Source organism: Macaca fascicularis, chromosome 11, assembly GCF_037993035.2.
Source record: "Macaca fascicularis isolate 582-1 chromosome 11, T2T-MFA8v1.1".
Taxonomy (NCBI): domain Eukaryota; kingdom Metazoa; phylum Chordata; class Mammalia; order Primates; family Cercopithecidae; genus Macaca; species Macaca fascicularis.
In genome coordinates, this window is record NC_088385.1 from 59,557,047 (window position 1) to 59,697,594 (window position 140,548).

Genomic DNA, 140,548 nt, shown 5'->3' on the forward strand with positions numbered 1-140,548 from the left:
TCTATACATGCGGTGGGCTGCCCACCATGACCGGACCTTCACCTCCAAGGTCTTCAAGGATCCCAGGGTCTTCTCCATGCTCCCAGGGCACTAGTTTTTACCAGAAAAAAAGGCAAGCTCCCCATCCAAATCCCAGTCAACCAGCCAACTGACCAGCTCCCTCTGGTCCTGTCTCCGGTCAAATTCCCAAAAACAGACTCAGATGAAGATTGTGTACAGGAAGTTTATTGGAGAGTACTCTTCGGATCAATATGTAAGGAAGTGAATGAAGCAGGATTGGGGATTGGGGAAAGGTTAAACTGCTATGTAGTTGGGTTGGCTGCAACAAAGGTCTCAGCCCATCCTATGGAGTGCTAGACCTGCCATTGGGGAGAGATCATAGCCTAGGGTAAGGCACTCTGCTAAGAGCAATCAGGAGCCACAGGGGCTGCAGAAGTGAGTGCTAGGTTCTCAAAAGGGTGAGAGCCCACCACCCATCCACTACAGACCCCACATCCCTAGGGGGCTGATCCTGCTTCTGTTTCTCTCCCAGCCTTGCCTCACTCTGTCATCTCATCTACCACCACAGACATAATTTTGGAGGTGGCCTCTTCCCACAACTTGACCCCAATTCCCTGCAATCCTGTAAGCCCCTCTGGTCTCCCTCCTGCTAAACTAGGTTCTCTCTTTGTCACCCCACCCCAGCTATTCTCAGCATCCCCAACAGGGCACTGATTCTGGCACAATTGTGAATGGTTGCTGGATACTTGAATGACTGAGGTGCTGTTGGAGTCCTTGCCTCAGACAAGCAAGAAGAGAGGAGCAGCTGCTTCTTCCCAATGCGGAACCACAGAATGGGACTAGGATATATGTAGGACTGGCTTCTGGGTGACTTGCCAGGAGCTATGATGGTACATGGATCAGGATCCCCTGAAGAAGATGGACTAGCCAACACCAGAGCCCCTGACAAAGAAAAGCAAGACAGGGTGGAGAGTGAAAGCTCAGGTTGTAGAGGACAGTCAGCAGGCCCCCTTCAGGGACGTTTCTGCAGTCCTGTCAACACTCAGCATATGATATTAGTATAAAATCTTCTCCATCCACGTCATCCTTCCCCAGCAGGTTCTGCTTTGCCTTTGTCTCTTTAGGGGGATCCAGATCTAAACAGACTATCCAGGCATAGTCTAAACAATGCAATGTGCCCTGGACAGCCTCTGCTAAAATTGGGAGTAAAAGAAATCATTATCTTTTTCTGCTCAAAATGTTCATAGATCCTTTGATCTCAGACATACCACTAGGCTGTTCACACAGTAGGTAGCCAATAAGGTGTGTCTTTCTTTCATCCAGTCATGACACCATGGCAAGAGTTAGATGTAATATTTATCTGCATTTATAAGACACTGTTTATAATAGCTTTTACAAACAACCGGCTAGTTTTGTTAATCTACAAAGAGGATGTACAGATTATTCAGAAAAACAAAATGATCACTCATAGAGAAAATGGACTGAATAAGTGAAGAGACAATTCACAGAAAATGAAAGCTAAATAGCGAATAAACATATTTGTAATGCTCAACCCCATTAGCAGTCAAAGAAATGAAAATAGAAAACTATAAAAAAAAAAAAAAACTAAAAAAGAATACCACACAGTGTTCAGAAGACTGTGGAGAAATAGGAAGTCTTATACATTACTTACAAAAGCATGAATTGGTACAATCTTTCTTGAGAGCAGCCTGACCATACAAATCAAAAATTTTAAGTGGCCTTGCAATTCCAATAACCTCTAAAAACTTATCTTAAAGAACGAATAGGACCAGAGTCCAGAGAAGTGTGTGTTCATTGCAGCAACGTTTACCACAGTGAAAAAAGTAGAAATGAATATATATATCAAAAGATGCTACATTTATATAATGGAATATTATGTAGTTATTAAGGACGACTTGGCCATGTCTTAACAGGTGGCAGGGCATGGCACCTACAGCTCAGTAACCTGGGAGGTGGGGTGCGGGGGAGGAGAAGGGCGCACGGAAGCGGACTCTATGGGTCTCAGGCTGACAGGAGGCCGCTCGCCAGCTCCTAGATCAGGGATGGACGCAGCAGCGGAAGTGACGGAAGCCCCAGAGGAAGAGAGCTTTGCAGTGCCCATCTCTTCCGCCTCTGAAACCAAATTTGATGCTGTGGTTGGTTCTATTGAGGCCATCATCATGGATCTCGAGTTCCAGGTACCGCAGAGAAATTTCATGGACAAATACTACCAGGAATTTGAAGACACGGAAGAGAATAAACTCACCTACACACCAATCTTTAACGAATACCTTTCTTTGGTAGAAAAATATATTGAAGAACAGCTGCTGGAGCGGATTCCAGAATTCAACATGGCGACTTTCTTTTTTTTTTTTTTTTTTTTTTTTTTTTTTTTGAGACGGAGTCTCGCTCTGTTGCCCAGGCTGGAGTGCAGTGGCTGGATCTCGGCTCACTGCAAGCTCCGCCTCCCGGGTTTACGCCATTCTCCTGCCTCAGCCTCCCGAGTAGCTGGGACTACAGGCGCCCGCCACCTCGCCCGGCTAGTTTTTTGTATTTTTTAGTAGAGACGGGGTTTCACTGGGTTAGCCAGGATGGTCTCGATCTGCTGACCTCGTGATCCGCCCGTCTCGGCCTCCCAAAGTGCTGGGATTACAGGCTTGAGCCACCGCGCCCGGCCAACATGGCGACTTTCACAGCAACATTAGAGCATCATAAAGATGAAGTGGCTGATGACATATTCGACATGCTAGTCACATTTACAAACCTTCTGGCATTTAAAGAGATGTTTCTGGACTACAGAGCAGAAAAAGAAGGCCGGGGACTGGATTTAAGTGGTGACTTAGTGGTGACTTCATTGTGCAAAAACACCTTCCACACCAGCTATCCAAAACAATCTGTGGCACTAGCTCGCGTCTCCAGGCAGTGGGAGCCTTCTGGACATCATAGGCCCAGTAGGCGGGGAGAGGCGTCTGTTCCTAATGACAGAATATGTCTTGGAAAGACTGACTCTGCCGCTCTTCTTTAATGTTAAGCATTGATGAATCAAAAAGATAATTATCTTACCCTCCAGGGACCTCTGCTTTTCCTGAAACACGTTCTTGTATTCAGTAACCCTACTGCCCTTGCCAAAGTAGACACCGCTCTCAGGAACTTCTGAGGGTCAGACTACTCTGGGACAAGAGATTGTGTCTAGCATTCCACCTGGAAGACCCCTTTTCTCACCATACATGTTCCTGTGTCAACAACATGGAAAATAACATCATCACAAACCCTCCCTGTCCCAAATACCACAGGCAGGCTTTGCACCAAACTTTAGTGTGCTCACAGCTCTTTCACTTGGGTAAGATTTGTAGTCCATCAACCCTAGGGATCCACCTGTGCAGGTATTTTACTTTTTGGGAGTATTTATCTAGGATGTCACTCAAACCAACTGCCCCTGACTTGAGATTTCTGAAGCTCCTATTATCTGCGCACTATTAGGAGAAAACTAGAGCCAGTCTTGGCCGAAGGAAGCAACTGAAAAACATGTCCTTAACCAAAATCTACATGGGAAAATCAATTCCTAGGCGTGGGTTTGCAGTACTTTTATCACTGTCTTCTGCTAGTCCTGTTATGGTCCCACAGTTTCTAGAGAAGCCTTTATTTTTTTAAACATCATTGTTGAAAAAATATTTTTGTAGATGAATACTCAAGCGGTAGATCTAATACAGTAGATCTGATTTTAGAATTTCTGAATAGCCCCTTAAAGATCTAAGTATTCAATGGCTTGTACTTTTTAATTGTAGTGCTATGAAGGCAAAAATGTTTTTTTTTATTGAATTTCCTATTTTACTGGACATCAATGGATGTATGCTATGTGCTGGAAATCAACTGAAAGATATCTTTTACTTACAGCATGTTAAGTGTATTCGTACAGATTTACTTAAAATCCTTTCCGTATAAATCAGTCTGTTAGGCTTTTGGTTGGGGTGGGGGTGAGTTTGCTAAAATGTAATTCTTCAAGCTCTGTAATTCCAACTCTATCCTTCTTCCTTTCAAAATCTTTCTTGCAAAAAAATGGTGTTCCACTGGTCTAGTTCAGCCTGAGTAAGAGGAGGTAGCAAAAGGCTTCAGAGGTATCAAAGGTCATCTGTCTGGCTTCATGTTAGTAAAATGTTTGGTAGGACATTGCTGACTAGAAAACATATATGTCACACCTCTAGAAAGAAGAAAAACATATAATTGTTTATAGTTCCTAATGTGTGCCTTTGATTTTGTTTGTTAAGTAAAAATAAGAATCTGCACCGAAAAAGAAAATTATGATCTCAATCTACATTTGCTGTTGTGGAAAGATGTTAATTAGTAAATTTCTTATCAGCTAGATTATAAATTCTATGAGGGCAGAAACTGTATGTGTTCTCCCCTGTATCCTTGGGCCTGGCACAGTAGCTAGAAAATGGTGGGCATTCAGTCTATTAATAGTTGTTGAATAACTAAATGGATAAATTCCACAGTACATTAAGTGAAAAATCAAGTTAAAAAGCAGAATGTATTAAGACCCCATTGTAAACTATTTTATATATTTCTATGAATATGTGTGCATGCATGCACATGCATGAATGTAGGAAAATGTCAGGATGGTAGAATCATAGATGATCTTAATCTTCTTTTAATTTGCTAAAATTTTATGCATTTTTGCTCTAAATGTGTGTTGCTTTTATAATTTAGTAAAAGATATCTAGAAGGAGAGGGAGAAGAGTGAAGGATAAAGAATAAAGGATGGAAAACAACAAAGTAGTTGCCACTAGGAGACAGATTGTTTAATTCTAAAGACAACTGGTAGGATTTCCAGTATGAATTCCGAAGGGTTCCTGTCACCCTTTTGACCATTCCACACAGGTAAATACCTACTGTACTTACCCTGGCTGCCTTCAAACACAAAGAGCTGCCCCGGTTCTGTCTTTAGATGGGCGATGGGTTGAGGGATTCTGTAAGGCTGAGACAGCCCAAGATTGCCAGTCTCCCACAGTCTTCAAAATGTTCTATTCTCCCCAGCCCCTATCCTGGACTCAGACATGATGCCTTCACCCTGGAGCTTCACCATGTGCTCCACTGTCACATGGTTTAGTGCCACTGTGTCAAGAACATGGAAGATGACACTAGTCCTGGAGTTCTCCTGGGATTTGGTCTGGATAGCTGAGCCTTGACCCCTTGCCCTTCCTCCTTATTGCCCAGAGTCTCTTTCCTTCCCAGGCCTGCTCCAGGCTGCTTCTACAATGTGCCTTTCTTAATAGGCCCCTTCCTTTAATTCGAGGTATTCTTAAGTCTTTCACTACCTCGCTTGGTAGCCCCCTCCACCATTCCTCCTCACAAGAGTTCAAAAGAGTGTCCTAGGTCCTCACTGTAAACTTTTCACTCTGTCCTACCTTGGCGTGTGACCTATCCCATCTTTCATTCAGGCTGAGGGGATGGGAGGCCCACTTCCCTTATTCATCTCTATTCATCCTTTCAATTGACCACCAAACTTTTGCTCAGTTCCCCACCTGTTATGCAGGGCCCTGAGATTACTACCCAGCAACATATGGAGTAGAGCTCCCAGGGTGTTTTCCTGTGGGGAGTTGGGGAGACAACCGATTATGTTTCTTGCAGCGTCTCTAAAAGGCCAGTAAGAGCAGCAATTCAGAACTGCCTGCGCCTGCTCAAAGTACCCAGAGCTAGGCCAAGGGAAAGTGGAAAGGGCACTACCTCCTGCTTGTAAGCCATGAAAAGATGGGCAAGTATTTATTGATCTCTCAGGTATAGAAACTTTAAAATGTCCTCTTCTCCAATTCTTGAGGCCAGGGCTACAGTACTTTAGAGATTAAATGGGGTGAGCTAAGGCTCAGAAATATAGAGACCAGGCCCTGGCACTCCCCTTGGACATTAGACAAATGTACAGATGCCCTCTCGTTATTCCAGCCCTGACCTGACTTATGGGCAATAACACTTGGTCTACAGTGACTTACAAACTAGCATTTTGCCATGCTTAGTGGCCTGCAGAGGGGATTGGTTGGGGGGCGGGGTAGGGAAAAATCACAGATCCTAAATGTCATCTCCTGAGGCCCCCAATTTTCCTGGTTTCTCTCAGTGACTATCTCATTACCCCTGTGCTCCCTGGGTTCGGGTTTCAGTTTTCTGAAAATGGCTGGTAAATGCTGGTGTGAGGGCAGGCACACATCATCCCCGTTCCTAATTGTATACCCACCTGGAGTGAGTTTTACTGGTTTAATACTCCCACCCACTCTCTTACCTGATCGGTGAGTTTGGAAGGAAGAGTTGAGTTTGCAGAGCAATGCCCCTCCATCTCTTAGGATCTGGCTGTCCACAGCAAGATTATATTCTTCTCTCTTGTGCTCTCCCTTGGCTATTAGGGATCTGACCCCATAGGGAAGGCCGCAGTGGCCCTAGGCTGCCCCTGCCCAGGTAGAAAATCTGGCCTAATCCTGAGGTCCTGTGATAGGAGAAGCCCTTTCCATCCGAGGTAAAAAAAAAAAAAAAAAAAAAAAAAAAAACATGCTCCAGTATCTACTTTATTGGTAATAAAGGCAATATTGGCCCTCCATCTGCTCATTCATTTGTCCTATTTTTTAATTGGCTCAGAATCTATGCAAGGAGAAGAGGATGTTATGTATTGACCCCTTCAGATTCCAAGATCTGTGTTTGCAAAAGGAGGATTGGTTCTGTGTCTGGCTGGGATGGGGGTGGAACAAAGGAACTGAAGTCCCAGTGGAATCTGTTTCCTTGATGAACTGCAGAACCCTCTTCTTCCAAGACTGAATTGCAGAGGCCTGCTTAGAGGCTGGAGGATGGATGGGACTTTCTTGGGAGTGGGGAAGGTCTCCCCTTAAACAACATACTCCTGGGCAGACCTATCACAACAACCTAACCAAATAGATGGAGAAGGCAAGACTATTCAGTGGCCTTTATGCCCACTTTTAAATTCCTGGAAAACCATCACCATCACCTGATATCTCATCACTTTTGGGTCATGATCTATTCTGTGACTCCTGGAATAAAAGACAAACACCAGAATGTAAAATTCAGTGCAATTTATTGAGAAAAGAAAGTTCAGCATACTCATCACCAGAGGATCTACAGCTCAGGGAATTAGGGGACAGAAAGGAGTCAGGATCTGAAGCCCAGATGTAGGGAGGGTTCCCTGGGAACCAGCAGTCTGGAGATCTTGACCATGCACCCTCCAGCACTGAACCCATGACTCTGCCCTCCTCAGACAGTGCTTAGATGATTGGCTTCAAATTACCAACTCCCAGTAAGAAAGGGAGATGGGCCAGAGTGGGAACAGGCCAGGCTGTGAAGGCCAAGACTGGCTTGGACTCAGAGGTTGCTGTCCAAAGTAAGGGGCCGTTGCAGGAAGGTTTCCAGGGGCATCATCATCCCAGACCAGCAGCTGGACCTCCATGGCCCTGGGAAGGTCATGGGAGTAGAGAAACCAGAAGTTCAGCTTCTTCTCCAGGGAACTTGAGGAAAAATGTGGTTGACCCATGTGCATCCATTGATGCCAAGCAGAGAGTGGGAAACACTATTGCAGGCTGAGTGGGAAGCAGGTGGTTATAGAGATTTGGCACAGAAGATCACTTGGTGGAGTTATGCTGGCTTGAGCTCGTGGTCTGGGAAAAGCGGATACTGGTGCTGCCTCCACCACCAGACTTATAGCCACTGCCTCCAGAAGTCTGGACACTGCCAGAGCTGGAGCCCATTCCACTGTGGCTCATGGACATGCTACCTGCACCACCGAGCCTACTCCCACTACTGCTGCTCTGGTAGCCCCCGCTGCTACCCCTGCCCCCAGTGCTGCCGCTGCTGACCCCTCCATAGCTGCTGCTGCTGCCGCCACTGACTGCTCCATAGGCACTGCTGCTGCCGCCACTGACTCCATAGCCGCTGCTGCTGCCGCCGCCTCTGTAGCCACCACTGCCACTGACCCCTCCAAAAACTCCACGGCTACTACCAGAGCTGCCACTTGTGCTGGTGACATTGCTGACCACTGCTATAAGACAACAGGCACACAATTCAGGCAAAGGGCCTGGGAAATGGGAAGCCAAGCACTGTATTACATCCCCACCCTGCTTGGCTCTGTGACTTCCAGAAAGATGCTAACTTATCTAATGCCTCAGTTTGCAAACCTTGAGAGTGAGCCTGGCCTCTAGTGCCTTCTCCTAAGAATAAGAACCAGAAGTATCCACAGAAATTTCTGGTTTTCCAACCTAGGCCACTCCCCAAACCAGAGGAGTTTTATCTTTGGCCTGAGAGGTTGTCAGCTTATGCTAGGGGCAGAGCGTGTGGCCGAGGCCTGAGATCCTAGACACTGTCAGGTGGCCTGACCTCCTTGGATGGAACAGGCCTTCTTGCCTGAAGGTCAGTCAGTGAGGTTGTTTCTAGTTGCCCTTCTTACAACCCAGGGAGAGGGTTTTTTGAATAGACTACTTACAAATGCACACAGCACTCTGACACTCTCCAGACATCCTGAAAAGGAAGAGGAGAGGTGAATTATTTCTGCAATGAGTCAATAACCAGAGTTGAGAGTTCACAACTTTGGGAGCCACACCCTCCCATTTGCCCCACTAGGGGTCAAGCTCCTGCGAGAAGAAAGCCTATTCCAAGTCTGTTTCCATGACCGTATCTCCCCAGAAAGGGGGGTGCTTCAAGAGCTGAGACTTCCCACCCTTTTCCCCTTAGCACTTAGAGATTATCTTCTCTAGGCAAACTACTTGACACCCAGATCTGCCTTGATTGGCCTGTCCCCACCTCTCATCCCCTGCTAAGACCATCTTCCCACCTTAGCATGCTCTTTCATTTTTCTCAACTCAGCCCTGGATTTTTTTTTATCTCCAATTCTCCCTTTCCAAGAAGGCTTCCACAATGAGCCCTCCTGGGGTGGTGGTGACATGATGGGGGTTGTTCAGGGTGGAGAAAATATGGGAGGGGCTGACACTAAACGCAGGATGGATTTGAAATGCCCCACCTACACTGCCCATCTTCCTGTGTCTTGTTCATGAAGCAGGCACATCCACATATCTGAGAAGATATGGAATGGGTGTGCACACCTTGCCCATGTGTGCCCACTGGTGTTGACCACTTTCTCCTCATCCCATGACTCCTAGTACACTTGACATCATCTTCACTCTCGCTTTCCTTCTCATACTTGGGTTCTGCTTCCTTCATCAGATTGGGAGCTACCCGAGGACAGAGGGGTAGCTACCCCCGAACACATGATGCATTGGGCAGGAACTCAGAGGAAAGATCTCTCGATTCTTGACACTCCTTTAGCATTCAATAACCACTCACTAAGACTTTGTCTGCTGCTTAATGTAGTATTATTTTCCAAGAGCATGGATGTATGAACCATCTCCCCATATGGGATTCATGGGTGGGGCTTGTAGGACTGTCTATATTGAGCTTTCCAATATGGAGCCAGTAGCCACATGATGCTATTTAAGTTAATTAAAATTAAATTAAATGTAAAACTCTGTTTCTCAGTTGCACTAACCATATTTCCAGTGCTTAAGTGGCCAATGGCTACTGTATTGGACAGCACAAGAATAGAACATCTTCATCATCTCAAAAAGTTCCAGTGGACAGCACCGGCCTATCACTTGTCATAATGCCAAAGAACTTTCCTAATACATTGCACACAGTGAAGTTCAGTAGAGATATGTAACATAATATTGATGCCCATTAAACATTTGAGAGTTAGATGGTCTCAATGGACATAAAATAGTGGTACTTGAACCCTTGACTCTGTCATTCAAGACACTCCTTGCCCTTTGTCTGAGTGTTCCTCTCCTTATCATCTTGCCCACTTTTCACACTATCAAAGGTCACTCTAAAACCATATCTGGAGAATGGAGATCCCATGACCCCTCACCTGCACTCCTCTCCCTCCAGCAGCTTGCGGTAGGTGGCAATCTCCACATCCAGGGCCAGCTTGACGTTCATCAGCTCCTGGTAGTCACGCAGGAGCCGAGCCAGGTCATCCTTGGCCTTCTGTAGGGCAGCCTGCAAGTCTTGGAGCTTGGCATTGGCGTCCTTGAGGGCCATCTCTCCACGCTGCTCAGCCTCTGAAATTGCCGTCTGCAGGTTGGCATTCTGAGGTAGAAGATCAATTAGCATAGTGACCCGGAAACAAACACTTGATCTTTACTAGGAGTAGATCTCTTCCCCCACATCCTGCATCCCTTCCTCCCTTTCCTTAGAAATCTCAATGCAGCATGTGCAGAGAAAAGAAGTCCATTTTGCAATTGCTTAATTCATCTTTGGCGCATAGAAATCGACTTGTGGCTCATCAAGAAAGGGAGCACTAATTTGCTTTCCTATGCTGGTACAGGTAGTAGTGCTCTGGTTAGTCTCTAATCTTTTTTGCAAGACTGTTAAAAACTCTCTTGCCTAATCACTTTATTCCAGTGATACAGAACAGCCATCAAGGTTATGTGAAATGTGTGAGAAACAGCTTCACTAAGGGCAGATCCTGCTGAGAGCTGAGTGTTTAAGTCCAGCACTGCAGCTGCAAGATTTGCTAGGCAAACTGGAATAAGCAAACATCTTTCTTGAGTGAGCATTCCAAGAAGCTCAACCTCCAAAAGAAACATCTGGAAGAACAGAGTTTCCCAAAGACTGTGCTATCCCACATGTGACACCATGAAAGGATGGAGAGAGCATGTAGCAGAGGAGCAGAGCTTGTGCTGCTTCTCTCCAGGGCCCAGAAGACCTCCGGGATCTCTCCGTTAAACCCAGCCCCACCTGCTTCTTGACATTTTCAATCTCAGCCCGTAGCCTCTGGATCATCCTGTTGAGCTCCATGATCTCACTCTTGGTGTTCTTCAGGTCATCCCCGTGCCTGCCAGCTGTGGTCTGCAGCTCCCCAAGCTAGAAGAGGAAAAACCAATCAAAATGGCTTTTGCAAAGTGTTGGCACATTCTTGATGAAGGTCATCAGGATCTAAGGACACAAGGAGGGTTCCCACCTTGCTCTGGTACAGGGCCTCAGCTTCAGCCTTGCTCCTCTGGGCAATCTCCTCATACTGGGCACGGACCTCAGCAATGATGTTGTCCAGGTCCAGGCAGCGGTTGTTGTCCATAGACAGAACCACAGACGTGTCGCTGACATGGCTCTGCATCTGGGACAGCTCCTGCAGGAAACATGGATCGTTACTCTCACCATCCCCTGGCCCAGGGGATGCTGGGAATCCTCTACTAGCCGAGATATTCCAAGGATGGGGCTAGAAGTGGATCTGTTGGAAAAATAAGCTCACACTTTATGCCTGGCTACAGCCTAAAGGATGTTAGACAACAAGGCTAAAGGAAATATGCAAAATATGGAAATATAATCAGGCTGTCAGCCTGAAAGTATCAGCCAGTGAGTCCTATTGTGTAAGTTTCCATGGGCCCCCAGCAGGGAGGAATATTATGAAGAAGCCAGCTATAATATGAGTATAGGAGCCAGAGAGAAGGTGCAGAGCAAAATGGCCTGAGGACCTGTGGCTCAGGCCTATGCAGACTGAAGGAGCTCAGTTAACATTTCCCAGGTGGGGTGGAGCTGAGTCCTGAGCCCCATTGCTGGTTTTGTAAGTGTTGTGCTGTTTGGCTGTCTCCTGAAGTTATGCTTGGGAAGAATCAGACAGGAAGGTTCTGGAGCTTGCAAACCAAGGAATCACCATCTCATAGAGGGTCCTCAGGAAGCTGACTTCATCTGTCAGGCTGTCCACTTTGGCCTGCAGCTCCACCTTGTTCATGAAAGCCGCATCCACATCCTGCAGAGGAGGTCAGAAACCCAGAGAATGACCCTCTGTTCCCCTCCCACCCAGTGGCTCTTTCCTAAGCCCTCATGTCTCATCTTTGTTCCTCCCCTAGCTCTCCTTCTAACTGTGACTTCTCATCTTCCCTTTTAAAATAAGGAAACTCAAAGTGGCTTTCTTCCTTTTCCTTGCTTGACATGTGAAATCCTAATGCTTTAACAAAATACAAACCATAAGGCACCATCTGATTAAAGGTAGAAATTAAGAGTAACCATCTGATTTTAGGGTAGAAAAAAATTTACCTAATATGTATGTGACTTTGGTTGTGTAGTACCAGAAATCCCACCCTCCTGAACAGAAATTAGGGTATTCTCACTACTTCACTGGTTTAAATATGCTACAAGTATTTGTTGATTGTTATTAATAGCATCTGGAGTACATTTGTAGGCTGAAAATCTTGATTAATTCTACACATAAAGCGCTCATTATTAGTTCGCATTGCTAATCAGCTCATTAGTCACAGTAACATTTTAACATACTTTCCCATGGTAATGTACCTAGAGCAGCTTCCTTCATTAAACATTTCATTTCCAAAAATGTAAGGAAAAGTGTCAATCTAACACACCATATAAGGTCACTGTGCCCCAGAACAGCTGGCTGTGTACTCTCTCCATGGGGGCAGCTCCCAGAAAGGGAACCTGGATATGCTGGTCCAGGCTCACCTACCTTCTTGAGCCCCACAAACTCATTCTCTGCCGCAGTTCGTTTGTTGATTTCATCTTCATACCTGGAACAACAAGAGGCACACATTTGAACACTGGCATTTCAGAAGTGGAAAAGAGAGATGAGGATTCCAGGCGCTCTTCTCACCAGTGCAGAGACAGGACCAGCTTCATGGGCATGTGCAGTTACACGGGACCCTGGGCTCAGGGTCCTCACACTCAGCTCGATGCTGGCACCATATTGACATTCTTTCTTTTCTTTTTTTTTTTTTTTTTTCTTCTCTGAGACAATGTTTCACCCTGTCACCCAGGCTGGAGTGCAGTGGCACAAACATGGCTCACTGTGGCCTCAACTTCTCAGGCTCAGGCAATCCTCCTGCCTCAGACTCCCAAGTAGCTGGAACCAGAGGCATGCACCACCACATCCAGCCAATTTTTTAATTTTTAGTAGAGACAATATCTCACTTTGTTGCCCAGGCTGGTCTCGAACTGCTGGGCTCAAGTGATTCTCCCTCCTCAGCCTCCCAAAGTACTGGGATTACAGGCATGATTGAAATTCTTAATAATTTTGTAACTAGGTTCCTGCATTATCATTTTGCACTGAGCCCTGAAAATCATGTAGCTAGTCCTGCCCAGAGACCTCTTAGAGCTCAGGGCACTGCCTGGCCCTCTTCCCTCTAAATCCAGTGATGGGCAGAGGTATGGGCAGTCAGGGTGAGAGGGCAGACTTCAAGGAGCTTGACTACTTGCCTAAGCTCTTTGATTGACTTTGCAAAGCACAATGTGTGCGTATGGAACCCAGTGAAATAAATGTTTGCTCTCATTGGGCATTTCTACCTGTTTCCTCTGTTTCTGTTTTACTTAATTACAGTTACTTCTTGTAAGAATTTCAGTTAAAAATGAATTCATATCTTCTGAATGCATCAGAGTGGTGGAATTCCTGCCTGTTAAGGACTAAGTTTGTATTTCATAAAGCTTGAGGAATTGGACTGATTCTAGGAGAAAAGAGGTCTCTGGGCAGGACCTCTTTCTTTCCTCTAGGAGGAAAGAGGTCTCTGAAACCTCTTTTGGGAATGTGAATCTGAGTTGCCACTGGATTCCCAGAGCCCAGCACAGAGCCTGCCACAGAGCGGGTGCCCACCAGGTTCGTGCGGTTGAATTGGAATAGGGCCTCTGCAGAGCAGGTGCCCGTCCCTGTGGGTTCTGATCCTTGGGAAGTTGGGAGCTCCCTCCCACCTTGAGAGGCCCAGTTTGCTCCTCACAGACCTCAACGGGTATGGACTGCAACATGGAACGTTGAGGAGGAGGCAAACCAAAACTGCAGAACAGGACATTGGATGAGACTCACTGAAAGAGGCCTTTACCAAGTTCAGCCCTGGACATCTGCCTAGAATCCACAGGAGCTAGGGGAGTGCTCACACTCCTGAGGCCTGCCCCCACACCTATGATTCAGAATACCTAGGACTGGAATACAGGAATATGCATTGTTGACAAGTGTCCAAGGTGATTCCTATGTACAGTCAAGTGTGTCAGACTCCTCATCCTAAAGGGTTCTAAACTCTGGGAGGACTCTTTTGTCCTTCTGGGCTGGAATAGGAGGGGGCCCACCTGGAGACTGAAATCTGTGTCATAGCCACTTGGGAGTCTCAGTCCCCACCCTCTCACTCCCTTCTGCTTGGTCATGCTTCACTCAATAAATCCATCCCAGAGTATTGACTGAAGGCACAGTTGGGAAAAGCTGAAATCTCAAATTAGGACCACACTTCCCTGCTAATTCCCCAGAAGGGGAAACTCCCCAGGAGGAACCCTCACTTCTTTTTGAAGTCTTCCACCAGGTCCTGCATGCTTTTCAGCTCTCCCTCCAGGTTCCCCCTCTCTGCTAGAAGTGAATCCAGCTGCTTGCGTAGGAAGTTGACGTAGGATTCAAAACAAGGCTCTAGGCTGCTGGGCCCCGAGCCTGTGGTCTGCTGCTGGAGCAGTTCCCACTTGGTCTCCAGGACCTTGTTCTGCTGTTCCAGGAACCGCACCTGCATCAAAGGGGTAAGAAAAGGAGCCAGCCTCTTGAGTTGGGCATGTGGGGCTGCCCATCCCACATGGTAGAAATGTGGAGAAGGAACCCAGTTCTTCAATCTGCAATTTCCCCTGTTTTTTAATTTGGGAAAGATGAAGATTTAGAAAAGAGAGAACTAGAAGTTGTTGCGTGATTATGCCATACCTGTTATTTTCATGTATTTCCATCACATTTAATCCTCACAACCACCTATAAAAGAGTTGCTGTGATCCCTATTTTGTAGATAAGGCAACTGAGACTCAAAGAGTTTAAGTTTCCCAAAATGACAAGTCTACTGAGTGACAAAGCTAAGAATCAAACCCAGGACTGCCCTGGGTCTATAGGGATCCTTCACAATACAACTAAAGGAAGTCAGCACAAATAAAGTTTGTCATTGTTTTTTAGATGTAAGCTTTTTTCAGCTCCATAAAGGCAGTGAAAACAGTCAATGAGGTCTAACATTTCTTTAGAAGTTTCACATATGAAGACCACCTTCATATGATGTGATGTATTTCCATGTGATGGAAACACATGAAAATAACAGGTATGGCGTAATCACTCAACAAATTCTAGTTCTGTCTTTTCTAAATCTTCATCTTTCCCAAATTAAAAAACGAGAAATTCACTTCAGATCCTGGACTCAGTACCACACAGACCCAGCACACCCTCATCTGCCCCAGCATGGACAGCTCAATTTAACATTGGCTGAAGCACAGCGTTGTTTGGAAGGTAAGGCAGCTGCCAATACTCTTCATTTAGAGGCAGCCCCAAGATCTGTGCTAACACAGTTTTTGATTACTAGCTAGTTTGGATTATCAAGCAATTGCTTTTCAGGAGAAATTAAAGTAACTGCAATAATTTTATGACTAATGGCTCATTCTTCAAAGAGCTAAGAGTGTGTTTGGACCCCCACTTCATTTACCCTCATCTCACTCTTAGTAGGAAACCAGGACCAGGAATTCTTCCCCCCATTTCACAGCTGGAAAAACAAGGCCCAAAAAGTGAAAGAGGCATGATCGCTATCTTGTAGGGACCAAGGCAGCACCAGGACAAGAGCCAGGCACCCCTACCCTGTGTCTCACAGGTCCCCATGGCATCTTTCTACACCAACCCCTGGGCACTCCAAACCCTCCACAGCACCTCTTGGCCTTGCCCTCACCTTGTCAATGAAGGAGGCAAACTTGTTGTTGAGGGTCTTGATCTGCTCCCGCTCCTGGGCCTTTACTTGTCCAATCTGGGGGTCGATCTCCACATTGAGGGGCTGCAGGAGACTCTGGTTTACAGTCACTTCCTGAATTCCCCCAGAAAAGCCCCCAGGGACAAAGCCACCAGGACTGCCAAAGCTGCCAAGCCCACCAAAGACACCAGGACCACCAAACCCACCAGCTCCACCAAAGCCACCAGCCCCTCCAAAACCACTACCTATTCCTCTGCCACCACCAAAGCCACCACCATAGCTGCCCCCAAAGCCACCTCCATAGCCATCTGCAAAGCCACAGCTGCTCTGCCCTCCCACAAAGCCTCCAGCCCGGGAGCCACCAGCTGCCACGCTGATGGAGATGCTCTTGTTGCCACCCAGGTTGTAGAGGCTGCGACTGCCAAAGCCGCCTGCTCCGCTCCGGAAGCCACAGGCCCCTCCACCAGCTACCCCAGAGCGGGCCACACAGCTCATCCTGCTGCTGCCGGAGACCATGGCAGAGCGGCCGGAGAAACCCTGGCTCCTGCCACTGAAGGATTTCTTGCAGACTTGTCTGTTCATAGTGAGAGAGCTTGGAGGTGACCTAGTGATCACTTAGCAAGAGCTGAGAGCTGAGAGGGATGGGGACAAGAGAGGAGACTGGCCTTTATACGCCAGGGAGTTTGGCTTGGCAAAAGGAGAGGCAAGCAATTAGTTGAGAGTCATCTTGGGTTTGGTTTGCCTCGTAGGCATTAAGTTACTTCTTGGTTCCCAACACACCTCAAAGATAATCCTCTGGGCCAGAGTGGCTTTGCTTTCTTAGCTTAATCACCTAAACTTGCCTCAGTTGACAAAATGCTAGAGCTCTCCTCCCTCTCTTTGTGTGACGTCCTCAAGGGTTTCAGGGAACCCAAGCAGCACCTGATCCAGCAAGAGGAAGCAGCTTTAGACACCAGGGGATCAGGAGTCATGAGCTCCCTGACACAGGGGTGAGGACCAGGCAACCACTTCCGGGTGGGCTGGGTCCCTCCCTGCAGCACCACAGTGTCCACAGGCTCCCGCAGTGGCTGTACCCATCTCTCCTATCATTGGGCTTTGTCTTCCAGTGGCATGCCACCTGTGCCCAACTCTTCAGAGGGCCTGGAGTGGGAACGGAAGTGAGAGGGGCCCAGACCCACAGAGTCTGCTCTGCCAGCACCTCAGCCAAAGGCATCCATCTCAGCAAACCTGGAGTTTGGGCTGAGAAATACTGCTTATGGGAAAGAAATTACAGTGGAGCTAAACACATCTAGCTCCTGGAACAGGAAGCAAACAAGTATGAGGTTTGGGAAGAGGAGGAGGCATGCACAGTGGAGAGCCTCAGACCAAGCCCTCCCCCCACCATCCTAGACTGACAGCAGGCGATTTCTGGACCCAGAAGCAAGAGGGGACAGAATCTGGGAACCCTCCAGCTGGCTGGTAGAGTCGGTTCAAGGACCCCATTTATCTTAGAAGGACAGTGCATGTTGTGTCTAGGCCCCAACTCAGATCTTCTGGAGGGGATCCCCTCCCTGCTTTACTCCCTGGTCTGGGTCAGATGCCCCTCCTTGTCTTCCCACCATACCCTGTACTTTTTCCATCATGACCCTGATGTAAAGTATACTTACCTGCTTACTTGTCCATACCCCACTGGTCCCTGAGCTTCTTGAGGGCAAGGCTTGAGTCCTGCCCATTCTAAATTATCCTAAATGTCTAGCTCCTAGCATAGGGTAAGCATAGCACAAACGTGTTAACTGACTGATGACTGATGTCTAAGACTGCAAATACCTAAAACCAGCTCCCACCCCAGCCCTGTGAATGAAAATCTTCAGAGGAAGGGCTTGAGAGTTTGCATTTTTAACAAGCCTTCCAGGTCATTCTTATAATGCAGGATGTCTGGGAGGCCCTGGTCCAGACCATGGCTGCACCACAGGGGCCAGGAGTAGGAGGATGGAGGATGCTTGATGGCAGAATGAACGACACATGATGAGTTGCTGCTCTCACTGCCAAGAGCTCAGCGGACCCCCACTCCCATCCAACCCACCTCCACACCCAAACACATCACACAGGGCAAGACCAAATCCTCAGGTTGTTGTCTGCATAGGAGATTTCACACATATGACAGGAGCGGGGGCACTGATTCTAGACTCCCTAAGAAATTGGTGGGGAGTCTATCTCTAGAATTCCAGCCAAATTGGCAGTGGGCGCTCTTTCTGAGTTTCTAGTTTCTGAACAGTCCAGTCTAGGAGAGAGGATTGATCTGAAAACCTGGGAACCACCATGAGTTGAGCAACTTCAAGAGCTCTGCAGCCAATTTTCAGCTCTCTGCTCTGCAGCTTGTCTGGCATCAGATCCCAGATCCACTATCCACCAGCTTTTAGGCCTTGGACAAGTTACTTAACTTTTATGTGTCTCGTTTATCAACTGTAAAATGGAACTAAGAATGGCAAGTACTTCATGGGGTTATTGTGAGCATTAAACAAGTTAAGTAAATATAAAATGCTTAGCCCAGTGCTTGACACGTAGCAAGCGCTGTATGTTTAGCTACTGCCAGTACTCTATTTGGGAGAATGGGGAAGCGATAACGTGTTTGGCCCTGGCTGTTCTCAAGACAACTTTGCATCCCTAAGAAGCTCACTAGAAAAGAGTGAGACCTATACTGAATAGGGTTGGGTTGGGTGACCTTGGGCCACAATTTAACTAAGTCTGTGTTCTAATCTGCCAAACCCTTTCCTACCTTACTGGTTTGTGGTGAGACTTGCAGGATAATGTAACTGAAAGTCCTTTGAAAATCACAAAATTCCACACAGGAGTAAGATAGCTGTGGTCTAACAGAAAACAGAAAACCTGTCATTGTGGAATTCCAAAGGTTCAATTCCTGGGTTCAAATCCTATGTCTACCTCTTACTATGTATTGACCTTGGACAAGGTACTTGACTTCTCTCTCTCATTTGTAAAAGGTGGCATTGATCCTACTTGCAGGATTGTTTTGAAATTTAAATACATAGTATTCAGCAATATATATTTGGATTTTTAAATTAACATCATTCTTCCACAGATAATCCAGGAAGAGGATTTCATGTTGAGTTCTTCCATGAGACATTTACTCCACCCATCAATTGAATGACAGCCCCCCTGGTAAGGTCTTTCCTCATATTCTCTGGATCCTTTAAAAGCAGATCACATGCCCTTCCTGGAAAGAAAGCTGAGCCAGGCTCAGCTGAAGCTCCAGGTAAGAGCCCAAAGCAAACAAGAACAGACTTAAGTATCTCTGATTCCCTTCCCTCCCTTGGCTGCAGTGCTGAGGTGGTGAGTGGCAGCCTCTGACGTGTGGCTCGCTTCTACCACCCTGGCATAGGCTGGAGAAGCATGGTGGAAAAAGGTGATGTACAGATCACAAAAGCACGGGCTTGGGCTGGGTCACCTAATCCGTGTCGCCTGAGCCTGCCAAAGCATCACCTTGTTTATCAGATGGAGATTGTCTTCTCAGCAGTTGAATGGAGCTGCTGGAAATACCGAGAGTTGCAGTCCTCAGCAACATTGCCCTTATTCACTGTAGGATCTTTCAGAACAGTATCTAAAGGATCTTCCCACTGCCAGCAATCTGAATTCCAATCTCTCACCTGCTGGAACCTTCTTTGTAAAGCTTGCCAGATGGCTGAGCACCCTGGATTTTTATTTCCCCACCTATAAAATCGGGGGTACTAAAACCAAGTAGTTATTCCCTCTAACCAAATTGCTCTCTGGCAGTCAACTGCGGTGAGAAGACTTCAGATTGCCTGTAACATAATTATGAGTGAAGGAATGCATCATAAGACAGTAGTCATTATCCTTGGTCAAAGTGGGCAGACGTCCCTCTCCACCACCATCTGCTGAGGATGAGGAAGCTATGGCTGCTGCCTCTTTCTCCATGGAGGTTCGCAGATCCCATTTTCAAGATAATCACCAATTTGTTCTCAAAAATAAAAAACAGAATAATTAACGTTCTGGTTATGCCACCCTTGGACTAGGAATTAGCATTCTTTTCTTGTTGACATAAAAGCTTGTTACTAATGAAGCAACTTTAACCAATGAACAGTAAAAATAATTACCATATAGAGCAAGATTTATAGTGAAAGCTTGATAAAGAAGCAAACATCTAAGTACAACTAAATCCTTATGTTACTAAGGTCTTAGCTGTTAGCAATCACAATTTGTTCTGATTCTGGTCTTATCTCTACACTTGATTAAAACACACTCCGGCTCACCCCTAATTCTTTATCTGGTACTTGGATCTCTCCCAGGGCATATACAGGGCAAAATTCTATCTCCCAAGATGGCCCTGATTAAAAGGTTCTGTGATTATATAAATTTGGAAAATGAAATTTTCCAAAAAATGAAAAAAGTCTATGGCTCTTTCTTGGGATTTTAGTAAAGTTATTTAGCAAATTAAAAGCCCTAAGAAGTCCTATAGAAAATAATTTTTTGCCTTAATTTAATCACAGCTTCTCAAATTTAACAACAAAATATTTCTATCTTAACAACCACTAACATGCTGCCGAGTATAGTCGGGAAACACTAGTCCAACTAGCCATCCAGGATGGATGAGAATGTGCCCATAGGGGTTAGGGCATAAGGAGACATCCTTATCCCTGGAGAGGAAGCACTTGCTCCAAGTGAGATAGCAGGAAGCTGAGAGCAGACTGAGGCCTGGGGTTGAAGATGCAGCAAGGGCACTGGGGTGCTGAAAACTGTACAGGTTCTCTAAAGACCAGCTCTCCTGTCAATGAATATTTCTCACCAGTAAATGGATTTGGCTGGATATTTCCAAACACCATGGCTCTTTCACAGGCATGCTGGATTTTCTGGAACTCAAATAACTGCATCTCCTCCTCTCTTCCCTTGCAGTTTGAAAGAGTGAAAAATATGGAAGCCTTGGAATTAGACAAGCCTGTATTCAGATCCCAGCCTTGCCACTTTCCAGTTGCATGGCATCAGGCAAGGCGTTTTACCCTCTGGGCCTCAGTTTCCCATTCAGCAAATTGGAGTTAGCACAGCGTCCTCATGGAGTTGTAGTGGGAACTGTAGGAGGTAAAGTTGGAAAACCCTTACACGAGGCAGGTGCTCAACACATGGCAGCCCTTGTGATGATGATATCAATGTAGGAAGCCCTCCTAGAAGGTGTCAGTTCGGAGGCTGAAGAGGAAGGAGGAGTTATAAGGGGTAGCCCGGTATAGGGTCAAGGCAATAGTGAAGTCTTTGATTATTTTTGCAACAGGTTGCAAGGAATCATAGTGTCTATATTGGGAATTACATAAAAGCCATTTTCCCATGTCTGGTCAAGCCATTTTCCCACTACAGGGCCTCATCAGTAGTGCAATCTATCAATCAACAAATACTTATTGATCTGCTGCATACTTTCTAGAGGTGTGGGGACTATGTTTCAGTAAAAATAATTTCCTCTTTCAAATCTTAACTCCTATTGTCCATCTCTGAACAGAATTTTAAAACAGCTAACATTGACTGCTTGACATATACGAGTCACTGACAGGTTGTTTATATGTATCGTTTCGAATCGTCACAAAAACTTTGCAAGGCAGGAATTTTCATTCACATTTTACAGATAAGGGCATGAGGTTAATTAACTTGCCTCAAGTCAATTCACTTGCAAGCTTGGATTTTTTTTTTTTTTTTTTTGAGATGGAGTCTCACTCTGTCACCCAGGCTGGAGTGCAGTGGCGCAATCTCGCAATCTCGGCTCACTGCAACCTCCGCCTTCCGGGTTCAAGCAATTATCCTGCCTCAGCCTCCTGAGTAGCTGGGATTACAGGCACCCGCCACCACGCCCAGCTAATGTTTGTATTTTCAGTAGAGACGGGGTTTCATCATGTTGGTCAGGCTGGTCTCGAACCCCTGACCTTGTGATCCACCCACCTCGGTCTCCCAAAGTGCTAGAATTACAGGTGTGAGCCACCGTGCCCGGCCCGCAAGCTTGGATTTTAATAAGACTGTCCAACCTCAAAGCCTGTCGTAAATTCATGGATGCTTTTCTTCTATTTAGACTTCAGCAAGTCAAATTACACCATCCCAAAGTGAAAAGTCCACTTTGACATGTAAAGAACCCACCCATATACTCTCTACCTGACTGCTGCATGATAGGTTGAACACCAGTCATGTGCAACCTACCATGCTGGCCAGGGTCACCAAGGTGCTGGTCAGGATAGTGTCTCAGGGACAGAACACATGGGTGCGCATGGAATTTATAGATGACATGAGCTGCTCCATCATCTGCAATGTAAAAGGTGATGTCCTCACCCTGTTGGAGAAACAGCAAGAGGCCAGGGGGTTGCACTTAGCTTGGCTGCTTGCTGGATCTTAGATGTTGCATTTGACCACTTGGCCCACAGGAATGATTTGCCACAATCTTCTTTTTTTCTTTTTTTTGAGACGGAGTCTCACTCTGTTGCTCAGGCTGGAGTGCAGAGGCACAATCAAGGCTCACTGCAACCTCCGCCTCCTGGGTTCAGGCGATTCTCCTGCCTCAGCCTCCTGAGCAGCTGGGATTACAGGTGCTTCCCACCACTCCCAGCTAATTTTTGTATGTTTAGTAGAGACAGGGTTTCACCATGTTGGTCAGGCTGGTCTCGAACTCCTCACCTCAGGTGCTCCACCTGCTTTGGCCTCCCAAAGTACTGGGATTACAGGCGTGAGCCATCATATTTTGTTTTTGCTCACCAAACAGGTAATCAAGATGCACCTTTAAATAATACATTTGTGTTGCATGTTTAAAAAAAAAAAAAAACCCACCCTTAGAATGTAATTGGTCAGATCTGCCTTGAAGCATCAACTTGTGCTGATGAAAATAGTTTTAAACTTTGTGAATTCCGTTTTAGTATCAAGGAGGAACACCCATCATTATCAAGGTATTCTCCTAATCAATCTCGATGGCTTCTCTGTCTGGAGATCAGAACTCCCGAGAGTTGAACGTGGGCCCACTCACCATCACAGGGCCTCAGCTGTAGAAACCTCATCTGCTAATGTAGGAACTTCAGGTTTGGTTTCTGGCTCAAAACTGTGGAAAGTCATTAGTCCACATACAAGGGAGGACATCCTAGAGTCCAAGAAGACACCAGCCGGCCCCATTCAGCAGCATAGCACAGTAGTTACATGTGTACCCTTTGGATTTGAGGCCAGATCTGCCACTTCCCATCAGTCATGTCACTCTGCTTCTCCAAGCCACAGTGTCCTAATTTAGAAAATGAGGATAATTGCTGCCTGCCTCCTATGGCAGTTGCAAAGGATGAAATGAGATGACATATGCAAAATGCCCAGTGTATGACTTGCACTAGTCACAAAAGTTAGTTGTTTAATCCAGTTGTTTTTGTTAAATATGTCAGGGCAGTAATTACCTTTAAGAGTCTACCCTGGCCGGGCGCGGTGGCTCAAGCCTGTAATCCCAGCACTTTGGGAGGCCGAGACGGGCGGATCACGAGGTCAGGAGATCGAGACCATCCTGGCTGACACGGTGAAACCCCGTCTCTACTTTAAAAAATACAAAAAAAAAAAAAAACTAGCCGGGCGAGGTGGCGGCGCCTGTAGTCCCAGCTACTCGGGAGGCTGAGGCAGGAGAATGGCGTGAACCCGGGAGGCGGAGCTTGCAGTGAGCTGAGATCCGGCCACTGCACTCCAGCCTGGGCGGCAGAGCGAGACTCCGTCTCAAAAAAAAAAAAAAAAAAAAAAAAAAGAGTCTACCCTATCCTTTTCAAAATCTCATTAACTTAGTGAAGCTCACAGTGCCTGGCCTGCTATGTGCCAGGCATTTTGCTGTTCACTGAGGAGCACAAAGATGAATAAGGCACAGCCATCCCTTTGAGTAACTTCTATTTTAATGTGGAGAACAGGCACTGAAACTTGTCATTTTAATATAATATGGCACATGATAAAAAGGGATAGACAAAGTCCCATGGGAGTCCAGACAGATGCTCAGTGCCATGGAGGGTCTAGGAAGGCTTTCAGGAGGCAGTGCCTGGGTAATCCTCAGTGATGAGTGAGCAGGGCAAGTGGGTGAAGGTGAGATGAGCATTCCTGGCAGAGAACAGAGCATCAAAGGCACAAAGGCATGAGGAAGCCAGGTTGATACGAGAACTGCAGGCACCTTGTGGGCCATTTGCACAGGTCTTGAAAGTCCCCACATAAGGCCACACTCTTTCCTTGGCTTGTTTCCTATGTCTTCATCCAGAATAAAAGGGCATTTCCATTTTAAAACAAACAAACTTCAGCCAGGCACGGTGGCTTATGCCTGTAATCCTTGCACTTTGCGAGGCCGAGGCAGGCAGATTGCCTGAGCTCACGAGTTCGAGATCAGCCTGGGCAACCTAGCGAAACCCCGTCTCTACTAAAATAAAAAAAAAAAAAAAAATTAGCCAGGAGTGGCAGCGTGCACCTGTAGTCTCACCTACTTAGGGGGCTGGGGCAGGAGAATCACTTGAACCCAGGAGGCAGAGGTTGCAGTGAGCTGAGATCATGCCACTGCACTCCAGCCTGGCAACAGAGCAAGACTCTGTCTCCAAAAAAAAAAAAAAAAAAAAAAAAAACTTCTACAAATACATACTTCCCTCAAATCCAGAAGAGTCTCTATTCAGTTCAACTGTAACCCGTATCACTGTAACTAAAGATCTTCTCCCAAGGAGAGAAGTGAATGAGGTGACCTCATTGGCACAGCTTTCTCTGCAGTGGCACTGTGGACATTTGAGGCTGACTATTTCTATGTTGAAGGGGGCTGGCTTGTGTGATGTGGGATGTTTAGTAGCAACCTGGCCTCTATTGTTTAGATGCCAGTAGCACTCCCCCACTTGTGACAACCAAAAATGTAACCAGACAGTGCTATATGTTCCCTGGGGAGCAAAATTGCCCCCACCAAGAGTCACAGCATTAGTTCTACCTAGAGTCACCTTCTCCTGCCACCGTCTTCTCTGGTGGTTGACAGAGCTGTCACCATTTGGTCTCGTCACCACGGATTCCAAAAGTATCAGATTCTCCCAGCACACCTCCATCAGTGGTTCCCTAGGAGAGCCAAGTCACCTTCAGCCTTCAGCCTGGGCTGGAAGTGTTGGTGGGGGTTATCTCTATCTTAGGCACAACAAAGAGGTACGTTAGACAGCGCATGTGATAGAAGGGCTTGTGAAGGATGTAGTGAAGATTCAGATAAAATGTGTGAAGAAGCATTTTCAGAATTTAAGTGAGTTTTTCTTGATCATCCCAAGATTATCTCACGGTGCCCACATTTTTTGTCTTTGTCTTTGTCTTTGCATAGAGGGAGAATGCACATGGACTGAAGTTCTGAGAAGGCAGAGAGAAGGTGCAGTCCAAATCCCAGAAAGTGAGATCTCTGATGCTTGGCTAACAAACACTCCACCCAGTTCTAGGCAAAACAGAGAAGAATCGTGTAGAGATTTACCTGCAAATTGCGTAAAACTTTACATGCAAACCTTGATCATCAGCAGTCAAGTCTAGATTATCCATAGGCAAGCGCTGAACTACTTTCAAATTCTTGTAGAAAACAATCCCCTGATTTCCTTAACTGAGCCTTTGTAGATGTGACACTGTTACCATTGATACTTGCTCTGACCTGTAGCCTATATTCTCACAAAGATATAGAAGGGAATCACCTGAAATCTAAAAACTCAACTTGGTCTTCCTAATGGGAAGTGAACCAGTGAGTCTGCAAGCTCTTAGAACAGGAAAACACTCTTTTGAGCGTATCTTCTGTGGAAGACAGTGTGGAAGTGGTTGGAGGGAATAGATAGATAGATAGATAGATAGATAGATAGATAGATAGATAGATAGATAGATAGATAGATAGATAGAATAGGGTGTAGGGTAGAAGTTGGTTCCTCTGTTTCATTGCAAGTGGATATACTTCTCCACACCCAGGAAAGAGAGATGTGGAAGAGAGAGCAAAGAAATTCTTGACAATTGACCAAAGACCGCAAATCCTAGTTTAGGATCCAGGCTCACAAGTAGGCATTATTCAACAATCACTGTGAGCTCATTATGGGCAAAAGTATGCCTTAGAGGACAGGAAAAGCATGGACAACACAGGACTCACTGACTACCTACTAGAAGAATGAAAAGTCTAGTCAAGTACAAGAAAGCAAACTCAAGCCCAGTGACTTAAGAGCACTGAAAAGTCAACATAGAATTCTGCAAAAAAAAACTATGCAAATGCTAAGGCAAAGGAAAAGAAGGAGCACTCAGAAGCAGGTAAAGCTCCCTGCAAGGGGGTTTCAGCCTGGATTAGAAACAGTCAGGGCCTGGCAGGGCGTGGTGGCTCATGCCTGTAATCCCAGCACTTTGCGAGGCGGAGGTGGGCAGATCACCTGAGGTCAGGAGTTAGAAACCACCCTGGCCAACATGCACTAAAAATGCAAAAATTAGCTGGGCGTGGTGGCTTGCACCTGTAATCCCAGCTACTCAGGAGGCTGAGGCATGAGAATCACTTGAACCCAGGAGGCAGAGGTTGCGGTGAACCGAGATAGTGCCACTGCACTCCAGCCTGAGTGACACAGGGAGACCCCATCTCAAAAAATAAAGAAAGAAAGAAACAGTCAGTGCTGGGCTGAGAATATCCAGCCAAGCATAGAGTTAACTCCTTGGGTCCCAGGTCCTGACACCAAGGTCACCTGCCCTGACTATTCCTCTGGAACAATGACACCTCCAAGAAATAGCCTCTCCGCCCCACTCCTCCTGTGCCAGGCTGTCCTTTAAGAAGCTGCGTGGAGCCCCACCCCACCACTTCACCACTAGTGATTACTTAGGTAGCAGGGGTTCCTGTAAACCCCACAGGAGAAACAAGGCCAGTGAGCATAGGTCCAGGGAGGAACAGCAAAGGACAAAGGTCACTGTCTGAACGTGAGACTGGAAACCAGTGTGCATAGTACCCAGGAAGGCCAGGCCTGCTCTGGGCTTTCCTTGGAGCCAATTTAGAACCCCCCTGACTGCTCGGGTGGGGGCACTCTGAAGAACGTGGCCCAGGCTCCACCATCTGGTAGATTGCACTCCTGTTCCTGACTCTACATTCCAGTCCGCATTGGTTCTCAGCATGGGCCCTCTTCTCCACCCTCTCTCCAGAAAAACTCATTAGTTTCCATGGCTTTAAAATCCACCCTTAAGCTGATGATGTCCAGATGCGAGTGTCTAGCCCTGATGGGGCCCCCTTCTGAATCTACAGGCTCACATCTCACCTGGACGTCTCACGTGTCTATCTCATGAGCAGCTCTTGCTTGTCTAAAGCAGAGCTGAAGTTTCTCTCCACATCTATCCCGCCCTCCCACTCCTCCACTCAAGTCAGTAAATGGCACCAACCACCCAAGTGCTCATACTGGGAAACTGGGTATCCTGGTTGAATCTCCCCTTTCCCTTAACCTCCCCACCTCCATCCAGTCCATTAACCAGTCCTGGCATTTATCCAACTCAGCCCCTAGTTTCATTTCTTTATATACTTCCCACAATTTAAAATTATTTTGTTCATTTGGTTTGCTTACTTTTTTTTGTTGATTTCCTTACTAAAATGAGGGTGGGGTCAACATCTGATTTCTTGCTCACCAATTCATCTCCAGAATTTAGCCCAGTTCCAGACAGAAAACAAACACTTAATGAATACTTGTTGAATGAGTGAAGGAAGGAATTCAATGATAAAGACTTTGCCCAGGGTGAAGCAGCTGCCCCATGACTGGCACAGTCCCATAGGGCCAATCCCCTAAACTGGGTCGGGCACTGAGCCTCCCCACCTATGTCTCCTACTTCTTTCCACAGAAGGATACCAACCAGAAAAAGTACCTTCCTACCCAAACGTGAAGTAACAGCTCCTAAATCCCACCTCCTTCAAAAAGTGGAACCAGCTGGATTTCCACACTGAATCTCTTCAACTGCCAGTTGCAGGTTTTCTTTGTCTATCTGCCATTCCTCATCTCTAAAATGAATTCAACCTTGTCCAAGGATGGAAATACTGCTTCCCTGGCCTAGCCTGACTTCACATTTCTATTCCACAGCCTGTGTGTTCTCTCAGGGTGCCTGGGCAGTGTGGCATGCCTGGAAGGCATCGTCAAAGACAGTGGGGGGAAGTGGAAGGAGCTCTAGACTTGGGATGCAGGGCTTCATTCCCAGCTCAGGCATTCACATGCTATAAGACTCTAGAGGAGTCACCCTTTCTCTCTGAGCCTCAGTCTTTTCATTTGGAAGCAAAGGCCTTGGACTCCTTGCTTCTGAGTCCTTTCCAGCAGTGACCTTTTGGACAGCACTCCCATGGCCAACTAACACATTCTCAGAACTTCTTGGTGCAGGGCAGAGGCCAGGATGACAAGAACTCTCATGGCTGGTGCACATACTTTCAGGCCCCAAGTGCATGCACAGTGCTTAGGGGACCTCTGCAGGAAATGCTGGATTCAAGGAAGCTAACAGGTTTTCCTTGCTACTGAACTTCTTAGAAACTCTAATATGTGCTCCAAAAAGAAAAGATGTAATGGGCGTGGAATCTTTTATTGCAGAGTGTCTCAACGGAATGGTGTTCCTGGGTCAGACTTTGAATAGGCTGCTCTGGGGAAACCTCTCCATCCCTGGGCTTCCAGCAGCCCGCACTTTCCCGGAGCACTTTGATGGGGGAAAAGCTTTCACAATGTCAGCTGGAGTGAGAATCAACACCAAGGGAAGAAACGCTCTGTCCCCAAGGCCCTCTTAGTTCCCCCACATGAGAGAAGGCAGGGAGGAGATAGATGTCTGCATGGCCCAGCCTTCACCATCAAGGACGGTGAGGGTACACAGGGTACGCAGCATCCGGGAGCAGAACCTCTCCCTCCCCACAGTGCTCACAGAATAATGAACAACCAGATCCGCACAACGTATGAAAAAGACAAACTGCCTCTGTTTCAGAGGAAGAGTTCTCCAGCTGCTCTGTGGATCACAGAGCCCACATGGGAGAGGCAGAGGCAGGGAGGCCAGGGAGGTGACCAGGGAGCTCAGTGCCCTGAGGAGAAGGACATGGAGCGAATACTCAGAGGCCCGGAGTGAAACAGTGCACTTTATTGGCGAAAGACCGGAGGGGCGGAGGGGGCTGTGTGCTATATACATCAGAGCTGTAGTGAGCATCCCACCCAGGGAAGGGACCCCGGGGCAGCAGAAGGTGGCGGCCTAGGCCACACCTGTACAATCACAGGCACAAGCTGGAGCCAGAGAGGGGAGCCTGAAATTCTCGTGACTGGGCTTGGCCAGGGATCTGGAAGGAGGAGCAAGAGGCCACCAACCTTCCAGCGCAGAGCCACGTTCTTGGGAAGCTGGGGGTGTTGCCGATATGGGGGCGTGGGGAGCGGAGGGGAAGCGCTGGGGTGGCTGCGATACTGATGCGTACTCTTTATCTGGAGTAGCGCTGAGAGGACTGGGAGGACTGGGAGAACTTGATGCTGCCGCCCCGGTTGCTGGCCGAGCTGAAGCCCCCACCACTGACTCCATAGCGGGCGCCGGAGCTGGAGCCAAAGCCGCTGCCACCGCTGAAACCGCCGCTGCTGCCGCCACCAAATCCACCGCCGATTCCACCCCCGATTCCGCCGCCGATTCCACCGCCGCCTCCCCGGCCAAAGCCACTGCTTGAGCCTCCGCCCGCGCCAAGGCCACCTCCTAAGCCACCGCCCACGCCTCCGCCGTAACCGCCCGCATAGCCACCTGCGGAGGCGGAAGTCGTGCTGCTGCTGACCACGGCTGTGGGGGAGAGGACAGGACAGCGGTCAGCGCCGGCGCCCAGGCCGGCTGCTGTGTTATCATCAATGATCCACCAGGCCCGGGACTAACCAGAGCTGACCAAGGCAGCTTTGCACAGGATAGTCACAACGAGCCGTTCCATGGCCACTAGCTACTCACTCCCCTGCCATTAAGCCATTATGAATTAGCCAGTGGTTCCTCCCACAGTACAATCTTGATGACCTCCTGGGAGGGCATCTAGCCTCTGAATTTCTCCTCCCATCAAGGGGCCCCCTATGGATCTTCCACATTGGCCGTTGAAGCCTATCATAAGTGCCCTGAACCCAGAACAATTACAAAAGCCAATCGCTTCCCTCTCCTCTCCCAGAAAACCCCTCCAACTTCCATAAAAATATGTTTAAATTAGTTGCTACTACCCTGAATTAGTGCAGATACTTCAGAATTAACTCTCATTTTCTTGGCTACTTTCGGTACTTACAGATGCTGACAGCGCTGGGACACTCTCCAGACATCCTGTTTGAGAAGACAGGAGAAAGTAGGCCCCGTCACAAAGCACACACCAACAAGTCCATGGACCAAGGGCATGAATAGCAACCAGAGCTGAACCGAGAAGCCTGGCACATCAGTAAACTTTCTCCACCCCTCTTTGGGCCGTAGCAAGGACAGCCCGTGGGCACCCGTTGCATAAGTGCTTTGGCTGCCTGGGAAGGAGTGGGCTGGTAGAGGCAAATGCTTCACTGCAAAGCCTCTCTTTGTATAGCAGGGCTCCATCCCCAGTTACTTGGTCACTTATCTGGCCCTTGACATATGACTTGAGACAGGGGGTGTGGGAAGACGGGACTAGAGGCTCACCTGTACTCCTCACCCTCCAGCAACTTGCGGTAGGTGGCAATCTCCACGTCCAGGGCCAGCTTGACATTCATCAGCTCCTGGTAGTCACGTAGCAGCCGCGCCAGGTCGTCCTTTGCCTGCTGTAGAGCAGCCTGCAGCTCTTGGAGCTTGGCATTGGCATCCTTGAGGGCCATCTCCCCACGCTGCTCAGCCTCCACAATGGCTGTCTGCAGGTTGGCATTCTGGGGCAAGGGAGGTAGGAGGGACGAGCTCAGTAAGAGGGCCCCAGGCCCTTCCTTACCTGCAATGGATTATCCCATCTTAAAGTCAGGGAACATTCCTCCTCCCCTAGTGCCTCCATCTTGTCTCCATTTGTGGAGATAGTGCCCTGTGGGTCAGCCAGCCTGAGATGACCTCCAGACATCTATTCCAAGGGAGGAGTCCTGAGATCCTAGCCCCCACCCCTCAGCAGTCATCCCAGGAGCCAGCATCCATGACCATCCCACCTGCTTCTTGATACTCTCGATCTCTGCCCGCAGCCTCTGGATCATTCTATTGAGCTCTATGATCTCGCTCTTGGTATTTCTTAAGTCATCCCCATGCCTGCCAGCTGTGGTCTGTAGCTCCCCCAACTAGAGAACAGAAGGGAAGATGGGGTATTCCTGCAGCTTTGATTGAATTGTTTCTATACCTACGACATCACCCACCAAACCTTGAGAAGCTCAGTAAGCATTTGCTAAAATGACTGCATTGTGTTTCGGCAGGGACACCCCCAAGGCAGCAGGAAACAGAACATCTGGGTTGTTGTGGTAGAAGATTTTCCTGCCCTGTAGTTCCTGAGCAAGCTGGAGTCAGTCCCACATAGCAGGCAACCAGCTCCCCCAGGGGCAAGACTTTCTGCAACTGAACCACCATTAGAAGGATGTCTTCAGAGGGTAAAACCAAAAGTCATTCACCCAGTGACCACTGGGATCTCACCACCCAGCTGTCCAATAGGCCACAGCCTCTCTGAAACCTCCAGTGGATCCTCTAAGAGGTGCCTGGCACCCACCTTGGTCTGGTACAGGGCCTCAGCTTCGGCCTTGCTTCTCTGAGCGATATCCTCATACTGTGCGCGAACTTCAGCGATGATGCTGTCCAGGTCCAGGGAGCGATTATTGTCCATGGACAGCACCACAGATGTGTCACTGATGTGGCTCTGCATCTGAGACAGCTCCTGTCAACACAGAGGGAGCTTGTTCACTTTTGGGGTGTCTATAACAAGCACACAGGGCCCTGAGAGACTCCTGATCAACAGTCTCATTCACTGATTCTTTGCTCCACATGTGTATCGGCCACCCTCTGTCCCCAGCCCCCCAGCCACTCAGCGAACCCCATGTCTGCAGCCTATCCTGTGGAATCCCTTCCAAGGGTCCTCTTCTCCAGGCTCATCCCAGATGTCTTCTGGGGCCTAGATATACCAAAATACACCAGCCTCAAATCTGGAAACATCTCACTCTCCCTCTGTCCCTTCTTAGTAGGTAACATCCTCACAGCATCATAGAGGGTCCTCAGGAAGTTGATCTCATCTATCAGGGCATCCACTTTGGCCTGAAGCTCCACCTTGTTCATATAGGCACCGTCCACATCCTGAGAAAAGAAGAGCATAAAGGCCTTATTCCCCCAAGGAACAAACAACAAACCACAACTGCAGCAAGAAACAGCAGAGGGGACTGGTGAAGTGATGGTCCTTGTCCAAAACCAGTCTCCACTTGAACAGGCAATTTGTATCTCATTAGGATGGTCTAAGTTCAATCCTACTTAAAAACTAGAGACTGATTAACTGACTCTTTTAGGGATCTTCCAGACTAAGGTGCACCTGACTTCTGTTTATTGCTCCAAAGGCCTGAACTTGGCAGCTCTGTGGCAGTGGAGTGAGGAGATTCCCCCAACCCAGCCAGAAACCTGCAGCTACAAGCCTCGGAAACCTCACACACAGCCCTTACCTTCTTCAGAGTCACAAATTCATTCTCAGCAGCTGTACGTTTATTGATTTCATCCTCATATCTGTGTGAGAAAAAAAGAAACAGCTGAGTTTGGTTTTGAGGTCATCGTAAACACCATTGTTCCCTGGAACTCTGAAAGTTCATCTCTTCCGTCCCTCCATCCCTATCCCACCCCTCTCAGATGAGCACATCCTCTTTACTATCTCCCTGTTAGTTAGGGAGACCAACCATGTCAATTTGCCCAGGCAAACTGTTTGGCTTTAGCACTAAAAGTTCTGCATCCCAGGAAACCCCTCAGTCCCAGGCAAACCTCTGGATAGTTGATCACCATACCACGAGTTGTCCCAGAATCTTTCGGATGCCAGAACCAGGATCTTCCCCAACCTGGCTCATGAGAAAATGCTTCCCCCACTCTAAACTCATCCGTTTTTTTTGTTTGTTTGTTTTTGTTTTTGTTTTTGTTTTGTTTTGTTTTTAGACATAATCTCGCTCTGTCACCCAGGCTGGAGTGCAGTGGCGCAATCTTGGCTCACTGCAACTTCCATCTCCAGGGTTCAAGCAATTCTGTTGCCTCAGCCACCCGAGTATCTGGGAGTACAGGTGTGTGCCACCACACCCAGCTAATTTTTGTATTTTTAGTACAGATGAGATTTCACCATGTTGGCCAAGCTTCTCTCAAACCCCTAATCTCAAATGATTTGCCCACCTCGGCCTCCCAGAGTGCTGAGATTACAGGCATGAGCCACCATGCCCAGCCTAAACTCATCCCTCTTGCCAATTTTATTTGCAAAGCACTATGCTTGGAGAAGCAAGGTGAGGGGAAACTGAATGAACCAAGCTGTCCTTCGTGAAGGTAAGGAGAGGGAAACGGGCCAGGTGACACCACTGCCTAGAAGTCAGGAGGCATGTAGAAGGGGCCAAGACTCTGAGACAGGGTGGGCCATGGCATCTTCCCACTCCTCCCGTCACTCACTTTTTCTTGAAGTCCTCCACCAGGTCCTGCATGTTCCTCATCTCAGAGTCCAGGCGCCCTCTCTCCCCGAGGATGTTGTCCAGGTAGCTCCGCAGGTAGTTGATGTGATTCTCAAAAAGAGGCTCAAGATTGTTGGTGCCTGAGATGGAACTTGTGCTCTGCTGCTGGAGCAGGTTCCACTTGGTCTCCAGGACCTTGTTCTGTTGCTCCAGGAACCGCACCTGCAATGGTTGCAGGAAGCAACATCAGGTAACACTTGTAGCAGAGGAGCAGAGGGGCCTTCACTCAGGTAGGACCAGGTGTCTATCTCCTGGGCCCCCAGCACAAAGGCCTAGAAAGTATGCAAAGATAGGTTCCTACTGTAGTCAGAGAGATTATGGTCAGATGGGTGATCAGTCAGGACACTACACTTGCATTGTGGTTCGGAAAGTCACAAAGGAAGGGGAAACCAGAAGTGACTCCTACCGGAAAGCAATAGAATTGTAAGGTTGACCCCTTGGTGTTCCTAAGGACTTCATGACCCTATCTCAACTTTCAAAACTACAGTACACTCTGCAAAAATGCACATAAACCTCAGCAGCACCATTTCCACCCATGACTCTACTGACATGTTAGCTCTTCAAAAACAGTGAAGTGATGCTGGGAAGCAACGCTGGCTGGCATGCCATAGTTAGCGTGACAACACCTCTCTTGACCCTGGAGGGACAGCAGCCCCATGAGAGCTGTCCTGGTCTGGAGAAGCTCACTGAGCACTCTTGTCTTCCTGACTAGGCTGAGTAGGAGTGCACAGTCACCCATTTCTCTGCACTCCCTTGGGACTAAGGTTCTTATGCTCCTAATCCCTCATCCAGGTGATCAGCCTCCTCTGCCTGGCACAGCAACATGTAGGGGAAAGGGCTTCCTGGAAAGCTCAGAGGACAGCTTATATTTGAAAAGCCTCTCATTCTCAGTGGACCCTTCCCTGATGGTGGCCGTGGCCCTTGCCTTGGGTTGCCTGCCCTGCCAGCCTGGGCCTCAGTAAGGCAATGACTGGAAGTTTCAGCAGAGGTTCCAACAAACAGGATATGCGGTGCTCAGGTCCAAATAGGGGACTGTTTTCTTTCTGCACCTCCCCTCACTTGACCATGTGGACAAACTCCTCAACCCTGAATATCTTCCCAGACCCTAGAGTTCCACCTAACTCCTCACCCTCCAGTCTGGCCCATCCAAGACACATTTAAACACTGTGTCCCAAAGATCAAATTCAAAGTCTCCAGCCCAGGAAGGGATGGCCAGTCAGAGCTTCATCACCTTGTCAATGAAGGAGGCAAACTTGTTGTTGAGGGTCTTGATCTGCTCCCGCTCCTGGGCCTTTACTTGTCCAATCTGGGGGTCGATCTCCACATTGAGGGGCTGCAGGAGACTCTGGTTGATAGTCACTTCCTGAATTCCCCCAGGAAAGCCCCCAGGGCCAAAGCCACCAGGACTGCCAAAGCCACCAGGACCACCAAAGCCACTAGCCCCTCCAAAGCCACCAGCCCCTCCAAAGCCACCAGCTCCACCAAAGCCACCTCCCATTCCTCTGACACCACCAAAGCCACCACCAAAGCCACCTCCATAGCCGCCCCCAAAGCCACCTCCATAGCCATGTGCAAAGCCACAGCTGCTACGGCCTCCCCCAAAGCCTCCAGCCCGGGGGCCACCAGCTGCCACGCTGATGGAGATGCTCTTGTTGCCACCCAGGTTGTAGAGGCTGCGACTGCCAAAGCCACCTGCTCCGCTCCGGAAGCCATAGGCTCCTCCACCAGCTACCCCAGAGCGGGTCACACAGCTCATCCTGCTGCTGCCGGAGACCACGGCAGAGCCGCCGGAGAAACCCTGGCTCCCGCCACCAGATGTCTTGCTGGCTTGTCTGCTCATGGTGAAGAGTTTGGTGAAGAGAAGAGTGTAAGTTAAGCAGGGAACACTTGACAGTCAGAGGAAGAGGGACAGGAACTGAAGACCTGTGCAAAATAAATCCTTTTATATACATTTGAGGAGGTCGTTGGGCTCAAACGAAGGAGAGATAATTAATCCCAAATATTCATGGGTTGGGTTTGCCTCCAAGGCAATAAGTTTATTCCAGGCTACCAAACACACCTTGAAAATAATCTGAAATGGTAAAAGTGCTAAGGTGGCAGGCTTACCTGGCGAGGGGGTGGTGCCTGGCATTGCCCCATGTTTGGGCATGGCCTCCTCCTAGCTTTGTCTGACGGGAGCCAGGAGGCACACTCACCTGCATCAGGTGCTCAGCAGCCGTCCCTCTGCCTGTTAGCTGCCCCTGGGCCCCGCAGAGCTGTGCCCAGCTCTGGAAAGGATAGAGTGGAGACGTGAGGAGGTTCTGCTTCTCTGAGCAGAAGAGACAGTGGAGCCCACTCACAGCTCTGGGAAAGTGTCTTAATGGAAGGATTGATGCAGCTCTCTCCACGATTATTGAGTGCACAGTATGTGCCCGGCTCTGTGCTGGGTTTTGGGATGAAGCGCTGACCTCTCCTCCTCCCTTCCTGGAAACAAAGCCCAGAACTATCACAAATATGCCTCCTGGGTTCTCCCTATACCCCAAGCTTTAGTTCAGGAGGTAGTGGTGTTTTGGTTTATGACTATCTTCAGAGAAAAAGTCAAGTTAACACCTGTCCATGTTGACCAGACACTGGCAAAATCCAACATGCCTAATATTTTTTTCTCTTTAAAACTTCCCAAAGAAATTGTACACTATTACACATCTCGGGGTTTCTCTATGGCTTCCTTTCTTGCTCCCCACATTTTGGCATTTCTCTGGTTTTAGCTTAAGGCCTAGGGAACGAGAAACTCAAACATCAAGTCAACAACAAATTCAGCAAATATTTACAGACTGCCAAATGTGTGCCAGGCCCTGTGCAAAACCCTAGAGACCCAGTCATGGACAAGACACACAGGGCCCCTGTGGGACCATTTTCTGGTTGAGAGATGTGCTCCTGAGAGTCGCCCACGCCCCTCTAAACCCCAGAAAGCCAGATCTGGCAGAGCTGGCAGCACTATGGAACATGTCTGACTCCAAAAGCCTGAAACTCTGCCTGTCTGGGATTGTCCAGAGGCTTATGACTGGGCTTAGTTTGTCCGAGAGAAAAGCCATCCTGCTCACTCTGGAGCTGGCCAAGTTAGCTGCTTATCACTCCAGGACAGGCCCTTTTTTGTTCTGTCTGCTGCACATTGGGCCCTTCTAAGGGTGTGGTCTGTATGGCCCTGGCAGGAGCTTCCTTAGAATTGGGGAAAAGGACAGACTTCAACACCCACTGGTTAGGGCTGGGAGTGGCCCAAGTGCAAAGGAAATGAAATTTTCTTCAGTGGCCTGGTTCTTCCATTTTATCTGTATCTCTCCCATGTGTTACCTGCCAGGCTGTGCAACATCCTAGCTCCACCCCAGGATAAAACCATAAGCTCTCCAGGAGTTTCCAGTCTTGTTAATACACTGGGTCTCTTGGACCAAAGCACAGTGCTTTGCCAATAGTAAGTGCCATAAAGTTTGGTTTGTTGAAAAAATGAATGAGTCCATCAATTTATTATTAATGAATTAATGGTTAAGCCCTTTTACTGGATTACAACCAGGTAAAACTGGTTGAAAGCTAGTTCAACTCCCATTGCATGAGGTAGCACAAGCTAATTGAGATTATTTCAATGTGAGGAATCCAGACTTCTCAAATTTGGTGTTCAGATTTAGAAAAATGTACATGCAAAATGAATGTCACCTCCTCAGGGGGAAAAAAAAAGTAGAATCACAGAATCAAGAACCAATCAATCAAGAATCAACCAATTACAGAATCAAGTTGAAGTTGACTGGACGTTCCAGGTCACACAATCTGTCCCGTTCATTGCTGGGATCCCCTCTCCAGCACCTCTGACTTATATCCCTGATTTTCTGTAAGTTCTGCCCATGGACTGTGAAGTTAGCCCTGGCCCAGAGGGTGGCCACACAGGCTCCTCTCCTCTTTGCTCCCTCAGAGGCAATGAACCAATCCCAGGGCTAGACCAGATCCTCCCCATAAGTAAGTACGACCAAGGCTGTTTAAATTCTATGCATTTCAGCATCACTAACCATAAAAGATAATCAATCATCTCTGACCCTCTAGATCTCACAGGAACATAGCTAGATGCATGAAATATCTGCCAGTGTTTCAAGAAACATATCACGAGGCCAAGTGTGGTGGCTCACGCCTGTAACCCCAGCACTTGGCAAGGCTGAGGTGGGCAGATTGCTTGTGCCCGGGAGTTTCAGACCAGCCTTGGAAACATGGCAAAACACCATCTCTACAAAAAAATACAAAGATTAGCCGGGTGTGGTGTCATGTGCATGGAGACCCAGGTGCTCGAGAGGCTGAGGCTGGAGGATCACTTGAGCCTGGGAGGTCAAGGCTGCAGTGAGCTATGATTGCACCATGGCACTCCAGCCTGGACAACAGAACAAGACCATTCTCAACAAAAAAAAAAAAAAAAAAGGAAACATATTACAAAAATTAGGCCATATTTTTTCTTATAATATCTAAGAGAGCAGGATGGAGGACTTGCCTTTATGCCAGACAGAAATGAGGCTGCTGCTTGGTCAGGTGTGGGGCCTCGGTTCCAGGGCAATGAGTCTCTAGGAATTCTTAAACCCATAGTGATTCAGGGTACTTAGTGCCCCCAGTGAGGGAGATCTCAGCCATTGCCAGAGCCCACTGATTCTGAATCATGCTTGTCATTCCTTTAGAAGGAATTATCTTGGAGAAGAATCTTGGAGAATCACAATCACAATCACTGCTGTCATCAGCTAGTCCTGGGTCTGGGACCTCCCCAACAGATGGTGGAAGGAAAGGGAAGAAGGGCATAATCTATACTTACTCTTGGGGTTGGGATAGCAGAGAAGACATGGCTTGGCCTTTGAGAGGACAGGGAGCAAAACAAAGATTGGGGAGTACATTCCCAGGACTAGAATGTCAATTCTGATCAGAGTTGTAAGTGAAGGAAGTGGTGGAAGGGGAGGAGATAATCAGTGAGTTGAAATTCTTATTGGTTGGGCCCAGCCCTCTAAACTTGGAGGGCTTAATAAACACTTTGAGAAAATAGAGTTGGTTTACAGTCACCTCCAACACCTGAATTATCTGAAGTTTATTAACTAAGCTCCTTAAGTGCTTTCTCCCTGGAGAGAAGAGTGAGTCACTGGATTGCAATGTGTGAAATCAGAGACTCATAGGGTGCTATGGCCAGGAGACTCTCTAGTCCACTCCTCTACCTCGAGGCAGAATCCACCTGGCCACTCCTACTCTTCAAGATCCCCATGGAAGGCAATTCATCAAATCTCCTAACTTGCCCAGGCCAGCAAGACCCCACCCTGACCCAAGGAAGGCCTTCATGGATCTAGCTTTCAGGCCTTCCACTCCATTCCATGGGAACCCAGCTCCTCTTATAGGATCAGTGAAATTTTGGTCACCGGGAGCCCCAGTCACCTGTCCGTCATGGCATGACACCCATACCTCTCTGGGTGTGAAGGCCCCCTTTAACACACACAAAATTACATTGACCTTCACACATGTCAGAACTCATACTTCCAGTATCCTTTAAGAACATACATTTTTTACTATGAATTTAGCAAACACTTTTAAATAAAATTGCAGTTCATAATCATATACATTTGAAAGTGGTAATACATATACATAAAAAGACACACTATTCACTCAATCAAGAGACACTTGCATCCATGTGCATTCTCAGAACCCTCGCAGTCCTGACACAACAGCAACCCTAACTGGGGCCTCTCAGCCTCAGGTCTCAAGCTCCTGCCCCCTCCACCGCTGGACACCTGCCCCCAGCTGAGATTCCCTGCTGAGCGCTGTTACCACCTGTCTTCCCTGCCTTTGTGTCCATCAGCCTGTGGCCTTTGCAGGCCTTCAGCAGATGGGAACTGAGTTCAGATGAATTTGCTCTTGCCTGGCCTTCCAGAGTAAAACACACAAACTCCCCTGGCTTCTGTATCACAACCCTTCCAATATTAGAAAATACTGTGGAGTTCACAGACACCAACCTCCCAGTTTGATAGACCCAGTTGTTTCTCCCAGTCCTCAGTACACATGGTTTCCAGGACTATTCTCTGCACCCACTTTAATATGTAATGGATCTCTTAAAACTACAGTGCTAAGATAGGGTACTCAAAGGTGGCTTCATGTGCACCAGAACTAATAGGAAGCCCCTTCCTGTCTGTGATGGGGGCACCGTGCTTCTTTCAATGCAAGCTAAGATTCTATTCCCTTCCTTAGCTCTTGACTTCCATCAGTCCTGCCTGAGGAGGAGAATGGTAAGGCATGGGTTTGTTGGTGGTGGTGCAGAGGGGGGTTGGTTTGCTTTTGTTTTTGTTTTTGTTTTGAGAGAGAGAGAGGGAGCGTCTCACTCTGTTGCCCAGGCTGGAGTGCGGTGGCGCAATCTCAGCTCGCTGCAACTTCAACCTCCCAGACTCAAGCCATCCTCCCACCGCAGCCTCCCAAGTAGCTGGGACACAGGCATGCACCACCATGCCCAGCTATTTTTTTTTTTTTTTTTTTTGCAGAGACAGGGTCTCTCGATCTAACCCAGGTTGGTCTTGAACTCCTAGGCTCAAGCAATCCGCCCACTTCAGCCTCCCAAAGTGCTGGGATTATAGACATGGGCCACTATGCCGGCCAGCTTCCTAGTTTTAAATAACTCACTTCCTTGTCCTGCTGTAAGAATAAACTGAAGGGACAGCATTCACAAAGCACTTACAGAGAAAATAAACATAACAGTAAAAATGAAAAAAAAAAAAAAAAAAGGTTTGCCCTGAATAAGCCTCTATTTACATAAGATTCCTCTGCATGGATAAGAGCTGTCCATTTATATTTGTGCTGAATCATGTCTGGCTGGCGTGCCTGCTCAAACCAGATGCTTGTGCATGGCAGAAATCACAACCTTGTCCTCGCTGGAGAATTCCCAAGAGATCTTAGGAAGTTATTAAACAGTTGTCGTAAAACAAAAGATAGGCAGGGTGCGGTGGCTGAGGCCTGTAATCCCAGCACTTTGGGAGGTCAAGGGGGCGGATCACGAGGTCAGGAGATCGAGACCATTCTGGTTAACACGATGAAACCCCGTCTCTATTAAAAATACAAAAAATTAGCCAGTCGTGGTGGTGGGCGCCTGTAGTCCCAGCTACTCCAGAGGCTAAGGCAGGAGAATGACTGAACCAGGGAGGCAGAGATGGCAGTGAGCCAAGATCGCGCCACTACACTCCAGCATGGGCAACAGTGAGAGACTCCGTCTCAAAAAAAAAAAAAAAGTTAAAAGAGGAGGTGAGGCCGGGCGCGGTGGCTCAAGCCTGTAATCCCAGCACTTTGGGAGGCCGAGATGGGCGGATCACGAGGTCAGGAGATCGAGACCATCCTGGCTAACACGGTGAAACCCCGTCTCTACTAAAAAAATACAAAAAACTAGCCGGGCGAGGTGGTGGGCACCTGTGGTCCCAGCTGCTCGGGAGGCTGAGGCAGGAGAATGGTGTAAACCCAGGAGGCGGAGCTTGCAGTGAGCTGAGATCTGGCCACTGCACTCCAGCCCGGGCGACAGAGCGAGACTCCGTCTCAAAAAAAAAAAAAAAGAGGAGGTGAAAACAACCATTAGGTGGTCATTTAACCTGGGAAAGAGGCATTTAAGAGGAAAAATACATTTATTTCTCAATGCAATGATTTGAAAAGCATGGATCTCTCTCCACTGAGGAATTTGAGGGGATCCAGTTGGACATAAAGCAAAGGGTACAATCATAGTGGAAATAAGGGGACCAGGGGACACTGCAAGTAACACAAGGGGATTTTTAAAATAGCAATTTATAGCCCCTAGCATATGAAAAGTGCTCAATAAATATCAAAGGAATGGATGCCAGCATGCGGGGTGAGATACCATTCTGCCAAGAGACAAAGGAATGACAGCAAACGTCTTTGTTCCTGGAAACATACCCTCATAGGAAACAAGAGTGGGAAAGGAGGCAGAGCCATGGCAAGGCTTAGCTTTACAGCTGCATGGCAGGGGAGGGAGGGGCAGAGTGGTGGTTCCTAGACTGCAATTCAAAGCACATCATGGGCCTCCAGGCCACACCCTGAGAGCAGGTGGCCCAGAGCTACCTCCTCATCTGTTTCTGAGCTTAATCTCTCAGACACGCCTTGTTCTGAGCTTGTCTAGTCTTGGAACATAAAGCCCAAACTCCAAACAAATTAGGCAATGGGCCAACCCATGTCCTCCACATTCTGGCCTCAATCTTTCTCTCTAGCCTCCTCTCCCACCACTCCCTGCCCTGCCTGGAGTGATGCTAAGCGGCTTTTGGTTTGGTACTGCACTGAGCCACACTTCCCTGTCTTTACTCTGAAATTCTTGCTGCCTAGAGCACCCTCCTCCCCTGCACCCCTCTCACAAGCTCCAGGTCCACACCCCTTTTACGTGGCTGGCTACACAGGTGTTACCTCCTCCAGGGAGTCTTCCTTGAATCCCTGGCAAAAGCAAATGCTTCTCCCTTATGCTTCCAGAGCCTCAGTGTTTGCATACACCATTGCTTTCAACATTTTCCTGAAAGTGTGGAGAATGTGTATTTAATGTGTCTACACTCCCCACACTCATGCACCATTTTCACATTACACTATGCCATTCTCAAGGGTGAGGACCATACTGCAATAAGCTTTATATCCTCATGGCCCTACACAGAGTCTGACACAATGTAGGCGCTCAACAATGCTTGTCAAGCTGAAGCAACTGCCCCTGCCATGCTCTTGGGTGGTGGATTCACAAGAGAAGGGGCTCCCAGCCTGATGGGAGAAATGCTGCAGCTTCACAGGACGCTGCACAGAAAATGGAGTGTGACCAAAATCCAGTATGAGGAGGTCTAAGGGAGACAGAACAGCAGGATATTCCAAAGGGGTGGAGCCACTCCTAGAAGACTTCTAGAAGAAAGGACTGCTCTTAGGTATCAGAATCCTGCCCTCTGTAAGGAGAACACCTGCCCCCGTCTCTAGCATCTAGGACCAGCTTCTTCATCAAGACCCCACTTCAATACCGCCTCCTGCATGAAGCCTCCTGTGAGTGCCAACCCTTCGCTCTAAACTACAAGTAATTTTACTCTCCTCTGGACTGTCATGTCCTTCATTTGTAACTTCCAAAGTCATTTATCTGTCTATCCAGTTACCAAGTTCTTTATGTGCATGTTTTTATCTAGACATTATCATCTGTACTGAAAGCTCCTTGAAAAGAGAGTATAATTATTCTTTCCATAATGGGTCCCCATTGCCCTGCACAAACTAGGCACTCAGTAAACATTATTCAATTGACATTTGTTAAACAGCTACTATATGGCAAGCACAGTGGCCCTGGAATGTCAAGATTAATAAAGTCATGGTTCCTGTCCATAAATAATTTATAGACTAGTGGTTTGTTGAGTAAATGAGTGAATGGGTGGGTGGATGGATGGATGGATGAATAGATGGATCATGGATGGATGGATGGATGGATGGATGGATGGATGGATGGATGAGTAGATGGGTGAATGGGTGGATGGCAAATGACAATCAAAACACTTTCTCCAGAAAGTGTCTTCCCAGCTTATCTGGCTTCTCGTCCACTTTCTCGAATTTTTGAGGATCAAATCCACAACAATCAAGTAAAAAAAATGCAGATGCAGAACAGTCCTACCTTGACCCAAAGCCAAGCCAGAAAACCATGGGCAGCAATGAGCCTGAGTCTGGGGCTCCCACCGCCAAGACCGTTCGTGGCCACAACTCTACACTCCCGGCCTTCTCAGTGGAATAACGAGATGACTGTTCAGACTCTACCATCAACACGGAAAAAAAATGGAATGGTGCTAAAATGGCGTTTTTCTCTTCAGCCTGCTCCCTCCCTTTGTCCCTCGTTGGCCCACTATTACCGTGTCCTGAGGGCCCACAAAGGGGGCCCACCTCCCTCAATTATTTCCCCACATAGCTGTCTCACTAAACCCTGAACATCCACCCAAGACATGGGAGCAGTCATGCCTTATTCTGAGGTCCTCTGGTCTTAGAACCCAAAGCCTGGGCCCCATCAGTAAGTTAAACCAAAACCCCATGGTAGGACATTAAATAAGCCCCTCTTTGCTGTACCCTTCTGGTTTTACTAGCAACGAGGTAGGGAGACTTCAGAAGCATTAGTGAGAACTTTCTGGAACTGAGAGGGCTGAACCCAGAGCAGAGGGTCTTGGTGAGGTGGGAGGGATCTAGGCAAACATAACAGTTGCTTAGGAGCCGACAGGTGCCTGAGCCAAAGTGATGATGGGACTGCAGTCAGGGCTGGGAGCCGAGAGCTTGGGGAATGGAGTCAGGGCAGATGAGCCAAATAAACCAAGTTAGAGATTTGCCAACCTGCAGTTGGGCCCTTCAGATGTGAAAAGTGATTTCTGTATACTTAGAGGTGAAGCATTTAAAAGAAAAGGGAGAGCATGGGGCCTCCAACAGGGCAGATAATGCAAACCATGTCTCCCTGTTTCCTGAGCACTAGGAGCTGGCCAGAATCCAATTCGAAAGATCAGAGAGAAGGGTGGTGCCTATTATCTCAGCAGTATATTTACCCTAAATATCCCCTCTGACTAGCCAACCAGCTTCAAACATATGAATCAAGGCCAGGATGCACTCTCCTGGACTGTTCTGGAAACAGAGATCAATGTGAAGATTTTTCATCTTTTATGTAAAATAGAAGACTTTTTTTTGAGACAGAGTCTTGCTCTATCGCCAGGCAGGAGTGCAGTGGCGTGATCTCAGCTCACTGAAACCTCTGCCTCCTGAGTTCAAGCGATTCTCCTGCCTCAGCCTCCCTAGTAGCTGGGATTACAGGCTCCTGCCACCACGCCAGGCTAATTTTTGTATTTTTTGTAGAGACGGGGTTTCACCATGTTGGCCAGGATGGTCTTGATCTGTTGACCGTGTGATCCGCCCACCTTAGCCTCCCAAAGTGCTGGGATTACAGGTGTGAGCCACTGCGCCCAACCTAAGAGACTTTTTATATAAATAAGAAACACTGACACGCTTACATAGCCATGTGCTTATGAATACAAACACGTTTATTCTAAGATGCACATACACACATATAATCTATGGCCTGACCTTGCAGTGTAAATCACTGAGTTCAACCAAAGAGACACTGAGAGGCACGGAGGGCCGCTCAGGCTGGCTGCTCCCACACTCAGGGGGCATGGGAAATGCTTTAACCTGCCCCTTGCCTCTCCGTGAGGCCCATCACAACCTGCAGCCTCCTGGTGGGCGAACCTGAGAAGCTCCACCCCTACTTCCAACACTTAACTCCTCCTCCCCACTCCCAGAAACTAAAAAAAAAAAAAAAAAAAAAAAAAAAAGAGCCCATCAGCATTTTGCCAGGGGAGGAGTGCAGCCCTTAGAAGAAGTCAAAGCCGCCAAATGCGGCTGGCTGTAGAGACTTCCTGGTCTGACACATGGGGCTCAATGAGCCCTAAGACAATGGGGACTTTAGGGCCAGGCTGGTGAAGGACAGAGCCCAGGTTCCTCCTGGCAAAGTCCCCTGCCCAGAGAGCACAAGCCCCTGAGGTTAATGCTTTGCTGCTCTGTCCCCGCTTTCCCAAAGGCAGAACAACCCTGAGCCTACCTTGGATCTGCATGAGGGTCCCATGGGCAGGGACTGGTCTTGGGAAAACCATGTGCCTTTCTGCCTGCACACCATGAGGCCCCATGGACACAGGGCTGGAGGAACTGGAGCCTGAATGAACTCTGTGGCAGTCAAGGGTGGGAGGTGCAGTTGGGTGGCCAAGGCAGAGAGTGCATTCTGCATCTGCGGCAAACTGATTCGGGTCAGACTGCAGAGCAGGAGCTGGGAAATCTTTGGAAAAGGGGAGACTTTGCTTTTTTTCTATACTCAGACCAATTCCAAGTACCTTGGACCAATTCCAGTATAGAAAAAGGGTGTCCTCAAAGGCTCTACCCAGACCCCCACCTCTGACTATCCTCTCCTCACTTCTGTAATTAGACAGCTCCCTCCACTGCTGCTCCAGAAGCCCTGCTCCACCTCCAACATTCTTTGCCACTCAGGGAGAGCACCACAGACATAACCCCAGGCATCCCTGAGGAGCTGGGGAAGTGAGCAGCTCATGAAAACTCTAGGAGAATGACGCACATGCATGCCTCCTTCCAACAACCGTGACCTTGTTGATTCTTGGAACAGGTTCCTGAAAGCCTTGTTGGGCCAGTGAGATTTAGCCCCATGCATGGAATTTCATGAAAATAGGGAGGCCTTGCTAGACACAGAGTATAAGCACTCTCATAAGCTCTATATTCAACAGAGACCCCTGGCCTGCTTCTCTCACACCTGTCAAATGCCCCCCACCTGCAGACTTAAACCCCTTCCCTCCAGGTTTATTCCAGGATCAGCATTGAAACAGTGCTGCCCCAGGTTGCCCTACAATAGCTAATGTGTGTGTAATTGTCGGCCGCCCCTTGTATCTGTACAACTGCCCTGTAGGCAGCCTTCGGCCTCTATACACTGTACTTCTACCCCAATAATTCGAGCAACCTAGAAGTAGAGACCTGAGAAATTATTCGATGACCCAGATCTGTATAGACGGATCCTTCAGACCCTCAAGCATCCACCTTCACCAAAATTGTCTAGTTATACAGGATTTTAGAGACCCCTCCCCAGGGAAAAACGACCATTGCTCAAAATGAATGACAATAGCATTTTATTGAAGATTCACCTGCAGATGGATAAGAGGGAATGACAGGAGTAGAATGGGACACTAAGTAGTTCTTGTCCTAAGCTTGCAGGACCAGGTGCTACCAGGTGATGGAAAAGTAGTTTGGTCCTGATGTAGATGGATAATACAGGATCTGGTGGGAGATGGCATTGGGCTGGGAAGGGACATATGTGACCCCAATAATTCTGGAGATGACACTCTTGGTCATTTTCGTCTCTGTCCATAGGAGGTGAGTTGTCAGCTGACATCCCTCCCACTCCAGGTGGGTCACCAGGCTCAAATCAAGAAGAAGCTACCAAACTCCAAGAGGCAGAGTCCCTGTCCCAGCCCAGGAGATCATCCTGGGGCAGAGAGAGCCCATGGGATAGTGGAGGGGACACTAGTAAGACAAGCCCCAGAGAGGGAGGATGGAGGTAAAGTGAAGGAAGCACAGAGACACCAGTGCTGGGCCCAGCCGGACACAGTGAGCTGCAGGGACCTCATTTCCTCTATCGTCTCTTGTTCAGGGTGGTGGTAGAGATGATCTTGCTACTGGAACTGCCAGAGACACTGCCACCAAACCCAAAGCCACTTCCAGAGCCGGAGCCAAAGCCACTACTCAGGCCAAACCCAGAGCCACTTCCTAATCCTCCACTGATGCCTCCAGTGCTGGTGCTACCTCCAACCACAGCTGCAGAAAAGACACAAAGGACATAGTTATTCCAATGGTGCCAGCACCCAGGGGTCTCAGCCAAGACCCGGGTGAATGAACAACTACAGCAGGAGCAGAAGGTACTTACAGATGCTCACGGCACTCTGGCATTCTCCAGACATTCTGTGGGGGAAAGAAAAGGCAGTGAACCTCAGGGAGCACAGAATTTCATTCAATAAGCCCACCTCACTCACCTCTCTTACCCTTGAGCAGCCTCTGAGTTTGAGGACCCAGTGTGAACCTGTTATCTAAGCTGTCCTGGTTCGTAATGCACTGGCACAGCACTGACGCTTGCAGCCCGGCAGAGGTACAAGCTCATGGCCCTGGACCTCTCCGGCCCTCATGTTCACACCCTGCCTAACCCCTCACCTGCACTCCTCGCCCTCCAGGAGTTTGCGGTAGGTGGCGATCTCGATGTCCAGGGCCAGCTTCACACTCATGAGCTCCTGGTACTCACGCAGCATTCGTGCCAGCTCCTCCTTGGCCTGCTGCAGGGCGGTCTCCAGCTCTATGCGCTTGCTGTGAGCATCTTTAAGGGCATTCTCACCACGCTGCTCTGCATCAGCCACGGATGCCTGAAGAGTCTGGCACTGTTGACAAAGGCATTAGATAGGTGGTCAGCAGTGCCCTGCCTTCAAGGCCTCTACACCTGTCCCCTACCCTGGTCCAGCTTTCCTTGGGTCAGGATGTCAAGATTCTATCTGTACTGCCCACTTTCCCTGACACTTACACATCTCATTCACTCCAGCCATAGCCCACCAATGCCTCCACCTGACTGATTAAATAAAGATGAGCAAAAACCCATGAAGAAGAGCCAAGAAACCTATGCACCAGGAGCGTCATGTTGTGCCAACTGGGTTATTGCTGAAAAAATCTGGGTATGGCTTGCACAAAGAACTGTGAATTCCCAGCAACAAGCTCAGGGTCTTCTGGCCCGATGCTTTATCTGCCTGTCCACTCTGGAGATGTCTGCCTGAGGCCCCTGGCCTTGTGCTTCATCTGGAAGGGAGAGACACCCACCTGCTTCTTGATGTTCTCGATCTCTGCCCGCAGCCTCTGGATCATCCTGTTGAGCTCTGCGATTTCACTCTTGGTGTTCTTCAGGTTGTCACCATGTTGGTCAACTGAGATCTGGAGCTGCTGGACCTAATACTCAAGAAAACACAGAGAACCAGGGGTCAGGGGCATCTGGGTAGGGTCCATTCTCAAGTGAACTCAGTGAGAATTGCCACAGGTGGCAATTCAGACCAGGACCAACGATGCCTGGAAATGTCTGTTCGTATCTGACTTCTGTTGGTCTTGAGCTAATGATCCCCTGTTCACAGATGTAAAAAGCAGAGCCCCAGAGCCAGCCCCATCTCCTGAGAGATCCACACCACCCACCTTGGTCTGGTACAGGGCCTCGGCCTCAGCCTTGCTCCTCTGGGCAATCTCCTCGTACTGGGCACGGACCTCAGCAATAATGCTGTCCAGGTCCAGGTTGCGGTTGTTGTCCATGGAGAGGACCACGGACATGTCGCTGACGTGGGTCTGCATCTGGGACAGCTCCTGCAAGGCAAATGTCTCACATCAAATAGGCTTTTCCTAGCCCCTCTAGGAAAGCCTTCACTGACCTGATACAGGCTCAGATAGGAGCAGAGCTGGCATTCACAATGTGTAGGAAGGGGAGAGATAGGTAAAGTTCTAAGCAGAAATCAAGTGGTCGTGACAGCTCAGAATGGAAGAGCAATGCTTCTAGTCTTTACTGGTCCCCAGGAACCATAAGCCACTCTGTCTAATGCAGTGAGTGTCGGTGTGTTGGATGGAAGGGAATGGAACAGATCCATTTCACCAGAAAAAATGCTAGACAGCAATGAATTCTATTCCAAGCACTCTTTAGATCTAATCACCCCTTCTAAGACCAAGACTACATCTGGTTCTAAGAATCTCCCAGTTGAATTTCCCACTTCAAACCTTTCTATGCATGACCTTGATGAGAACCCACTGCCCTAAAATAAGGGAGCTGGAGTCCTTTCAAAGAACTGTGAATCCCAGCCAGCAGCATCGCAGACAGGGGATTCCCTTTCCCTGAATGGAAGGGAGGATCCCTCACCGCATCATAGAGGACCTTCAGGAAGTTGATCTCATCATTAAGACTGTCCACCTTGGCCTCCAGCTCCACCTTGTTCATATAGGCAGCATCCACGTCCTGCAGAGGAGGAAGGAGGATAAGAGATGAGGAACAGGAATGCCAGTGGGGGGGCGGGGTACTAAGTGACACCTACAGATGTTCTCAGCAGCATTTAGGAAAGTCTACTCTTAGGAAAGACTACTCAGCAGCAGGTGAGCTGGTGGGGGACCAATTTTATATATTCTTCCCTTAGAGCCACCTGAAGACATGGAAGTTGATTATCCAAATAGACTTTTCTAATAGTATGGAGATCTCTCAAAGAACTAAAAATAGAATTACCATTGGATTCAGCAATCCCACTGCTGGAATTCCACTCAAAGGAAAAGAAATCATTGTAACAAAAAGATAACCTGCACTCATGTTTATCACAGCACAATTCACAATAGCAAAGATATGGAATCAACGTAAGTGTCCATCAACAGATGATTGGATAAAGAAAATGTGGCACATATACACCATAGAATACTACTCAGCCATAAAAACAGAATGAAATTGTGTCTTTTTGCAGCAATGTGGATGGAACTGGAGTTCATTATCTTAAGTTAAATAACTCAGGCACAGAAAGGCAAGTACCACATGGACATAGAGCGCAGAATGATAGACAATGGAGACTTGAAAGAGGGAGGGGTGGGAGGGAGGTGGACAGTGAGAAATTACTTATTGGATACAATGTATGTTATCCCAGCAATGGATACACTGAAAGCCCTGACTTCACCACAACACAAACTATCCATGTAACAAAATTACACTTGTACCTCATGAATTTATAAAAATAAAAATTGGCAAGGTGCGGTGGCTCACACCTGTAATCCCAGGACTTTGGGAGGCTGAAGCAGGCAGATCACCTGAGGTCAGGAGTTCGAGACCAGCCTGACCAACATGGAGAAACCCTGTCTCTACTAAAAATAAAAAATTAACCAGACGTGGTGGCACATGCCTGTAATCCCAGCTACTTGGGAGGCTGAGGCATGAGAATCACTTGGACCCAGGAGATGGAGCTTGCGGCAAGCCAAGATTGCACTCCAGCTTGGGCAACAAGAGTGAAACTCCATCTCAAAAAAAAAAAAAAAAATGCAAATAGGCTTTCCTCCCTACCTTAATTCCTTAGAACCTGGTTTGGTTACCCACTTTCTTTGACTGTATAGATCTAGGTAGTTCCAAGTAAGTGGAGATGAGGCAGAGAAGGACCAAACCCATGACTTCAACCAAAGACCACTCCCCAAGGGAAGGAGCACCCTGAAGGCACTCCCTACCATCCTTCGTCTCTTACCTTCTTGAGGACCACAAAGTCATTCTCAGCTGCTGTGCGTTTGTTGATCTCCTCTTCATATCTGGGGGTGGGCACAGGGAGAAAAAGACAAAAGCCCACAGTGAGCTGGTGTTTCTCAGATCTCTGCTGCTTGTTTTCAAGCATTTCCAAACAAATTTGGAGATATCCAGGTAATTAGTTACATTTCCCATGTTTATACAGATATTCATTTAACCTACATTCACTGCATTCATTGAATATAGGAAGTACCAGTTTAGGCCAAGGTTTATTCAGAGACATGAAAACCAAACTTTAAAGAGGCTGTTTTTGAGAGAAAACCCAGCAATGGTGTAGTTGATTTAATATCCATGGAAGGGCTGTACTTTTGGCCATTTTGGCAGATTAAATTCTCAGCAATGTCATCAGCACACTCCATTTTCCTTTGTTTGGTGGGTGAATGAATTGAGAGAGAGGGTTGGTATTTATTTTGTCAGTCCTATCCCATAGTGAGTTTAATGAGAGGTGCTGTGTATTCAGTGTTCACTCTGTGTACTGAAATATGCCACATGCTTTCTCTATTTCATGTTATTTCATTTAATTCTCACAATCCATAAAGTAGGAATATTATTCCCATTTGAAGATGAATAAAACTGAAGCTCAGAGAGGTTCAGCAGCTCACCCAAGGTCACATAGATAGTAAGTGAGGACTCAGTATGCAAACCAGCTCCATCTGTCTCTACAGCCTGTATTCTTCTGACCATATTATACTGCTTTTCATCTATTTGGGTTCTGATCTTGTTTGTATATGGCAGACCCAAATCCCTGAATCTATCATTGAATTTCCATTTGGAACAACCTGTGGTTACTAGACCTCACCCTGTGAAAACGTGACTATGTCGATGTAGGAAAACAGACTAGAGGGCCTTCCTAGCCACCTTCAGAGCCTGAGATTCTAAGCCACTGGAGAGAGGCCTGGGAGCCTGGGTGTGGCTGGGCACATGTGTCAGATGGCGTCCCTTCCTTCCTCCCCACTTACTTGGTCTTGAAGTCCTCCACGCTGTCCTGCATGGTCTTCAGCTCAGACTGCAGGCGCCCTTTGTCATTGACCAAGGTATCTAGTTGCTTCCTCAGGACACTGAGGTAGGTCTCAAAGAGGGGCTCAAGGTTTTTGCTGGAGGTGCTGGTCGTCTGCTGCTGGAGCAGCTTCCATTTGGTCTCCAGGACCTTATTCTGTTGCTCTAAGAACCGCACCTGTGTTGATAAAGGCACCAGCCAACTGATAAGGGCCTGAAGTGTGGCAGGAGGGCCAGCCAAGGCCAACACCAACCCAGTCAATCCCAGGGAACCACACGGCCCAAGAACCACCCAAGTAGGGCCACTATGTTGCATCTCCAGGGCACCACTCACTCAGGTCAACATGATGGCCCCATTCTCGAGCCCATAGCACCAAGGGGGTCACATATGTTGTGGAGAACAGAGCACAGCCAGAGCAGCAGGGCCTGACAGTGCAGCAAGAACAACTTCCTAACCACAGGCACCCAAAGCCCCAAAGAAGAACATTAAACTTCTGTGAAATAAAATGAAATTAGGAGACATCACAGTCTGGAGGCTGTTGCATTCAAAGTGATCCTGACCCAAAGCAAACAAAAGATAAAGTCACTACAGACTTTTTTAATAAGCTTACTTATCAATGGACCTGGTGTGTCCCTGTGAACCTGTGAACAACTGAGTATAGATATTTAAAACCAGGGCCCTATACACATTATGAGTCTCACCTAAACTCCATTCCGCAAAGGACTTCCCTGAACTTTCCCTCCCTCTATGAAAAAATCTATCCAGATGAACCAAGACAGCAGCTTAGCATGACATTTCCACTTTATGAGCCTCAGAACCGAAAGGAAAGCAGGTAAGGGAGACTGATCACATTTTGAACTCGAAAGGTAAAATGAGATGAGATGAGACAAGGATGCATCAAAGAGCCCTGAGTTTTTGCTGTCATATCTGCATGTCCTACAGTCACAGTAAAACCTCTTTAAGCTACTGTGGGTTTATTCAAACTAGCAAGAAGAGCAAATATGCACCTTATTCTACTCCAAGAGTGTTCATTCTTGCCCCATATGTCGAAGCTGCCTAAGACTTTGATGCCTGGTAAACCAGGACAATCTGGACAAAAGGGCGGCACTCATCCACCCAGTCATCAATCTTTGGATGACTCGGCTCTCTGGGGCTGCGCTGCTCACTATCATCCATCATGCATGACTGTAACTGAGCTTAAAGAACTTGAACTTCTAGACATTGCATGAAAAAGGAAGTTGGGCTACAAAAAGAAAAGACCTGTCTCCTCCTTTCTTCAAACAGACCCAGACATGAGCAGTATTGTTTAATCAAAGGAATGAAAAAGGTAAATTTCCAAGGCCCTGGTGAGACCTAGAATCTGCCACTGGAGCCAGTCCCTTTTTCACTTGCACAATCAGCTTAGTTTTCTTCTGTTGTAAGAGCAGAAGTGGCCATTGTTAAGTGATTAGTGGAGTTAACTGCATTATATTCAAAACCAAAATCTGAGAAGAAGCAGAGAAATAATGAACCCACTTTATAGCTGGGATGACTAGAGCCACAAAAGTCAAATGATTTGTCCAATATCCCACAGCATGTCTAGGGAAATCCAAACATTTAACTGCCTTGAGCCTCCCACCTTCCCACCAGCCATGGGACAAAAAAAGGAAGGCTAAAAGTCACGATGCCCCTTCAACAGCTGGAGAATTGGGGCCCGGGGAAGTTCGGTGGTCTTCCCAGCACCTGTGGTAGGCTCAGGTCTGAGACCCCACGACTCAGGACCCTTCTCTTCTAACTGCCCCTCTCCGGCCGGGGACATAGCTCACCTTGTCGATGAAGGAGGCAAACTTGTTGTTGAGGAGCTTGATCTGTTCTCGCTCCTCTGTCCGGACTTTCTGGATCTCAGGGTCAATCTCCACGTGGAGGGGGGTCAGCAAGCTCTGGTTGATAGTGACCTCCTGAATTCCCCCAGCAGGGCAGACAGGGAAGCCAGGGCCACCCTTACCGCTGAAGGAGCCCCCAAATCCACCGCCAAAGCCACCAGTGCCGAAGCCTCCAGCACCTCCAAAGCAGGCGCCTTGTCGTGACCCAGCCACGCTCATGGAGATGCTCTTGTTCCCCCCGAGGTTGTAGAGGCTCCTGCTGCCAAAGCCCCCAGAAGAGCATCGGCCAGCACCTCCAGACACGGAGACTGAGCTGAAGGCACCTCTCTTGCCACTGCCTACGATGGCTGAGCCACAGCTGAAGCCCCGAGGCCCGCCTCGGACACACTGCTGTCTGGCAATCATGGCTGCAGAGAGTAAGCTGGGAGCTATCAGAGAAGCAAGAGGGCCCAGGCTGGTGAATGCTGGAGCCCTCAACCTGGGTCTCTTATATGTGCTGGAGCAGCAGGGCTTGGTTGCAGGGGCATAAAGAGAAAAATCTGAAACATCTCTGGGCTTGGCCCTTGGCACAAACCCATCCTTCCCGCACCTGTTGAGCATGTCACTAAACACACCTACAGAAGTCATCTGGAGGGCACAGGTTACTGGATCCCATCACACTCCTCTCTGGGAGAACCTGAACCGGCGCCCCAGGGCTTCCTAATCAGAAGCCCCTGCCTGGGCCCAGCCCTCCATGTCCCCACCCACTGTACCTCCATCTCTCCAGCGTCACAGTACCTCCCTCCTCCAGAAAAGACATCCCATCACCCATCCTCTCACCCCACAGAATGTGGAGTTAGAGGGCCTGAGTTTGAGTGCACAGTTTGCCACTTCCCAGCTCTGCAAATCGGAACAAATCATCCTCTGAAGCCCAGTTGCTTTCCCTATAAATTGGAAGTAATACAAATATTTGCCTTACCACTTCTCAGGATAGAGTGAGCTAGTGATTAATGGAGTGCTCTGTAAACTGTCAAAAGCCACATGTATATTTGTTATTCTTAGCATTCTTTTTTTTTTTTTTTTTTTTTTTTTTTTTTTTTTTTTTTTTGAGACGGAGTCTTGCTCTGTCCCCCAGGCTGGAGTGCAGTGGCCGGATCTCAGCTCACTGCAAGCTCCTCCTCTCAGGTTCACGCCATTCTCCTGCCTCAGCCTCCCGAGTAGCTGGGACTACAGGCACCCGCCACTTCGCCCGGCTAGTTTTTTGTATTTTTTAGTAGAGACGGGGTTTCACCGTGTTAGCCAGGATGGTCTCGATCTCCTGACCTCATGATCCGCCCGTCTCGGCCTCCCAAAGTGCTGGGATTACAGGCTTGAGCCACCGCGCCCGGCCTTTCTTAGCATTCTTATTCCTCCACATGTACTTGGCTCCATGTACCCATAAAAAGGGGAATATTCTGTATGCTAGCCTTAGCCTTCTAAACCTAGATCCAGATTCACTTCAACTTGGCCAACAGCTACTGAGAACCTGCCAGGCATGGAGCTAGGTACTAAGGAGATGGGGGAAGACAAAACATCTTCCCTAAGAAAACCCTGACTGTCTTTCTCAGCCCTGGGTACCCATGCTGCCTTGCAGGCCTCCCTTCAGTCTGTGCTCGCACAATTCTAGACGGGCGTTCTCCAGCAGGGTCTGGTGTTGTGCACTCTGCGACTCCATTTGCTGCCCAGTTGTTTGCTAGGCGCGTTCTGATTTTCTATAATGGTGCAGAATTCGGGGCAAGAGTTCATCACTTTTTTGCTGCTGGGGATCCCTTTGGTTGAATGATGAAACCTGTGGATCCCTTCTCAGATCAATGTTTTTAAACGCAAAATCCTAGTTTTAAGCCATAACTTAAATTTTTCCCAGCTGAGTGTAACAGATCTGTGTTCAAATCGCTCCTGTTGCCACTAACTAGCTGTGTAACCTTGGGCGGGCCATCTAACCACTCTGAACCCATCCAATATGGTTTGGCTCTGTGTCCCCACCCAAATCTCATCTTAAATTGTACTCCCATAATTCCCACATGTTGTGGGAGGGACTCGGTGGGAGATGATTGGATCATGGGGCAGTTTCCCCCGTACTGTTCTTGTAGTTGTGAATAAGTCTCACGAGATCTGGTGGTTTAATAAGGGGAAATCCATTTCACTTGGCTCTCATTCTTTCTCTGGCCACCACCATGTAACAAGTGCCTTTTGCTTTCTGCCACGATTTTGAGGCCTCCCCAGCCACGTGGAACTGTAAGTCCAATAAATCTCTTTCTTTTGTAAATTTTCCAGACTCAATTTGTCTTTATGAGCAGCGTGATAATGGACCATCCAATCCATCTTCTCATCTACCAAATGGGACATGTGCCTCACAGGGAATGAGACAATGTCCCCATGGTGCCTGGCATATAGGAGGTCAGCAGGCATTCATTCTCTTCCTGCCCAAGCTTTGCCATTGTCATTTACAAGGAGATATCTGTTGTCTTTGTTCTCCCTCCTTTTCTCAATTCCTCATGGATGAAATGACCCCAGGTCTGAGGAAGAGTGGTCACCGGCACCTGATTAATCCCACAGACCCAAGCTGCCCCTAGCTGAATGAAAGCTGGCCAGGGAGAGAGTGAACGGCTGCCTCCATGCACAGACAGAAGACAGGGGCCAGTGCTGAGGACAGAGTGGTCAGCAGATCCCACCCCAGATGCAGGGATGCAGGGAAGGCCAGGCTGGCTGAGGGCTCAGCCAGCTCCTTCTCCAGCCACTTCCTCCCTTATCCCCATTCCCCCAACCCCTCCTACCCCTACCTGTGGTCTGTCTCTGCCAAGATGGCCTCTAAGTAAGTGGAGAGGGGGTGGAGGGACTGTGGTCGTAAGGACTGGAGTCCTCAGGCCCCATCACGGGAGAATGCCCGAGTCATGGGTCAGTCCACCTGTAATAGGTGAGCATTCTAGAGCCAGAACCATCTCCTAGAAGGAAGGGGTTGGACTTTCACTGATCCTTTCTGCCCAGATTCACCAAACGCCCACTTTGTGCCAAGTCCTGTGCTGGATGCCTTACCTACACTTGATCAACTAGTCTACTTAAAGGCTCTATGCAGTTAGCACCATTAACCTTCCTTTCAGAAGCTCAGAGAAGTAAAGTAGCTCCCAGAGTCACACAGCAGCACGTGATGGAGGCAGGATTTAAACTCACATTAGTCTGGTCCCAAAGGCTCCATATTCTATGGCCTCTCACTCACATATGGCCTCTCACTCACACTGTTCTGCCTGGTATAAAGTCACTCTGTCTAAATTGTGTCATAACCAATGCAGAATGGGCACCCGAATAAACCTGATGGAACTGGCTGTTTGGGTCAAAGGGGCTCTGGGAGCACTAGCATCCCAGGGTCTATCAATTTCCACTCTTGCTCCTAAGGTGGGCATGGTTTGGAAGGAGGGTGGGAACTACTGCAGGTCTTTGGGGGCTGCAGCTGCAGGAGCAGAGGAAACATGTGAGCATCCCCCTTGGGAAGCTGAGGTCCAATTGCCTGGTTTCCTGCCCCAGAGGACATGGTAGGACCACTGGGATCTCAGCCTGAGTGAGGGCCAGAGCTCAGTGCCCCCGGCTGCCTCACCTCAGCCTCTGCACCTGCCATTCACTGCTTTCTTCTCTGGTAGCCCCTGGGGTTTGATGGGGACTATCACAGGCCAGGGTAGAGGCTTTGCCTGAGCACATGGCTTGTAGTGTGCTTATTGGGTCTTTTACTCTATGGCTGTAACACTCCAACACTAGGAGAAAATGGTGTGGGTTCACTGCCCCTAAAGTTGTGTCTACTGCTTAGAACAAAAAGCAAGCCAGAAGCCAAGGGGATTTTCAGGGAAACAATATAGAATATGCAATCAGTCTTATTTTGTGCCTGTAGGGCACCCAAACCAAGGAGCTGCAACTGAGGTACTTCTCATGAAGGTGACTTGAGATGTTCTATCCCTGATACAAGAAGGAAGACAAAGGAAAGGCAGCGGTGCCTCTTGGGTGGAAGGGATTCTCTTTTGGAACTACCATTATATGCTGAACACTAGATGCTTCTTCTAACAACCCGGCCAAAGAAGTGTTTTCCTATGTCCAGTTTGGAGCTGCAGACATTGAGGCTCAGAGGGGTATGTAACTTGCCTGAGATCACACAGCCAGGAAGTGGTAGAGATGGGAAGTCAGTCCTATCTGTCTGACTTCAAAGCTTGTGACCTTACAATGTATAAAACGGTAGATACAATGTTTTATATGAGTGACTGGCCCGCACAGAATCTTCAGGGAAAAAAGTACACAGCAACTTATACAGCCCAGTAGCTCATGGTCCACCAGGACGGCCATGGTGTCTGGCCAGCAGACTGCAAGCTCCGCAGATGCGGCTCAGCTCCTTTCTGTCCTTACCCTCGGCACATGGTCAGTTGCTTGGTTGATGTGGCCCTGTTCTTACAAGTACCCAATAAGATATGACACTGTCCTGAGGGGCCAGTTTTGTATCCTCCAATTAACTAAATCCAAATTAATTTCATGACAAACCCTACAATAAACCCAATCCAAACAGGAAGAAAGTTCTAGTCTAGAGCCACATTCTGTGTCCTTATTATTAAATCAGAATTGCAAGAAGCTCACAAAATCTTCAAACTGAGCCTGAGAAACTGAAGGTAGACATAAGGAAGAACTTCCTATGCAAAAGCGCCTTTACACCCTAGAGTGAGAGAGAAAGAGAGATGAGTTTATTTCCCTGAAAATGGGACAGACATCTCCTTCGTATCTGGGCCAGAGGCAGGCGGCTGAACAAGGTGCCTCTACCCAGTAGCCACAGCTAAAAGCTGGTCCCCTGCCCTTCCCCAGACCCCCACATGCAGATTCTGCTACTGCCCTCCGTGACCCTTCCTTGTTTGGCAGCTGTTCCCAGTCTTTTCACAGAGGGATGAGCAGCTGACAGGGGTGTGGAGCCGGGCGGAGGGAGTGTTTGCTCAGGGCTTTCTGGGTGAGGGAGGCAAGCCCTTCACACATTCAGCCCTGGGATTAAGGGATCCTGAGGGCTTCTGTCACTCTCAGCTCCAAATCCGCTGTGTGGTGTGGGAAAGTGCTCCTGCCCTCCCTGGCCAGGCAGGCACCCTCACCCCATTCGGTCACCCAACTTCAACTGCCCCACCGGGCCTGAGTCATTCTTGAGGAGCCAGAGCCAATATGGGGATCGGAGATTCTGCAGAAAAGGGCCATCAGCGTTTTAAGGAGAGGCCAGTGAGGGCAATGAGAGGATGGGCACTCCTGAGAGCCAGGCGTGGGGGTCTGTACCCAGGGGCTCCTCTTCCCCCAGGCCAGAGAGCTGCCCCTGCTGGCCTCCTACCCCAGGCATATACAGGCAGGGGCTTCCCGCATGTTCTGGCAGCAAAAGCACCCTCACAAACAAAATCACGCGCACAGCCTCATGAGTAAAACAGATAAGGAGAGATAATCCAGTTGGTGCAGAGGAGGGGACCATGATACTTCTCACCTACTGACCTCCCCCTGCAGCCCTGAAAGCAGCCCTTAGGGTCCTCAGTTTGGAAACCCCTGGGTCTGGGCCATTCCCATCCTTCGACAAGTATGTCTAAGCAGCACATTACTGTTGGTGGGCCCTCCTGGGCTGCAATATAATTTCTGAGGTTTTTTTCCATGACAATTAAAAGTTTCTATTGTTCAGTTTTTGAGCCCTAAATAGAATTTTTTTGAGACAGGGTCTCCCTCTGTCACCCAGGCTGCAGTGCAATGGTGCAATCACAGCTTACTTTGGCCTCAACAGCCTCAAGTGATCCTCCCACCTCAGCCTCCCAAGTAGCTGGGACGACAGGTATGCATTATCAAACCCAGCTAATTTTTGTATTTTTTTGTAGAGACGGAGCCTCACCATGTTGCCCAGGCTGGTCTTGAACTCCTGGGTTCAAGCGATCCACCTGCCTCAGCCTCCGCCTCCCGAAGAGCTGAAATTACAGGCATGAGCCACCACACCTGGCCTATGATCTCAGTAAAACTGATTTTTGTTAACACTGCCATTAAGTTACCGTGGCTTTGGATAAATTCTTCCCCTTCCTCAACCTGTTTTCTTATCTATGAAATAAAAAGTTTGGAGTCGATTGCATCCAATGCCCCTTCTAGCTCCAGCACCCCCTCCTCTCTATTCCTTTTTCTATATAAGCAAAATAACCTGGTGGTTAAGAGCTTGGGTTATGGAACCAGATTACTTGGATTCCACACCTAGCTCTGCTACTTACTAGCTGTGTGACCTTAGGCAAGTTACTTAACCACTCTGCCTTATTTTCCTTCTAGGCAAAATTAGGATGATAATAGTATTTGTATTATAGGCTGCTGTGAAGATAATCAGTTAAAGGTTTCACAGCAATGCTGGCACACAGTTGGCACTCAATGAGCATTAGCAAGTATTCCTCAAAGTGTTGTACATGGGGTGGGCTATACTCCATCTGTCTGAGAAGGGAAGCTAGAGACCACCCAGGCTGGTGAGGCAGAGCTGACCCTAAACCGCTAGGCCTTTGTGTTCCTAAGCTGGAGGTTAGGGTTTGGCTGAAAATCCCTCTGCTGGCCTTCCACAGCCCTGGAGGAAGCTTTATCAGAACTCTTCGGGGCTCCTCTGAGGAGGACGGGGTGATCAGGCCTGAAGAGTGAGGGTTGCATCCCAGCAACGGCCAGGAGCCCTAAGGGGTTGGCAGCACTAACATTGCCAAGGAAGGGAGCAGTGTGGTGACAGCCTCGGGTCGGGCCGACTGGTTTGGTAGCAGGGTGGGGAGGGCCTGAGAGTTGCAGGGCTGAGAGGCCAGCCAATTGGGGAATCACTTGGGTACAGCTTGAAGAATGGGGTCCAGGCTCAGAGTAGAGAACTGTGGAGATGAAGAGGAAAGGAGGTGATATCAGGAGACACACGGAGGAAGGAGCAGTAAAATTTAGCAAGTGATGGAGGCGGGAGTAGGACAGAGGTAGCTTCCAGGGTCACGGGACAGAGGGCTTGAAATTGCAGCCCTGGACACTACTGACCCGCCTCTACCCAGCAGGATGACTACAGCATGAGAGTTCACTTCTGTGAGCGTGAATCGCCTAACCTGTAAACTGGAACACCACGTGCCCACTGCTGAACCCAGGGCTGTGGTGATGGTCACAGGCAAAGTAATGTATTTGTAAACCACAAAATCCAATTAAATGTGGATTTTTCTTGCTGACTGGATGTGGGGGCTGAGAGAGACATCACTGAGGCCAGGAGGATGAGCTGGAAATCCAGAAGTCAGGGAGTGGGGAAGCAAAGAAACCCAATTCCCGTAAGGGCCTCCATCAGCCAGATGCTTTACACATGTTCTTATCACAACCTACTTTTACAAAGAAGGAAACTAAAGCTCAGAGAGGTTAGGTAACCTGACCAAGGTCACACAGCTAGTAAGTGGCAGAACTTGGATTTAAACCCAAGTTGCCTAGTTCTAAAGCCTAAGATCTCTCCACTGAACAAAGCATGCCATCTGCCCCTACAGAGTTAGTGGGAGGCTGAATGGGCACCAGGGGGTGGCTGGGTAATAGGCAGCCACTCAGCCAGGTCTGGCCTTGAGCTGCGTACATATTCCCTCTGAGCTTCAGTCTCCTCTTGTGAGCCATGTACAGCCTTGGAGTGGCGATGGTATCAAACTAATGTACCTAAGTAAGCATGGCGATTGGGACGTAGTGAGTGTGTGATTGTTGCTGTGTCAGGCATCAGGACATTAATCAATGGACACAATTTCAGTTCCCCAGGCAGAACAGACTGCAGCCACAGACAGCTAGCTGTAGTTGTACCATTTATTGAGACACAGACAGGGAAGGGGGGTGTGGGTAGATTCAGGGAGAGGGTGGGTCTGGTGGGGGACTGGGGAGGTTGAAGGGTCTTTGGGGACCACTCTCAATTTCTCTCTCTCCAAATGGCTTGGGAAATTCAGCCTCCTCTCAGTGGTCAAAAGATCACCCCCAAGTCACCCAAGCACATCACTCAAGCTGGCAACTTTAACCTCCCCTCCCAGCCTATTGCAGGACCAAGAAAAAAACCTGAGTAGATTTGAGTGCTTTCCAAGATGCAAATAGTCTGGTATGAAAACACCCTGGGTCTGAGGTCCCCTGGCTGTTCCTGCTCCTGAGAAAGTGACTGGAAAGGGCAGCAGAGGTGGGGTGAGGAGGGCAGGGAGAGGATTGCCGGGGCCCTTGCAGGGCTCAGCAGCTAATACCTCCGGCTGGACGTCTTGACCGTGGTGGTCTTCCGCAGGATGGAGGTTCCCCCAGAGACTGGCCCTCCCTTGACGGTGCTGTAGCCCACATTTGTGCTGAATCCACCCTTGGTGGCCCCCCCATTCCCACCCAGGGCGATGCCACCTCCGCACACAGTAGTGGAGTTGCCAGTCACAGCTGCAAAGCAAAGGGTCTGGATTAATCAGGGTGGCTGTGCCAGGAGAGGGCTGGGGGACACCCAGAAATCAGTGGAGAATCAGAACAAAATCAGGCAGCAGAGCTATGGGAAATGGATAGAGAAGCCCAGTACTAGGACCCTCTGAACCTGTCTCCAGGGGCTCGAATGGAGGAGAGCAATGCTTTAGGACAAGGACAGGTTGCATAAACTGAGCAGAGTTCTGGGGCCTGGCCAGGGGTGGAGCAGGAAGCGGGGAGTAAATACTCACAAATGCTGACTGCACTGGGACATTCTCCAGACATCCTAGGGGACACAGAAAGGCCGGGAGAGCAGTCAGTGGTCCCTGGTGCCCACATGAAAACCCTCTCCTTCCTTCTGCCTTTACATTGGATCAACTCAGTGGATCCTGATGACAAGACCAGAAAACGTGAGAAGTATGTGTATAGGGCTGTGCCCAGGTCCAAAACCCGGTGCTGCAGAGAAGGCCGAGTCGCCAGTAGGCTGTGCCAACTCCCATCCTCCCCTTTTCTTTCCTCTCTCCCCATGTGGGCTACGGACTGCATCCCTGCCCCAGTGGCAACAAGCCCACAACCAGACAGAGCTGCCTAGTTTCTGCCCACTTTCTCTCTATTTCATGCCTTTCCTAAGGACAAAAATGGTGGACTTTTTTTCCAAAGCTTCCACTGCTGGTGGAATCTGGTGATAGAAGAGGAAGTTCCATTCCTACCGGGCTGTCAGCCACAATAAGGATTAACAAGAGTTGTGCCAGCCAAGGAGAGGAGTGACGGAGGCAGTGGGCACAAACAGGTTTTCCCCCGGCGTGAGTCAGGATCTTGCTCCCTGGTTCCTCCCTCTCCCTCTTGACCCCAGAGCAGACTCCTCGGGCTCTCCCCCAGGGCAGGCCTGAGCAGCTCTCTGGATCGGGCAGGAGGGGCCACCACCTGCTCTCCTCGCTCTCCAGCAGCTTGCGGTAGGTGGCAATCTCCACGTCCAGGGCCAGCTTGACATTCATCAGCTCCTGGTAGTCACGCAGCAGCCGCGCCAGCTCCTCCTTGGCCTGGTGCAGGGCCACATCCAGATCCCCAAGCTTCTTCTGAGCATCCTTGAGCGCCAGCTCCCCACGATGCTCCGCTTCCTCAATGGCCGTCTGCAGCTGCTGACACTGCCCAGCGGGGAGAGGTGTTGGAAGCACCCTCCGGGGTCATCCCATTCATCTCTCTGCCCTCAAGCCATGAAGGCATCATGATTCCCACATCCCTGCCCCCAACCAACTGGGAAAGAAAGAAGAGAGAAGTATTTATCTGAAGAGATGCTATTACACAAGCAGGATCAAGTAAGGCCACTGGGAAAGTCCTCACTGAAGTCTAACGTCAACCCCTCCTACTGCAGATCAGCCCAATGCCTCAGAAGAGATGAAATAAATAACAGAGCCTGATTAGTAACCAAGTGCTTCATTCTAATATGTGAAAGAACCCAGACTTTTCAGCTGTCCTCAAGATGGAGTCGGCATCAGCATCTGTGACCTGGCCCCTTGAACCCTCTACCTCCTGTTCTGACCTCCTGGAGATGGGATGGATCAGTCTTCTTGGAGAAGGTTGTGCCACCTGCTCTACCACTCATATATTGTGTGACATTGGACAAGCCCCTTCCCTCTCTGGGCCTCAGTTTCCCCCCTGTAAAAGGAGCCTGTGATCAATGGCCTAGCATTCTATTGTGTCCATCAAGAGAAGAGCAGGCCTAGCCCCTCGGGATGACAATGAGAAGGCCCTGCCAACACCAGGCCAGACCCCCCAGCCCCCAGGTAGAGTCCCACCTGCTTCTTGGCTGCATCTACCTCCCCCTGCAGCCTCTGGATAGTGCGGGTGAGCTCAGCAATCTCGTTCTTGGTGTCCCGCAGGTTGTCCCCATGCTTCCCAGCCGTCACCTGCAGCTCCTCATACTGGGGACCAAAGAAGTGGCAGTGAGCTTTCAAATGGCCCCAGCCCACTCTCACAGCTGGAGGCCCCATGCAAGTTGAGTATATCTGGCCCCCCGGACTCCAAGAGTCCCAGAGGCCCAAGCCTCTTACGATGGGAGAAGATCTGATCAGACCCCAGGCCTCACACCTGAGCCAGCTATGCCTCTCACCTTGGTCTGGTACCAGGCCTCGGCCTCAGCCTGGCTCCTCTGGGCAATCAGCTCATACTGGGCCTTGACCTCGGCGATGATGCTGTCCAGGTCCAGGTTGCGGTTGTTGTCCATGGACAGCACCACATTGGTGTCAGACACGTGGGTCTGCACTTGGCTCAGCTCCTGAAGAAACAGAGACAGTTGCCACCAGCATCCGTGCTCCAGGCCCCAGGAAGCATCAGGGGGTGAAAGACAGGTAGCATCAGGAGGCCTGTGCTCTTGTCCAGGCTCCAGCCTAGAGCAAAGTCACAACTGGAAAGACCTCAGTCTCCCCAGCTATAAAATGAAGCTCCCATTTTTACAGACTTCATTTATTTTTGTGGGTTTGCAGGCTTCCAAAAGATTAGAGAGGGAAAAGAGAATGTGTACTCCCTGCACTACCACTGATGCCCGGCACTGTGCTAGCACATTCACTAACCCCTCTAGGCCTCAGAACACCCTGTGCGGCAGGCGGGCCCATGGCAGGTTCACAGGGTGCCCATGGCAGGCTCACAGGCAGGCCCGCGGCAGGCTCACAGAGTGCCTTTGTGCAAATTGGGGAAAGACAGCCCTTCAGGTGGAAGCAGCACGTCCAGCACCAGCCAAATCACCAGCTGCACCACCATCCACAGTGGCCCTGACCGTGGACATGTGATGAAAGAGGTTTGGAGAGAAGTGATGCATCCAAGACCACCAGGTCCAGGGTGGGACCCAGCCTCGGACCAGTCAATTACACCACAAAGCCCAAGTGGTTTCCTCTAGAGCACACAGAAAGGTATAGACTGTCATGATGTTCTTGGGCCCTCCTGTTTCTAGAAGTATCGTCTTTCACACATAAGTAGGCTTCAGGATGCTGTGAATGGCAGGTTAGGTGATGGGGAGTCAAGGGTCTCTGTTCTGGTCTTGGGACCAGCTGGATCACTGGTCGCACGTGGGGCTCTGCCTCCATCTCTCCCATGGTCCTTCCTGCTCTGGGCTGCCCATAGAATGCCCTAAACAAATCACTCATTCACTCAGTACTCCTTAGAGGCTCCCTGATGGGTGAAGAACCTTAACCCTAAAACCCAACACCTCCCATATTCTGGTCTTGTGTCCATCCTTTCTCAAACACTGGCCCTTCGTGGCAGCCCAGGGAATTATAATAGAATAATAATAACAACCCTCGGATGCTGAGCATCACTGTGGTTCAGGCTCTGCATTAGGCACGTGGCAGGTACTAACTCATTACGTGCCCTTTTCCAGTAGCACAAAGAGATTAAGTAACTTGCCCCAGATCACAAGCCAGTAAGTGAGGAGCTCAGTTTCAAACCCCAGGAGTCTGACTTCAGAAACTGAGAGGACATAGACTAAAATAGAGCTAGGCAGGAACAAAGAGAGACAAGGGGTAAAGAGAAATACCAAAGGCAAAACCAATATCCATACTGATGTCGATGCAGATTGTTAAATCAGATTGTATTTCAAAAAGTGGGATGAGGAGGTTAGAGACACAATCAATCCAGTCACTACAAAAACTTGTGGTTTTTGGAAAGATATGAGTTTTGGAGATAGACAAGCCTGAGATCAAGACCCCGGCCTGACGTGCACTGGCTCTGTAGCTGATGTAGCAGCTAAGACTTGCGATGCCTCAGTTCCTTCTTCTGTACCACGGCCTGATCATACTTTCTTCCTGCAGTGGTTGTGGGGCTTAAGATCCATGTATGACCCATGGCATGTGCTGATTTAAGTGCATTCTTACCTGCCCAGACTTCTCTGAAGGCCACTGGAGGTGCCCATAAGGTCTATTTGTCACAGATAAGATTGTGTTGTCACAGCTGCCTTGACTCCTTCCCCACCAAGATGAACTGTCAGCATCATCTTGAAGCATCCTGCCCCTGCCCTCCCCAACTCAGGGTCTCTCTCCAGACCCATGTCAGAGCATAGTCCCGAGGAAAATCAACCCGAAACTTCTAAGACAAGGAGGCAAAAACTCTCCACTGAACAGCATCAAGAGTGGATGAGGTGATGCAATGGTCTTGCTAGACCAAGGGGATAGAAAGGTCAGGCTTGGCCAGGTGCAGTGGCTCACACCTGTAATCCCAGCATTTTGGGAGGCCAAGGTGGCCGATCACTTGAGCTCAGGAGTTCGAGACTAGCCTGGGAAAAATGGCGAACCCTGTTGCTACAAAAAATACAAAAATTAGCCAGGCATGGTGACGTGTGCTTGTAATCCCAGCTACTTGGGAGGCTGAGGTGGGAGGATCGCTTGAGCCCAGAAAGTCGAGACTGTAGTGAGCCGTGATTGCGCCACTGCCCTCCAGCTAGAGTGACAGAATGAGACCCTGCCTCAAAAAGAAAAGAAAAGAAAAGAAAAAGTCAGGCTTTCCAATGAAAGGGAGCTCATGAAATCAGAGCAGAAAGAGCTCTGTGAATCGCTAAGGTGTGTGTCTCCTTAGACACCAGGGACTCTAAGGGGGAAAGATAGTGGAGACGTCTAGGTAAGGGTAAAGGGAGCCAGCAGGCAGAAGTGGCATAACTGGAAGAGGGACTGGGTTCCGCAGACACCCCAGGCCAGAGAGAGGCCACCATGGAGGCTGCCTTCCTGCCCCGTGAGACACCCAGTGATAGGTGGTTCACCGCCCAGATGGCTGTGGGATCTGGCTTGGCCAAAATCAGACCATGGCATTATTGAGAGCCATGCTGGTTCCATGACTGATTGAGCCCATGAGACAACAAGGGAACAACTGTACTGGCCTTTGTTCTCACCCCACTGAGGCACTGCTAGGCCGTGAGGACCTCTGACAGGAAAGGGCCCAGGCTTGGTCTCTACTTCTCCTTCCCTTGCCTCCTCCTCACCTAACTGTGCCCACACACTCGATGTGGGCACTCACCACCCACTGGTACCCAAGCACCATGCTCCTTCACGCCTCTGTGACACTGCACAGGCTGGGCCCCAGGCTGCAAAGTCCTTCCTGCTCCTTCTCTAGAAGTCTAGCCCCTCCATCAAGATCCAACTCAGATGTCATCTCCCTCGAAGGCTTCTGCAGCCCTTCTAGGAAGTGTCAGCCTCGGCGTCCCCATGTGCCTTTGCACCTGTGCCTGTCCCCTACAGCTCTCATCACCTGATAACCTGTCCCCACAAGAGCTGAGACTTTGTCTTTGTTGCTATGTGGAAGGTGTTCAGTAAATGTTTGTTAAATAAACAAGGCATAGCAAAGGAAAGGAATGCTGAGTGTGCCAGCTATGTGCCTTAGACCAGAGAAAAGCCAAGTCCTAAACAATCAGAGAAGAGGAGAGAGAATGGAACCTAAGGGACCACAAGGAGGCCCCAGACCATGAATGACCATCAGTGACCCTGGCAAAGTAGAAACTGGGGAAGCACCTAAAAACTCAGCATGGCGGCCCAGAACACTTCCCAGCAAGTTCCATCCAGACAGGCTGTGCAGAGATGCTGGAAGGCAAGCAGTCCAGCCAAGGATAAGCCTGGGAAACAGCAAAGTCAGAGGTCAGATGCTGTTAGATGAACTCTAGGCAGGAATAACACGGAGGTCCCTTTGGGCTGATCCCTACAAAAGATCCAGGAAAGGCCAATCGCTCAGCTAGCTGCTTTGTCATTTGCCACTTTTCCATCAAGAACAAACCGGTCATCAAAGTGGAAAGCACAAGAAAAATACTTGAGAGGAAATGGGGACCCAAGACAGGGAAGGTGAGAGGCCTTGGCCTTGTTGGAGATCACAGGGATCCAGGCCGGAAGAGCATACACTCAGAGGCTCCAGGGACTGCCAAGGGGAGGAATGCCTGGTCATCCTTGAGAGATATGGAGAGGAGGAGACCCCAAAACCCCACAGTAACTGGCCTGATTTTCAAACAGGAGAGATTTGGAATTCTTCAAATAAGGCTGACATCAACCTCCTCCAGACCCATAGAATGAATTCCTAAATGTGTGTGGGAGGCATGAAGCCATCATGGGTTCCCTAAGGAAAAGTGGAACCAAGTGGATTTAATTTTCCTTCATGATTATAATATTAAACTGCTAAAGGTCTGCCATGGACAATGTTTGACCAAGCCTTTCATAGCATTCTTGAAAGAAGACAGAAAAATGTGGTCCAGGTAAGAGTACTGTTAAGGGGATTTTAAAGTAGCTGAGGCTATTTAACCACAAATTATTGATTAACAGACATGGAACAGTCTGTTAACAGTCCCATGGAAAATCACCACTGAAGACCCACAGGACTTTGTTTTGGGCCCTGATTGCCTTAACATGTGTATCAATGATTTACACGAGATGCTATCAAATACCTACACTGAAAGTTTATCCCATCTGCAGATAACACAAAGCTATGCATCACTAATACATTGGATAAAAGAATCAAGTTACTCAGAGCCCACAGAGCTCAAAATGTTGGGATGACACCACAATGGCATTTCATAGGAAAGAAAGGGAATGGTTAACTATGCCACTCAGTTTCAAAATTCAGCTACCCAAATACAGGAAGTTGGAGGAGAGTAGATGTGTGTCTCATTTGAAAGGATTTATGTGAAAAAGTCCAGGAGGGGTTCTAAGAAGCCAACATTGTGAAATGACTTCTAAAACAACACATAAACTAGTGCACTATTAGGCTGCATCAATAGAAGTTTGTATCTGGAATCTCCCTCCCCATCCCTCTATCTTCTGAATACTTTACTCACATGCCACAGATTTTTATCCTGTCATCATCGTGACTTCTAAAGGGCTGTCATGTGAAAGGCATAAGTCACATGGAAGACAACTGGATATGTGTAGCCCAGAGAGCAAAGTCAAGGGCAGAAGTCATGAGAAGGAGATCTAAGTCCGTGCTCTAATAAAGTTGTTCAACAATGGCAATGCCTGCCCTAAAAAGTAGTGAGCTCCCTACCACAGCAAGTGCTTGAGTAGAGGTTACATATGATAGGGATATGTCAGGGATATCATAGAAAGTGTTCTTGCACTGGATGAAAGTTTGGTCTTGAGGTCCTGCGGACCCTAAGAGTCTATGATTCTGCGGTCAATTCATGTTAAGTTCCACCCTCTCACTCCAGTCTCCAAAGCCCCCTTGTCTCCTGGAACCCCTCCTGGATTCTTTAATCTACCCACTACTCACCTTCTACTCCAATCTGGAATCCCAGTCCCTCCTGTCTGCCCATTCCTGCTCCCTCATCCCTTGCTCCATTACAAACTGGGCAGGAGGGGGCAATATAACAGTGACAAGAGTCAGACTTTGGAGTTCAAGAGCCAGATTCAAATTCTAGAATGCTTCTTCCTAGCTATGTGACCACAAGCAAGTAATTGTGAGCCCCAGGGTCCTTGACTATAAAATGGAGACAATAATAGTACCTGCATTATGGGGTTATTGAGAAGATTATGTTAAAAGCTTGCCCCAGTGCCTGGCCCATCAAAAGCACTTAATACGTGGAAGCTAATATTAATTAAAGTGTCGAGGTTTTAGGCTGTGTGCGGTGGCTCACGCCTGTAATCCCAGCACTTTGGGAGGCCGAGGCGGGTGGATCACTAGAGGTCAGGAGTTCAAGACCAGCCTGGCCAACATGGCGAAACTCCATCTCTACTAAAAATACAAAAATTAGCCAGGCGTGGTGGCAGGCACCTGTAGTCCCAGCTACTCCAGAGGCTGAAGCAGGAGAATCGCTTGAACCTGGGGACAGAGGTTGCAATGAGCCAATACTGTGCCACTACACTTCAGCTTGGGCAATAGAGCGAAACTCCATCTCCAAAAAAAAAAAGTGTCAAGGTTTCATCTTCCACCAATGAGGCTGCACTGGTGAATTCAGGTCAGACCTCCATTGAAAACCCCCAGTGCTGTTTATAACGTATGCAAACTCTCCCTGCCCGTTGGCCACCTCACCATTTCATAGAGTTGCTGCAGGAAGTCAATCTCCTGGGTCAAGGTGCCTACTTTGCCATGCAAATCCATCCGGCCCATGTACGCTGCATCCACATCCTGGGGATGAGAGAGCAAGACACAGCCTCAGCCCCCAGGGATGTCACCTCCTCCCGAATCAGCCCAGTACCCTGGCAGCCGAAGGACCACCTCCCCCACCCCACTCGGCTCACCTTCTTGAGCACCACAAACTCGTTCTCCACAGCAGTGCGCTTGTTGATTTCATCCTCGTACCTGTTACACATGGGAGACTCAGGCCAGGCTCAGCCTGGCTCTGCCTTTCAGGCATGGGACCCACTCAGCTTTACGGAAGCCCTGATGGGTCACTCACTGGTCAAGAACACCTCTGAGGAGCGGTTCTTTAATGTAGCCAACCAGTGAAGAAATGTGGGGTCTGCCTTGATTCAAACATTCCCTCTCCCCACCCCATTTTAGGGAAAGAGGCAAAGAACTTGTGCAATAGTATGGCAATCAAGAGCTGCCATCTCTTTGGATCCAAGCCCTTAGGAGGCTTTAGAGGGACAAGTGAAGATGTGTCAACAGTGGCTGACCTTTACTGTCACTTTCAACAACACGGTGTCATTCAAACCAGCTAACTCCTCCCCAACCACTTTCGATGAGATTTTAAGGCTTAGAAATTGCCATGGTCGATTTATGCGAAAAGTCATTTTTAAATGTGCCTTAAAGTTATAAATATACATATCAACCAATTGTAATATATAAACCTTATTTGGAGCTTGAGTCAAGCCGTATTTTTTAAAGTTACGACATGTATGGGACCACTGGAAATTCAAAACTGGCTGGATATTTAATTATATTGAGGAATTATTGTTTTAAAATGTATTAGATGTGATTATGGCACTGTATGTTTTATTGAGTCATGTAGAAGAACTACATTCATATATGCAGATATATTAATATAACTTGTAAAATATTAATGAATGAAATGACAAGATGTCTGGGATTTGCTTCAAGACTACAAGGGAGTCAGAACATGTAGAAAAATGCAAAGTTAAAAAACAAAAAAGACTACACAGGAAGAAGGGAAGTGGGGAGGTGTAAAAAATTGGCTATGAGCCAATAATGATTAAAGCTGGGTGACAGGAACATGGGGTTCACTATACTATTCTCCCTACTTTAAAGACTTTTTAAAATTACAAACAAACCTGCCAATTCTCCAGATGGCAGCAGGTGCTGGACCTGAGTACCTGAGGGATCCAGCTCTGTCTGTGTCCCCCAGGTGAGCCTGGGACCCTGGGAATGGGGTGGCCCTCTCAGCAGGTTTCCCACTGCCCCTCCTCATTCCCACATGGCCCCTCCTGGACTGCCCTCCTCACTTGTTCTTGAAGTCCTCCACAAGGTCCTGCACATTCCTGAGCTCTGAGTCCAGCCTCCCCCGCTCGCTCTGAAGTCTGTCCAGCGTGCTCCGCATGCTGCCCAGGTAGGCCTCAAAGAGGGGCTCCAGGTTGTTTCTGGTGACACCCAAGTTCTGGCCCTGCTCCTGCAGCAGTGCCCACTTGGTCTCCAGCACCTTATTCTGCTGCTCCAGGAACCGCACCTGAGCCAGAGCAGAAAGAGTGGGCTGACGTCATCCTCCGGTCACCAGAGGGGCCAAGGATGGGGTCCATTGCCACCTCCCCTCCTAGGCCAGGGCATCATAGGGACACTGCAGCCGCACCTACACCTGGCTGTGGGGAAGGGTCCTTAGGGGAACAGACTGCTGGAAATGACCGTCCCATCTGATGGAAAGAACTCTAACAAGTTAATAAGCACAAAAGCCCAGCTCAATAGCAGTACCAATTTACTAGTTGGTAACCTTGGTCAAATCATTTCTCTCTGAGTCTCCCTCTCTCACTTGTCCTGCGTAAACTGGACTAGATCTATGTTTCTGACCCCTAATTCTGCATTAAAATCAACTGTTTAAAATGTAAATCAACTGTTTAAAATCACACACTTTGGGAGCCTGAAGCTGGAGGAGTGCTTGAGTTCAGGAGTTCAAGACCTGCCTGGGCGACACAGCAAGACTGTCTCTACTAAAAATCAAATCTACTAAAAATCTCTACTAAAAATTAGCCAGGTGTAGTGGCATGCGCCAGTAGTCCCAGCTATTCAGGAGGCTGAGGTGGGAGGATCACTTGAACCCAAGAGATGGAGGTTGCAGTGAGCTTTGATTATACCACTGCACTCCAGTCTGGGAAACAGAGCAAGACCCTGTCTCAAAAAAAAAAAAAAAAAAAAAAAAATTAAGAAAATTGGTGAACTGGGTGGAAGAGTATATAGGAGTACGTTGTACTATTCTTGCAACTTTTCTGTAAATTCCACATTTTTTCCCAAAAAATAAACTTTTTTTTAAAATACCGATGTATGGGCCCTTCCTCTATAGACTCAGAAGGAAGCTTATAGTGTGGGTTTAACAGGACCCCCAGGAGTTTTTGACCCAGCTGGGGTTTCAAGACAATCTCTCAGACCTCCAGCTCCCAGGCTGTGATTCTGCAAGCCTGGGAAAGGTTTTGGCTTATTTGGCCTCTGGGACAGTCCCACAGGAAAACCAAAAGTCACTAGGGGAGAGGGTGAGGAGGCAGGCAAGACGGCTTGCTTCACATTCTGTCATCCAGTCTCTCCAGGTCCTACCTCCACAGCACCTGGGCCTCAGTCACATGGCCCGGGAGCACCATGCAGCAGGTGTGCCTATCGTGAGCAGTAACACCTCTTAGTGCCAAGAACCACGGAGTCCAGGGGCCTGGTTTCTAGTCCTGCCTCTACCTCCAACTCCTTGTATCATCGTGGGCAAATCAGTTGAGCTCTCTAGACCTCAATTTTCTCATCTCAAAAATGGGCACAATATCACCATTTCTGACTCTTCATAGAAGCACTGTAGGTACCACAGGAGAAAAGAGATGTGCATGTTCTTTGGAAAAACACAAATCACTGAACCAAGGGACATTTGTCTGCCAGACCTTCCCCATCATGACCCACGTCCTTGGCTCAGGATCGAGGAGGACAATGCCAGCAAAACAGACCAGGAAATCCCAGCACAAGTGCTGCCCCCATCCATGTGGAGCAAGGGCAGGGTTCAGGACACGCCTATGGGCAACAGGTCAAACTCCACACCCCCAGAGCGTGGTGACCTGACGACCACCCTCCTCATTGTCCACCCCAACCTGAGCCTCTTCGCTCAAACAGAGAGGAAAAAAAGGAGAAGCAAAGGGGAGCCTTCCTCTATTACCCCACCCACACACAACTGTGTTCTGATCACATCTTGCCCTTAAGCCTCCTCCAAGCCTGAAAGAATGAAACAAACAGGGCTCCATGCCCTTAGCCTTGAACAACTCTTTCAACTCCTGAGCCATTGTTTCCCCAGCTGTAAAATGACAAAAGGCAATGCGGACCACCCTGCTAAGAGGAGCAATGAGGACCATCCATTTTTTGATGATGAGGTAAGGCTACTGTGTAATCAATCGTATTAATCATGGTGGTAGAATAGGCTTCAACACAGGCAAGGTGGGCTTGGCAAACAGGACTCATGAGTAGACTGGAGACTCCCCCGCACAGGCACAGCAAAGACCTGAAGGTTGCCTCCAGCAACCCACGTCTCAGCATCCCAGGCTCAGACGGGGAGAGCTGCAGAGCTCTGTCAACAACCACCCTAGTACAAGGGGGCTATAGCAGTCCTAGCCCAGCCCACCCTCTCTTAGAGGTCCCGCTTCTTCCCCAAGAGCTCCCTTCCTCCTTCCTGCTTGGCTCACCTTGTCGATGAAGGAGGCGAACTTGTTGTTGAGGGTCTTGATCTGCTCCCGCTCCTGAGTGCGCACTCGCTGGATTTCGGGGTCTATCTCCACATGGAGGGGAGTCAGCAGGCTCTGGTTGATGGTGACCTCCTGGATCCCCCCAGGAGGACAAGCGGGCCCGAACGTCTGCCTGCCAGCCCCCTGTCCTGTAAATGCCCTGCTGCCAAAGCCAAAGCCCCCCAGAGCCCACCCCGAGGAGGCCCCTCCGGCCACACTGACAGAGATACTCTTGTGGCCCCCCAAGTTATAGAGGCTTCGGCTGCCAAAGCCACCTGTGCTGGGGCCACAGCGGGCCCCGCCACCACTGCCACTGTTCCGGGACACCGTCACTGAGCTGAAGCTGGTGCGGGCCTGGGACCCACCCCCTCCACTGGCAGAGTTGGAGCTGAAGCCCCCTTTGGTGTAGTATGTTTGCCGAGAGACAGAGGACCTCATAGCTGCAGAGAGGCCAGAGGGCAGGACGAGAGGGCAGGAAGGGAGTGCCGTGAGCTGCTGGGCCACCGTGGGCTTTTTATCTTTTCCCAGCTGGGCCGGCTCCCCAGCTCCACAGACACTCCTGCCCCATCGCCCCAGGGGGAGAGGGAGGGGTCTCCCCCAGCAGGAGGGAGGGGCCCCCCTGGTTATCACCTGTGCTCCAGAGCTGGGGCTGAGCTGAGACTGTCTGGGGCAGGATGCCACCTTCTCCCCCTGCCCCCAGGCTCTCCTTGGTTGGCACAGGATGATATGGGCTCCCACGGCCACCTCCACCACCCAGTGGCTGCCTTGCTGTCCTCCTACCCAGCCCCAGTGGCCGCTGTCAATGGAAGCTCTGTTCTATGGGGTTTGTCCCAGGCCCCTGTTGTAAGCCAAGGCTGCAGGGCCTGGGGCTGTGCAGGTGGTAGGAGAAGGAGCATTGAGCAATGGGCTGCCAGAGAGAGCATCCAGGCCTGCTCCCTTCCCACCCCCAGCCCATGGCCCACCGTTCCTCACAGGTCCAGGGTGGGTGACACAGGTGACAGGGTGAGAGTGGGGATAGCCTGTGCCTCTGCCATAGAGCGACAGAGCCTTCTGGGAAGTGAGCCTGTGCAGGCAAAGTGAATTCAAAGACAGAAAGAGGGTCCCTGGCCAACCATGGGGGCAAGGCACTTGATCAGGAGGTAGAAAAGGCCTGGGGTCCTCAGGCAGGGCCCAGAAGCCTGGGAGCAAAGGACCCTCTTATGGAGGCTGAAGAGACAGCAGGGGATTTAACCAATACCTGAGATCCCTGACCCTCTGCACCACAGCAGAGTCCCCACAGAAAGGTTCGGCCACTTTGGAGGGAGCTGGAGGTGGGCTGAGGACACAGACCACCCTGGGTGGAAACAGGCACAGCTCCAAAAGGCAGGTGTTCCGAAAAAGCCCCAGGAGGCCCATGCAGAAACCCTGTCACTCCCATCTTCCCCTTATGCAGGAGCCCATGTGTCTAATTCAGAGGGGCCAGTGGAGCTCCTTAAATCACCTCATATGGTCGCCCCCAACTTCCTATTCACCTCAGTCTGCTGGGACCAAACAAAGCCCCAAGCAAAGATAGAGACGTCAACTGTCAGGGGCAAGGGGTGATTGAGGAGGTGACTTTAGACACTGGCCCTCCTCACCCCCTTCATCTCTCAGCAAGAAGATGGGCTCAAAGTGAACCGAGACTTGCCTGAAAAAAAAGAGCGAGGACAGCATCGTTGTGCTCCCCACCCCCACAAGATGAGCAGAACGACCAACCAGCCTGTGTCCCCAGGATCCCAAAAGAGAGGACATGGGACTGCCATGGAGAAGGCTTGGCCTCCCTCAGCCTAGGGAGGGCAAGTGAAGAGACTGCCTGCTCCAGGACCAGAGGGAGCTGTGGGATCTTCTCCTAGGGCCCCTGGGAGGCTGTAAGTGGCTCCCAGTTGCTTGAAGAAGTTGAACCCCGCTCCCACGAGGAATGAGAGTGACAGCACTTGCAGAACTAGTCCCTTAATAGCCAAGAGGAGATTTTGGAGTTAGGACACTGGGCATTTGAGGAGCCAAGCCGAGCCATCTCCCACACTGAGCTGCGTGTCCTGGGGCAACTCGCAACTTCTCTGAGCCCCATTTCCTCCTCTGCCTATAAGCAGGGCCCTCCATGGAAGCCCTTTGGAAAAGCGATCCCTGGATGAAGCCACCACTTCCCACTGACCTTTGTTTCCTTTACCCAGGCTGAGATCACTTTCTCAGCCTCCCTTATCTCTCCCTGGGCCGTGTGGGAGGAGGAAACAGTCATGAGTGGGCCCTAGCCTCCAGGATGTGGCTGTGGGCCCCCTCTGAGTCACAGGACAGCCAGGCTGGTGGGAGTGAGAGGCAGTCAGTAAACACAAGTCTCACCTCACCCCAGACACTGACACTCACGCCATCCCTCGCACACATTTACCAAGCTTGCTCTCTGGGCCAGGCTTTGTGCTGGGAGCTGGGGACAGGTGCACAGGGCCCAGGGCACACTCTCATGGAGCTCCCGGCTTGCTGCTTGAAGACAGCCTCCCTCCCACCCAGGCTCACAGTCCAGGCCCAGACAGAAGCCTGGGAGGCCACTTTGCCTCCACCAGCCCTCACAACTCTACCTTCAGACAAGACATGCAAGCTAAGACCTTCTTTCTGCAACCCAGGGAGGAGCGGTTTCCTCCCCTCCTGCCCTCCACAGAGAGGAAGAGCTGCTGCACACTGCTATACTCATTACTGAGGGGCTCCATCTCTGGAGACTGTCACCTGCCCAGAGTCCCTCCCTGATGGCAGGACACAAAAGCAGAGGGGAAAGAAGGTTGCTGCCGCCAAAGGGAGGGGGCAAGACAGTGGATACTGCCAACCTAGCACCTACCGTGGGCCAGGCTGGGTGCTGAACAATAAGAAAGTTACAGGAACAAAGGAGCCTCCAAAGGGTAGGGCTTTCTGAGCTAATTATCATCATTTTTACAGTCAGCATTTACTCAGCACATACTATGAGGCAGACAGTGGCCTGGGCACCATCCCTGCAATGGTATGTTGAGTCTCCACGATGGTGATGCTCCATCTGCCTCCCTCACGCTCCATTCTCCACCCTCCTCTGACCCTTGTGGGCTGCTCCCTGGCACTCTGGCTTCCAGTTGGGTTGACCAAAGGGAGACACCAGCAGGAGATCAGAGGGAGGAGAGAGGTCAGGTGCTTCTTCCCAGCTCCCTCCCTACTTCCAACCCCTTCAGACCACTGTCTGGGGTCATGGCTGCGTCTCCCCAAGATTACAGCTTCTGCCGCCTCACTGCTTCTCTTGACCTTCAGCTCTACATAAGGCGACCAGCCCATCCTGATTTTCTCAGGACTGCCCAGCTTTAGCTCTGCAAGTCCTCTCAGTCTTGGACACACTGAGAGGGTGGACCTCCCTCTAGGGGTGGTAACAGCTTCCCCCCATTGCTGGTCCCTAGCCTCTCCATCCCTGTTCCCTCAGCCCTACCTACACCACTGTAAGTAATCCTTTCATTAAAGTCAGTTTAGCCCTCTCAGGCCCTCACTTCCAAGATGACAAAGAAAAGAAGGAACAACAATTACGCCCACGGCCACGTGCAGCCTATTCACTGCACAAACTCTACCTGACATGTGCCCGAGGGCAAGGCCATTAAGAAAGTCTTCATCTGAAAATGTGGTAGAGGCCACCACCGTCAGGGACATTTCCAAAGGGAGTGTCTTGGATGTCTGGGTGCTTCCCAGGCTGAATGTGAAACTGCATTACCATGTGAGGGGAGCCGCTCACAGCAGGCCAGGCAGGAAGCAGCCTTGTGAAGCCCAGAAGGACCCAACACCCATATCTCGATTCAGAATGGCAGGTGCTGCCCGAAACCTCTGCCAAAGCCCACGTAAGGGGCTGAATCCCTCAGCACTAAAGAAAGACTATCCTCTGGGAGGTGGGAGAAACGGAAATTATACTTTTTTTTTTTTTTTTTTTTTGAGATGGAGTCTCCCTCTGTTGCCCAGGCTGGAGTGCAGCAGCCAGATCTCAGCTCACTGCAAGCTCCACCTCTCGGGTTCACGCCATTCTCCTGCCTCAGCCTCCCGAGTAGCTGGGACTACAGGCGCCCGCCACCTCGCCCAGCTAGTTTTTTGTATTTTTTAGTAGAGACGGGGTTTCACCGTGTTAGCCAGGATGGTCTCGATCTCCTGACCTCGTGATCCGCCTGTCTCGGCCTCCCAAAGTGCTGGGATTACAGACTTGAGCCACCGCGCCCGGCCTACTTTTTTAAAAAGTCAATTTAATTGAACTACCTTGGATGAATTTCGTTTCCTTCTGGGATCCTAGTGGCACAGTCGCCACACAGCCCTGTGAGGTACATATTATTATTATTCTCTTTTTACAGATGAGGTAACTGAAGAGGTCAAGCCGCTTGATCAAGGTCACACCACTAGGAAACGGCAGAGCTGGGATTCAAGCCTAGGAGTTCTAGCCACATCCTCACCAGTTCCTGTCTCCTTCACACAAAGCTGAAAAGCCTTCTTGTATAATTTGGATGGAGAGATTCATGGATCTGAGGAAAGGCCTGCCCTCCCTCTAAAGCAAGGACGGGTGTAATGTGAACTCCTGCAGCCCAGACAGTGGAGTGTGAGGTTGAGCAAGGTCCCCCACCTGGGTCTGGAAAGCAAGAATGGGGAAAGAGGCCGGGCGCGGTGGCTCAAGCCTGTAATCCCAGCACTTTGGGAGGCCGAGACGGGCGGATCACGAGGTCAGGAGATCGAGACCATCCTGGCGAACACGGTGAAACCCCGTCTTTACTAAAAAATACAAAAAAACTAGCCGGGAGAGGTGGCGGGCGCCTGTAGTCCCAGCTACTCGGGAGGCTGAGGCGGAAGAATGGCGTAAACCCGGGAGGCGGAGCTTGCAGTGAGCGGAGATCCGGCCACTGCACTCCAGCCTGGGCGACAGAGCCAGACTCCATCTGAAAAAAAAAAAAAAAAAAAAGAATGGGGAAAGAGCAACTGCAGGCACCCGTGAGGCTGCTGGGGGTGGGTAGAAAAGGTGATCCTTACAGCCCCTCCTGGCACCCCACCCGACTCCCACACTCCTGGCTTCCTGCAGAGTTTCCTGAAGGAGAGGAAGGAGGAGAAGTTTCCAGCCTCATGTTCAGACTTGCCCAAAGATAAGATGAGAGCCAACAGATAAGGGGGTAGGGGCAGAGTTTGAGCCCCAAGTCTCCATCAGAGCCCCCAGGCACAAGCTGAGCACATCCTCATCCTGGGTGCAGGAGTGCAGGCTAATTGAGAAGCTGAGTCCCTGACCTGAACCAGACAGACACAGAGCCCGGGACAGCAACAGGTGCAGCCAGACTGCCAGGGACAGGAAGGGCCCAGCAGGTTAAACATGAGAATTAGAGAATCTTCCTAGGAGGAGAAAAATTTGGTGCACAGTCAGGAATAAGGAAGGGGGCTGCCCGCAGTAAGAACTAGAACCTCTTAACACAGGCAATTGACGAGGAAGCGAGCTACAAGCACAGCTAAAACATCAGTGGAAGTATGAGAGATGGAGCACACCCCGAGGAACACACTGTGGGGCTTGAAGGATCCCTTGATAGAGTGGCTGGGATGTGGAGTGAGATGCCAATAGGACCCGTTTGGACACACATATGCCACAGATTGCCTTCCAAGGAGAGGAGGCTGGGGAGCCACACAGCTTTTGTTTTGCTGGGTGAGGTGCGCAAGCACTTAGAGCATTCAGAACGGCAGGAGGGGAGACTTTATTGATTTTTGCAGCATCCGCTGTGGGCTGGCTTGGGCTGTGGGCAGTGGACACAGAGTTGGCCGTGCAGAGCCGGCTGATGGGGGGAGCAGGCCAAATGTGTTCAGGAAGGAGGTGGCTGCTGGCTCACTCAGTAGGTGATGGATGTCTTCAGACTCGACTCAACTGTCTTCTTCAGGATGGTGTGGCAGCTGGAGCCAGAGCTGGAGCCGGACACAGAGCAGGAACCCAAAACAGGGTCCTTCCCAGAGCCCAGGATAATGTTGGAGCCTCCAGTCACGATGCTGGTGCAGCAGGACCCAGAGCTGCTTTTCCCGCCACTAAGTCCACAAATGCTCCCCAAGTCTCCACCAACTCCTCCAGACACGACAGTGCTGCCTCCCACCGAGGCTGCCAAGAAATGCACCGGGTCAGAGCAGGGTCCTCGGCTCCCCATGGGGATCCCATCCCCAAAGTCCCCTGATACTCACAGATAGTGATCTGGCTGGGGCACTCCCCAGACATCCTAGGGGAAAAAGGACAAGAGAGGGATGCGCTAAGAAATACTGCAAAGAATGCATCCCTACGAGCTTTTAAGCCCCTCAGAGCAGGCCACCCACCCTCTCAGCAGATAAAATCCACAGTCTCCAACTTAAAATATCTCTCTGCAGCGTCAGTTGCCCTTAGCGACTCGCAATGTCAGGAAATCTCTCGGAATCCTCTTTAGCAAGCAGCTCACTGTGTTGGCATCCCATCCTCCTCCCCCACCTCATATTCCCAGGTCCCTCCAAGCCTCTCTCACCTGCACTCCTCGCCCTCCAGCAGCCTGCGGTAGGTGGCAATCTCCACATCCAGGGAAAGCTTCGTGCTCATCAGCTCCTGGTACTTGCACAGCAGCTGGGCCAGGTTCTGCTTGGCCGTCCTCAGAGCAGCCTCCAGCTCGTGCACCTTGGCCTGAGCGTCCTTGAGGGCCAGCTCCCCACGCTGCTCAGCGTCAGCGATGGCGGCCTGCAGGCTGGCGTTCTGGAAGCGGGGTAGAAATGAGCGAGAAAGTGGTTTTAAGTCCAACATAGCCTCTCAAAGCACCCCCTGTGGATATCACTTGAGGGCTGGGGTGGATCATAATCTCATGAGCTCAAAATTATACATGGCCGTCTGTACCAACACCACCCCTGCAACAGGCTCCTCTCATTCTAAGGGAAGGTATTGCTTCCCTCACTTCCTTACCTCCTGCAGTAGGTTGAAGAGAATCCCCCAAAACTTTCATGTCCACCCAGGACCCCAGAATGTGATCTTATTGGAAGTACGGTCTTTACAGATGTAATTAATTAAGGATCTCATAATCATATCATACCATATTTAGGGTGAGCCCTAAATCCAATGACTGGTGTCCTTATGAATAGAAGAGAGAACACAGAGACAGACACAGAGAGAAGAACTCATCAGAAGAGAGAGGCAGGGCTGGGTGTGGTGGCTCACATCTGTAATCCCAGCACTTTAGGAGGCCAAGGCAGGCAGATTACAGGAGTTCGAGACCATCCTGGCTAACACAGTGAAACCCTGTCTCTACTAAAAATTTAAAAAAATATATATAGCTGACCGTGGTGGCACGCACCTGTAGTCCCAGCTACTGGGGAGGCTGAGGTAGAAGAATTGCTTGAACCCAGGAGGTGGAGGTTGCAGTGAGCCAAGATCGTGCCACTGCACTCCAGCCTGGCAACAGAGCAAGACTCTGTCTCAAAAAAAAAGAAAAAAAAAAAAAAGAAAGAGGCAGAGATGGGAATGATGCAGCAATAAGGCGAAAAATGCCAAGGAGCTCCTGGAGCCTGCAGAAGCTAGCAAGACCCAGGGAGGACTCCCACTGCACCTTCAGAGGAAGCACAGCCCTGCCAACACCTTGATTTCAGACTTCAAGGCTCCAGGACAGGGAGAGATTACATTTCTGTTGTTTTTAGCCACCCAATTTGTGAAGATTTGTCACGGCAGCCCTAGGACACTAGTACAACTCCTGTGCCACCTCCCCAAGTGCTCTTTCCTTATTTCTTCCCACCCCCAGCCCTCGGCACCTCTCCCAGGGTGCTTAGTGCTCTTCCTGTACCGTGGATCACCACCTACAAGGCTCCCCCTGAGGGCCACCAACGTTCTTTTTTTTTTTCAGACAGTCCCATTTCAAATACTTTGTCCTGTTGTCAGAGTATATCAAACCGTGTGCCTCAATTTTGGGTTTGAAAAACATAATCTCAGCCTGGTGTAGTGGCTCACACCTGTAATCCCAGCACTTTGAGAGGCTGAAGTGGACAGATCACTAGGTCAGGAGATCAAGACCATTCTGGCTAACACAGTGAAACCCTGTCTCTACTAAAAATACAAAAAAAAAAAAAAATTAGCCGGACATGGTGGCACACACCTGTAGTCCCAGCTACTCAGGAGGCTGAGACAGGAGAATCTCTTAAACCTGGGAGGTGGAGGTTGCAGTGAGCCAAGATCGCGCCACTGCACTCCAGCCTGGGTGACAGAGCGAGACTCCTTCTCAAAAAAAAAGAAGGAAAATATAATCCCTTTACTGACAATAGAAAGCTAGGGGAAGGATGAGATCCCTGTCTTTATCAGCCTTACAGTTGATTTGCCCTCACATCTGACTCAGGAAAGAAGGAATTATCTAAAGTCTGTCATTATTAGATCCCCACTCTGTGGATAGAAACATAATCTCTACTCTACAGATGAAGAAACTGAGGCTCAGAAAGATGGGTGGCAGAACTGGGATCCTAACCCACTTGGGCCTGCACAGGGGAGCCCAGTTAATCATGTTTGTGCAGGAAAAGCAGCAGGGGACAGTGCTATATCCCCAGGAGGGATTCTCCCAGGAAAGGCACATTGCTGTGTGAGGAGCTGTGATTCCCAGGCCCAGGTACCCAGTACACACTCCTGCATGCTGCCACTAGACTCTGAAGACCACATGCTTCAGAACCAGCAACCTCATTTAAAAAGCAGGTTTCTGGGCCCCATCCTTAGAGATTCTGACTCCTCAGCTCTGCCAGGAGGCCAGGAATCTGGATCTTAACAGCCTCCCCAGAGGATTCCAAAGCAAGGGGTTCAAATTGGTTGGTGAAACATAGTGGCAGCAAATTGAGTAACAGGACTCATCACATTGCTCTCAGGCCCTGCCTCTCATTGCAAACAAGAGCCAGAAAGATGGTTTGGGATGAAGTGTGGGTTCTGGATACTCCAAGAACCCTCCCCAGAGGGCCTTGCTTGGGAGTCAAGGGACAGCATGTGACTTTCGAACCAAGCTATAGTGCTTGAGGAAATGGCTTGACTCTGTGGTCTCTGCTCTCCATCCTCCATTGATCCCCGAATTGATCTTTTGGGTTTAGGAAATATAAGTGCAAGAATACTTCACAGTTTGAGAATTCATAACACTTCACACCTAGAAGTGAGGTCTCCTCACTGCAGGAGGAGCAGGAAATGGCTTCCTTCCCCTTGCCAATCCCTTCCTCTACTTCTGACCTTTGTAATGCATCTACCTAAGGAGAAGTTAGCCCCATCCTGCCACCCACCTCACTTACTCTCTGAGGCCCTGGCTCCCAACTTCCCCCATAGGGCCCCAGGACCTTCAGTGTTTGACCTTAAAGTCCCTGCTGGGCTTGAGAAGTAAGAGTCAAAAGAAGAGATAAGAAAAGAGATGTGGGCTGGGCACAGTGGCTCACACCTGTAATCCCAGCACTTTGGGAGGCTGAGTCCAGTGGATCACCTGATGTCAGGAGTTTGAGACCAGCCTGGTCAACATGGTGAAACCCTGTCTCTACTAAAAATACAAAAATTAACCGGGCATGGTGGTGGGCACCTGTAATCTCAGCTACTTGGGAGGCTGAGGCAGGAGAATTACTGGAACCCGGGAGGCAGAGGTTGCAGTGAGCTGAGATCATGCCATTGCATTCCAGCCCAGGCCAACAAGAGTGAAACTCCATTTCAAAAAAAAAACAGAAAAGAAAGAAAAAGAAAAGAGATGAGGCTGGGTGCAGTGGCTTATGCCTGTAATCCCACCACTTTGAGAGGCCGAGGTGGGCATATCACTTGAGGTCAAGAGTTTGAGACCAGCCTGGCCAACATGGTGAAACGCCGTCTCTACTAAAAATACAAAAATTAGCCAAGCATGGTGGCACGTGCCTGTAATTCAAGCTACTCAGGAGGATGAGGCAGGAGAATCCCTTGAACCCGGAGGCAGAGGTTGCAGTGAACCAAGATCACGCCACTGCACTCCAGCCTGGGCAACGGAGTAAGACTCTGTAGGAAAGAAGGAAAGAAAGAAACAAGAAAGAAAGAAAAGAAAGAGATAAGAAAAGAGAAAAGAGATGAATTAACCATCTCCCCAAAAGGTTGAAAGCAAGACGTACACCTGGACATAGGCTCCAATGCTGTCAGCCCCTCCCCAACGCCAGGGGAGTGCAATGCAGTGGCACTATCCCACAGAAGCCAACATGCGGCTAGAAGTCACAACAGGAAGGCTGAATTCACCCTAAATGGGGCTTGAAGTTATCTTCTCCCCAAATTATCCAAAGCTCCAGCCAGTTATCAACGTCCTCGACACAAACCCACTGGCAACCCCAATGGAGAGACAGAAACTAGGAACTGGGGAGTGAGTTGAAGACACAAAGGCAATGAGAGAATGTTTGGAGGCCTCTGGGAATCTACCTGCTTCTTGAGGTTCTCAATCTGACTCTGCAGCCTCTGAATCTCTTGGTGCAGCCGAGAGATCTGGACTTTCATTTCCTGCATCCTGTCCCCATGAAGCTGGGCAGACACCTGAAGCTCCTGGTACTGAGAGGGGAACAGAGGGGACACCATTAGTTGAGAGGACCGCCACCTTTGACCATCTCCCTATGTTTGGAATGCCACCTCTCACTTCATTATTTGGAGTGTTTGTTAAACGCCTGTAGCCAGGACACAGTGGGATGTACTTCCAGAAGTCCAAGCTTATCTCCCACAGTTCCTCTGCATCACCTCCCTCCTGGAGGGGAAACAGCCCTGCCCACCCAGCCCCAGACCTTCAGGGAGGTAACTGGAACTGCCCCAATGGAATCTAGGTGGATGACCACCCTAGACTGTGGGCATGGAGACCTAGCCATTTCCAGCATGGTGCTGCCCTCCCGGGTCCCACCACCTTGGTCTGGTACAGGGCCTCAGCCTCAGCCTTGCTGGTCCGGGCGATCTCCTCATACCGGGCGCGGACCTCAGTGATGATGCTGCTGAAGTCCAGGTAGCGGTTGTTGTCCATGGACAGTACCACAGACGTGTCGCTGACCTGGGTCTGGAGCTGGCCCAGCTCCTGCAGGGAAGACAGGTTCAGTGTCCACCCACCCCCAGCTCCCTCTCCCCTTGAAGCCTAGGATGATTGAGCAAGATGGCAAATTTCTGCTTACATGCCATGACCCCCATTCATCCCAGGTGGCATTGAGTATGCCCTGCTCACCATGGGACTTGATCTCCTCATTCAAAAATGAGGGCCATAGGAGGTGGTCTCTGAGGTCTCTTGCAGCTTGGACATTAATGGAAAATGACCTGCAAGGCCCGAAATCACCCAGCCCCCATCACTCCTCAGGCTTCATTTTTTTCTTCTTCTTCTTCTTTTTTCTTTCTTTCTTCTTCTTCTTTTTTTTTTTTTTTTTTTTTTTTTTGAGATGGAGTCTTACTCTGTTGCCCAGGCTGAAGTGCAGTGGCATGATCTCAGTTCACTGTAACCTCCGCCTTCCAGGTTCAAGCCATTCTTCTGCCTCAGCCTCCCTAGCAGCTGAGATTACAAGCACTTGCCACAAAGTCTGGCTAATTTTTGTGTTTTTTGTAGAGACAGCATTTCGCCAGGCTAGTCTCGAACTCCTGACCTCAGGTGATCCACCTGCCTCAGCCTCCCAAAGTGCTGGGATTGTAGGCACGAGCCACTGTGCCCAGCCATCTTCAGACCTCTTATCACATTCCTCTCTCTCTTGCTCCTACAACTCTGGCCACACTGGCCTTCCTGCATTTCCTCAGACAGCACACTCCCACTGTGGGCTGCAGCCACTGCCTGGAATCCCGGAAACCCCCCTGCGTGGTAACCTTTCTCACCTCCTCCAAATCTTTGCTCAGATTTTATCTCCTAAATAAGGCCTACCCTGGCCACATGATTTGAAATTGGCACCTGCTCCATGTTCCCAATCCTCCTTTCCCTGTGCTCATTTTCCTTTTTTCCATTGTGTTTATAACCTCCTAGCATACTGTATAATTTCCCTATTTACTAAGTCTGTTGCTTATTGTCTGTCTCCCAATAGAAAGCAAACTTAGCAGGGTGCGGTGGCTCATGCCTGTAATCCCAGCACTTTAGGAGGCCAAGGCAGGTGGATCACGAGGTCAGGAGTTCAAGACCAGCCTAGCTAAGATGGTGAAACCCCATCTCTACTAAAAATACAAAAATTAGCCGGCTGTGGTGGCAGGCGCCTGTAACCCCACCTACTCGGGAGACTGAGGCAGACAATTGCTTGAACCCGGGAGGCAGAGGTTGCAGTGAGCTGAGATCATACCACAACACTCCAGCCTGGGTGACTGAGCAAGACTCCATCTCAAAAAAAAAAAAAAAAAAAAAAAAAAAAGCAATCTTTTTGTCTGTAGTGATTTTTGCCTGGTTATTCATTGATGTATCCCCAGGACCTAGCGATTCACATAGTAAGTTTTTAGTAATTGGTTGTCAAGTGACTGAATGACCCAGAATCTAAGCCATCCTAACAGACTTCCCCTCTGGCCACTCTCCCCATGGCCACAGGGAGCCTGCCCACCCTGTCCCCTCTCTTGGCTCCCGCCTGCCCTTTGGTTGAGCCTCACTTCTTCATTCAGATGCTTCAAGAAGCAGATGTATTCTCTCAGAGTCTCCAGCTTGCCCTCCAACTCCATCTTGCTCAGGAAAACCCCATCCGCATCCTAGACACAGCGGGAGAGAAACCTTGCAACCCCCTCTTCTCCTTTGGGGATCCTACTCTGGCTCAGGAATACTGTTCATGCACTGCTCGACACCCATCCACCATGCCTCCCAAGTCCCCCTCCTTCCTCCTCCAGCCCCACCCTGTCCTGCTCTCTCCTTTGCCCAACATTGACCCAACATCGCCTTCAGGAAGTCTTCCCTGATTAATCACAACCAGTTCTGCTTCTTCCTCTCCCTCCCCACCCTCTCCTGCTGTGACATCAGAGCTCGTCAAGCAGTCCTTCAGTCAGATCTTGTCTTGGGGTCCCTGTGTCTAGGCAGATGTCCCATTTCCCCAGGGGACCCCTGCAGGCAGAGCGATAGCCTGTCCTAAATCAGGACCTCTCACCCTTTCCCTCCCAGCCTAGGACTAGGCTCCGTGTACAGTGGGTGCTCAGGACGTAAGTGGAGCACTGGCCCCCACCCTCACCTTCTTGAGGACCACAAAGTCATTCTCAAGTGTGGTGCGCCTGTGGGCCTCCTCCTCATACCTGCCAAATAAGTAGAGAAGGACGCAGTTCGAGGCTCCACGGTCAGAGCTCATGCCCCCACTTCCAAGCATGACTTCCCTGAAAAGGACTCCTTGCCTGAGAATGCCCCCAAACAGGACAACAAGCAGCCCTTCTCTCCTTTCCCGCCACGTCCTGGCTATGTACCTGTGCCACTCTTTCAGCCCATGTCCTTTTGATGACGACAGTCACATTGTTTCAGTTTATAAGGCATATTAGAATACCTTTTCCCACTTGCTACTCACACCCATCACTGGGGCAGACAGTTTGGGTTTTATCAGAGAGATTAGACTATTTGACCAAGACCCCACAGATGACTAGGTAGACAAAACAGAGCCAACCCAGGTCTCCTGACCCCAATCCTGGGCTCCTTCCAGAACCTGCCCTCCTCCGCCTCATATTCCATCATCCCAACAGGCCTGGGAGGCCGGAAGGGCAGGTGACATTTCCCAAGTTTACAGAAGGGAAACCAAGTCTGGGAGAGATGAGATGCCTTGCCCAGGCCGCACAGCTACCCCTCACTCACAGTCGCCCCCACCCAAGCCCCCTATTAGTCCAGGGCTCTCTCCACTCCACCAGGTGACCTAGGCGTGCAGCCCAGAACCACAACCCATCTGTGAATTGTGTCACGGGCCTGGCGACGGCCCCACTAAATTGATTCCCTCCCCTCCTTGGGAGGAATCAATTTCAGTCAATTCAGAGAACATCTGAATCACTTTAGCCCACAGCCTGCTGAACAGGAATTTCTCAAGAAAAAAAAAAAAGCCACTGGGGCATTGTTTAAATAAGCCCTTCCCAGCCTTGACCGGAAACACGGGCCCTTGTAGCTGGGGCATGTAGGACACTGGTCTCCTCGCCTTTCCTCCGAGGTTCTCCAGACCTGGGTGGGGGCTGCGGGACACCTCCTTTACCTGTAGCAGGTGGGCACCTGAGAGCCTGGGGAATGGGGATGCGGAGGGGTAGAGGGGAGGCCAGTCATGTGCCTCTGGGTGCTCAGTATGTGGGACACCTCCTGACTGTCAGACCCAATCTGAGTCCTCCCAGACCCCGCCCACATAGCATGGGGAAATTTCAGTGTGCCTACTTGAACTTATACTCCTCCTCCTGGTCCCGGCAGGCCTTCAACTCAGCATCCAGAGCCCCTCGTTCTCCCTGGAGCTGCTGCAGCTGCTTCCTGAGCTGATCCAGGCAGGCCTCAAAGACAGGCTCCAGGCCCTGCTGGCTGCCACTCAACCCCTGTTGCTGCAGCAGGTGCCACTTGGTCTCCAGGACCTTGTTCTGCTGCTCCAGGAACCGCACCTGCAGCAGAAGCAGAGGATCCCTGAGGCTCCCGTGGGACTCCCTGTGCACAGCCCCTGGAAAGTAAAGCCTGTGGGACCCTCCCATCAGCCCCACCTTTCCGCTGTCTCCCTGCCCAACCTGGCCAGGAGGAGCCTCATGACCTTCCATGACACTCTGAACACACCAAAAGACTGGACAGACTAATGGGACAAGGTCTTCCCCCCTGCCGGTTGGCCGTTCTCTGTCCCTGACCCCCAGTCATGGAACAACAGGGCCTCCGCATAGCCAGAGAGTCCAGTTAGTCCACAGGAGGGACTTCCTTGCTGCAGAAGTTATTAGAAAAGTGGTAAAAGGAGGACAAACTTCCCATTCCCAAGTCCATCAAGAGCAGCTCCTCTAAGGGAAGCACAGAGACAGGGGCTTGGCTGAGCTGACCCTCACCTTGTCAATGAAGGAAGCAAACTGGTTGTTGAGGGTCCTGATCTCCTGGGTCTCCTGCGTCCGCACCACCTGGAACTGGGGGTCGATCTCAATCTTCAGTGGGGTCAGCAGATTCTGGTTAATGGTCACTTCTTGGATGCCCCCAGGAGGGCACAGGGAGAGCCCAGGCCCAGCACTCCACTCCCCAAACTGCACCCCCAGCCTTCCCCCTGACCCCCAGGTACTCCCACGAGAGCCTCCCAGGCACCCCCCAAAGGAATTAAGGCTCCTGCTGCTGAAGCCTCCCCTGCTGCAGCCCCTTGAGCGAGCAGAACAGGCTGAGCGAGAGCTGAAGCCCCTCTGGGCCCGGCATGGGGAGAGAGACATGGCAGAGACAGACAGTCACGCAGCTGCAGACGGACAGACAGATTGTCAAGGTGTGTGAGTTTCTGCCCTGGGGCCCCAGCACGAGACTTTTATCCACTCCCGTACCTGGGCTGGGCCTTGGAGAGCAAGATGCTCTTGATCTGACTGTGTCTGTCACTTGGCTCCAGCTGACTTATTCTGACGTGCCTGGAGAATAAGTGTCCAGCACGTGCAGAGCCAAGGGAGAAGGAAACCCAGACCCTGCCCTCAGAGCTCCCAGGTTGTTGGAGAAAGAGGCATGCCCAAAGGTGAGGAAGCAGGCAGGAGACCAGGATGTCAGTACTGAGGGACAGGGAGGGATGGCCAGAGCAAAGTCACTGAGGCCACTCAGGGAAGGCTTCCTGGAGCAGATAGGGAAGCAGCGGGGAGGTTGAAGAGGAAAGAAAGCTAGAAGGGGTTCAGAGGAAGCATCAGAGTGCCCTGGATTCTCAAGGGAGAATCTGCCTCAAGGAGTTGGAGAAGGAACGCACTTGCAGCGCCACAAAGTGAGGAGGTGTTATTGCCATCGTTGGCTAAAAGACACTCCAAGATTTGGAAATGAAACAGAAAAACAGGGTTTCCAAGTCCTTCCTCTTGCCCAACCCAGCAATCATCCATGAGGCACCACCCACTGAAACCAGGCATCTCCATCCAGGATCTCATGGACAGTTCGTTTCTGACCCAGCCTATGGCTCTGCTCCTTCCACAAGCACTCAGGGCCAGGCCCATCCACCTGCTATCAGGCTCTGCTTCCTCAGGTTACAAATCAGAGCCACCCAGCCTCCAAAATGAAATGTGCATTTAGGGCCAGGCACAGTGGCTCATGCCTGTCATCCCAACACTTTGGAAGGCTGAGGTGGGTGGATCACTGGAGGTCAGGAGTTTGAGACCAGCCTGTCCAACATGGCGAAACCCCATCTCTACTAAAAATACAAAAATTGGCCAGGTGTGGTGGTACACACCTGTAATCCCAGCTACATAGGAAGCTGAGGCAGGAGAATTGCTTGAACCCAGGAGGCAGAGGTTGAGCAGTGAGTCAAGATTGCGCCACTGCACTCCAGCCTGGGCAACAGAGTGAGACTCCATCTCAAAAAGAAAAAGCAATGTGCATTTAGAAAAATACTCCAGATGGACTGGGAGCGGAAACAGGACATTTGGGGTTCCCCAGAGGACAGTCTCTGCCTCTGGCCTGAAAGTCTGGTGGTTGGAGGAAAACCCTAGGGTTCATCTGATACTTCAGTACAAACTCTCCTGAGTGGCAGGACTCCTGGAAGGAAGGCATCCAGTAGACTCCACTTAAGCTCCTCCACCACTGGCCGGCAGAGTTGGACCACTCTGATTTGGGCAAGTATCTAAAATTTCTTATTTACATGGCAAGGGGGCTATTTCTCCCGGTCCCCCTCCCCTTTCCTAGAGCCTCGCACATTCATAAGCAAGGACACCGGGGCCTTTGACAATGCAACTCAAGGCAAGGACAAACGAGGGCTCAGAATACTGAACACTCAAGAGACGTGCTATGAGGAAGTCAGTCTTAGCAATTTGAACAATCCCACAGATACTCCACCCCAAGGCCAGATAACAGTGAGTACGCCTCACCTCCCTCCAGAGGATTAAAAGCCCCTTCCTCCTTCCCCTGGCCCCAACCAGCAGCACGCCTTAATGAAACTGAATGGCAGGTGACCTCAAGAGGAAGAAGAGGCAGGGCCTTCAGTGGGGAGAACAAAGGAGTTCAAGGAGAAAGGGACCAGGTAAGGAAGAGAAGAGGAGAGAAAAGACCCAGGAGGAGAATTAGGTGCACCAAGGAGAGAGGAGGCAATGCAGAGCAGCCCCAGAGTCCAGAAGAGGGCTGGGAAATGCATTGAATTCTGCTCATTCCTCAGGGGACTCAAGCCCTACTCCCTGGGGACCACTGTGCAGGGGCGAGGTTCTGGGCCTGCCTTCCAGACCCCACAAATGTGCTTGAGAAAGATTTCTGTGAACTGAACTCTACCATCCCTCCCTGTCAGGATTCAGGGTGGAGGACAGAGGCCACATTTGGGATGGGGCCAAATCCACCTCCATGGAACTTCCCCATATTTGTAATTTTGTAGATAACAGAGCCAGAAGGGCACTTCAAGGTCATCTGAGCCAATGCCTTTGTTTTACACTCGAGGACCCTGAGGCCCCATAGGTATGGGGCAGGGCATAGAGACTGCACACTCTAGGGCAACATAAGAGGTTGCCAGGTGACCTCTAAGTCTGCTCTGGCCCATCCCTCTGTGATCTTACGGACTTGCTCAAGGCAGCCCACAGAGCTCCTCAGGCTGGAGGTACCACCTGTACCCAGCTCAGACCACTGCCCCATGGAGCAGCCCACAATGAACCTCCTCCCTGTTCCACATGCCCGCCCGCCCTTCAAACTTTCTAAGACAGCACCACTAAACACTGAATCACAGCTCCATGATGTATGTCCTGTCCACCCCTCTATCCAGCTCAGCATCTGGCATACACTAGGCATCAATCACTATTTGTTTAAACAGATGAATTTTTATCCACGACCATTATACCCAGGGACCTTGCAGAATCCCCAGATTTGCAATTGCTGCTGTAACAGATGCTGCCCCTACTTAGAAATAATTCCCCTGCTTAGAAAGATGGTCATGTAGTGATGGGGAGGATGACAACAGTCTGGAGATTGAACCAGGCCCCTCAGCAGCCGAGTGACTTGGTTTTGCACACAAAGGTGCACAGAGATCCCAATTCATGCAGCAGCAAAAGTATAATTGGCTCCCATCATGGACTTAATACTAAATCCTGCAGTGCCAAGGCTCTAATGGGTTATATCTTTCCTCAGTTTCCCCTGCTCCAGGTTAACCCTTCTCAACCACACCTCATGCTCTACAGCCTGTCCCTGCCTTGGCCCTTATCAATGGGAAAGGCCCTGCCAGCACAGCTTTTTTTTTTTTTTTTTTTTTTTTTTTTTTTTTTTTTTTGAGACAGGGTCCAGCTCTGCAGCCCAGGCTACAGTGCAGTGGCGCAATCTCCGCTCACTGCAGCCTCAACTTCCCAGGCTCAAGCTATCTTCCCACCTCAGCCTTCTGAATAGCTGGGACTACAGCCACACACCACTGCACCTGGTTAATTTTTGCATTTTTAGTAGAAATGGGGTTTCATCATGTTGCCATGTTGCCTATGTTGAACTCCTGGGTTCAAGCGAACCACCCACCTCAGCCTCCCAAAGTGCTGAGTTTACAGGCGTGAGCCACTGCACCCGGCATCTCAGCACAGCTTCTTATGGCTTTCCTGTGGCCTCTTCTCTCACCGTACCACCCTAAGTTCACTGTTGGCCACAGCTACAAGTCTCCAACCTTTCTCTCTAATTGCTCTCAAGCCAGTTCTTGCTTGTGCAGTCGATCTTTTCACCCAAAAGTCATTTATTCACATTTATTCATTTATTCACAAACAACATATGGTTGAGCACCTACCATATTTCAGGCCCTGTGCTGAGAGTTAGAAATTTACCTGAGAACCTGACTGGGCACGGAGGCTCACGTCTGTAATCACAGCACTTTGGGAGACTGAGGTGGGCAGATCACCTGAGGTCAGGCGTTCAAGGCTATCCTGGCCAACATGGTGAAACACTGTCTCTACTAAAAATACAAAAATTAGCTGGGTGTGATGGCAGTCTCTTGTAGTCCCAGCTACTCAGGAGGCTGAGGCAGGAGAACTGCTTGAACCCAGGAGGCAGCAGTTGCAGTGAGCCGAGATCACGCCACTGCACTCCAGCCTGGGCAACACAGGGAAACTTTGTCTCAAAAAAAAAAAAAAAAAAAAAACAGAAATTTACCTGAGATCAAGCCCCAGCCACTGAACTAAGAGACCTTAGAGTCTATTGGGGAAACAGATATTAAACAAGTCTTTAATTGTAATTACGATTGGGAGAGAAAAGTATAAGACACAAAAGAAGGCTAACCTAGTTTATCCCCTAATTTATTCTCTAACACTCCAGAACACTCCAGCCTCAGGGCTTTGGCACTCGCTGTGTCCTCTTCCTGGCATGCTCCTCCCCAGATACCCTCCTAGCTTGCTCCCCATCTTCTTCTGGCCTTCCTCCACCTTCTCTGGCTGCGCCAAACCAAAACTGCAACCCCGAGACCAACCCTCCTTTGCCACTCTTCTCCCCTTCCCTGCTTTCTTTCTACTTGGCATCTATCGCTTCCTCATACACCGTGTATTCTACTCACTCATTCTGTTTGCCAGCTTTCCTGCACTAGAATGTGAGATCCAAGAGGGCAGAGATTTTGTCTGTTTTGCTCACCTCTGTATTCTCTGCACTTCAGAACGGTGCCTGGCAGCCAGTAGGTGCTCAGTACATACTAGTTGAATGAATGAATCCCCATTCAGTTTCATCTTGGTGATTTCCTGCCAATCTCTGGAGATCCTTCTGATTCTCAATTCTCTTCTTTGAAACAATAGTCATCCCCTGCAACCTGCCCACCCATTCATTTGGGAAATGTGGTTTCATTACTCTATGTGCACATGAGTATGTGTTATTGAGCATCTACTATTGGCTGAACAATCAGCTAAGTGATACAGGAGATACACAATGCATAAGCCGCCTCCCCAACCTGAAGGAGTGTCCAGTCTCATGGAAGATACACACATGAGCACAGAAACCAAGAGGAGGAAGGAGCTGAGAGGTTCTGTCCTGGTTGCAAGTTGGCATGTTGGTGTGGTGGGGGGAGTTCCTATTGCTCCAGCGGCCCGGTCTTGAAGAAAAGCAAGGACAAGGCCCCGTGGCGTGCTCTTCTTAGAAACCCTCCCTCTGTTTGGGAATCTACCCAGCTGTACTTTTCTCCAGATCCCACTTTTGCCATCTTGCCTTCAAGAACATCAGAAAATTTGTCAAATGTCTCATTGAATCCCAGAGAGCCTCTGTCGGACCTACAATAACTATGAAGATCACATTGTCACCAGGTGTTGTGGCTCACACCTGTAATCCCAGCACTTTGAGAGGCCAAGGCGGGTGGATCGCTTGAGCTCAGGAGTTCAAGACCAGCCTGGGCAACATGGCAAAACCCCATCTCTACAAAACATACAAAAATCAGCCAGGCGTGGTGGTGCACACCTGTGGTTCCAGCTACTAAGGAGATAGAGGTGGAAGGATGTCTTAGCCCAGGAGGCGACAGTTGCAGTGAGCCAAGATCATGACACTCCACTCCAGTCTGGGCCACAGAGCTAGACCCTGTCAAAAAAAACAAAGATAACAATACTGAATGGGCAAAAACTGGAAGCATTCCCTTTGAAAACCAGCACAAGACAAGGATGCCCTCTCTCACCACTCCTATTCAACATAGTATTGGAAGTTCTGGCCAGGGCAATCAGGCAAGAGAAAGAAATAAAGGGTATTAAATTAGGAAAAGAGGATGTCAAATTGTCTCTGTTTGCAGATGACATGATCGTATATTTAGAAAACCCCATCATCTCAACCCAAAATCTCCTTAAACTGATAAGCACCTTCAGCAAAGTCTCAGGATACAAAATCAATGTACAAAAATCACAAGCATTCCTATACACCAAGAACAGATAAACAGCCAAATCATGAGTAAATTCTCATTCACAATTGCTAAGAAGAGAATAAAATACCTAGGAATCCAGCTTACAAGGGATGTGAAGGACCTCTTCAAGGAGAACTACAAATCACACTGCTCAAGGAAATAAGAGAGGACACAAACAAATGGAAAAACATTCCATGCTCATGGATAGGAAGAATCAATATCATGAAAATGGCCACACTGCCCAAGGTAATTTATAGATTCAATGCTATCCCCATCAAGCTACCACTGACTTTCTTCACAGAATTGGGGGAAAAAAACTACTTTAAATTTCAGATGAAACCAAAAAAGAGCCTGCATAGCCAAGACAATCCTAAGCAAAAAGAACAAAGCTGGACGCATCATGCTACCTGACTTCAACCTATACTACAAGGGTACAGTAACCAAAACAGCATGGTACTGGCACCAAAACAGATACATAGACCAATGGAACAGAACAGAGGTCTCAGAAATAACAGCATACATCTAAAACCATCTGATTTTTGACAAACCTGACAAAAACAAGCAATGCGAAAAGGATTCCCTATTTAATAAATGGTGCTGGGAAAACTGGCTAGCCATATATAGAAAGCTGAAACTGGATCCCTTCCTTACACCTTACACAAAAATTAACTCAAGATGGATTAGAGACTTAAATGTAAGACCTAAAACCATAAAAACCCTAGAAGAAAACCTAGGCAATACCATTCAGGACATAGGCATGGGCAAAGACTTCATGCCTGAAACACCAAAAGCAATGGCAAAGAAAGCCAAAATAGATAAATGGGATCTAATTAAATTAAAGAGCTTCTGCACAGCAAAAAAAACTATCATCAGTGTGAACAGGCTCAGTGTGAACTGAACCTACAGATTGGGAGAAAATTTTTGCAATGTATCCATCTGACAAAGGGCTAATATCCAGAACCTACAAAGAACTTAAACAAATTTACAGGAAAAAAGCAAACAACCCCATCAAACAGTGGGCAAAGGATATGAACAGACACTTCTCAAAAGAAGACATTTATGCAGCCAACAGACTTATGAAAAAATGCTCATCATCACTGGTCATCAGAGAAATGCAAATCAAAACCACGATGAGATACCATCTCATGCCAGCTAGAATGGTAATCATTAAAAAGTCAGGAAACAACAGATGCTGGAGAGGATGTGGAGAAATGGGAATACTTTTACACTGTTGGTGGGAATGTAAATTAGTTCAACCATGTGGAAGACAGTGTGGCGATTCCTCAAGGATCTAGAACTAGAAATACCACTTGACCCAGCCATCCCGTTCCTGGGTATATGCCCAAAGGGCAACAAATCATGCTACTATAAAGACACATGCACACGTATGTTTATTGTGGCACTATTCACAATAGCAAAGACTTGGAACCAACCCAAATGTCCATCAATAATAGACTGGATAAAGAAAATGTGGCACATATACACCATGGAATACTGTGCAGCCATTGTAAAAGGATGAGTTCATATCCTTTTGCAGGGACATGGATGAAGCTGGAAACCATCATTCTCAGCAAAATATCACAAGGACAGAAAACCAAACACCACATGTTCTCACTCATAAGTGGGAGTTGAACAATGAGAACACATGGACACATGGAGAGGAACATCACACACTGGGGCCTGCTGGGGGCTGGGGGGCTAGGGGAGGGATAGCGTTAGGAGAAATACCTGATGTAAATGATGAGGTGATGATGCGTCAAACCATCATGGCACATGTATACCTATGTAACATACCTGCACATTGTGCACTTGTACCCTAAAACTTAAAGTATAATAATAATAATAAATTTTAAAGTTAACATTGTCAGTGAGCTGTTTTATCCAAAGATCAAACAATAAATGGGGACTTTATGACAGGCCCGGTTCTCAGAACTTACATATAATAAGCATTTAGTGTTTACATTTACACTCCAACTTTAAAACATTTAATGCTAACAACCCTATGAAGTAGGTACTTTACATCACCATCTTACAGAAGGGGAAACTTACAGAAAGGGACATGAAGAGAACAATAATGGTAAATGGCAGAGCCAGGATTTGGACACATGCTGCAGGCTTCAGAGTCTTTGCACTTTACCACCACACTGTGTTCCTCTCAGAGACCCAGGAATGCCACTGTTAAAGGCTACCTTAGCCAACTGAAGCCCAGAGAAGTGGAGCAATATACCTAAGGTCACACAGCAGATCCCAAACTGAAACTCATCCCTCAACAATCATTCATGCAGCATTTAGTAAGCATCACCAGGTGCCAGGCACCATGGGAGCCCAGGTTCAATGAAGATTAATCAAAGTCTCTGCATTGGAGGAACTTGCAGTCTGGTGAGGGAGAGGAAGGGTTGGGAAACTGGGGAACCTACGTGAAAACCAGTAAGGGCAATAGAGTATTGGAGGCACCATTTCAGAGACTGTGGAAGGCTGCGTTTTTTCTTGAAGCAGAAGCAGCAGGCATTCTTATTCTTGGCATGCTCCAAGAAAAAACAAAAGTCATCTCCTGGGGTCTAGAGCCTCCAGGCACAAAGGGAGCAGAGTGTAGGCTGGGAGGTGAGGATGGAGCTCCGCCTGGGCGAAGGGGAGGCTGGCCCACCCACACGCGTTCAGGTCCCCTGGCTTTCACAGGCCAAGGAAAGGCTTGGCTACTGTCGTGTTGTTTGAGAGGGACTGCACAGAAAAGGCTGCTGTGTCCTGCCCCTGCCTTTGGTCAGCCTCCGCTCCCTCACCATGGACACCCCAGTGACCTCCCTGATCCAGGCACCATGGAAGCTTCTCTCCGTTTTTGGCTTTTGCAGCTGAGAAGTGCATGCCGAATTCTAAGCCAGGATATCCTGATTATCCTGAACATCGGTCATTGGCATTCAACCTTTACCATCAAGCTGCATTGACCAAATTCCATAGGTATTATGGCATACTTAAGATTTTTCTTTAGGCCGGGCGTGGTGGTTCATGCCTGTAATCTCAGCACTTTGGGAGGCCAAGGCAGGTAGATCACAAGGTCAGGAGATCGAGACCATCCTGCCTAACACAGTGAAAACCCATCTCTACTAAAAACACAAAAATTAGCCAGGCGTGGTGGCAGGCGCCTGTAGTCCCAGGTACTTGGGAGGCTGAGGCAGGAGAATGGCATGAACCTGGAAGGCAGAGTGCAGTGAGCCGAGACCACACCACTGCACTCCAGCCTGGGCAACAGAGCAAGACTCCGTCTCAAAAAAAAAAAAAAAGTTTTCTTTAAATCAAATCTAAATCAGTTCACTTTTTTCTTATCCTGACCCTAAACAATAACAGCCTTGAAATCTTGACTTCTGTGTGCTAATTCTTAATGCTCTAATTCATATTCAAATAAAACATAACTATTAAAATGTATGACATTTGGCTGGGCGCAGTGGCTCACACCTGTAATCCCAACACTTTGGGAGGCCGAGGCGGGTGGATCACCTGAGGTCGGGAGTTCAAGACCAGTCTGACCAACATGGTGAAACTCCACCTCTACTAAAAATACAAAACTAGCCAGGCATGGTGGCGCATGCTTGTAATCCCATCTCCTCGGGAGGCTGAGGCAGGAGAATTGCTTGAACCTGGAGATGGAGGTTGTGGTGATCAGAAATCACGCCATTGCAATCCAGCCTGGGCGACAGAGCGAAACTCCATCTCAAAAAAAAAAAAAAAAAAAGTAAGACATTTGTCTTTGCGCCACCTGAGTCCATCTTGTGTTTCTTCAGTGGCTTACACAGTACCCTTGAGGAAGGGCTCTAAGTTCCTCCAAAGCCAGGAAGGGCAAAGATGAATGTGGCTATTCTCTGACTTCTAGCACCAATCTTGGCCTGTCGGGCAAGAGAGAAAGAAGGGAGAAGATTACAGAGTGCACCCCTTCTCTACCCCATACCCAGGCAGAGCACACTCTGGCATTCTCTGCCCCTGGTACCCTCCTGCCTGGGAGGTAGCTACCCAGGCTACCCAGGTAGCCCTGCTCCTGTCACTGAACTGGAAGTGAAGGAAAGTGGCACCCACCCAGGCAATGGGTTCACTGCAACAGGGAAAGGGTACCCCACAGGTAAGCCAAGCTGCTGCCTCTGCAGCCCCTCCATGCCCAGGTAGAGAGGCCCTGAAACCCACAAGAAGGGCATTCCTAAGGCAGAGACCTTGGAGAGAAAAGATTAGCAAAACATTGCCTGGGAGTCCAGAACTGAAGTATATGTCTCCAAGTTGAGGGTGGGAGTGAGGGATGATGCCAAACTTTGGAATAATAATGGCCCTTTTACCCATAGTGGCTAATATGATCATGTTCTACAACACACTTTTAAAAATACTATTGGGGTTTGGGCACAGTGGTTCACGCCTGTAATCCCAGCACTTTGGGAGGTCAAAGAGGGCAGATCACTTGAGACCAGGAATTCAAGATCAGCATGGCCAACATGGTGAAACCCCATCTCTACTAAAAACACAAAATTAGCTGGGTGTGGTGGCACATGCCTGTAATCCCAGCTATTCAGGAGGCTAAGGCAGGAGAATCACTCGAACCCCAGAGGTGGAGGTTGCAGTGAGCAGAGATCACACCACTGCACTCCAGCCTGGGCAACAGAGTGAGATTCCCTCTTAAAAAAATAAATAAATAAAAATACTATTGGGAACTCTCTGAGTGCCAATCACTGGGCTGGACCTGTGCAGATCCTTCATCTTCTTTTATCTTCACCACAATCTGAGATGTGGGTATTATTCTTGCTCGCTCTACAGACACAGAAACAAAACAATTGTCCAAGATCTCAAAGATGGAAAGAGGCCAAGTTAGAATAAAAACCCAGATCTTCTAAACATACACTGCCCCAGTAGTCTTCCCAGGAACACTGTACAGCCTTCATGTAGTACATATGTGTACATGTTTCCTATATAACAAAGAAACCAGAAGTTTCCCTGGTGCTGGGGCTACGGGGAGAGCACAAGGGAGAAGACACCAGCTCCCACTCTGCTGCAACACATAGCACTCTTCTCAGGGATGGGGCAGTGGTGTGTTATTGTTACACAAGGGGCTCTCTGTCGGGGAGGGAAGATAAGTCTCTTCTGTAGTGTTTGCCATTTTCCATGGTGCAAATATTCCATGGCTGATTTCAAGCTACCACCATGATGTCACTGAATGCAGAGCTGGGAAGAGACGCACACAACCAGGTCTCCTGAGTTTGCTCAAGCAGGCCCAGCACACCATGGGCCAGGATGAGGAAAGGGAGACTGTCCCAGGCTGGGAGTCAGGAATACACATCCAGGAACAAACTGCTGGTGCCTGAGACAGGAAGGGGATTGGACAGAGCTTCCGACTCTGGGGGCCCCTGAGAGGAGAAGAGGGAAGTGTTCAGACAAGAACTTGAGTTGAGAATCCAGACATGCCCATCCAGGGCTTAGTACCCAGCCATTACCACCCTGACCCAATCAGGTTCAACCAGTTGGGTGCCCTGCCGCTAGCAACAGCTCCTGATTTGGAAAATATTATGAGACCTGTTACTAAGGACAGCCTCCTAACACCCCAGAGGGTGAAGGGCAACTTCCAGGGGAAAGTTATCAAGATTCCTACACCCTGGGGATGTTCAGTGAAAGCTGCAGCAGGAACTCCTGGACCAGGAGACAGAGTAGGGGGTTACATGGACCAGCTCCCTCCCCGTCAACCGTCTCACCAGCCTCTCTCCCGTGGCCATCTGAGTGCTGTGCCCTGGGTGTTGGAAGTGAGGTTCTGCCCGTCTTCAAGGAACTTCCATCTGAGAGGAGATCCGTATTTTCAAAACTGCAAGCTACAACCCACTAGTGGATTGTGAAATCAATTGCATGAGTCTTTACCAGCACATGAGTGTGCATCACAGGTAGTAAGGGTAATATTGCACCATGAAATTTTGTTCTGTGTGTGTGTGTGCGCATGCAGAACTGTAATATAAAATGAATTTATTATTAGAGATCATTGTTCAAAAACAATTTCAGAAATTCCCTGACAAAGGAAGTCGTCCCCACACCCAAACACACACAAACCCAAGAAAATAAGACCGGGGGGGGGGAGGGGGGAGGGATTGCATTGGGAGTTATACCTGATGTAAATGACGAGTTGATGGGTGCTGACGAGTTGATGGTTGCAGCACACCAACATGGCACAAGTATACATATGTAACAAACCTGCACGTTATGCACATGTACCCTAGAACTCAAAGTATAATAATAAAAAAAAAAAAGAAAAGAAAATAAGACCAGAAACAGGAGCAGCGTTAGGTGTCACGACTTGGGAATAGAACATAGAGGGGGAGTCTGGGAAACTTTTCCAAAGGAGAGAAGTAATGAAAAGCAGAGTTGGAAAGGGGAAACTAAGAAACTGACGAATCTCTCCCAATCTATCCTGGAAGGGAGAGGAAATTCTCTTAATATCTAATCCCTAAACCCACTGATGTGCTCTTCTCTACAGCCCACCCACTCCTCAAAAGGAAAACCCACAGCTCCCTCCTCCAGGTAACCACCTTTCCTGGGTCACGACAGTGACACAGCTGGTCGGGGCTAGGGAGGGTGGAGTGAGCTGGGCTCAGGGGCACAGATGGCAGCATGCTGGGCACAGCCAGGCAGGAGGGCCCAGCGCTGCGGGTGCTGGGGCAACACAGAACCATATCAGATTCATGCCTGCCCTTGGGAAACGTAGACTCTAGTTAAGAAGACCAAAGTAGGCCGGGCGCAGTAGCTCACGCCTGTAATACCAGCACTTTGGGAGGCCAAGGTGAATGGATCACAAGGTTAGGAGTTCGAGACCAGCCTCGAGAGCATGGTGAAAGCCCGTGTCCACTAAAAATACAAAAATTAGCCAGGTGTGGTGGCACGTGCCTGTATTCCCAGCTACTTGGGAGGCTGAGGCAGGAGAATCTCTTGAACTTGGGAGGCGGAGGTTGCAGTGAGCCAAGATCGCACCATTGCACTCCAGCCTGGGTGACAGAGCAAGACTCTGTCTCAAAAAAAAAAAAAAAAAAAAAAAAAAAGACCAAAGTAACACACGCCTAGAGCAACCCAACAGCAGAAACATCCCACAGGGGCGTAACACTTGCCAGTGCAGAATGGCAGGGCAGTGAGATCTTGCAGATCATCTCGTCCAACATGCTGTTTCACTGCAGAAGAAACAAGCCCCGAGAGCAACAGGCCAAGGACACATAAGAAGGATGGGACTAGAGTCCACTAGGCCAGGACTCATTTCATCTTGCAATATGGACAGCCTGGAACAAACCCTGAGAGTAGGATGGAGACACAGGAAGGGGGACCTCAACATCCCACTTCAGACAAGCTCATTCATACTATTATCCACCCATCAACATTGACTGGGCACTTCTCAGTGCCAAGCACTGTGCTGGGTGCTTCAGATGCAACGAATAATCCCATCTAAGGGAGAGTGGAGTGCACCTGCTGCCCTCCAGGAAAGAACACGGGCTCTGTGACCTCGCTGACTGGCTGCAGCCTCCTTTATCATCAGGAAGCTCTCAGGTCTAACCTCACTCCTTCCTGCTGCAACATCAGCCCAGTTCCCCTTGGCCCCAGAGGCACTGCTTGCTGGCCTGACCTGGCAGGTGGGGAGGGTGCTTGTATGGCCCAGGGCCCTCTCCCAGCTCCTGAGTCAGCCTGATCCATTGTTCCAACGACTCTGCCTGCTAAGGTGGCTTGAAAGCCCAGCGAGCCCTGCCAGCTGAAGCTTGTGGGTGAAGAAGGGGCAGAAAGAGGGAGAACTGAGGAAGGCTGATGTTGGGTGGGGAAGCAGAGCGGGTAGAACAGGCAGGTCTCACCCACTGCCTGGCTTCTTAAAGTCAAAGTTTATAGGATTTTTTTGTTGTTGTTTGTTTGGTTTTTTTATTGTTTTGTTTTGTTTTGTTGTTTTTCTGTTGTTTGTTTTGAGATGGAGTTTCGCTCTTGTTGCCCAGGCTAGAAAGCAATGACATGATCTTGGCTCACTGCAACCTCTGCCTCCCGGATCCAAGCCATTCTCCTGCATCAGCCTCTGGAGTAGCTGGGATTACAGGCATGCGCCACCATGCCTGGCTAATTTTGTATTTTTATTAGAGATGGGGTTTCTCCATGTTGGTCAGGCTGGTCTTGAACTCCAAACCACAGGTGATCCGCCCACCTCAGTCTCCCAAAGTGCTGGGATTACAGGCATGAGCCACCACTCCCGGAAGAAAGTTTGTAGTTTTAAAGATGTAGGGGGGGCTTGGCACAGCGGTTCACACCTGTAATCCCAGCACTTTGGGAGGCTGAGGTGGGTGGATCACCTGAGGTCAGGAGTTCAAGACCAGCCTAACCAATATGGTGAAACCCCGTCTCTACTAAAAATACAAAAAAAATTAGCCAGGCGTGGTGGTGCACGCCCCTAGTCCCAGCTACTCAGGAGGCTGAGGCAGGAGAATCGCCTGAACCCAGGAGGCAGTTTGCAGTGAGCCAAAATCGTACCATGGCACTCCAGCCTGGACAACAGAGTGAGACTCCATCTAAAAAAAAAAAAAAAAAAGATGTAGAGGGAGAGGGAGAAGATCCTAAGCCTTGTGGTGCTTCCTTCTCTCTTTTTTTTTTTTTTTTTTTTTTTTTTTTGAGACGGAGTCTGGCTCTGTTGCCCAGGCTGGAGTGCAGTGGCCGGATCTCAGCTCACTGCAAGCCCCGCCTCCCGGGTTCACGCCATTCTCCTGCCTCAGCCTCCCGAGTAGCTGGGAGTACAGGTGCCCGCCACCTCGCCCGGCTAATTTTTTTTTGTATTTTAGTAGAGACGGGGTTTCACCGTGTTAGCCAGGATGGTCTCGATCTCCTGAACTCGTGATCCGCCCGTCTCGGCCTCCCAAAGTGCTCGGATTACAGGCTTGAGCCACCGCGCCCGGCCTCCTTCTCTTTATATAAATAATACTAACTCAGAATTGAAAATGTTAAATCGACAGACAATAAAATAAAATCAGAAAAAAATAAAACTCTTCTAAAATACTGTCACCTAGAAGTAGCCACTATTAACATTTTAGTGTTTAACCTTCCAGGTGTTTCTATATATAAATATCTTTCAATTTATTCAGTCAACACATATTTATTGGACACTTACTATGTGCCAGGCACTATTCTAACAATGGGGATATAGCAGTAAGCAAAACAGATCATTGCTGAGTGCAGTGGCTTATGCCTGTAATCCCAGCACTTTGGGAGGGCAAGACAGGAAGATGGCTTGAGTCCAAGAGTTTGAGGCCAGCCTAAGCAACATAGTGAGACTCTGTCTCTACAAAAAATCAAAAATTAGCTGAGCATGGTGGCACACACCTGTAGTCCCAGTTACTTGGAAGACTGACGTGGGAGTATCGTTTGAGCCTGGGAAGTCAAGGCTGTATTGAGCTATGATTGTACCACCGCACTCCAACCTGGACAGCAGAATAAGACCCTGCCTCTAAAAAAAAACATAAATAAGTAGAAGGGCCAGGAGTGGTGGCACACGCCTGTAATCCCAGCACTTTGGGAGGCCGAGGCAGGCGGATCACGAGGTCAAGAGATTGAGACCATCCTGGCTAACACAGTGAAACCCCATCTCTACTAAAAATGCAAAAAATTAGCAGGCTATGGTGGCACATGCCTGTAGTCCCAACTATTTGGGAGGCTGAGGCAAGAGAATCGGTTGAACCCGGGAGGCAGAGGTTGCAATGAGCTGAGATCATGCCATTGCACTCCAGCCTGGGCAACAGAGCAAGACTCCATCTAAAAAAAAAAAAAGGTAGAAGGAATACATTCTAAAATAATGATAAAATAATGATAAAAAGTAGAGTAAATATACAAGCCAGTAACATAGTCCTTTACTATCATGATCAAGTATTATGTACTGTATGTAATTTCATGTGCTATAGATTGATACAATTGGCAGCACAGTAGGTTTTTTACACCAGCATCTTCACAAACACATGAGTAATGCCATTTGATACATTATGATGACTACGATGTCAATAGGCAAGAGGACTTTTTCTGTTCCATTATAATGTATGGAACCATTGTCATATACGCACCATATTTACAACAGAGACCTCGTTATGCAATGTGTGACCATACTCATGTGTCTGGTATAGCAGTATATTCTACTGCAATAGATGCATCATCCATTTATATTAATATGTATTTCCAGGCCGGGTGTGGTGGCTCACTCCTGTAATCCCAGCACTTTGGGAGGCCGTGGCAGGTGTTTAACTTGAGGTCAGGCGTTCGAGGCCAGCCTGGCCAACATGGTGAAACCCTGTCTCTACTAAAAATACAAAAATTAGCCAGGCATGGTGACAGGTGCCTATAATCCCAGCTACTGGGGAGGCTGAGGCAGGAGAATCACTTGAACCTGGGAGGCGGAGGTTGCAGTGAGCTGAGATCATGCTATTGCACTCCAGCCTGGGTGACAGAGTGAGGCTCCATCTCAAAAAAAAAAACAAACAAACAAACAAAAAAGCTAGGCACAGTGCCTCACACTTGTAATCCCAACACTTTAGGAAGTTGGGATGGGTGGATCACGATACGAGGTCAGGAGTTCAAGACCAGCCTGACCAACATGGTGAAACCCTGTCTCTAGTAAAAATACAAAAATTAGCCAGGCATGGTGGTGCACGCCTGTAACCCAGCTGAGGCAGGAGAATTGCTTAAACCTGGAAGGCGGAGGTTGCAGTGAGCCGAGATTGTGCCACTGCATTCCAGCCTGGGTGACAGAGTGAGACTCCATCTCAAAAAAAAAAAAAAAAAAAATTGCATTTCCCATAAGTGGGATCATATTACACATATGAATTTTAGTAGGCTTTCCCCTCATCTCTATCAATAAACACATCCTTGGATTACTGTGAATGGCTTAGAATATTCTCTTGCACAGATTCTCAGGGGTTTTCACAAGTCCACCGCCTGATTTCTTTCCCAGAGGAGATACGAGCCTTGCTCTAGAAGCACCACCTGATCACAGACCTACACACGCACAGGCACACGATCACGCATACACACACTGGAGTCCATAGGAGCCAGACGGTGCCTCACCAGACAGCGCAGTCTAATCCAGTCCTGCTTCCATACACCTTTCCAGGATTTTCCAGGGCCCAGACCCATTCCCGGTATTCCCTTGCAAGCGGGAGCAGGAGCCAGTTTCTCCCACTCTTGACTCCCCCTGCAGGTGGCCAGGATTCTTGCAATCCAGATACCTGAGAGCCGGGTTGGATGCCTGGAATGGAAGCAAGGGGCAGTTCATGATCTTCCTGGAAACCTCTTCTCTGCCACCACCTCCCTGGTGCCTGATGTGGGGATAGAGTCAGAGGCCGCCAAGTGGAGACTCAGAGCACTGGTAATTCCCAGGCCTTTTTCTGGACCTTGAGAAGTCCGAGTGGGCCCTGGGCCAACCTGGGAAAATTCACAGTGCATGGATTCTCTGGGAAGCTAACTCTTGGGATCCTGGAGACACCTTGGGCAGAACACAAAAGTGAGGCTGAGAATCAGGGAAGAGGGGCCCTAGGGGCTGATGGTCAAGATCAGATCAGGGGTCCGACTGCATGGGTTCAGACACTGTCTTCACTATGGCCTACCCGTGCAGCCTCAGGCTAGCGACTTAACATCTCTGTGCCTCCCTTCATTTTCCAGCTATCATAAGGGGATAAACTCCATCTCAAAAAAAGAAAAAAGGGATAATTATTCCTATTTCCTAGAGCTATTGTGTGTGTTAACCAAGATGACACGTGCAGAGTGCTCAGAACAGTGCTTAGCACAGCAGTGCCCACTATTTGATTTTATGTTTTTGTTTTGTTTTGTTTTGTTTTGAGACAGAGTCTAGCTCTGTCACCCAGGCTGGAGTTCAGTGGCATGATCTCAGCTCACTGCAAGCTCCACCCCCAGGTTCATGCCATTCTCCTGCCTCAGCCTCCCTAGTAGTTGGGACTACAGGCGCCCGCCACCAGGCCTGGCTAATTTTTTGTACTTTTAGTAGAGACAAGGTTTCACCATGTTAGCCAGGATGGTCTCGATCTCCTGACCTCATGATCCATCTGCCTCGGCCTCCCAAAGTGCTGGGATTACAGGCGTGAACTACCGCACCCAGCCTCAATTTTATTATTATTATTATTATTACTATCTTCTGAGCCCCACTCCCACCAGGCTTGGCCTAATAGAGGCTGACTTGCCTGTGTCTTCTCTTGCTCTCACTGTCATCTGAGGACAACCATCCCTTCTGGCTCCCTGAGATGAGAGGGGAAGAGACAGAGAGAAAGAAAGAAAATGCGTAGGGAAAAGGGTATGCAGGGAGCTTGTAGGATGTGTATAAATAAATGGGGGGGCATGAGTGCAAAGGTGCAGAGATCATCTATGATCATGCAGGGGAGTGTGCACACCAGTAAAATCATAGGGACTATGAAAGTAACACAGTTGGCCGGGCGTGGTGGCTCAAGCCTGTAATCCCAGCACTTTGGGAGGCCGAGACGGGAGGATCACGAGGTCAGGAGATCGAGACCATCCTGGCTAACACGGTGAAACCCCGTCTCTACTAAAAAAAATACCAAAAAAAACTAGCCGGGCAAGGTGGTGGGCATCTGTAGTCCCAGCTACTCGGGAGGCTGAGACAGGAGAATGGGGTAAACCCGGGAGGCGGAGCTTGCAGTGAGCTGAGATCCGGCCACTGCACTCCAGCCTGGGCGACAGAGCGAGACTCCGTCTCAAAAAATAAAAAAAAAATAAATAAAAAGAAAGTAGGCCGGGCGCGGTGGCTCAAGCCTGTAATCCCAGCACTTTGGGAGGCCGAGATGGGCGGATCACGAGGTCAGGAGATCGAGACCATCCTGGCTAACACGGTGAAACCCCGTCTCTACTAAGAAATACAAAAAATAGCCGGGCGAGGTGGCAGCGCCTGTAGTCACAGCTACTCGGGAGGCTGAGGCCGGAGAATGGCGTGAACCCGGGAGGCGGAGCTTGCAGTGACCTGAGATCCGGCCACTGCACTCCAGCCTGGGCTACAGAGCGAGACGCCGTCTCAAAAAAATAAAAAAATAAAAAAATAAAAAAAATAAAAAGAAAGTAACACAGTTATATGTGAGTGTGCCAGGCATCGGTGTGTGTGGAAGGGTGGGGTGGGAATGTGTACCTTCTGTGGATGGGTATAGTGGACGCTTGCATGTATCAGTGTGTAAGGGTGTGTGAGAGAAAGACAGAAACTAGGCATGTGAGTGTGTATGGGGGTGTGTTATAAATGTGCAGGTGCGGGTGTGTGAATGTTCACCTTCCCCAACCCCACCCTGAACACACATCTCTTGGGGAGGGGGCTTCATCAGAGACAAAAGCACCCCAGGCTGAGGGGACAGTGTCCCTGACTCTGGAACAAACAATATTTTTCTCTTTCAAAGCTTTCAGGTTTCCTGAAGAAGAGCTGCTAGCTCAACCAAGCCCAGCCTTAAACCCGCCCCTCTGATCGAAACTCAGGAAGGAAACCAGCACCAGCACCCCATCCTGCACCCCCACCCCTGCCCGGGAATGCTCTTTGCCAGCAGAACGCATGCCACGCCCCCCATTTCTCCCTCCCTGCTTGGGCCCACGTGCTCTCCCCAGCCATTCAGGGAGCCCAGGGCAGCTCCCAACCACCAATAAAAGTTTAAACCACTCTCCAGGCTTTGGGAGCACTTTGCTACCTGCCCAGGCAGGCACTAACCCGGGGCAAGCAGGGCACTCCCTGCCAGGGGAAACTGAGAAGTGGGGGGTAAGGGGTGGCAGCTTCAGAGCACACAACCAACCCCCTTCCTGGGAGGCAGGCGCTCCACCCCACCCTGCATCTCTTCAAGAAGACAAAATCAGGAAAGAGGGCTGGGTGGGGAGGGCATCTTAGGAGGAAAGGGCCACTTAGAGGCAGGGTTTGAATATCAAGAATGTCCCTTCCTTTCATTCAAGGGTCCCAAAGAAGACCATTCCTCCAGGAAGTTGTCTCAGTTGTCAGTAGTAGTATATGTATCAAGAATAATTAGGCCAAGTGCAGTGGCTTACGCCAGTAATCCCAACACTTTGGGAGGCCAGGGCAGGTGAATCTACTTGAGCCCAGGCGTCCAAGATCAGCCTGGGCAACAAAGTCAGACCCCACCCCTGTCTCTACAAAAGAAATAAATGAAAATTTGCTGGATGTAGTGACGCATGCCTATAGTCCTAGCTACTTGGAAGACTGAGGCAGGAGGATCACTTGAACCCAAGAGTTTGAGGCTGCAGTAAACCATGATTGCACCACTGCACTGCACTCAGCCTGAGAGACTGAGGGAGACCCTGTCTCAAAAAAAAAAAAGAAGAAGAATTATCACTTAATGTGCAACTACTACATGCCAAGTACTTTACATAGCATACCTCTGATTAACCACATGTTATAGATGGGGAAACTGAGGCTCGGTTGTCCTAGATCACACAACCAATAGTGGCAGAGTAAGAATTTGAACCCAGGTCTTTCTGTAAACCATTTCTTAGGTCTATGTCTGCATCTGTCTGTTCTCCAGCTGGAATGGCCATCCCTCCACCAGAGGGGGTGGAGGAATCCAGAGAGAGAATGCACTCAGGCCAGATGGGGCAACGAGAAGAGCCGTGGGCTGGGAAGCTGGCAAAGGCTCCAGTGAAGGGGAGTGTGAGGGGCCTTGGGAAGAAAAGGAGAGAGATTATTAAGTGAAAGAAAGGATGGGGGGGGTCGTCTGATTGAGAGGGCAGGTGCATGGTTGCATGCAGTGTGGGAGGGAATAGGGTGCAGAGATGGTGGAAAGGAGGCCTGTGGCTGAGCCCGAGTGCCTACTTCCCTGTGCTCTCACTGCCCCAGGGAGGCCTGGGTCATTTGCCTCAAAGCCAGTGGTGGGCCAGTGGCCCCAGACCCCAAGGAGTATACATGCTGGGAGCTTCCTGGGCAACCAAGAGCCTCCAAACTCTGGAACGTGCCAGGGTTTCATTCCTGGAGCCACCTCATTCCCAGCCACAGAGAGGAGCACTCAAGCCCCGAGGGTCTCCAGGGAAGAGAAACTCAGTGGGACTCCAGAGTGACCAGCCAAGAAGGTTCCCAGAGGGGCAGACACAGAGAAGAGGGGCACCTGGCTGGAGATTCAGGAGACAGGAGATGGGCAGGGAGCAGGGAAGGTGTGGAAGGCAGCAGAGATGGCAGGGGTGGGGAAATGAAGAATGTTCGAGGAGGAAACTGGAATGAAAGTACCAGCTGGGGCTGGAGCAGAACACTTTGAGGAGGAGACAGAGCAAACCTCACCTAGGGCCACCACCCCCAGCCCCATCCCAGCTTCCCCAGGCCCTGCTAAGTGCCAGGAAGAAGCGGTGTCGAATGCAAGGAGTAGCAGGGCATCAGTTCCCCACAGCCCTTTCCAGATCTCTGGAGCTCTACTCCGGGAAAGGAGAGGGGACAAGTGTCACTCGAAGCCCCCAGGCCTCATGAAGGCCTTTTGCAAGAGTCAGGCACAGAAACTACATTAAACCCCCTTCAAACATTTTTTGGCAAACCTGACCCAACACAGGGTGATAGGCTGGTGCTGCCACAAAAGGGACTGAAGTTAGGTGGCTACAGCCATCTCTGAAAGGACAAAGTCAATATACAGAAGGACTAGGTCCAGGGACCCTGGTCAGGCGGGGAGAGGTGGCCCCATGGAAGCTGAGAAATAGTCAAAATGACTTCTCTAGATCCCCCTCCCACATTTGACCCTCTGCCCCAGGCTTTTTGTGCCAAACCGCAGCCCAGAGCCCCCCTTCTCAGAGACCTCTCAGAGGGACTCTGCTCTCAAGGTGGTGGGGGTGGGGCCCCCGTTGCATTATTTTCAGACTCACTGCACACCTATTAATTCGTAGGGGGCAGAAAGACTGGGAAACACTAATCTAATCCTATGGGAGCCATATAGAAACCATATGAAAAATGAGGATAATGGTCCCTGCCATGGGTTATGGTGACAACTGAGGTTTCCAAGTATTTAGCACATGCCTGGCACAGCTGGTTACTTGTGGGGAGGGGCAGAGAAACAGACCCTAACACACACAGATGGGTGGAGAAGAGGCAGACAATTGCAGGGCTGCTGGAGATAGTGCCTGGGCCCAGACAGCCTCTGGCACTGGTCAGGCTCATTTGCATGTCGTTTGCATGTCCTCCGACACTGGTCACTCCTGTCGCTTCAGAGCCTCTGGGTCACACATTGTCTCTGTCCCTTCCTCATGTCCCTTCCTGGACTCCCGAGAGCTGAGGGGACCCCAGAGAGAAGAGAACCCCGAGTTCGGGGGTCAAGGAGCCTGAGGGAGGACCCTGAGTCTGAAGAGGGTAGGTGCTTTGGCCACCTAGAAGCCTGGCTTAGGGCGACCCCTGCAGGGCAATCCTAGAATGGAGGGAGGAGGTGGAGAGGTGAGCTCGGGCTCCCCCGAGCTCCCAGGGCGGCACCAGCCTGGGCCTTTTACCTCCAACACGCCCTATGCTTGCTGGCACCCCGGAGTCTGAAGGCAGTCTCCTGACCTGGACCAGATAGAATCCAGAAACTCACAGCTGCCCCAACTAGCTAAAACAAAGGGGGTCAATGTGGGTTGTACCAAGCATCAAAGCAGGAATATCTGGGGGCTCTCAGCCATCAGCAACACCATCCAGATACCACTGGACCTGCACCAGTGCCTACCCCAGGTGCCACAGCCCCATCCTGCCAGCTAGCACTGGAAGGGATTGTGTTTTTACTTAGGGAAGAATTTAGGGAACAGAGAGGATTGTGAAGAACTGGAGAGAACCTCACATAGCCTGTACTGAAGGTGGACCCACCAAGATTTCTCCAGCTGGGGTCCCATCCACAGAGGATGACGCCAGTGGGAATAGACTGCAGCTGGTGGGATTGAGGTCAGGCCGGGGAGGGATTCCCCGCCATAGTGGGGTTATTTGGGGCCCACTGGGAGACACCTAGTTCGCTTCCCATCCAGAGGCAGTTCTGCCTGTACAGTTCAGCTGGGAGGGAAACAGCAGGGGAAATGCAGCAACTGCAACATTTCACTAAGGAGAAAAAAAAATGTCAAAAATGCTCTGAGCCTGCAGTTTGCTTGTTGACATACACAGATGCTCACGCTTTTGCCATTGGGTTCCCTCCACCCACCACCCCTGCCTTGGCTCAGCGTGTGAATGGGGGCAGAAGGGAGGGCAGGGCAGAAGGGTGTGTGTGTGAACAAGTGAAGTCATTCTCTCTGGGTGGCTCCTTTTAATTAGCACCCTGAAAAAAACTCCCAGCTAGCAAAATTGAGTCTTGCCAACTGGGAGCCCCACCATTCTGACTCATCCAGACCCTGGGGGCAGGAGTGGGAGCACGAAATCTGAGAGTCAGGAAGGGGTTGTTGAAAGCCTGGGCATTTGAGAAGGCTTCCCAGTCCTCTGGAGGACCGTCAGGAAGGACATGGTCACAATTGAGAGTCAGTTGGCCCCTGGGAAGCTTGGACTGAGCTGGTTCAGAGCAAGAGAATGGAGGGTGGCAAGGCATCAGAGAAATCACCGCTTTCCCCAGCTCCCCCGAGGAGATCAGTCCCTGAGCTTGGCCAGGGGGTCAGCCCTGGAGGTCATACTACAGGACCATTATATCGGATCCAGGCCTGGGTGAAGCATTTGGGCCATTTCAGTTGTACTCAACATTCTAAGCAAAGAGTCACCTGGTCTTCTATGGCCAAACCCCAGAATCTAGACCCCAGGACTGGAAGCAGCAAGTTTACTCTATGAAGGGGACAGAGCAAGCTTCAGGCACCTTCCCTCAAGACCCCTCACCCCACAGTCCAGAGGCCTGTCCATGCTCCTCCTCTCCCTCAAAACTTTTCTGCAGGCAACTGCCTGATAAACCTCCCAGAATCTGTGCCAGAGTCCTGGCCTGCTGTGTTCAGGTGCTCCACTGTTGCCTGGGTTTGACACTCTCTTCCCCTATCAGGCTGGGAGTCCCAGAGGACAGGGCCCAAGCCTCTCCTTGCTCTGGTCTCCAACAGCAGCCCTCAGGACTACATAGTCCATGAGAGGGGCGCGAACTTGCTCCCTGTGAAAATGGGCAGTGGGGGAGGTGGTGGGAGCCCTGAGATTCGGGGCTTCTCTGGATGGGGAGGCAGGAGCCCCAGGCTCAATCCTGCTGCTGCTGCTGCTACAGAATCACTGTGTGACCTCAGATGTGAAATTGTCTACCTTGAATCTAGACTCAGTAGCCTCGGGGGTCCCTTGCAGTCTCTGATAGTAGGATTATCTAGTAACCGAGGGTTCATTGTGGGCAGAAGCACCAGGGCAATGGGAAAAGACTACTTGGAAGACCAGGCTGATGTGGCTATGATTGAGCAGGAAAGGATTTTTACTGCCAGGGTCAGGAGCAGGGATGCCTTCTAGCTCTCCCTGGCTCTAGAGCACCATTTCCAAATGACCCCAGCTCCAGGAAGGATGCTTGGGCCCCGTCCTCTGGGACTCCCAGAGGTTAGGCAAGATCTGAGGACCAGCAGCACAAGGCAAAGTAGAGCAGAGCTGCCTAAAACTGTCCAGGGCCCAGAGGACCATTCCCAGAGGCTGGCGGTCCCCCTCGGGCTACTTCCCAGGCCAAGCAGCCAAATTTCCAAAACCGGAATCCACCAACCCAGAGCACCACCGCCCCTGCTGACCCCCAAATAGTCCCTAGAGAGCCAGACCACTCTGCCCTCCCACCAACCACAACCACCCTGGGGACCCCACCCTGGAGCTCATGCTGTTGGGAGAGGGTAGGGCCTGATTTCAGGTGACAGTGGAGAAAGGATGGGGTGACTGCTCTTGGGGACAGAGAGTGGTGTGTTGGAAGAATGAAGGCGTCCTGTCCCTGGGGCTGAGTGGGAACCTGAGCAGGGCGGGCACCGCCCGACGCGGAGGCCTCCACCCCCGACCTAGCTGGGCTGCCTGCTCCCATCACACCCTGGGCAGTAAAACTTGCTTTCATGGTTGTTGCGGGGTTGTTGTTTTCCTTGATGGTAGGGGTGGGGGTCTGTTTGTGTCTTTGTGTCTTTGTGCAAATCCACCTGTGTTGATATGTGCCTGGTCCTATACATTTATTGATGTCTGAGGTTTTGTGTGTGTGTAAATCTGCATGTGTCCATGCCTGTGTGTGTATGGATATATCTGTGGGGGAGATCATCATAGCTACCATTTATTATTTCAATGTACTTTCCAGGTGTTGTTTCCTTTAATCCTCAGGACAATCCTTTAAGGAAGATATTCTAGTTATCCCCATTTTACAGATAGGAACGTAGGGTTGGAGAGGTCCGATAATTGACCCAAAGTCAGATCACCAGTAAAAGGCAGAACCAGGAGACTTCCCTCTACTGTTGAATGTGTCTCCCTGTGTGCCCGAAAATAAAGAGCTATATACGAGAATCGTGTAACATCTGCACATCTGTCTGTGTGTCTGTGTGTCTGCACCGTCTAAACCTGTGCCTGTGGGGGGGGGGGGGGGGGTTTGTGGCCTAGGTGCAAGTCAGGTGCGCCAGCCAGCAGTTAGCATCACCAGAGTCTTAGGGACAGTGACCCTCGGAGCATATTTTCTGACTGTATTTTCCCTTGGACATATTCCGACTGCATTTTCTGAAGCAGACAACAGCGTGTAGTGTTGCTGACTCTGGACAGAGAACTTCTGCCGTCAAGACCGTGGCAGGAAATGCCCCTGTGCCCCTGAGCCTGGCAAACAAGGCAGCCTGTCTCCTTCGAGGAGGAGCTGAGTGTCCCGTAGAGACAATCTGGGAAGGGCTCAGAGAGGGTCAAGAAGGAAGAGCAAGGCTACCTCCCACCCCCCGCAGAGCCACCCGTGCCCCTAACCCGCTGGTGGGAGTGGCGGTGAGGGGCCTCTGGAAGAAGGACTGAGACGTCTCCGCTCGGTTCCCCTGAGAGCCCTGTGCTCTGTCACCGACAGCCTCTCTCCAGAAGTAGAGACCATGGGCTCTGGCTGGATGCCGCTTCAGGGGTCTCTCGGGGCGGCTAGGGGCCCTGGGAACCGGGAAGCCCGCGGGGCGCGGCGGGGCGGGGCAGAGCGCTAGGGCCGGGTGGCGGCCGCGGATTGGCTGGGCCCGAGCGCTCCCACGGAGGCCAGGGGCCCAGGGCGGCGCCAGCCGCGCCCGCTCCGCGGTGACTCATCCTGCACCCCACCTCTGGAGCTGGACGGGCGCCCGGCCTCTTCCCACCCCAGACCCGCCCGCTAAGCCGGGACAGCCTGACTCAGCAAGGGGAGCCTGGCCTGCCTTCCGTCCCCTTCGCGTCCTCCCCGGGGGCGGAGGAGAGTGTAGGGGGAGAATGCGTTTCTGTCCCTGTGGGAGAATTTGCCCCGCTCTAGGGAGGGGAATCTAGTATCTGTTCTTCTGGGAGACTGTGTGTCTGTCCATGGGCGGTGGGGCCTTCTGTCCCTCCGAAACGAGAGGTTGTGTGCCTGTCTTTCTGGGGGTGTCTCTGTGTCTTAAGGTCTTTATGGATCCGGCCGATGGACTGTGGCTTTTTGGAATCTGCCTGTTGGTTTCTTTGGAGTGTCACTCACCACCACCACTCAAGATCATCTCTGCGCCCCCCTACACCCTACTTCCCCAGAAGTGGGGAAGAGCTTAGCCGCTCAGTGCCTCTGTCTCACAGAGGCCAGGACAGGCCCGTCAGGGGTTAGCTCTGGGGAATTCTTCAGCTCTGGCTCTGGCTCCCTCCACAGTGCCAGGGTCCCTGAAGGTCAGAGGCCAGATGCTACCCTGCAGGCCAGGCTCAATCCCTACAGCAGTGCCTACAAGATCTCAAAGTGATCTTAAAGCAAGATCTCAAAGTCCTCTTCAACCAAGTGATCCCTCAAAAAGGGAAAAGGACCCACAATTGTCCAGAGACTACTGTGGGCCATGTGGGCCATGTGTGCCATGCTAGGAGCTTCGCGCTCACCTTCTCAGGAAGCAACTCCAAAAACAAACATAATCCCCATTTTACGGGGGAGAAACTGAGGCCTAGGTGGTGGTTCAAGGTCATTGTGGCACAGTATGTGAGCAAATCTGGATTTGAACCCAGGGCTCTCTGGCTCTAAAGTGTATGCTCTTTCCACGGCTGTGGCTGCTCCCTGAGTGCCTTAGCCAAGAGTGGCCTCCACCTGGCCCCACAGCAAACCTGGGGGAAACTCTATTACCTCCACAGGGAGGCCAGCCTTCAACTTCTCCCAGGCTTTCCCATACCAAGGGAGGATCCCCGAGGACTGTGAGAGGCACTGGGGTGGGAAGGAGAAAGAAGCCAAGAGTCAGTACATGTGAGGTTTGGAGTATGCAACAGGATATGCCAGATCCCGGGGCTGCGGAAGGACCCTATAGCTCGACCCAGGCACACTTTGTAGGACACACACACACACATCCACAATGGCTGCTGGACACACTTAGTGCACAGATCCAGCTGTGGGGTGATTGCAATGATGCCCACATGCACATGCATGTTTCATGTGGTGCACACCTAATATATAGAACTGTTACCAACAGACATGAAGGCATCAGTGGAGTCATTACACACATTACACACAATGGTGTGTAGGTCATTACTGACACACACACACACACACACAGTCAGAACCACAAAAAAGCGGATGATGAGGGAGTGAGAAGAACATGTGAAGTTGTTGTAGGAACAAATCAGCTCAGGGGCCTGGCCAAACCCACTCAAGCCCCAACCCGGAAAACCTGGACCTCTTCCTCTGCCCCCTACGGGTGCTCACACTGGACAGCCTTCCCACAAACATATATCCAACCAAGATTCTCATACAAGCACGTCCAGTGCTGGTCACACAGACACACAACCACCCATGAACTCACACAGACCCGTGGATCCATGTACACAACGTAGGAAGGAGGAATACAAATGCACACACAAATCAATCAAATGCACATATGAGTTAAATGCACTCACAATGGGGATATGTGTGCACAGACCATGAGCATGACACACATCCCCCCCACAGCACACACCACTGCCCCTCAACCTTCCATCTTGGCACAAATAAGGCCTGGGCTTGCTCCATCAGCTCCATCCCCTCCTTGCCTGAGACAGGCCCTGCCCAACCTGCCCCAGCCTGCTTGAGTGGGGCCCCGCCTGCTCCCAGCACCAGCTGCCAGCCCAGCTCAGCACAGGGCAAGCTGCCCACTGCTCGGGCATGTCGCTGCCCCACCCCCTCCTGCTAGGCCTGCCATCTCAGCATCTGGGCCTCAGCCTAGGCCACACCTAGCCCATTTCTGCAGGTGAGTGGGTAAGCAGGGTGCTAGATCCCCACAGCTGGAGGCCAGGAAAGGGGCCAGGCAATCAAGATCCCATGGGGAAGGGACAGCCTGACCCAGAGCCTCTCACCTCCACCCCTGTGCCTTCTTTTTCTTTTTCATTTTATTTATTAATTATTTATTTATCTATTCTGAGACAGGACAGGGTCTCACTCTGTTGACCAGGCTGAAGTGCAGTTGTGTGATAGCTGCCTGCAGCCCTGAACTCCTGGCCTCCAGCAATCCTCCTGCCTTAGCTGCTCAAGTAAGCTAGGACTATAGGCACGCGCCATCATGCCCAGCTAATTTTTTAATTTTTAATTTTTCATAGAGACAGGGTCTCACTGTGTTGCCCAGGCTGGTCTCAAACCCCTGGCCTCAAGCAATTCTCCCATCTCTCAAAGTATTGGGATTATAGGCATGAGCCATCGCACCCAGCCCTTCTCCTTTTTAGATGGACCCCTCCTCACCAACATTGGGTCCCCATAGGTAACTTCCTGGTTGCAGTCAGCAAACACACCTAGAACTACAGTTCCACTGTAGACAAGGTATTCTGTCCACACTGCCCCTAACCAACAAACATCTGTACACACACACACACACACACACACACACACAGGCTTTCAAGCACACATACCACCACTGGAACAGATACCTAACCAGCACTCCCTGTCACAGGCCCACAGCACACAGCACAGGCAACTCAATCATATATACTCCTAGCACACCACACGGTGTCCCAAACCCCCATCTCACACTCACACACAGAGTTTCATGCACAGTCTCCATAAAATATGCACAGCTGGACACAGCGTCTCTATGCATGTCTCATCCACGCAGACTTGCACAGTGTCATGAGGCTCTTATCATTGTCCCAAACACAGTCATGCCAGGTCTGCACTGGGATAGCTGGTTCTGGGGGACAGGGCTTTGCACACTGCCTACCCATTGGCTTTGCAGTTCCAGGACGTTAGAGTAGCCTTCATTTTATCCCTGCTCTGCCCCTATCCAAGAGCCATGATAAGCCTGGCTGGGGCAAGGAGCTGCGAAATGTTACTGCCAAAGCCATGCCCTCTCACAGACCAGCCCCTCAGGCATGGGAAGAAAAGCAGAAATAAGCCAATGGCTGGTTTGAGCTCAAAACCATAGGAGCCCTATGGCACCTGAGGTGGACCTGGGAAGAGGACACATAAACCCTTGAGCCTGCTGCCCCAGGAGGGAGCTGTGCAAGGGCCCAGCAGACCCAGGAGGGAGCTGTTCAAGGGTCCGGCAGACCCAGGTACTGGAGTAGTAGGGGCAATGACAGTGGCAGGAAAGGCATCAGAGATAGGGCCTGGGGTCAAAAAGCAGTAACACCGCTAGAGCAACTCAGGGCAGGCCAGGCCATTGAAGGGCGCCAGACTCTCCTCACTGTGCCCTTCCCCCTCCGCCTTTCAGCTTAGGAGTCAGGTAGCAGGTGTTCAAAACACTCCCACTAGCCTGGGCGACGTGATCAGAACTTGTCTGTACAAAAAATAAAGTAAATAAAACTTAGCCAGGCGTGGTGTCATACATCTGTGGTCCCAGCTACTCAGGAGGCTGAAGTAGGAGGATCCCTCGAGCTTGGGAAGTTGAAGCTGCAGCTGCAGTGAGCCTTGATCACACCACTGCACTCCAGCCTGGACAACAGAACGAGACCCTGTCTGGAAAAAAAAAAAAATGCAGTTCTCACTAGGGCTCCTGGGGGCTAACTCTGCTCTGCTTCCTGATATGAGTGCTGGTAGCATGATCTGTTCAGTTTGTGAAACTTCATCACACTGGAGACTTATGACTTGAGTACTTCTCTCAATGTATGTTACACTTCCATGAAAATTGTTGTTGTTTTAAATAAATCTCCCCATGTGTATGAAGCTCCACATCTTTCTGGGTTGGTGTGCACATGTCTGTCTGTGCCTGTCTGTACCTGTCTGCGCCTATGCGCATACAACCTCCCATAGAAATTATTCCTTGTCTCTGGTGCCTGAGGCCCTCCATATGTGCACCTGAGAGTACACACACGCGCACACCAGTGCACACATACACAGCCCCCTGCCTGCCTTCCCTCCATGATGGCAAGGCTACAACTGCAGAGCGTGAGGAGGGAATGTAGTTAGGCCTTTCTTTCATTTAACAGCAGATGTTTACAACCATCTGCTCTGTGCCAGGCACGGGGATACAGATGCATTCCAGGCACACTGGGCCCTAGCCAAGCTCATCCTGCTGAGGAGGCTGTGGTGTGGTGAGAAGAGCCCTGTGGGGTAGCACAGGGTAGGGGGAGCCCAGCCTCGGAGGGGCAGGGAGGGCTTCAAAGGAGGAAATCCTAACTAAATTGGGAAGATGAAAGGCTCACAAGTGGATGGGTCAGTCATTGGAGGTGCATTCCAGGCAGGGGGACTTCACACACAGGAGCTAAGAGTGTGAGGGGGTGCGACTTCTTCAGGGAACCTCTGGGAGGTTCAGCTGCTGGAGTGGAGGGCCACGGCAGAGTCAACTTCAGGCGGGTCAGGCGGGCCTGGAGTGCCAAGCTCAGGGGCTTGGGTGTCTCCAAGGAAGGGTTTGGGCCAGGCTGGGACATGATTGGGATCAACTGGAAGGTGTGCTGTGGAGGAAGCGCACTGGGCTGAGAGTCAGGACACGGAAGTTCTCACCCTGACTCTGCCCGATGCTGCCCAACTCTCCTCTCTGAGCCTCCAAAATGACAGCGTGCTGAACCTCGGAGCCGCTGGCTCACGGGCCGCTGCCTTCTCCTGGGCCGCTCTGCTGCCAGCCGGCCTGTCCTCCTGGGTCCTGCCCACGCCCTCCCGCCCCCAGCCCTGTGCAGGCGTGGACCTCCTGCGAGGGCCTCAGCAGTCTCCAGTACGGAGGGTGGAACCCGCCACCTGCTGGAAATGCCGGAGCCTGCTCAGAGCTAGCGCGGGGCAATGTGGCGCCCTCTTCGGGGAGCCCCTGCTACCTCGCGCCAGCACTCCAAACCTCCAGTGCACAGTGCAGTGGGGTGAGTTAGTCCACGTCCTCCTTCCCCAGCGTTGCCAAAGGCACAGGGCATAGGAGGACGTGGACTAATTCACCCCAAGCTCCGCTCACCAAGTCATGCCTTAGCCTACATTCCCCATGAGGATGGGAGCTTCCTCTGATTTGCACAAAGCCACCCGGTGGATTAGTGGTGGCCTGCAACCCAACAACCTCCCAAGTCAGCCTCCTGGGATAGGGAGGATGTAGTGAGGGGATGGGAGGATGTGCAGACTCTGCTTCCAGAAGCCGAGAGAGCAGTTTCTTTCCCTGCTCCTCTGCTGCCTCCTTGTGGATGTCTGATGTCTCTCCGGTTTGCACAAATCCATCCCCCTTCCGTCACTAGCCGTCTTGGTGCCTACTCTTCAGGAGTTCAGGCAGACTGACAGCAGGCTGCAGGGAAAGACGAGAATCTAGGGCTGCCCACGCTTCTCTGTGTCCCTTGGGTCCCCAGCACAGCACTGGCCCCAGTGCCAATACTGGATTCTCAAAGTCTGGAAATGAAGGCAGAAGCTGGTGTTGGAGATTTTGCCCCTTTAATCAGCTCTGCCTCAATCCCCTCTGTGCTGGCTCAGGTTCTTATGCTGCGGGAATAAAGGCGAGCTTTGCCTCTTTGGCTTCGGTCTCCCTGCTATGTTTCCGGTGGCTTTCGTGATTTTGTACAGGACAGGTTTTTTTGTTTCGCTTTGGGTTTTGGGTTTTGGGTTTGTTTGTTTTTTGGCTTTTTGTTTGTCTGTTTCAAGACAAGGTCTAGCTCTGTCACCCAGATTGGAGTGCAGAGGCGCGATCTCTGCTCAATGCAACCTCTGGCACACACCCCCAACCCCGCCCCCAGTCAAGTGATCCCAAGTAGCTGGGACCACAGGCATGCACCACCACCCCCGACTGTGCGTGTGTGCGTGTGTGTGCGTGTGTGTGCGCGCGCGCGTGTGTGCGTGCGTGTGTGCGCGCGTGTGTGCGCGTGCCCGCGTCTGCCTGCGTGTGCTTGTGTGTGCGCGTGTGCGCCCGCGTGCGTTTGTGTGTGCGTGCGCGCGTGTGCGTGCGTGCGTGTGTGCTGCGTGCGTGCGCGTGCGTGCGTGTGTGAATGCGTGCATCTATGTGCGCATGAGTGCGTATGTGTGCGTGTGCGCTTGCGTCCGTGCGCGCGCGCGCGTGTCTATCTGCACGCGTGCGTGTGTGCGTGTGTGTGCCCGCGTGTGTGCCGTGCGTGTGTGTGCGCGTGTGCGTGTGTGCGCGTGCGTGCGTGTGTGCGTGTGTGTGTTGTGTGCGTGTGTGGCGTGCATGCGTGTGCGTGTGTGTGTGCGTGCATATGTGTGTGTGCGCGCGCGTGTCTCAGTCTCGCTCTGTCACCCAGGCTGGAGTGCCGTGGAGTGATCTCGGCTCACTGCAACCTCTGCCTCCCAGTTTTAAGCAATTCTCCTGCCTCAGCCTCCCCAGTATCTGGGATTACAGGCATGTGCCACCACACCCAGCTAATTTTTTGTGTTTTTGGTAAAGACAGGGTTTCACCATGTCAGCCGGGCTGATCTCAAGCTCCTGACCTCAAGTGATCTGTCCGTCTCAGCCTCCCAAAGTGCTAGGATTACAGGCATGAGCCACTGCACCCCACCCCAGCAATTTTTTTTTCTTTGGTAGAGATGGGATCTAGCCATGTTGCCCAGGCTGGTCTCAAATGCCTGAGCTCAAGCAATCTGCCTGCCTCTGCCTCCCAAAGTGCTCGGATTATAGAAATAGGCATAAGCCACTTCGCCTCCGGCCATTTTGTTTGTTTGTTTGTTTTTTGTTTTTGAGACAGAGTCTCACTCTGTCACCCAGGCTAGAGTGCAGTGGCACGATGTCAGCTCACTGCAACCTCCTGGGTTCAAGCTGGGTAGCTGGGATTACAGGTGTGCTCCACCACACCCAGCTAATTTTTTGTAATTTTGTAGAGACGGGGTTTCACCATGTTGGCCAGGCTAGTCTCAAATTCCTGACCTCAGGTGATCCGCCTGCCTCAGCCTCCCAAACTGCTGGGATTACAGACATGAGTCACCGTGCCAGTCCTCTGCTCCTATCCTGTTTGGATTTTGTGAGATTCCATCTTGAGCCTGGGGACCTGTACATGTATGTGCTTCCTTCACTGAGTAAAAGGGAACCATTCAAAGGAGGGGAAATTGAAGAGGAAAACTAATAGACAGTATTGGGATTACAAATGTGAGCCACCGCATCACTGGCCATTTTTTCTAAACATTTGAATTAGTTGCCAACATTTAAAAATCAGAGGCTGATGCAGGAGGATCACTTGGGCCCAGAAGATCAAGGCTGCAGTGAGCTATGATGGCACCACTGCACTCCAGCCTGGCAACAGAGCAAGACCCTGTCTCTAAAAAAATACAAATAAATAAAATAAAGAGATTTCATGTAAAAATCCAGATTTCTAATTTCTTTTGCAAAGTTGAAAATTCTGGCCACTCTGGAACCACATTCCCTGGTGGCTACATTGGCAGAGGGTGAGTAAAGAGGCTGCCTCGGACCTGATCCCAACATTTGAGGAATCAGGAAAGGGTGCAAAAGGAGAGCCATAGTTCCCAGCTCTTCTCACCTCAGCTCCTTCCTGCAGGCCAGGGGCCTGGCACACAAGCCTGTGGATGCCCCAGCTGCTCTTCCAAGTGCTATCTGTACCAGGCCAATAGAAATATGTAAGTAACCATCCTGGCTAACACGGTGAAACCCTGTCTCTACTAAAAATACAAAAAATTAGCTGGCCGGCCACGGTGGCTCACTCCTATGATCCCAGCACTTTGGGAGGCCAAGGCAGGAGGATCACGAGGTCAGGAGTTCGAGACCAGCCTGGCCAACATGACGAAACCCCGTCTCTACTAAAAATACAAAAATTAGCTGGGCATGGTGGTAGGCACCTATAATCCCAGCTACTCGGGAGGCTGAGGCAGGAGAATTGTTTGAACCCGAGAGGCGGAGGTTGCAGTGAGCTGAGATCATGCCATTGCACTCCAGCCTAGGCAGGGCGAGACTCTGTCTCAAAAAAAAAAAAAAAAAAAATTAGCCAGGCGTGGTGGCATGTGCCTATAGTTCCAGCTACTCCGGAGACTGAGGCAGGAGAATCTCTTGAACCTGTGAGGCGTAGGTTGCAGTGAGCCGAGATTGTGCCACTGCACTCCCAGCCTGGGTGACAGGGCCAGACTCCGTCTCAAAAAAAAACACAAGGCCGGGCGCGGTGGCTCAAGCCTGTAATCCCAGCACTTTGGGAGGCCGAGACGGGCGGATCACGAGGTCAGGAGATCAAGACCATCCTGGCTAACACAGTGAAACCCCATCTCTACTAAAAAAAAATACAAAAAACTAGCCGGGCGAGGTGGCGGGCGCCTGTAGTCCCAGCTACTGGGGAGGCTGAGGCAGGAGAATGGCGTGAACCCAGGAGGCGGAGCTTGCAGTGAGCTGAGATCCGGCCACTGCACTCCAGCCTGGGCGCCAGAGGGAGACTCCATCTCAAAAAAAAAAAAAAAGAAATACATAAATAAATTAAATATGAATGGAAGCCACTTATGGAACTTTCTAGTACACACATTTTAAAAAATAGGTGAAATTAATTTTATTAATATATTTTATTTAACCCAATATACTTCAAATATCATTTCAACATGTAATTAATATAAAAAATTATTAATATTTTACATTATTTTTCTCTTATATTAAGCCTTCAAGATTGAGTGTATAATTTATATTCTCAAAACATCTCAATTCAGATTAGCTGCATTTCAATTCACATAGCCATATGTGACTAGTGGCGACCTTACTGGACAGTGCAGATCTAGACATCCCTAACTCCCACCCCAGCTGTCCCGGGACTAATAGTACTCAGGAAGTGAGGCATGGGGAAGAAGTCCAAGCAGCTCCTGGAAGAATGCTTAGGCCATTTGGACAGGACTTCAGGTCACAGGCCCTTTCTGGGTGTGTGCGCTTCCTGGGCCCCTCGGATTTCTCACCCGGGTGGAGGAGCAAAGCCAGAGGAGAAACAGAAAATTAAACCACACTTGTGTCCACATTTAAATCTTTGTGAGAGAATAAGAGCCCCATATGCTTCAAAAAAAAGTAAGCAAAGCATAATTCTTTGTGAACACAAGGAATACGCCAAAGTTTCTAATGTGCAAACAGCATTATGTGTCTGTCTACATTTTCTTTTTTTTTTTTTTTTTTTTTTTTTTTTTGAGACAGAGTCTCACTCTGTCACCCAGGCTAGAGTGCAGTGGTGTGATGTCAGCTCACTGCAACCTCCACCTCCCAGGTTCAAGCGATTCTCCTGCCTCAGCCTCCCTAGTAACTGGGATTACAAGCGCCCGCCACCACGCCTGGCTACTTTTTTGTATTTTTAGTAGAGACGGGGTTTCACCATGTTGGCCAGGCTGGTCTCAAACTCCTGACTTCGTGATCCTCCTGCCTTGGCCTCCCAAAGTGCTGGGATTACAAGCGTGAGCCACCATGCCTGGCCTAATGCCTGTCTGCATTTTCTTATAGACCTACTTTACTCTTTTACCTTAGCTGTCTGCCCCCATTGGCATTTAAAATTTTTATTCCCTTAGGCAAAAAATAAATAAATAAATAAATAATAAAAAACCAAGGTCCTATATTCTGTCAAGTTTTAACAATGAGAGTAAAAACATATGCCTAAGTAATGAGGTTATTTGAGCATAAAGTTTGAGGATAGGCCAGGACATGGTGGCTCATGCCTGTAACCCAGCACTTCGGGAGGCCGAGATGGGTGGATCACTTGAGCTCAAGAGTTCGGAACCAACCTGGGCAACATGGTGAAACTCTATCTCTACCAAAACTACAAAAAATTGGCCGGGCGCGGTGGCTCAAGCCTGTAATCCCAGCACTTTGGGAGGCCGAGACGGGCGGATCACGAGGTCAGGAGATCAAGACCATCCTGGCTAACACGGTGAAACCCCGTCTCTACTAAAAAAATACAAAAAACTAGCCGGGCGAGGTGGCGGGCGCCTGTGGTCCCAGCTACTCGGGAGGCTGAGGTAGGAGAATGGCGTGAACCCGGGAGGCGGAGCTTGCAGTGAGCCGAGATCCGGCCACTGCACTCCAGCCTGGGCGACAGAGCGAGACTCCGTCTCAAAAAAAAAAAAAAAAAAAAAAACTACAAAAAATTAACTTGTTGTGGTGGCATGCACCCGTAATGCCAGCTACCTGGGGGGCTGAGATGGGAGGATTGCTTGAGCCCAGGAGGTAGAGGCTGCAGTGAGCTGAGACTGAGCCACTGCACTCCAGCCTGGATGACAAAGTAAGACCCTGTTTTTAAAACAAAAAAACAAAAGTTTGAGGCTAGCCACCCAGATGGCCTCCCAGAAAAGACAGACTTCAAAGGAATGGAGTCAGTGTTCCCACGGTTTTACTTCTATAGACGGAAACAGGGAAGTCTAATAGGGTTCCATATTTTCCATACAAAGCCAGTACATAGGTCACAGCGATTTGATTGATTACAGCTTTCTACATTCCAAAGAAGATTGCGTTAACATTCCGTGAGGAGGGGTAATGATCTGAGGGGGTCTTATCTCTGACACTATTTGGTTATTTGTAATCATTTACAAGAAAAGGAGGAAGTCACAGCTGCATATGTGTGGCAGAGGCCACACAGTTATCCTCCACTCAAGGCTCAAAATAACTTAAAGTTCCAACACCTTTAAGTTTGAATTATTTAATTTCACAAGTCTTACTGTTCTAATAAATGCCCAAAAGTAGACGTAGCTGGAAGGAAAGGTAGTGTCAGGGGACCACCTGGAAGCCAGGAGACGTGGCATTGCGGGGTGTTTGGCTGGACACTCCCCATAATGCCCTCCAGAGGGCGCCAGGAGCCTGGCTAAAGAGACCCGCGGGAGCAAAGGTGGTGACTCTCCCTCTCTCCACTCCAAGGCAGTCCCATCCAGCATGGTCCCACTCGGGTCCTCTCCTCCAAGCCTGCAAGTTTCTCCTAAATTAGAAGAGTCTGGGCAGGAAAAATAATCTGGAAAAAGCTCAGGTTTAGAACCCTTTGTTCTGATCCATGAGGCCACTAAATAGCTAGGCGACCCTGAGAGTCTGCCCCTCCGGGGCCTATAAAATGGGATTTTAATCAGCCTCACAGGGCACATGTGAGGATCAGACAAGGCAGAGCCTTCCTGAGCGCTTTGGAAACTGAAACCCAATACAGACATGAGACGAAAACCTGAATGGAGCTCTTTCCCAGCTGGAACCATGGAGGTGTCCTGGAAAAACCTGAGCTTTTTTCCATATCATTTTGCCTGCCTAAGAAAGAAGTTTGCCCAAACAATGCTTCAAAAGGCAAGGAGAGCCAAGCTCAGTGGCTCACACCTGTAATCCCAGCACTTTGGGAGGCTGAGGCAGGCGGATCACCTGAGGTCAGGAGTTCAAGACCAGCCTGGCCGACATGGAGAAACCCCATCTCTACTAAAAATACAAAAATTAGCCAGGCATGGTAGCAGGCACCTGGGATCCCAGCTACTCGGGAGGCTGAGGCATGAAAATTGCCTGAACTCGGGAGGCAGAAGTTGCAGTAAGCCAAGATCACACCATTGCACTTCAGTCTGGGAAACAAGAGAGAAACTCCATCTCAAAAAAAAAAAAAAAAAGGTGAGGAGGAAGCTTATCTATGGAAAAGTGAAGCACTATCACAAGGAATATAGGCAGATAGATAGAACTGTGAGATTCAAATGGCTCAAATGGCAAGCAAAGCTGACAACCTCTATGTACCTGAGAACCCAACCAAGTTGGCGATCGTCATCAGAATCAGAGGTATCAACGTGTGAGCGAGCCCACAGGACCAAAAGGTATTACAACTGCTTCGCCTTTGTCAAATCTTCAATGGAAACTTTGTGAAGCTCAACAAGGCTTCCACTAACATGCTGAGGATTGTAAACCATATATGCATGGGGGTACCCAAATCTGAAGTCAGTAAATGAACTAATCTATAAGTGTGGTTATGACAAAATTAATAAGAAGTGAGCTGCCTTGACAGAGAACACTTTGATTGCTTGATCTCTTGGTAAATACGGCATCATCTGCATGGAGGATCTGATTCATGAGATCTATATGTTGGAAAACTCTTCAAAGAAGCAAATAACTTCCTGTGGCCTTTCAAATTATCCTCTCCGGCCGGGCGCGGTGGCTCAAGCCTGTAATCCCAGCACTTTGGGAGGCCGAGACGGGCGGATCACGAGGTCAGGAGATCGAAACCATCCTGGCTAACACGGTAAAACCCCGTCTCTATTAAGAAATACAAAAAACTAGCCGGGCGAGGTGGCGGGCGCCTGTAGTCCCAGCTACTCGGGAGGCTGAGGCAGGAGAATGGCGTGAACCCGGGAGGCGGAGCTTGCAGTGAGCTGAGATCTGGCCACTGCACTCCAGCCTGGGCGACAGAGCGAGACTCCGTCTCAAAAAAAAAAAAAAAAAAATTATCCTCTCCATGAGGTGGAATGAAGAAAAAGACCACCCATTTTGTAGAAAGTGAATACTGGCAACAGGGAAGACTACATCAACAGGCTTATTAGAAAAATGAACTGTCTACCATAATTATTTTTCTTTTTTTCTTTTCTTTTTTTTTTTTTTTTTTTTTTTTTGTTGTTGTTGTTGTTGAGATAGAGTCTTTCTCTGTTGCCCAGGCTGGAGTGTAGTGGCATGGTCTCAGCTCACTGCAACCTCTGCATCCCGGGTTCAAGCAATTCTCCTGCCTCAGCCTCCTGAGTAGCTGGGATTACAGGCACCTGCCACAACACCTGACTAACTTTTTGTATTTTTAGTAGAGACGAGGTTTCACCATGTTAGCCAGGCTGGTCTCAAACTCCTGACCTTGTAATCCTCCCACCTCGACCTCCCAAAGTGCTGGAATTATAGGCATGAGCCACTGCACTCAGCTACCATGATTATTTTTCTAATCTTGTCAATTAATAAACAGTACCTGCTTTCAAAATGAAAAAAAGAAAAAGAAAACCTGAATGGAGGTTATGGAAAGTGAATGTGGTGCCCTGGGGTGGGTGACACAGAAGGGGACAGAGAGCTAATTCTCTCTAAGGGGATCCTAAGGGAAAGAGCATGCATCTTTATTCATAGTTTGCAAAACATCTTCACATGTGTCACCTTAATAAACATTACTGCATTTAATCCTCATGAACACACTACAGTCTGATTGTCCCCATTTCACTGGCAGCAAACTGAAGTTCAGAGCAGGGAGGCAACATCCTCAGGGTCATAGATCCCGCGTGAGTGGCAGAGCCAGGGTGCCCACCTAGGTCTTCTGCCCCCTCACCCAGGGCTTATCCCACTGTGCTGACTTTAATCATGTGTCCCTTGCAGAGGATGCCAGGGCCCATCTTCCTGAAACTGCTTCCATCAACTCCCTTCCTTGCTCCCCACACCCCGAGAAAAACAAAAAAGAAAAACAGGCCAGGCAAGGTGGCTCACACCTATAATCCCAGCACTTTGGGAGGCTGAGGCGGGTGGAGTACCTGAGGTCAGGAGTTCGAGACCAGCCTGGCCAGCATGGTGAAAACCCATCTCTACTAAAAATATAAAAATTAGCCAGGCGTTGCGGTGCGCACTTGTAATCCTAACTGCTGGGGAGGTTGAGGCACAAGAATTGCTTGAACCTGGGAGGCAGAGATTGCAGTAAGCTGAGATCATGCCACTATACTCTAGCCTGGGCAACAGAATGAGACTCCATCTCAAAAGAAAAGAAAAAGGAAACGAAAAGGGTGCGGTGGCTCAAGCCTGTAATCCCAGCACTTTGGGAGGCCGAGGTGGGCAGATCATGAGGTCAGGAGATCGAGACCATCCTGGCTAACACAGTGAAACCCCGTCTCTACTAAAAATACAAAAAATTAGCCAGGCGTGGTGGCAGGCGCCTGTAGTCCCAGCTACTCGGGAGGCTGAGGCAGGAGAATAGCGTGAACCCAGGAGCCGGAGCTTGCAGTGAGCTGAGATTGTGCCACCGCACTCCAGCCTGGGTGTCACAGCAAGACTCTGTCTCAAAAAAATTAATTAATTAAATTAAATTAAATTTAATTTAAATTTAAAAAGAAAAGAGAAGGGAAGGGAAAAGAAAAGAAAGAAAAACAACCTCCAATGTCACCCACGGCTGCTGAGATCTACTATAAATTTCTCAGCCCCGCATCCCAGGCCTCTGTGACCCACCAAAATGTCCAGAGAATAAAGTGGATTGGCTCAAAGGTATTGTGAAAATCACGAAGTCCAGCCCCTCCTCTCTGTTCAAGAAAAAGGGACCAAGGCCCAGAGAAGGGAGGGATTTCCCAAATGTCCCAGAGCAAGCCAAGAATGTGGAAGCCAGTTTGCTTCCCTGCCAGTGTTCTCTCTGCTCATCACCCAGCCACCTCTGGCACCCACACCTCTGAGACAAGCTGATGTGCTCAGTCTTAGGATTTGCTTCAGCTGGGAATAACAAAGAAAAAAAAAAAAAAAAAAACAGTGGCTCAATCCAGAATTTATCTCTCAATTCCCAGACAGAAATAGTCTGTCCAAGGCCAGTATGGCACTGCTTTATAGAAGGGACCCAGATCCCACCTCTTTCTTGCTCGGCCAAGGGTGACTTCCATTCACCAGGTCACTCATGGTCCAACATGGCTACTAAACTTTGGCCATTATGCATGCATTCCTGCCAGCAGAAAGGAGGGGTGAAAGAAGCAGTTCACGCTTCCTCTCCCTTTAAGGACACTTCTTTTTTTTTTTTTTTTTTTTTTGAGACAGAGTTTTGCTCTTGTTGCCCAGGCTGAAGTGCAATGGCATAATCTCGTCTCACCGCAAATTCCACCTCCCAGGTTGAAGCGATTCCTCTGCCTCAGCCTCCCGAGTAGCTGGGATTACAGGCATGTGCCACCATGCCCAGCTAATTTTGTATTTTTAGTAGAAACGGGGTTTCTCCATGTTGGTCACACTGGTCTCAAACTCCCGACCTCAGGTGATCCACCCACCTCAGCCTCTCGAAATGCTGGGATTATAGGCGTGAACCACTGCACCCGGCCTAAGGACACTTCTTAGACCCTGTACCCTCCACTTCTACTTCTGTCCCTTCAAAACATGGCCATAGCTTAAGCATAAACAATGCAGGAAAATGTCTTTATTCCAGGTAGCCGTATGCCCAAATAAAAAACAGGGTTCTAATTACTGAGGAAAAGGGGAGAACAGGTACTGGGGGACCACCAGGGTTCAATGTCTCACTAAATCCCCAGAGTCCATCATGCACACTCTTCCTCACCTTGCCGTATTCCAAACACCCAGTCCTTCCTCTGTCCTGTGCTTGAGACAAGGCCTGGTTCATCCTAAATGCCCAATGTTTGCTGAATGACTGAACAAATGAAATTGACTTTTCTGGAATATGTACTGTTTTCCCAGATCAGCTAGAAAGAGTTTGAGGACAAGGATCCTGTGTTATATATCTTTGTATTCACCTCTGCCACCATCCTCCCCAGCTCCCAGGCACACACTCTAGACATGTCGCAAGCCAAGTTCTGCCCTAACTCTGCTCTGCTCACCCCTTCCTCAGGCACCTAAAGAGTGTCAGTTGCTGTCATGGGCTGGGTGTGGTCCAGAATCTCTTCAAGGCCACTTTTTGGGGAAATACTTTCAAAGATCAATCCACCAGCTGTTTCTGAACTAGGTCTGAGCAAATTAATATATCTCCACAAAAGGAAAGAGTTTAAAATGGTTAAAATTGCAGAAAAAGAAATAGATGGCTGGCCAGGCATGGTGGCTTACACCTGTAATCCCAGCACTTTAGGAGACTGAGGCGGGCAGATCATGAGGTCAGGAAATTGAGATCATCCTGGCCAACATGGTGAAACCCCATCTCTACTAAAAATACAAAAATTAGCCGGGTATGGTGGCGGGTGCCTGTAATCACAGCTACTCAGGAAGCTGAGGCCGGACAATCACTTGAAGCCAGGAGGCGGAGCTTGCAGTGAGCCGAGATCATGCCACTATACTCCAGCCTGGCAACAAAGTGAGACTCTGTCTCAAAAAAAAAAAACAAAAAAACAAAAAAAACTTATCAAACTCCCAAATTGTTTGGGTGGGTCGCAGTGGCTCACACCTGTACTCTCAACACTTTGGGAGGCCAAGGTGTCTGATCGTGAGGTCAGGAGTTCAAGACCAGCCTGGCCAACATAATGAAACCCCATCTCTACTAAAAATACAAAACTTAGCCGGGCATGGTGGCACGGGCCTGTAGCCCCAGCTACTCAGGAGGCTGAGGCAGGAGAACCACTTGAAGACAGGAGGTGGAGGTTGCAGTGAGCCGAGATCATGCCATTGCACTCCAGCTTGGGCGACAGAGTGAGACTTTGTCTCAAAAAAAATAAAAAAGATGGCCATCAATATGGAAATGGTTCATTCCTTATTATTTGATAATTTTTATTTACCACCTACTATGTGCCTGGCACTCTGCTAAGCACTGAAGAATCAGTGGAGAACCAGGCAGACATGATGTGGTCCCTGCCCCCATGGAGCTTACAGTGTATGGGTAAGGCTGATATTAATAAAATACCTCTGCAGATGAATGAGTGACTGTAACTTACAAGGAGAAAATACAGGGTACCTTGGGAACTTATCATAGAAACACGCCACTCAGTTTGTGATGTCTAGAAGACTTTCTTGTGGTGTCAGAGGACTTTTTGTCTTGTCTTGTGGTGTCAGAAGACTTTCTTGGGGAAGCTGCGTTTGAGCGGAGAGCTTGGAGCTTGGGAGTGACTAGGAAGGGCAGGGTGTTCCAAACAGGGAACCAGCCATGCAATGCCCTGAGCGGATGCAAATTCCATGTGGGCTACGCCCTGAAAAGCCTGCACCACTGCATCAGAGAGCAAGGGACAGAGTGGCCAGGATGAGGCCTCAGAGGAGGAAAAGTAGGCACAGCCTGTGAGCCAAAACAAGATTTAGGGCTTTATTCTGGGTGTCAAAAATAAAGGGTTTTGTCATCATTCTGAGCAAACTATCACAAGGACAGAAAACCAAACACCGCATGTTCTCACTTATAGGTGGGGATTGAACAATGAGAACACCTGGACACAGGGTGTGGCACATCACACATAGGTGGGGCCTGTGGGGGGGTGGGGGGAGGGGGAGGGATAGCATTAGGAGATATACCTAATGTAAATGACGAGTTAACGGATGGAGCACACCAACATGGCACATGTATACATATGTAACAAACCTGCGCGTTGTGCACATGTAACCTGGAACTTAAAGTATAATAAAAAATAAAGAAAAGAAAAAAATAAAAAATAAAATAAAAATAAAGGGTTTTCCATATAAGGAAGTAACTGAATCTGATTCATATTTTTGAGAATGCACTCTGATTTTGGGGGCAGTGAACTATTCTGTATGGTGAGGTAACAGTGGCTACATGGCCCCCATAGAATGTCCACACTAAGAGTTAACCTCAATGTAAACTATGAACTGTGGGTGATAATGATGTGTCAATGTAGGTTCATCAGTCGTAACAAATGTAGCCCTCTGGTGTGGGATGCAGGTGTAGGGGCAGAATGTATAGGAGAACCCTCTACCTCCTGCTCAATTTTGCTATGATCCTAAAACTGCTCTTTTTTTTTTTTTTTTTTTTTTTTTTTTTGAGATGCAGTCTCGCTCTGTCGCCCAGGCTGGAGTGCAGTGGCCGGATCTCAGCTCACTGCAAGCTCCGCCTCCCTGGTTCACTTCATTCACCTGCCTCAGCTTCCCGAGTAACTGGGACTACAGGCGCCCACCACCTCGCCTGGCTAATTTTTGCACTTTTAGTAGAGACAGGCTTTCACCGTGTTAGCCAGGATGGTCTTGATCTCCTGACCTCGTGATCTGTCCGCCTAGGCCTCCCAAAGTGCTGGGATTACAGGAATAAGCCACCATGCCCGGCTAAAACTGTTCCTAAAAAATAAGTCTACTAAAAAAAAGTAGGCCGGGCGCGGTGGCTCAAGCCTGTAATCCCAGCACTTTGGGAGGCCGAGACGGGCGGATCACGAGGTCAGGAGATCGAGACCATCCTGGCTAACACGGTGAAACCCCGTCTCTAATAAAAAATACAAAAAAAAAAACTAGCCGGGCGAGGTGGCGGGTGCCTGTAGTCCCAGCTACTCGGGAGGCTGAGGCAGGAGAATGGCGTGAACCCGGGAGGCGGAGCTTGCAGTGAGCCGAGATCTGGCCATTGCACTCCAGCCTGGGTGACACAGCAAGACTCCGTCTCAAAAAAAAAAAAAAAAAGTGCACTCTGGCAAGAGGCCCAAGTGAACCTTCTGTGATATAGGAAATGTTCTACATTACAGTTGTGAACATAAGTTAAAGCTCACCAGGCTGTACATTCCCCATTAAAGCACGTTTTGAATTTTATTGTATGTACAATATGCCTTGGCAAGGAGGAAACAAAGGGACCTGTGATTGGCCAAGGCTGGCCCATTGTGAACCCCGTGTGCCTGGACAGGGGTCCTGCGAGCTAAGGAGGAACTGTTCCTGAAAAGAAGTGGGGCGTGGCAGGAGTAGAGGTGGGGGAGTTTTGTGTCACTAGAAGAAGGGGGAAGGGGTCCAGGCTAGACAAAACAACCATGCCCACCACAATGTGTAAAAGGGCAGCGCGGAGACTGAACTAGGGGGCCACCCACCATTCTGGTCTCCTTCTCTGCCTTCCCTTCCTTGCAGTGGTGCTTCCTCCTCCTTTCCCACCAGGTAAAATCTGTGATCTATAATTACGTAGGGACATGCATGCACACATTTCTATCTATCCTTCACGAAGGGTATGTACTGTTTGCATTGTCACATGCCTTGCTTTAACATTCATGCCTCCATTGCCACCACCTTACACTCAAGTCAGGCTGGTCTTCGGTCCTTAGCCCACCTTCAGATCCCTCTACTACAGGGGAGCTCCTAGACCACCTTAGCCCAGATCACCGGGCAGGCAGAGCAAAACCTTGGAATTAAAATATCTGCAGAAGAGTCCACAAATGCTTGGAAGACTCATCATTTTAATCTGGGGGGGTTGGGTTGGGAGAGGAAGGGTGGAGGGAAGTGGGGGATAGTGCCTGGCTCATCTGGAGTAGTCAAACAGGAACCTTCTTCTACACATGGAAATTTTCTAAAAAACTAAAATTCAGTCCCATAAGACATCAAGCTTTTTAAAAAAATGTCTATTAAAATTTAACTGTGCATACATTTTCCTTCAGCAATTCCACTTATAGGAATTATTAAGATATCCTCACCGTTGTCATAGAAAATACTCACCAGTAGAGAACTGGTTAAGTAAATTGTGGCACATCCCAAAGTGGAATATTATGCAGCTGTGAAAAAGAGTGGGGAAGCAACTTAAATGCTGATATGGAAGGAACAGGTATTGAGTGAATGTTAAAGCAAGGCATGTGACAACACATATAGTACAATACCCTTCATGAAGGATACATAGAAATGTATGCATGTATGTCCCTATGCAACTATATATAATAAATTCTACCTGGAATGAATCACAAGAAACTGGTAGCATTTGCTGTCCTCTGGAAAAGAAACTGAGTGACTGGTGAAGGGTCCTCTTGTACTTTTGAATTATGTATAAAGCCTGGGCGCATTGGCTCACACCTGTAATCCCAGCACTTTGGGAGGCTGAGGCGGGCGGATCACAAGGTCAGGAGATCAAGACTATCCTGGCTAACATGGTGAAACACCGTCTCTACTAAAAAATACAAAAAAAATTAGCCGGATGTGGTGGCGGGCGCCTGTAGTCCCAGCTACTCGGGAGGCTGAGGCAGGAGAACGGCGTGAACCTGGGAGGTGGAGCTTGCAGTGAGCCAAGATCGTGCCACTGCACTCCAGCCTGGGCAACAGAGCGAAGATTCCATCTCAAAAAAAAAAAAAAAATTATATATAAAATGTATTTGTTACCTATTCAAAAAAAATTGTTGACCGGGTGCAGTGGCTCACCCCTGTAATCCCAGCACTTTGAGAGGCTGAGGCAGATGGATCACTTGAGGTCAGGAGTTCAAGACCAGCCTGGCCAACATGGCAAAATCCTGTCTCTACTAAAAGTACAAAAATTAGCCAGGAATGGTGGTGCATGCCTATAATCCCAGCTACTTGGGAGGCTGAGGCAGGAGAATCGCTTGAACCTGGGAGGTGGAGGTTGCAGTGAACTGAGATCAAGCCACTGCACTCCAACCTGAGTGACAGAGCAAAACTCTGTCTCAAAAAAAAAAAAAAAAATTCTTGACACTTTTTTTTTTTTTTTTTTTTTTTTGAGACAGAGTCTCGCTCTGTCGCCCAGGCTGGAGTGCAGTGGCCGGATCTCAGCTCACTGCAAGCTCCGCCTCCCGGGATTACGCCATTCTCCTGCCTCAGCCTCCCGAGTAGCTGGGACTACAGGCGCCCGCCACCGCGCCCGGCTAGTTTTTTGTATTTTTTAGTAGAGACGGGGTTTCACCGTTTTAGCCAGGATGGTCTCGATCTCCTGACCTCATGATCCGCCCGTCTCGGCCTCCCAAAGTGCTGGAATTACAGGCTTGAGCCACCGCGCCCGGCCTCTTGACACTTAAACGTGTTAAAAATCTAGTATTACTGGCCAGGCGCAGTGGCTCATGCCTGTAATCCCAGTGCTTTGGGAGGCCGACGTGGGCAGATTACTTGAGGCCAAGAGTTCAAGACCAGCCTGGCCAACATGGTGAAACTTCATCCCTACTAAAAATACAAAAATTAGCTGGGCATGGTTGTAGGCGCCTGTAATCCCAGACTCGGGAGGCTGAGGCAGGAGAATCGTTTGAACCCAGAAGGCGAAGGCTGCAGTGAGCCGAGATTGTGTCACTGCACTCCAGCCTGGGTGACAGAATGAGACTCTGTCTCTTAAAAAAGGCTGGGCACGGTGGCTCACACCTGTAATCCCAACATTTTGAGAGGCCGAGGTGGGCAGATCACCTGAGGTCAGGAGTTTGAGACCAGCCTGCCCAATATGGCGAACCCCTGTCTCTACTAAAAATACTAAAAAAATTAGCTGGGCGCGGTGGTGGGCACCTGTAATCCCAGCTACTTCGGAGGCTGAGGGAGGAGAATCTCTTGAACCTGGGAGGCGGAGGTTGCAGGGAGCCGAGATCACGACACTGCACTCCAGCCTGGGTGACAAGAAACTCTGTCACTCAAAAAAAAAAAAAGCTAGGCACAGTGGCTCACACCTGTAATTCCAGCACTTTGTAAGGTCAGGAGATGGAGACTATCCGGTCTAACACAGTGAAACCCCGTCTCTACTAAAAATACAATAAATTAGCCGGGCGTGGTAGCAGGCGCCTATAGTCCCAGCTATTCAGGAGGCTGAGGCTGGAAAATCACTTGAACCCAGGAGGCAGAGGTTGCAGTGAGCCGAGATTGCGCCACTGCACTCCAGCCTGGGCGACAGAGCAAGACTGTCTCAAAAAATAGAAAAAGAAGAAAGAAAAAAAAAACTAGTATTGTCAAGAGTCAGGACACCATTTACATAAGCTTAGACTGATTCTACCCCCATGAATGGGGTTTTAAGCCCTGCCTCACAGGATCGTTGGAGAGTTGAAATGAGATGACGCACAAGCAGGTGAAGTGGATATTTAAGAAATATCAGCTTCTGTTCTTCCTGAGTTTCCTCATCTAAATGACAGTTGGATTTCCAGCTCTTCTGTCTGTGTAGTTTCTGAAAGATAAATGGGAGGGATGGTGTCCCCTTAATGCTGGGTGACCTTGATCCCATGGTAGATGTACCAGAACCTGGAAGGAGCAAGCAGGGAGGAAGCTCCCTGGAGCCATCCTGCCTTTCCCTGAGCAAACACCCAGGGCGTGGAAACTATCCCTGGAGACTATCTGGCGGGTGGGGAGGGGAGCGGGGGAGCCCTGGCTGCCTCCAGCATGCCTACTTCTGGGAACGGGTTGATAAGACAAGTGACTGGCTTCAGGGAGGATTGGGTGGGGCACAATTGAAAATATTGACTTATGGCACCTATGGTAAGAGATCCTTCTCACTGGGTACTATGACTGCCCTGGGCTCTAACACCACCCACCTGATTCTTGCTGAGGGCCAGGCTACACGTGAGCAGAAGGCAGAAGGTTGGTATTGTTTCATGAATTGTTATTTCAGCTATATATATGTATAAATATTTGCAGGTGGTGATAAAATGAATTTCTTACTGTGGGCCTCTGCCAAAATAGAGCCCCTGCTCTGGATAATGGTGCCGTTAATGTGTACTACCAAAGAGTGAGATCCTCTAAGGTGACAGTGTGCAGATCCCTGGGCCTGGCCCAGGGGCTGGGTGGGAGGTATTGGCGGTGGGGGGTTCCTGGGCTCAGTCTGGAAGCCCAGCTCCATCGATGTGGGTAGCTAGTGAGGTGCTGTGTGGTAGCTAGGGAGGTGCAGAGATGGGGCCCTCAGAGGGGAGCCCGGGGGCTGGGAAGCTGAGGGCCCAGGGACAGGAGCCCTTTAGAGAGACCCCACAGCAGAGCCAGACAGGAGCTTCCTGCACCAGCCTGTACCCACTCACAGTACCCTCTGCCTGTCTCTGTCTAATCTCCGTTGGTGTTTCAGAAAGTCTGGAAATGCCCCCATCTCAGTCATGCTAAGGGCTTGTGCACTTAGCCCAATGCCAAATGGACAGGGTGGCTGCCTGGAACTCTGTGCTGGTGGCAGTGGAGCAGGACTGTGGGGATGCACTGCTCCACCCAGCTGTGTCCTAACCCCTCCTGCCCTGAACCTTGGAGGTTGTCTCAAGAGTCAGGCAAACCCCTTCACACACTGTGCACACTCATGCACACACAGTATACCCTCCACATGCAAACACAGAATGCACACACACCCTTTATATCATACACACAGCATATAAAAACGATAGGAAAGGGGTGGTGGCTGTGACTGAGTGGAGCGGGGAAGAGCCCACATATCAAAGCCAAGTCCCATATAATCTTAGCTTCTAGAAATTGTGGGTGTGACACACCCAAAGGCTGAGAATAGACTCTGAACCTCTGAGGGGATGGAAAAGCCAGGATGCCTTAGTCCCTGACTGCAAAGATTGAAGGTGATAAAAAGACATGTCTGGCCACAAGGAAAGACCACGTGCCTGGCCCAGGAGGAGTACAAGCCTGAGAGCTGGACAGCTCTGGGTTCCAATGCCAGATCTGCTCGTTTCTAGGTGAACCAACTGCTTGGCTTTTCTGAGCCTGGCTTTCCTTATATGCGAACAGCCCGGATACCAAGGTGTAGGGAAGCACACTAAGCTCTCTGCTGCTAATGTCCTCAAAACTTGCTCTGCCTGCCTCTTAGGCCTTGCTACACAGATCAAATGAACCCTGGTATTTGAAAGCACACTGTAAACCAGAAAGCACTGTGCACAGGTCAGTGACTATTATACAGGTGTACACGTCTATGGCAACGAGCAAGGTTTCAACAAAGGAGCCTCTTTAGGAACAGTTGAGGGGGTCAGACTTTCCCGCTGTACACCCCCTGCTTCCTGGACCCCTCCCTCCCACCTCGGTCGACATCAGATGCACACACAGCAAGGACGGTTGGCAGAGCTAGCTGAGGTTTTATTTTGGACCAAAAAAAGAAGCAATTGAATTGTTTTATAGCTGAAGGCATGGGCAAGGGGGGTCCCCACGTAGTAAACTCCCCTGTGGGTGGGCTGAGGGCCCTCAGGTGGGTCTCCTGCTCCCAGTGGTACCCTACATAGCGGTCTCCCTCCCAGGCTCTGGGGCAGCACAAGAGGGGTAGGCTGGGAGGGGGTGCCGCAGCTGTTCACTTGGGCAGGACGTCAGAGGACTCGGACACCAGCTTCCCATCGCGTGTCTCGATCTTCTTCACAACCACGGCCCTGGAGGAGCTGGTGCGGCTGAAGGAGCTGGAGCCCGCGCCAGAGCCAAAGCTGGAGCCCAGGCCGTAGCTGAGGCCAGGGCTTGTGAGGCCCCCATAGGCCGAGCTCAGACCACCTGGTGAGGGACAGAGGTAGCCACATGAGTACAGAAGCCCACCCTTTGGCAGGTTCCATGCCCCTTCCCCCTGCTCACTCCCAACACATCCCAGGGATGGGAGGCTAGCCCAGCTCTGCCTGACCACTGATCGCATGGTCCACTACTCCAGCACTGTCAGGGAAAACCAGGAGCAGGGTGGGAAACAGCTGCCATATATATAGCTGTGTGACCTTGGACATTTAACTGGACCTCAGCTTCCTCAACTGAGGACATTTACAGGTGTTATATAAAAAATAAATGACAGCCAGGCCCAGTGTCCCATGCCTGTAATCCCAGCACCGATCACAAGGTCAGGAGTTCGACACCAGTCTGCCCTACATAGTGAAACCTTGTCTCTACTAAAAATACAAAAATTAGCCAGGCACGGTGGCATGCGCCTGTAGTCCCAGATACTTGGGAGGCCTGAGGCAGGAGAATTTCTTGGACCCAGGAGGTGGAGGTTACAGTGAGCTGAAATCACGCCACTGCACTCCAGCTTGGGTGACAGAGCAAGACTTCGTTTCAAAAAAAATTAAATTAAATTAAATTAATAAATCACATAAAGCATGTAGTATACTTAGCACAGTGCCCGGCACAGAGCTATCGTTTATTTGGATGCTTTCTAATAGTAACTCTATTACTGGGGTCCTGAGTGTGTGACCCCCACCCTAGGATTCTCCCAAGAACGGGAATGCTCAGGCTGAGGTCACTGTGAGCGACTGAGCACAGCCCCCTCCCTGGAGCTGAGGCCTCCCTGGGCCCTGCCTCCTGCCCTCATCCCAGGGCCCTGGACACCCACCTGCATAGCCGCTGGTGGTCTTCGTATGAATACTCATGTTCTGCATCCCGGACTCCAGCCTGTACCCAGACACAAGGGGTATCAGGACCAACTCCTAGCCCTTCTTGGCCCAGAACAACAGGATCCCAAGTCCCAAGGGGCTTCAGGGGGCTTCCACCCTCCCCACCCCAGGTCACAGGGATAGGGAAGTGGGTCTGGTGAGAGGTCCCCACACCCACCGGCTCTCCTCGCCCTCCAGCAGCTTCCTGTAGGTGGCGATCTCAATGTCCAGGGCCAGCTTGACGTTCATCAGCTCCTGGTACTCACGCAGCTGCCGCGCCATGTCTTGCTTGGCTCGCTGCAGGGCGGCCTCCAGCTCGGACAACTTGGCATTGGCATCCTTAATGGCCAGCTCTCCACGCTGCTCGGCATCTGCAATGGCGGCCTCCAGGGAAGCCCTCTGTGGGGTAGGGGACAGGTAAGCAGGTCAGGTTGGGTATGCCTCCCCTGCTCCCACCCTCCCTTACGGTCCTCCCCACCACCACCTAGGCTGACTCCCCCCAGCTCAAATTAAATGAGACTAAGGAAGCAGATCAGGGAGACATGAGCAGCTTCCAGGTGCTTCCCCTCCACCCCCTGCTCAGATCTGTGACACTGTAAGGTCCTCCCATCCTAACTGGACTAGATCCCTGGGTTCTAGACTTTCCTTAAAGCAGCAGAGCTCAACCTTACCCTGATACATATGACTGATTAAAAAAAGCAGACTTGGGAGCATGCATCCCGAGCCCCAACATACCTGCCCCAGCCTCCTTTCACCTCTGTCCTGGCCCAAGGGACCTTCCCTGCATCCCTTAGCTTCCCAGAAGCAGACTGAGAAGCTGAACTGTGGCTGCCCCTCCAACTCCCGAATCCTGGTCTAGGATTCCTTCCCCAACTCCCAGAACCCTCACTCTTCCCACATTATCTCCTCTCGCCAGGATGTGTCTAAGGATCCCCTCCCACCCCCGGCCCAGCCCATACCTGGCCTTTGAGGCCCTCAATCTCAGCCTGAAGCCGGCTGATGTTCCGGTTCATCTCGGAGATCTCAGTCTTGGTGCGCCGCAGGTCATCCCCGTGCTTCCCAGCCAGGCTTTGCAGCTCCTCATACTTGATCTGGTACATGCTCTCAGCCTCAGCCCGGCTGCGGTTGGCGATCTCCTCGTACTGTGCCTTGACCTCAGCGATGATGCTGTCCATGTCCAGGGAGCGGCTGTTGTCCATGGACAGCACCACAGATGTGTCCGAGATCTGGGACTGCAGCTCCCGGATCTCCTGTGGGGAAGAGGGCAAGTGGTGAGGCCCTGTCTCTGCAC

At 49.8% G+C, this 140,548-nt stretch overlaps 6 protein-coding genes across 6 annotated transcripts in view; all 6 read right to left on the reverse strand.

Moving 5' to 3' along the window:
- Positions 1 to 7,054: 7,054 nt before the first annotated feature.
- Positions 7,055 to 16,362, reverse strand: KRT76 (keratin 76). Its single transcript, XM_005570933.3, has 9 exons — positions 15,702 to 16,362; positions 14,305 to 14,519; positions 12,497 to 12,557; positions 11,690 to 11,785; positions 11,000 to 11,164; positions 10,777 to 10,902; positions 9,905 to 10,125; positions 8,468 to 8,502; positions 7,055 to 8,026 (listed from the first exon to the last, which is right to left on the reverse strand). The coding sequence occupies exons 1-9, from the start codon at positions 16,299 to 16,301 to the stop codon at positions 7,611 to 7,613; spliced, it is 1,935 nt and encodes a 644-aa protein (XP_005570990.3). The 5' UTR covers positions 16,302 to 16,362; the 3' UTR covers positions 7,055 to 7,610.
- Positions 16,363 to 28,771: 12,409 nt separating this feature from the next.
- Positions 28,772 to 35,230, reverse strand: KRT3 (keratin 3). The gene is made up of 9 exons (XM_005570931.5): positions 34,545 to 35,230; positions 33,255 to 33,475; positions 32,282 to 32,342; positions 31,830 to 31,925; positions 31,348 to 31,512; positions 30,803 to 30,928; positions 30,318 to 30,538; positions 29,944 to 29,978; positions 28,772 to 29,465 (listed from the first exon to the last, which is right to left on the reverse strand). The coding sequence occupies exons 1-9, from the start codon at positions 35,151 to 35,153 to the stop codon at positions 29,122 to 29,124; spliced, it is 1,878 nt and encodes a 625-aa protein (XP_005570988.3). The 5' UTR covers positions 35,154 to 35,230; the 3' UTR covers positions 28,772 to 29,121.
- A 10,749-nt stretch (positions 35,231 to 45,979) lies between these two features.
- On the reverse strand, positions 45,980 to 53,520 carry KRT4 (keratin 4). The gene is made up of 9 exons (XM_005570946.4): positions 53,001 to 53,520; positions 51,158 to 51,372; positions 50,143 to 50,203; positions 48,795 to 48,890; positions 48,086 to 48,250; positions 47,723 to 47,848; positions 47,072 to 47,292; positions 46,791 to 46,825; positions 45,980 to 46,681 (listed from the first exon to the last, which is right to left on the reverse strand). Exons 1-9 carry the CDS (start codon positions 53,460 to 53,462, stop codon positions 46,500 to 46,502), a joined length of 1,563 nt encoding a protein of 520 aa, XP_005571003.2. The 5' UTR covers positions 53,463 to 53,520; the 3' UTR covers positions 45,980 to 46,499.
- A 7,299-nt stretch (positions 53,521 to 60,819) lies between these two features.
- Positions 60,820 to 73,783, reverse strand: KRT79 (keratin 79). Its single transcript, XM_005570947.4, has 9 exons — positions 73,256 to 73,783; positions 70,847 to 71,067; positions 69,683 to 69,743; positions 69,474 to 69,569; positions 63,598 to 63,762; positions 63,284 to 63,409; positions 62,412 to 62,632; positions 61,739 to 61,773; positions 60,820 to 61,469 (listed from the first exon to the last, which is right to left on the reverse strand). Exons 1-9 carry the CDS (start codon positions 73,730 to 73,732, stop codon positions 61,285 to 61,287), a joined length of 1,587 nt encoding a protein of 528 aa, XP_005571004.3. The 5' UTR covers positions 73,733 to 73,783; the 3' UTR covers positions 60,820 to 61,284.
- Positions 73,784 to 79,011: 5,228 nt separating this feature from the next.
- KRT78 (keratin 78) lies at positions 79,012 to 88,644 on the reverse strand. The gene is made up of 9 exons (XM_005570948.4): positions 88,215 to 88,644; positions 87,577 to 87,791; positions 86,414 to 86,474; positions 85,848 to 85,943; positions 84,157 to 84,321; positions 83,688 to 83,813; positions 79,798 to 80,018; positions 79,487 to 79,521; positions 79,012 to 79,406 (listed from the first exon to the last, which is right to left on the reverse strand). The coding sequence occupies exons 1-9, from the start codon at positions 88,578 to 88,580 to the stop codon at positions 79,147 to 79,149; spliced, it is 1,545 nt and encodes a 514-aa protein (XP_005571005.3). The 5' UTR covers positions 88,581 to 88,644; the 3' UTR covers positions 79,012 to 79,146.
- A 49,328-nt stretch (positions 88,645 to 137,972) lies between these two features.
- The window catches only part of KRT8 (keratin 8), a 7,868-nt gene continuing 5,292 nt past the window's right edge, over positions 137,973 to 140,548 (reverse strand). Inside the window, exons 5-8 of the mRNA XM_005570949.4 lie at positions 140,217 to 140,507; positions 139,436 to 139,656; positions 139,218 to 139,276; positions 137,973 to 138,397 (exon numbers count right to left, since the gene is read on the reverse strand). Of these exons, the coding sequence (XP_005571006.3) occupies positions 138,207 to 138,397; positions 139,218 to 139,276; positions 139,436 to 139,656; positions 140,217 to 140,507 (762 nt within the window). The 3' untranslated portion in view covers positions 137,973 to 138,206. The remainder of the gene's footprint in view (positions 138,398 to 139,217; positions 139,277 to 139,435; positions 139,657 to 140,216; positions 140,508 to 140,548) is intronic.

What these genes read in the sequence shown, in the direction of transcription:
- KRT76 (XM_005570933.3), bottom strand. Translation starts at nt 16,301, where the DNA reads ATGAACAGACAAGTCTGCAAGAAATCCTTCAGTGGCAGGAGCCAGGGT. An exon ending in TTGCCTCCTTCATTGACAAG is followed by an intron (nt 14,520 to 15,701) that starts GTGAGGGCAAGG and finishes CCTTTGATGCAG; the next exon opens with GTGCGGTTCCTGGAACAGCA. An exon ending in TGAGGACCCTCTATGAGATG is followed by an intron (nt 11,165 to 11,689) that starts GTGATTCCTTGG and finishes TGTTTCCTGCAG; the next exon opens with GAGCTGTCCCAGATGCAGAG.
- KRT4 (XM_005570946.4), bottom strand. Translation starts at nt 53,462, where the DNA reads ATGATTGCCAGACAGCAGTGTGTCCGAGGCGGGCCTCGGGGCTTCAGC. An exon ending in TCGAGAACATCAAGAAGCAG is followed by an intron (nt 47,293 to 47,722) that starts GTGGGTGTCTCT and finishes CTTTGTCAACAG; the next exon opens with TGCCAGACTCTTCAGGCATC. An exon ending in CCAGAGTGCCGTGAGCATCT is followed by an intron (nt 46,682 to 46,790) that starts GTAAGTACCTTC and finishes TCTTTTCTGCAG; the next exon opens with CTGTGGTTGGAGGTAGCACC.
- KRT78 (XM_005570948.4), bottom strand. Translation starts at nt 88,580, where the DNA reads ATGTCTCTCTCCCCATGCCGGGCCCAGAGGGGCTTCAGCTCTCGCTCA. An exon ending in TTGCTTCCTTCATTGACAAG is followed by an intron (nt 87,792 to 88,214) that starts GTGAGGGTCAGC and finishes CTTCTGCTGCAG; the next exon opens with GTGCGGTTCCTGGAGCAGCA. An exon ending in CTGGAGGGCGAGGAGTGCAG is followed by an intron (nt 79,522 to 79,797) that starts GTGAGAGAGGCT and finishes TTTTTCCCCTAG; the next exon opens with GATGTCTGGGGAGTGCCCCA.
- KRT3 (XM_005570931.5), bottom strand. Translation starts at nt 35,153, where the DNA reads ATGAGCAGACAAGCCAGCAAGACATCTGGTGGCGGGAGCCAGGGTTTC. An exon ending in AATTTGTGACTCTGAAGAAG is followed by an intron (nt 31,926 to 32,281) that starts GTAAGGGCTGTG and finishes TTCTTTTCTCAG; the next exon opens with GATGTGGACGGTGCCTATAT. An exon ending in TGAGGACCCTCTATGATGCT is followed by an intron (nt 31,513 to 31,829) that starts GTGAGGATGTTA and finishes CTGTGTTGACAG; the next exon opens with GAGCTGTCTCAGATGCAGAG.
- KRT79 (XM_005570947.4), bottom strand. Translation starts at nt 73,732, where the DNA reads ATGAGGTCCTCTGTCTCTCGGCAAACATACTACACCAAAGGGGGCTTC. An exon ending in TGCAGCAACTCTATGAAATG is followed by an intron (nt 63,763 to 69,473) that starts GTGAGGTGGCCA and finishes CTGTTTCTTCAG; the next exon opens with GAGCTGAGCCAAGTGCAGAC. An exon ending in AGGCCTGGTACCAGACCAAG is followed by an intron (nt 63,410 to 63,597) that starts GTGAGAGGCATA and finishes TTTGGTCCCCAG; the next exon opens with TATGAGGAGCTGCAGGTGAC.